General features: G+C 36.2%; 1 protein-coding gene across 1 annotated transcript; it reads left to right on the forward strand.

Annotated features, from left to right (window-relative positions):
* The first annotated feature begins 10,253 nt into the window (after positions 1-10,253).
* On the forward strand, positions 10,254-117,163 carry LOC113061659 (leucine zipper protein 2-like). Its single transcript, XM_026230970.1, has 12 exons — positions 10,254-10,734; positions 67,903-68,014; positions 73,203-73,273; positions 80,356-80,437; positions 85,100-85,162; positions 88,464-88,526; positions 90,035-90,097; positions 92,724-92,798; positions 93,218-93,385; positions 98,851-98,952; positions 115,022-115,093; positions 116,506-117,163. The coding sequence occupies exons 1-12, from the start codon at positions 10,673-10,675 to the stop codon at positions 116,572-116,574; spliced, it is 1,002 nt and encodes a 333-aa protein (XP_026086755.1). The 5' UTR covers positions 10,254-10,672; the 3' UTR covers positions 116,575-117,163.
* Positions 117,164-144,179: the final 27,016 nt, after the last annotated feature.

Consider the following 144,179-nt stretch of genomic DNA (forward strand, 5'->3'; position numbering starts at 1 on the left):
AGAGTGAATGTGCTTTCATTCAGCGTGTCTCTCACGTGTTCCTCCATGTGCTTCTCATGCGTGCTTGTTTACATCAGAGCGCACAGAGTCTTTCAAGCAGCATACAGTGGTGTTGTGAATTTTGACCAGTTGATGGGAATAGTATTCTTAAAATGCATTCCAAATTCTGAATATTTTGTAATAAATAATTATTCACGGTATTTAGAAGTGCCCACGATAACAATATTGTGCATATTCATTACTGTGATATATCGCATTGCCGAATACCGGCACAAGACTACTAACCAGTCTGCCCATTCTCCTCTGACCTCTGACATCAACAAGGCATTTTTGTCCACACAACTTTCTCTTTTTCGAAACCATTCTCTGTAAACTCTGGAGATAGAAGGTTGTGCGTGAAAATCACAGCAGATCAGCAGTTTTTGAAATACTCAGACGAGCACATCTGGCACCAACAACCATTCCACATTCAAAGTCACTTACATCCCCTTTCTTCCCCCTTCTGATGCTCGGTTTGAACTTCAGCAAGTCACATGTAATTAGTCTCTTACGCACTCCTCCAGAACCTTGTTAATAAAACATTATTTATGGAGTATTTTCTAAAGAACAGTGCTTAGTTTAACTGTTCATAACAAACAAGGGACTCATGAACAACCATCATGTCGTCGATCATCCAGGTAACCACACACAGTATTATGAACCACTTTTGAATGGGGCTATTTGAATTATTATTAATAATAATAATAATAATAATAATAATAATAATAATAATAATAATAATAATAAACATCATACTTAGAACAGTACTAAATGAAAAATAACATGCATTTTGTATGATCTCTCTTACTTTGTTAAAATTTAATTCACAGATTCTGCAAGGGGTTCACAACATTCAAGTGGCACTATATATATATATATATATATATATATATATATATGTGTGTGTGTGTGTGTGTGTGTGTGTGTGTGTGTGTGTGTGTGTGTGTGTGTGTTTACACAAATACTTTGGCTTTGCAACATATATTCATTTTAAATAATTTTTAAGGTGTTTACATTCACATACCCAGAATGAATCGTGAAATGAATCCTTTTTTTTTTAAACCTTATTAAACCAACATTATTATTTAATTTTTTTAATTCACTTTTCTAAGAACTTTTAAAATTTTGTTTGTTTAAATTTTTTATTCATTGACGCTCTTACTTGTCACTAACCCAATATTATAGTTGTTTTCAATACCCATACTTGCTGAGTGATCATCTGTATTGTGGAAGGGATATGTGGGAAGCATTCAGGCAGTATAACTCTCAACAAAGGTTTTAGTAACACTATTGCCAGCAGGTGTGGAGGTGGTCATATTCTTTAATGGTCATTTGAATTTCTTTTGCAAGGATCATTGACTCTTTCTTTCCAATGAATGATTAATTCTCCTGTGGACAAGGATATATGTGATTTTACTGCCTAAAAGCAAGCAGTAAAAATATAATTTGAAAATGAGCAGCCAGAGGAGTAATTGGCCTGTGATTGGTGCTTGTTCTTGGTAATTAATATATAGGGGATCTGGAACAGTTAAACAGCATATGTTTAATTATTTCCTGCTTATCTCTTTTAGATTGTTACTATATTGGCATTTTTCGCTTCTTAGATTTGTTTTGACAGCCTTCACAGTTCATCTGTTAAAAGCTTTTGTGGCCAAGCAGTTTTCAGCTGTCCTCTTACTCATGTCTTAGTCATCCTGCTCTCCTCTCCCTCAGGGCATGTCCAGTTTTGGATGTGCCATGTGCCAGTTATTTTGGGGGGTTTGATTGAGGCGACCCATGTTTAATGATCTGTGACACCTGCAGGTCTAAAGATGGGCATGAAACAGTGTGAAGTCACAGTGAATTTTGCCTGCAGAAAATGCAGTAAGGGAGCCACTTTAGATACCTTTAGAGTTTATGATTAGTTGCTAGTTGACATTCGGAAAGGTAACCAGGTGAGAAAGAAATAAGCAGAGATGTGCAGATGATTTAACTTTTTTGCGCTGACTATGGAAGGACCCTGGATGACATTCTCAGAATTTAAGGAAATGTATGCAGGTAGATTTAAAAACTTAATTACTGCATCTGTATCGGTCGCCATGATTTTGCCAAGTAAGACATGTTCCTGGATCAACATCTTTTGATGATCCTGGATCAACATTATTTTCCAAAAATATAGACTAAACCCAATCCCTACCACTAAACCTAACCCTAACCATAATTTATTCCTAAAACCAGTGAGAAATGATAGCTGATTAACAATGGTGTAGAAGCACCTAACTCATATTTTAAGCTTAAAACAGATATTTCCTGAAAAGTTATATCTCAGTTCTGATTGGATAATTGGAATGGATCAACAAGGATGTTGATCCAGGAACATGTTGTACTTGGTGAAATCATGCTCACCCACCTGGGTCGTATTACACATTCCTGTTCGTACATACACTGACATATTATACACATTATCTTAACATATTCTGGCAACCAGAAACCGAACACACAAAGACAAAGCATTGTCAATAAGAAAACAATTAATTACACAGTTCATCCAAAATGTTTAATAATAAAACAGACCAAATATTTCTGAGTTGCTTTTTATGGTAGAAACAGAGAAAGAGAGAAAAGGAAAGCTTAATATGGTGTTTAAAATGGACTTTACAGTCATTACTGTATTTTCCCCCTCCATTTTTCAGCACTAACACAGCAGGCAGCTCAAGAGAACAACTTCTTTTGTTGAACAGCATAAAACTGTGTGAATCATGATCCCCTTTGATTTGGCCTATATACACACCATACTTTGAACAGTTGTAAGATGCTATATAATATGCACTACAACATTATTTGTGCACATTGCTAAAACAATTTTCTTCATCTATCTATATATATATATATATATATATATATATATATATATATATATATATATATATATATGTGTATGTAAATGTATGTAAATATTCGCAAAACAAGATAGATTTAGGAATTGTGTGATTAAGAGCCATTTTTAGAAAATGTATCTTTTTTTTATCATTGGCATTTTACCCTTGATTTGAGCTTAATGGATGAGGAAGGGTCAATAATAAGATTTCTGTCAGGACCACTATCGTCAAAATGATAGACATTTAGTTTGGTTTGGAGGTATGGTTCTGTTATGGTCAAAAACTCCCTGCCTATCCATGTAGCCTGTCATGAATGAGCAGGGAGAGCAGCAATAATAACCCCCTTAGGGTAAAAGGAACAGAACAAGGCAGATATCATTAATGTACTTAATGATATTTAAGTGTATATATTATTCAAGAAAAAAAGAGTTTGATTCAGCAAGGAATATCAGAAAGCCAAGTCTTGACCCTGGCGAAAGGAGGAGTTGGGGATGGAGGAGGGGAATTTGCTCCTGAGCAAGCAGAAAAGCTGCTGAATAATACGAACTGATGTAAGCTGATGTAAGCTTGACTCACATGACCTGCCAGAACTAACGCTAACGCTTAATTTCTGCTTAAACAAAAAAATAAATTTATTTCAATATATATATATTCAATATTTGTGACAACCATCATATTATCTTAAACAATTTTAGTTTCTCAAGTATTTAATGTTCTCAAATATTTAACCTTCTGATGCATGGTGACCACTACAGATGTGTAACTCTCGCAGAATAAATCATTTGGAATTATTTAGTGTGACCGGTCAATGCGATGCAAATTATGCGTACATATAAGATGTATTCGACTTGAAGGGGCAATGCACAGACTGCCTGATGTACTGTATGACATCAAAGTACAATAGTGATTCGAAAGCATATGGAGCCTTCTGCTCTCTATAGCTTTCACGGTACTTTGATGTCATACACTGATTGTGCTGTGCAGCACAAACAAAGGCAAAACCTAGATATTTTAGGCATTATACATTAAACATTACATTACATTATACAAAACCTGGCCAGGACGTATCTAAGAGAAATCTCATCAAGTGTTCCTGTGGCTCAGCAGTAGAGCATTGTGTCAGCAGCGCAAAAGGATGTGGGTTTGATTCCCAGGGAACACGTTAGGTAAATTTTTTTTAGCATGAATGCATTGTAAGTCGCTATTGATAAAATCATCTGCTAAATGCACAAATTTCATTTTTATTTAATTTAAATATTTAAGATATTTTATATAAAAAAAAACAAATTAAAAATATTAATGAATACAAGTTTAATTACTAATTTATAGTAATTTTAAAGTTTTTGTAGTGCAAACCATCTAACACCAACTTTTTTCCCTGCTCAGTGTTCATCTGAAAGCACTCTTCATTTCTCTTAAATCTGACAGGAGACATGTTTTCCCTCACCTTGTCTCCTGTGACACAGACTGTTGAAGGTGTGACGAAGACAAATAATACCAGATTGCTAAAAATATTTATTGCAGTCCCAAAGGCCTGGACCTCAGTGATCTGTGAAAACTCTCTGATTGCCTATGCAACCCATGACGCTCTAATTAGACACAAATCAAATAGGTGTGGAATTAGGAGCAGAGAGTAGAACTAAGGGACAATAGACTCTAAACTCCATTAGTGGTATAATGGAAACCATTCATCATTCTTTTATAACAAATCTACCACCGACACATCTTTCCTCTATTTTCAGTGTTCTGATCACAGAACTTGAATCAGTCAGCCTTCCATGGCTAAAAGCAATGGCTATCCCTAAATCTTTTATTCCCTTTGAAGACAAAAATAGTGCGAGAGAGACAGGTAAAAGAGGGATGGATACTATCAACAGACCCTGTATTTTTCAGTTTCCTAATGAGCTTTGGTTGTTTTTATGAAGCACTGGCCCTCATATTATTTTTTGTGAGTATTTCTCCACATTTCAGAAGAAACATGATAAAGTATTCATATTAAAGGGACAGTTCACCTTAAAAAAAAAAAAAGAAAATGTCACATGACTTGCTTCTGCAGAACACAAAAGGTGAAGTTTTGAAATTTCTTTCTCCATGCAATTACTATAAAATGAGTTCTAAAGCTTTCAAGCTTAAAAATAATGCAGAGGCACCATAAAATCATCATTTTTAAGAGTTATGTTTTATATAGTGTTGTGAACTCATTGGATAGCTTGGAGTATGAAACAAACGAAAACATATTCACTGAAAATCTTGACATCCTCCGTAATTCTCTTTGGTGTATTCCTGAGAGTTCTGTTTTACAATGTCAAATTTTTATTTTTTATTTTTTATCTTTTGACTCAAATCAGTTAATTCATAACTGGTTAATGAATTGGTTAATCCAGTGTACAGAAATAGTCTGAATGATTGGTTTGCAAAAATCAAATGTATCCAGTTCTCAGTTTTGGCTCGATGGTCTTTATTTAGCAGTTAACCACTGTAAGGTCCACGCACTTGTTCCAAGGAAGGTATCCAGTGCTGGCTGAACGTTTCTTGCATGTTCAGTCTTTTTAGAGCACAAAGTTATTCAATTTTAAGTTAATTTTGAATCTGACTCCATTTTAGTGTAACCTCGAATTTAAGTTGAAAGGCAAATTGGTTTGTTTGTCTGTCTCTAATGATTATCATTATTCTTCTGACATTTGATTATTCTAGATAACTCTTTACTTTATATTTACTAGATTCATTAAGAATCTATGTTGCTCTGCGTGCCTCACGTTGGCCGCTCTACGTGGGCCCCACAATCACAAACTTGCCATTCTGCTCATTAGCCAGAGGTTATGACTAATACTATTTAGTAGGTCGCTCATGCTTACCATTCTTTAAATATTATTTCTGTTATTCCCCTACAGTTACCCATGTACAACTTAACTAAAACTGAGACAATTATCAGCAGTTATGCTAGTACTATGAAATATGTTAATATTTCAATAGTAATTTGGCCAGCCTCAATAGTTAAAATAACTATGTACAACTTGAATAAAACTCAAACAATAATCAGCGGTTATGCTAGCAGTATTTGTCTATCCCTGATAGTTAATATAACTACATACAACTTAATTAAAGCTGAGACAAAAAAACGGGTTAGGACTAGTATTATGACTAGCCCCCTATAGTTAATGCAACTGAGTACAACTTAACTAAAGTCAAGCACTTAGTCAGAAACCTAGAAACTCACCTGATGTGCCCTATGCGCCATCTAAACTTTAATTTAGTATGCACTTAACCCTGGATGCAGATTTGCGGAAACATACGCCTTCACTTAATCTGCCACAAGCATGCTGAGATGGCTTTCATGGATGGTTCATGTCTGCATTGCGAGCACATGTCCATGGCTACCTTCAAGTTCTACCCAGTCCGGTACCTCTGAGTGTAAAGAGCTCAGAATCACATTAGTTAGGGAAAAGGGAGACTGTCAGGAATGTTCTGCTGTGCCAGCCCCCGCGGAAGACTCAGTGTCTCATTTAGGGTTCCTGTGGAGGATAAGATGTCAATCGCAGCATCAAAGGAGGGTTATCATCTTCTGATGCTGAAGACTCTGATAAGCAGCCCCCAGCTTTGGTGTCTGCACAGTCGGAGTCGGAAGCAGAGTTGATGACCATGCTCCTCTGTGCCTTTGCCTTTCTTCACTTTTTTCATGCATTTAACACCAGGATTGGTTTGTAGTGATTGACCTGAAGGATGCATACTTCCTCCCTTTTGGGCTGTCCCTGTCTCCCTGTGTCGTTACAAAAGTCACGCAGTCTGTCCTGTCTCCACTTTGGGAGATGAGCATCTGAGTCCTCAGCTCAATGAATGGCTTATATAAGCTCATTTACAAGATCTGCTGTGTGAGCACAGGAATATGGTGCTTCAGAATCTCAGTGTGTGGTTTTGGGTCAATTGGGAAAATAGGGTCAACTATGCAAATCATCCCTTTTCTCCGTGTGGAGATGGACTCGGTCAACATGACAGCACGTCTCACGAATTAGCATGCTCAGTCGGTGCTGAACTGCCTAAATTCCATTAGGGGGAAAATGGTGGTTCCTCTAAAGCAATTTCAGAGGCTCCTGGGGCACATGGCATCTGCAGCCGCAATTACTTTGCTCAGGTTGTTATACGAGACATATGAGACCCTAACCCTAACCCTAAGTGCACAGCTGAGTCCCAAGATTGGCATGGCACCGCAGCACTCAACTGGTCAGTGTTAACCCGGCTTGTCTGTGTCTGCTTGTGGTCAGACCTTGCTTTTCTACGGGCAGGAGTTCCCTTGGACCAAGTGTTGAGTCACATTGTTGTCACAACAGATGCCTCCTGGACGGGCTGGGGCACTGTATGTAAATGGCATGCAGCTTCAGGCTCCTGGATGTATACTCTACTCTAGTGGCATATCAAACTACCTTGAGTTGCTGGCAGTACTGCTTGCTCTTCACCTGATTTGTCCATTGTTGCAAGGAAATAATGTGTTCGTCTACACGGACAACACTGTGACAATTGCGCACATCAACCATCAGGGGTGATACACTCTTGTAACATGTTGCACTCTTGTCACCTGCCATCTCCTCCTTTCGAAAGCTGAAATCAAAACACTGCTCAAATCATGTGTACCATTCATGTTCCAGGGGAGCTCAGTCATGCAGACAATGTGCTCTCATGACAGCTTACCCTTCCTGGAGAATGGAGACTCCATCCCAAGGTGGTCAAGTTGATTTGAAGTCGATTCACGGAAGCCCAGGTGGACCTGCTCAATTTCCAGAAATTCTCCCACTGCCAGCTGTTCTATGGTCTGAACAAAGCCCCCCTCGGCACTGATGCACTGGAACACAGCAGGCCCCAGAGTCTGCACAAGTGTCCCCCAGTTAGCCTCCTTGCACAGATCAGGGAGGATGAGGAGCAGGTCCTGCTGGTTACGCCATACTGGCCCACCCGGACCTGGTTTTCTGATCTCATGCTCTTCATGAAAGCCCTTCCCTGGAGAATCCCCCTGAGAAAGGGCTTTCTTTCTCAGGGGCAGGGCACTATTTGGCACCCACAACCCGATCAATGTGGCGGACCTTACTGGCCTCTCACGGGCTGTGATAGATACGATCACCCAGGCTAGGGCCCCCTCTACCAGGTAGGCCTATGTTCTGAAGTGGAGTTCATAGACTGGTGTTGCTCTTGCTGAGAGAACATCTAAAGATGCCTGTTCAGCATTGTTCTTTCCTTCCTGCAAGAGAAGTTGGTGAACAGCAGTGACTCCACCACTCCCTCACGGATGGCAGCCATCCCTCCACCTCCCAGGCGGGTGGCAGTGAGTTCACCCCCCCCCCCCCAGCAACTCACTCCATTTCACTGCCTCTAGTGTCTATGGCGGCAGACTGTTCCATTACTATGGCTCTCTGCCCCACCCCACTACTCACAGTGACTGACTGAAAGGGTCCCTCATATCACAACCGTGAACTGCATTGAATGCCAGGATGATTTCTTGGATGATTTCTTGGCTCCTTAGCACAAACCTGAATGAGTGGATGCATGCCGCCATCTTATGTAACCATATGTACTGTATAGGGAGTGACTATGCACTCCGCCAATTGTCATTGGCCATTTCTTGTAATGCTCAGAGGTGCCCAAGTGCCCAAGGATTTAGAGTTCCCAAGTGAGGTCCCAGTGTTGATCATGCTGGTCAGGAAGGTAAAACAAATCAGTGTTTATTTTTATTTATTTTTATTTTTTTGTGCGATCGACCATAATTATATTGTTTTTATATAAAACATAAGGTTTATATAGTCTCAATGTAACAGAAGTAGTTGCAGATATTTTCAGATAGACTGATTTTTACATACAGTACATCCAAGTGAAATGTTGGTTGCACTTTATTTTACAATACGTGTACTAACATGTACTTATAGTGTACTTACAGTGTATTTATCTAAGAAAGTTCTGGTAATACAAGGTAACTACATGGGGTAAGGTTAGGTTTAGGGGTAGGTTCAGGGTTAGAACCTAGTTATTACATAGTTATTGTAATTACTATAATAAGTACATGGTATGTACATGAGGAACAGGACTGTAAAAAACAGCCTGTCCTCCAACAAAAAACGACCATATAGGTCGTTTGTGCAAGCATTTATTACGACCTATATTTACGTTTTAAAGTTAAGCGCCCTCTAGCGGGAGTAAAAATAATGACAGTCTCGCGTTGCGTCTGTCGTCATGAATTGACGTATAACATCATTACCAATCAAAATGCACGTTTATTTAAATGCAATGTGTGGGCGTTTTACACCGATCTCACAGTATTTCCTACATATTTTACTACTGTAGGTGGCTTTATTCGTTCGAATGACCACACCTAACCCCACCCCTAAACCTAACCCTCACAGAAATCATGCTAAATTATGATTTTTGAGCATATACATTTTCGCGCACGTCTGTTCCCTGGGATCGAACCCATGATAGCATGATTACATATCAAGGTATAACGCAATAATCTACTAACTGAGCTACACGAAACGCAAACCGGAGGGCAAATGAAAGAGTACAAAACATTAATATGAAAACGACCTTTTACCTATAGGGGCGCAATTGTAGTATACGCTCTGCTGGGTCGTATTTCAGGGATTTGGACAAACGACCTATACAAGCGTATTGGTTGGAGGACAGGTTGGTAAAAAAGTGCTACCAAAATGTTTTTTTTTATGTTTTTTTTTTTAAAGTATGGTGACTTAAGGTTTTATTGATTAGTCATTGATTGGATTGTTGATCTGAAAAGATTACTGTAGGTTGTAAGAAAGGGATGGGGTTTAAAATTTGAGAAGTTAATACTGAAAAAAAGGAAAATTTAATGAAAAAACCTACATGGGTAGTAAAATGTTTACAATATGATCCATAACATGCTTTTAGAAAATATAGTGTGAATTTTAATCTCAGTAGTCAATTGTAAATTTCATAAATTGGTTTGAAGTTGATATTTTCATTACATCTTTGATGTTTTGTTACCTTCTAGAAACTGAACACTGGTTCTGAGAAGGCGGATGTAGACATCAGATGTGGCGGAATGGCGGAAAGTTAAAACAAAGTGACTGCATGACTATTCAATTTATCATGATCGGTTTATCCTCTTAATCTCACAATATGAGATGGTGAGCAGGGAAATGTCTCATCAATTACTTTGACAGACAACAGTGAATATAATGTCAAACTAATGAACCCTGCCATCAAAGAGTAATCTCCATGAAAATTGATTAATTTAGTCTTTGTGGAGCAACCCTGCATGCCTCAAGTCCAGATAATTGCCCTGCCCCTTCCCAAGGCTGCTGGTAATAATGCAGACAGATGGATATCATGTGGGACACACCAGCAGGTATTCATCTTGCCGTGGACCGCAGAAAAGAAAGACAGGGAGCCACTGGCTGTATTGATGCTGACATCACCTCACCACCTCAAATCATTCTCCAGTCTTCCTCCCCATATCCCGGATCTCCTCCGCCCCTGCACCCTAGTTCCTGGCCATTAATAAACCCGTCTGTCTCCTCATTCCTGCTATCTGAAACCGAAGAGCCCCACACTTTCACATACACAGACCGCTCGCAGTGTTGCATCTGTCTGCCGTGGCATGTGTGCCTGCATTAACGCGCGTGTGCACCACTAAAAGAGAGAGAGAACGGGTGAGCGTGCCAGTGAGGAGAGGGAGAGAGAACGGGAGAAGGGATAAGCGAGCGATCGAGAGAAAAAGGGTGAAAGAGACGCCGAGCGCATGAGAGCAAGACAAAGCAATGAAATTCATCGGAGCCGCTTACCTCCTGTTCCTTCTCCCTGCTTTAAGCTTCAACAGCAGGTAAGAGCAGATTTACATCTCTGGCTTTATCCATTAACCCCATCATTCTGTCTGTCGTGGACACAATAGCTTATTATATTCATTTGAGATGTAGACTACTGTTAAAGCCTCCATCTATGCTTAAAAATCTCTGAAGAGAGAAGCAGGGTGATTGAGACAGCACCAGGAGCAAGGTGAAAGATGTTTAACAGCTCAACTTTTTCCTGCTTCTGCTCTGGGCTTGGCTAGCCTGCAGACAAAACAGAGATGTTCACTTTCTGGCACACAGAGTGAGTGAAATGAGACAGGAGTTTGTGGCGTATGGGAAGGAGCAAGTTTTGTGTTAGTAAGAGCTTTGGGATGCCCGTGCAAAAGCAGAATGTGTGTGTGTGTGTGTGTGTGTGTATTATGCAGCGAGGGGAAGAATCTGAGATGAGGAATAAAGAGAGAAGAAACGCTAAGAAGGAGTCTTGCAGAGTCAGGGAGTTTTCAAGGATTGATCATTAATTTAACTACTGATAAAGCCATGCCTCTTCCTCTCTAAACCCAGAGCACGGGAAAGGTCAGTGAGCACTCAGCCAAGATTTGAGCAGTGACTTTATCATCTATGGGGTGTTCTTTATGCTCCTTTTGGGTAAATTGAAAAGCTTGTTAATAGTGAATTTGTTCTGCAAATACTTCTGCCCTTTAGACTTGCCCAGGGAGTGGCCCTAGAACACACATGCTTGTAATACAAACACTGATGCAATTATTCTTAACACACACACAAACTTGTGTGCCACTAGTATGGAACTAATTCATGAGTTTGTATGTGTGTGTGTGTGTGTGTGTGTGTGTGTGGAGGGGGGGGGGGGTTGCTTATAAATAATAATAAAATAGTATAAAAATTGAATTAATAATAAAATAAAAACTACATCTAAAAACATTGAAAAAATATGTGTAGATTTTGTATTCTTTTATTAATATATTTCTTATAGTTGAAAGGCATCTTACAGTTAACAAGTTTCAATGTTTACAGCTTTTTCTCAGTGAAAACTGGAGACAGTTTTTGAATTAATTTTAAAAGAGTTCTATAGCATAAATGATAGTTGATTAATAAGACTTTACCATTATATTTTCAAATCAAAGGCGCGGCTTGAATAATGTTAATGGGGTCATCTTTTAACACAAAATGAAGTTAATCTCACTTGCTTTTTCTTAGTGTAAGACATTTATCAAGGCCAGTCTCTGTGAGTCACATCTCTAGATTCTCATTAGACCAGTGTCAAACACACATTTGAACTACCTTTTCAAATTCTTAGTTAAATTTTTCCATATAAACCTAAATGCTTATATATATGTATATATTCCTTTTACGTCTCTGGACCTTAGCTTTGTTTATATTGTATTCATGCATTTGATAGATGCTCTTCTCCAAAGCGACTTGATTTGAATTCAATATTTCAAAATATACATTTTATCAGTTAATGCTTTCCCTGGGAATGAAATTCATGACCTTGCCATTGCTATTTCGAGTGATTCTATAGATCATTTGTTTTTAGTTGTTATTGACAAGAAAAAAAAAAATCAAATATTAACTTTTCAAAAAGTTATTATTCTATTTGTCTGTTATAAATAAAGTAATTCAAAAAACTTTTTTTTTTTTTTTTTTTGTCTGGCCAGCCATTTGGCACAAGATCATACTTTTAACTGAGATACAGTGCAGTGGAGCATAAAAGCATCAACCTACAGTGGTGTAAAAAACAGCACTTGCACTAATTTCTCTGGGATTTTCCCCAAACCCAGCAATGCTACGGCTCTTGTATGTTTTAGTCATCACAACAACAGTCATACCTTTTGTTGTCTTCAGTGATACTCTTCTACTATCTTTGTTGTGATTTTTGTGTTCATATCATTTGAACATCATATTCAGTTCTGTTGTGAAACAGCATTTCTAACTGGAAGAGTTTTCTAGTGCATGAAACAGCATGTTACAGTTGATCAGGGACAGCTGCATAGTGCCCATAATATCAAAAATCACTAATTCCCACTTCTATGAGTATAGAAATGTAGTTTTTAAATTTTAAGAGTGTAGCACTAGGCCTACTTTTGATGTTTCCTTCAATTTTTAAATTACTTTCAGATTCACAGGTTAAAAACATGGTCATAAAATACATTTGTGAGGCTCTCATTTAGATATCCAGAATCCCAGCTCGGCAGTAAACCGCTCTCATGCCAAGAGCAAAGACGCTTTCTCACAATCTACATCAACATTTCATCAATTCTACTTACTGGTTTGCAAAGCTCAACAGACAAGTGTATTGAACTACACATGTATAAATCAGCAAGCTGTACTATTCAGCATTTTATACAGAGATGATTACATTATGCTGCATAAGCATTTGATGTTTGAGGAAACCTACTCCAAACAGAACTGTACTGATCGATTTCATCAGGACCCATAAACAGCGCAAAAAATGGCTAGATGATGTGAGATGTGGCTTATTTGGAGATATTGAATTCTTCCACAGCTACATGTTAATGACATGTCTTTGCGCTCGGTGATGAATAGTTCAGGCTATGGCTGATGAATGAATTGGGAGCTTCATTTGAAAGGGCAACCATGACCTTGCCACACATACATAAAACATAGTAAATCTTGGACAAAAGAATAAAATTACCATTCCTGCATGTAAAAATGTTCATTTTTAGGTATGCATAAGCATTGTGATGTATGCATGTTACGCTCTATACATCATTGCTTTGGTAATGCATCACTGTGTGTTTCAGAATATTTTATGCATTCATACAAGGACATACACTTCTCATGGATTTTCCATACCTTGTCAGTATTGCGTCAGGTTTAAAATATTTTTTTTTGTTAAAGCAGATTTAATATGTTCTTAAACAGCTCAAATAATTTCTTTATTAAAAAATGGTCTTATCAAATTAAGATTATAAAATAGAAAAAAATCAGTTTCAAAACTTTTATTTTATTTTACTTTCTTATCAACAAATAATCTTTTTTTTTGTTTTCTACAAAAATGTTAAGCACTACAGTTTTTAACATTGATAATAATAAGAAATGTTTCTTGAACACCAAATCAGAATATTAGACTTATTTTTATAGGAATCATGTGATACTGAAGACTGTTGAATCTTTGCCATCATAGGAGTACTTTAAAATATCGCAAATATATTCACATATTAAACAGATAAGAGTACATTTAAATGCTAATATTTCATAATATTACTGTTTTTACTGTATTTTCAAATAAATGCATACTTTGAGAGCATACAAAACTTTTTGATGAAAAATTGCATCTCATATTAAATATATTAGTTCACCTATAAATGAAGATTTTGTGAACATTTACTCACACAAGAGTATTACAATTTATTATTATTTCTTTTTGTACATTTAACGGAAGTCATTGGGTTCCGAAACTCCACTGACTTTATTTATCCATTTATTTATTTAATATCTTTTTTGTGTCCCACACATTTAGATATTTGATGACAGAATTGTGATTTTGTTATGAACAACCCCTTTAACACTTTCAATAGAATGTGACCAGTTCCAGAAAGTGTTTCTGTAAAACGTTTTCTCATCTGCTCAAGTTGTTAAGTGTTAAGCTAAGTTGTTAAATGTCTCTTTATCACATCCTCTATATTGTGGCTCTGGGTTTTGGTTCCTCGGCTCGAATGGCTTCGTTCAGTGTTACAACTGTCAGTGCTTTTCAGTTCCGCTCGCATGCCTGCAGCGTCTCCCTCAGGATCGCAGTCTCGCTCTCTGATGACTCAAACTTTGATGTAGGGAACCGTGGCAGCCTCTTCTGCCAAAACCTAGCCTCCAGTAAAGTGAGTGAAATGTCAAAAAAGAGCATGTGCAAAGGTATAAATGTAAGACGAAAGGTGGGGAACTCCCATTTTAAACCTAGATCAAGAATGGCGGATCGGTCATGCAATTGCTCATGCGCGTTTCCCCAGCCCCCTTGCAGAAGCCTACATCTTTTGTTTTTATCAGGCAAAGCCTCGGAGGCAGCGGTGTCATGTCGGAAAATGACTGGGAAGACAAACTCATTGTGGTGTGGATCGATGACACAGTGGCTGGTGGGAGGGGGTCACATGTCTCATAGCCGTGCTCTATGGGCCCGATCATTACCCATAAATCTCGCGTTTTAATGGCTTGAACATTCTCACTGATATCCTTGCACTCTGGCTACTCGGATGCAATAAAATATTCCATTCTTGCTTTGTGTGAATAATGACCTTGAATGATGCTTTATGGTTGCCATGGCAACCGTGATTGTTCCCTTGATAGGAATCGCTCTTGTGTGTGAGTGTACTAGCAGAATTTGCTGGGAACACACTGAGTGTGGTGGTCATCTGATTTTCTTTCTTTCTTTCTTACTTCTATGTGTTTTGCTTAGTAGTGCGAATGACACATCGTTTTGTGCTTCATTCCTTTGGCAAACTTAGAAAATACAGTTTCTAATTCAGGTTAACCCAGTTGTGCTCGATCGTGAGACTGTGGTTTGAGAAATGGTTCTTCTGCTCCTGTTTTCTCTTTCCCGTCTTGTGTTTTTCTCGGCAGCATCCTGGGGGTTAAACCTCTGAAATCTGAAAATGTTCTCAAAATATCCAGCCAGACGCAATCGCTTTAATCTGACAGCCTCTCCCGGTATGTGTCACTGATAGATTCTGAAGAATAAGGAACTGCTGTGGCTATATCTCAAGCTTGCGCCGAGAGTGGAGAGGAGCACGTGCCAGGCTGGAGAATAGAACAGATTTGTTGGCAGATCCAGAGGTGGCCGTGCGTAACCGCACCCAGAGTGCTTGGCATCGTGAGTGGTAAATGGAAAGGGTCCAACATTATTCTGTGCTCACCTGTGCGATGCATGGCAGCCGTCGTAGAGACCTCTTTCTCTCCTCAGGTCGCATCTGTAATGCGCACTGAGAGATTTCTATTCGAAATTGTGATTACTTTTTAGTTTTATTTATGAATTGAGATTCCTTTAATTAATATTTAACCCAGCTGAAGGAGCATGATTCATTGTATATTAAATAAATATCATGAGTTCAATACAAGTTAAGCTCGATCAACAGCATTTTGTTACTTAGCATTAAACTGAATATCAACTTCTCTCTTCTTCTTCTTCTTTTAAATAAATCTGTTACAGATTACAGTGGAAGTGAGTAAGACCAGTGAAGACCATTAAAATACTTGGTGTTCCATATATATGACATTTACTGCTTTACATACGTCACTGTAAGATCTCTATTTAATGGAAACCTTTTCCGCCACAGGAAAAAACTAACAAAAAATCAACTAAACAAATAAACACAATTTCTTTCTCAGAAATGCAAAAATAAACTTGCAATTGCAAGTTTTAAAGTCAGAATTGGGAGCTATAAAGAATGTACAGTACTAGGCAAATGGTTTTAAGTCAGTTACTATGTTTTGCTGTAGTGTATCAGTAGTAAATATCAGTTTACATTTCCAAACATTATTTTTGCCATTAAATGTAATAATCCAATTAGATTTTTGTTGGCGCAAGGAGTCTGACAGCAGCCAGTGTTGCACACAGAGATCTGATCTCATCAGACTGTCTGGATTAACATTAAGAAACAGAACAAACTGAGACAGACTAAATCCAGAAGAACTGTGGCAAGACACTTCAAGAAACCTGCCTGCAAAGGTACCTGAAAAACAATGTGCAAGTGTACATAGCGTGGTCACACCAAATGTTGATAGAGTTAGTTAATAGAAGTTAATTAATAAAATAATCTATTTATGGTAATATTTTTGATGGCATCCTCACTTTATAGCATTTTTTTTATAAGTGTCTAAAACTTTGCACAGTACTGTATGGCTTTGCAGGCTTCTTAAAGCGTTTTGGAGACATTGCCTCAGTTCTTCTGGATTTAGTCTGTCTCAGTTTGTTCTGTTTCTTCATGTTATTCCAGACAGACTGGATGATGGTGAGATCAGATCTCAGCACTGACTGCTGTCAGACTCATTGTGCAAACAAAAATCTAACTGGATTATTATATATAAAACTATTTTTGTTGGTGAAAATACTAGTGACCTTTTTGCACAGTACTGTATATTTCCCAATTCTGACATTACAAATCTCTGTCTGTCTGTCCATCCATCCCTTCCATCCATCCATCCACCTGCCTGTCTGTCTGTCTGTCTGCCTGTCACACACACACACACACACACACACACACACACACACACACACACACACACACACACACACACACGCACACACACGCACACACACGCACACAAACACACACACACACATGTATTAATTTTTTTAAGAAAGGAAACAACAGTCAACATGACTATGATTATTTGGTATTAACATCATATCAACTGCTGTTGGTTAAGCTTGACTTGAATTTATAATATTCCTTTAATATGCAGAGTAAAAAAAATTGCATTTAAAATTTTTATTATTTCATCTTGACCCACATAGTATGCATTAATAAAGAATGGATTGTTTTGTTTTCTGTGGTCAAATCAACCATATTCTTCATGCAAGTGTGATGTTTGTGGGACTGCGGCTTTAATGAGATAAGCCAATCAGAAAGTAAGATTCTCCAGGGATGTTCTGGCTGCACAAGCAGTGTTATGAGTGTGAGGATATACATGTAAACAGGGGTAGATTGGAGGTTAGTGGGGAGAGGCTGTTTTCCTGTGCTCTTGCCTTAACAGAGATTGAAAATTTAAATTCGAGAGGCATACTACTGTATAACCAGAATGCCATGGGAACCAATAAGGCTGTCAAACAGTCAGAATAGTAAATTAAATTATTCATTCAAATAGTAAAGCAAATTTACAATAAAAAAAAACCTTGCTTTGCCACAGCAAATATAACACTAGTTAAGGCACCTGGTGATCTACAAAAATGATAACCACTTGGACTGTTTAAGAGAAATGTCAACATCACGATTGCTTCCATCCTTTTTGGGCTGTTTGTGTCAGGGGTGTTTTCTCCAAGGTGGTGCCTCCTCGAATTTGGATGAGACAATATTTGGCAGTACATAAGCTGGTTCACAAATCAAATAAGCCAAACAAGCTAACAGAGCACCCATTGGACATCTCTATTTTTGGCCCATCTCATAATAAACTTGAAATGACTTTTGGAAACACAATGTGATTGCGAGCTCCTTAAATTAAAGGTACATTCCCAGGCCTGCGACCTTCATGGCACCTGGTGTTTACCGAGAACATGATGACTAATGGCTTGAAAAGAAGAGTTAGTATAATGTATTAAAGATACGTGTGACATGATTTTATTGTTGAATCATTTTACAAATTTTCTGAAACCCATGTGATTTGAATGTACACATACTAACAACACTTTACAATAAGAACCCATTAGTTACTGCATAAACCATGAGCAATACATTTGTTACAGTATTTAATGATCTATGGTAACATTAATTAAAATACAGCAGAATTTTATATACATAATGTATAATGTAACTAGGATTTTAAATTCATGTCCTGTGTTAACTGGCTTCAGTTTCATGGCATTCTTGCTAACTCGAAATTGTGGAAAAATAGCAGACAAACAGCAGCTTTACATATGTTTGAATATAATTTTATGCTCTTTTGAAACGTAAATAGTGTGATATCATTTGCAATTTAATATTGGAATGTCAACAATTATGATTATAAACTACATGTGCAAAATGATTTAATTAACTTCTACAGTATATTTAGTGTTTTTCCCCCCTTTCTTTACAGTTATGGTTGTCATCATTCTTTCTGATAACCTCAGAAGCTTAAGTGAGCTAGTGACATTTTTTTATTTATACATCATCTTTATATACTGCCCCATGAAGCTTTGTTGGATTTGAAGTAAGCTTTTGAGTGCAAAGAGTCCCGGGTTCAATATCGTGCGTGATATAAAACAGATTTGTACATAAGAGTAAATGGAACTGTCAAAAATGTACAGTTTAAGACAGCTCAAAAACCTCACAAACCCTCTAACTTGCCGTGAAAAGAATCTGGGAACCAAGAACATTCAGAAACAGTTTCAGAAGATGTTATTCAATGTGTATCCAGCCAAAACTTTAGACAGTTGACCATATAAAGTGATCATGTCTCTTCAGAAGACTTGAGCCGTTTTTCCACTGTCAGGGCAAACCATTCTCATAGATTAACCATTCCATTCTTTGCTGATCCAGCCCAAGTTAAAATGGATATGGTTTCATTTTTCACTGTTGTGCTGAAAACAGAGCCCATTGGAATTCTACACAAAAGTGTCAGTCATTGTAATGCAAGCGTTAAGAGACAGTACGAGATGTAAATAGCGACCATGTAATGAAGGATGAAATGTTTTTATTTATATATTTTTTTAGTTTAACTATTAACTTGTGACAACCTCGCTCAAACAGTTCTAACCAGAACTGCTCCTTACCATTCTTAGAACCATTTGGCCCGAAAGTAGAAAAGTGCCTTTAGATTAAACTGCTCTGTTCATATTGATTTATTTTAGGATTTGTTTTACTAACATTTTGAAATGTCAGAATTTTGGGTTGACAGTCTTTTTCAAAAGAAATCTTCCAAAATAAATAAATAAATTGAATTCTTGAATTCAAAATGAACAAGTTTTATGGGTTTGGGTTGACACGAAGGAGATTAAGTGGCAGCATTTAAATTTTTGAGTCAACTAGGTATACAATTAACATTAATGTTTATAGAAGTATCTCTGTAATTTACCAGAAAATACAAAGGAAAATTTCCCACAGTTACATGCACTTATGTGTTCTTTGAGGTATAACTATGAGAACTTACAAGGCAAGGCAGTTGTAGAAGTATCTGGGGTGATCATGGAGTAACACACGTAGGCCTGAGAACACTGGCCCAAAAAGGGGCAGTACTCTACATAATGTGATTTGACGCTGATTGGACAATATATCCAGAGGCAGAACAAACAGCATAGAACAGTGACTGCTAGTGTAACACTGTGGTTGAATGTGATAGAAAAAAAATCCTCTCTTTCACACTTTCACACCAGATTGAAGAAACCGCCTCTGCATTAACACACCATTATGTTTTGGATAACTTTATCATTCTTGTATAGATCAATCTTTGTCCAGTGTAAAAATGCGAACAGTCCCTCGACTTCTTTTCCCAGATTCAGCAAATTCGGCAGCAATTAACCTGAGCGAAACAACATCAGCATGCACAAATTCAAAGCGTTGCTTTTTGCGCATGCTCTAATCTTATTTATTCTGTTATTTTTTGCAATTTAACAGCTTAACAGCATAGTGCACTGCTGCCTCTCACTGATGTATAAATGTCATTGGTTTAAGGCAAATTTGTATTATTATTTTAAGTAAGCGTCACTCAAACCATTAAGCTGTTTTATTTGCTTAGAAATTAACTGTAACTTAATAAAACCTAGTAAGTATAACAACTAAGTAAAGATAACTAAAGATATCTAAGTAAGATAAACTATTGGATTTTGAGTGGAGATGTTGTTTGTTTGGATCATACATCTGCTGGTCCAGACACAATACTTCGCTGACTCAATCAACACAGCATGACCAGTGTAGAGCACTTGCAGAACAAATGACTCCTAAGAACCATTTTTTGTTATTCAGTAAAAACAAGACAAGTCGATGTCCAAAACAAATAACTCCAAACTGGTCCATTTTCATCTGTCATCTTATCAATAAGAGTAGTTCCACTTCATATGTTTTTCAAAAGCACTTTTCTAGTTTTTTAATAGTATTTTCTAAAAATCTAAATGAGTGAAATCTGTTATGATGTTGTTTAGCACTATTGTTTAAAATAAGAGTTTTTGAATAGCATTTATGCAGCCTCTAAAACGACTGAATTAAGTCTATGTACTGCATGTCATTTTTGTAAGTAACAGTACAGTAAAGTATGTCAGTGGGCATAGGGAATGGGAGCTTTGGAGTGGTGCTGGTTTGAGAGAACATAATCGCAAGCTCAGCGAACACACATGAATGCATTCAAACACACGCTAACAGCATGAAAACTCGTGTTTCGTCCTTAGATATAATACCCCTGCTGGAGGCTATTTTTTCTCTTTTCAAAAGAAATGCTTTCATAAAAAAATATGGACAGAATTGCCCAAGGCAAATATGGGCTTTTGCCTTCTCATTCTTAGATATCCATCATTGATCAGTATACATACAGGCATGCAAATGAGATTATTCAGTAGTTTTATTGTATAGATCAGGGTTGTCAAACTCAGTTTCTGGAGGACCGGAGCCCTGCAGAGTTTTGTTTCAACCCTGCTCCAACACACATAACATGTAGTTTTCAAATAATGGATTGGATCAGGTGTGTTTAATTATTGTTGTATCTAAACTCTATAGGGCTCTGGCCTTTCAGGAATTGAGTTTGACACCCCTGGTATAGACAGAGCAGCAGTGTTATCTTTAATTTGTTATTATTGTTTATATTAATAATATTAATTATTTTTTTATTTAATTTTCCAGTTTTTTTAAGTTGTTTAATATTGTTGTTTAATATATGAGGCCAGTTATTGAATAACGTTTTTGCCGCCTCTAAAAATACTGAATTATAAAGTCTATGTACTGTATGCACACCTCTGACAAATTTTTTTTTTAATATGATGTTTAGCATCATTTAGAAATAATGTTGAATTTATTTCCCCCCCCAAATTTTTTTCATTACAACATTACAATGAAGTGGAATCCAAACTGAAACCATTCAATTCTTTGTTTCTGATCCCTGTCGAGAAACACTTTCTAGTACTCCAATCAAAGCAGAGTACATTGAGGTTTATGTGAAAATGGGATGCCTTGGTTACATGAATATAGATTCCCGCCAAAAATGTTTCACGGTGTAGGGCTGACATTTGTAATTGAGATAAAATCAAAGGCAACAAAGAATTGCTGGTTACTAAGATTCAATTCAATTCAATTTTATTTGTATAGTGCTTTTTATGATACAAATCGTTGCAAAGCAACTTTACAGAAAATGAATGTTTCTATAATATTTAGTAGTAGCTTATCAGTGGTCACTTAGTTTATGTACATATGGCAGAAATGTACAGAAACATCTATTAAAGTCTTAATCGATCAGACTATTAACAGCAATTATTATAATGCAATCAAACTTATGGCAAAATTAGTTATGTATGATGTTTCAGGGTTGTCATCATCAAGATGAAGCAGAGATTTTGCAAAACAGGATGTAGATATTCTGGCAAAAGGCACACAGTAAAGGTTGGCCTTGGTTCAGTCTGCTGCTTTTTTATTTTTATTTTTTTGAAATAAGAGAGTTATTAAAGACGGAAGGAATAGTGCGACAATTAATTCTTCCTGTCTCCTTTTTCATCTTCTCAGGGTCATATCTTCTCACGTCTCTTCTTGTCCTTTTTTATTTTTCCCAGTAATTTTGGGGTACTGGGATGATTTAGATTTTTTAATGAACTAAATGTTAATGGACAGATAGAGGCAGAGAGACGGTAGATATCAGAATAACACTGAGACAAAATGCATTTCGTTTTTTCCTGTTTTCCCTGGTTTGCGTCTCACTCGAGTGCTACATTTATACCAGTTCTGTTTCTCAGAAGTTAGTGTTTTTAGGGATTTGGGGGAAAAGCACTGGCAGAGGCAGAAATAATGGTCACAATATATAAATGAATCATTCTGCCTCTAAAGCTTTAAACTCATGGATTTTTCATGAAATATGCATCATTTATATAATATAACATTAGAGTGACATTATTTATTTAACAATAATTGAACCATTAAAACAATATAAATTGATTTTCTAAAAGCCATTTACAATCACATTTGTTTTTTCATCATCTCAAAAGGTCTGTAACATGAACAGTCCACTAAAATGTATTTGTAGCATAAAGATCATGATTCTTAAGTAAATTATGATCTAGAATCATTATTGCTTACTGATTCTTAAACCGTTCTATTCATATATGTAAAAATGTAATTGTAAGTGTGTGTTATACTGTAGATAAATGTTTTTCTGTGATTTAGATGTAATGAAAACTTAAGAAAAATAGGAATTTAAATATGTATTACTATTATGCAACATTCATAGATATGTCTGTTTTGAAATTTACAAAAACAAATTTATAGTCATGCAAAATCATAGTAACTCTTCATCCTGAATAATAATGAATAACATTAATCAGGCTCTGTTGAGTTGCATACTTTTGTTTTACAGTTATAAGTAACTGTGCTTATCATGACCATATGCCAGTTCTGTCACACAAATTATTAAGAAATGATTTTGCTTTTTTAAAGTAGCTTATATAGTTGAAAAATAAATAAAGAAATAAATGGTTATTGGATTTATTACTTGTGTGGTGTGCAGCAAAATATGGCAATTTTCTGTAGTGACAGTTCAATAGATGGAGGTTAAAATCAGTTTGAAACTAAATTCAATCTTTGAAGGGATTTTGGCAATAGTTTTTGATAAATTAAGCAGTGTTGACCCATACAGTAGTTATAGGCAAGGAAAAACACATTTTATGAGACAATGGAAACAGCAGAGATTGCACCTAAACACAGGTGAATACCTCAGAACATGCTGAATAGAAAAAATCCTTGACACACAAACTACTTTTTTTTTTCCACTGTTGTTGCCTGTTTTGTCCCAGAACTCGAGAATCAGTGTGCTGTGAATCCAAAGTTGCTGTTGCACAGAAAAAAAAAAAAAACTTTTAGATGGAGCATTTTAGCATACTGTATTCCCTGCCTTGTTCTTTTTGATCCTAAGCTTTGATTATATAGTCCTGATTTTAAAGTCACATTTCCCTCTAGGACCCTGTCTTCTTTTTTTTTTTTTTTACTTCGTGCATGATGCAGAGGAAAAGGAAAGTCACCTTGAGAGAAAAAATGGCTGACTGTCAGTCAAACTTGAATCTCCAAGCAGCTTTGCGAGCTGAGGTGTGTCAGGACAAGGCCGTAGGGGAAAGTAAGTGTATGTGTGTGTGTGTGTGTGTGTTTATGTATGTGCATGTATTGCGTTTAGGGGTCTAGGGTGTATGAGAGTCCAGAAGTGTCCGGGCATTTGTGAATTTTATTCAGCCATCAATCTTGTCACCAAAGTTGATCAGAGTCCAGAGATCGGATGGAGCTTTTCTTCCCCAGTATGGAGGGTGACAGCACTGCAAGGCAATGACACGAGCGGTTTGCAAGGATGTCACATGGTGTGTCTTGAAAAGGACAAAGTGGACATTCAGAATGACTGACCAGCTGATGCTGAAAGGACCCTCTGAATTATTTAAGCTAGAAACTCTTTTCAAATGACGTCCTCTAGCATCCGCAAAGTTGCGCGCATTTGTTGTTGTTGTTGCACATCAAGCTGAGATGTTTGAAAGCATTAGCTGATTGAGAAGACAAACTGTGAAGTCAAAGATATATGGACTTGAATTTATTAGAGGCCTGCGTTGAGCACGCAGCACACCAATATTTTCCACACGCTCTCGGGGTAAATTACTCTGAAACAAATGACGTCTGTAAATGAAAAAAAACAACAACCTTGTGCTTTTGAATCTAGCCTTCAGTAGAATTAATGCTTGTTAATTCTCCGCTTGCATTCGTGCCAGCATTAGGTTGATCAAACAGAGAGTGAAATAATGAGAGATTTTCAAATCTTCACAACCTGAGCTATTTTTCTAAGACTACAGCAGAAATTAGTTTTCTGGCCCTCTAGTCGTCTCTCAGGAACGGTCTCGTAGGGTGTGGTGTAATGGCTTGGCTCTGATGCCTCTATTTATGTTACCAATTTTTAGTGGAGCAACATGAATAATTTAAGAGGGAAAAGATGGTAGAAGCAACAACAAACTACATCCGGGTGTTTATGTCAAGCAGCCATCGTACCATGAAAGCTTCTTATAAATCACTATTTCATCTCTGTCTCCGCCTCCTTGTGCCTTCGTCTTGTCTCCCTCACTTAATAGCCTGTAATTGGTCCTCCATGGAACTGAAAAGAAAGAGCAGAGATGCGTAACTCACTAGTGATTACTCAGATTAAAGTGTGCAAGGAAAGACTTGGTTAGGCATGTACAAAAGACAACTTCATGAATAAAACATGCTACAAATTTATGGCTCTGATCATTAAAGAAGGATGGCCCAGGGCCGGAGGGACGCTCTATTTGTGTTGAATGATAGAGGGGCCCGCAACCGGATGAGCCAAACCAACATCTTGCCTTGGGAAGAGAATCGCCTGGGTTTTGGTAAGAAAAAAAAGAAAAAGAAAACGTTTACAGAGAACTTAGAGTGGGAACTATACAAAACTTAACAGTTCTGGTTCTGTTATTTCTAGTAAAAGCAACATAAACGTAATGCAACATGATCATAGGAGTCATGAATTCATGAATCAGATTACACTGGTTTTACTGTATGTTTCTGATTCACTACCAAAACCAGCTCTTAGTCATTCACTCAGGAATCTGACTTGTTTGCATTCAGGAATTGGACATCATTGCTTATTTCCATTTCTTTCTTTCTTTCTTTTTTTTTTTTTTTTGATTCACTAAAAATAACTGGTTAGTTATTAATTAGAGTCCTTTGTTAAGGAATCAGACTTCACTGCTTGGGTTATATTGGGTTTGATTCACTAAAAATAACTTTATTTATTTGCATAATTTTTTCAAAAATTTGACTTTTTTTCTGTAATTTTTAAATTCATTAAAAAGAGACATCTTACAGGAGTCATTCATTTAAGAATAAAGTTTCATTTAATTTAAATTTAGTTCATTGTCTTACTATATGTGTTTGACTCACTGTAAAGAACTAGCTCATTAGAGCCGTTCATTTAGGAGTTTGACTTTTTACTGTAAATTCAAATGTTCAAATAAGTACCATCTCATAAGAGTCTTTCATTTTGGAATCACAGTGTGCTGTTCGTATAGTGGAATCGATGGCGATGTTGTGGTGCTGCTAAACAAGGATTGTAGGAAACTCTGTCAGTGTAGTTTAGCACGTAGTTCCATTCCCACTGGGGGAAACTAACACTGTATATTGGCTTTGAAATCCACTTTTTGTCTGTTTAAAGCTTCCGCCTGCCACAATGGGTTTGCATTTAATATTAACATGTGTAGTTGATAAATCATGTAATTCATTTAAATAACATTGTTGATAGTCCTAGTAACAGTGCAAGTGTTTAGATCACATGAAACCAGAAAGCTGATTCTGGCACAGGGACCTTTCTCTTTTCATGATGGCTGTAAAGAAACGTGACAGAAAAATTGATTTTGATGTCATACATTGTATAACTACCAGTGTAGCATCCTTATGTGGCTATCTTTTGTTCCCGGGCTTTATTTTAACCCCCAGTGCCTCAACTTTTAAATCAGCCTCTTTTCTCTGCCTTATTTAATTTCCAAAATGTTATATTACCTCCTTTTGCTCCCTCCCTACATAAATCTGAATACCTTATAAGGATACCCGATACACCCCGGACGACACAGGGATGGATCCCGTTATTTTTATCTAATCTCCCTCACCAAGCATATTCTGTGTCTGCCTCCATCTCCTCTGACAGGAAAGCTGCTTGCATTAGTGCTGTATCTAGCTGCTGCGGTGCAATGTTTTGCCCTGACACCTCTCTCTGATAAGCACCCTCCTTCCCACCCCCCCGCCTGTGCGTCAGTGAAGAGAGAGTATTTTGCCACCGATGTCTCTCAAGCAAAAACTGATAAAATACCCAGCCAATAATGCCGCAGTGGTACATTATCTGTAGGGCCAGTATTTAATTTATCTGGTGTTGGTTTTCTTTCTCGGGTTGCACCCATAAGGTCTATTTCCGGCACATCGGGCACTGTGCTGACTTCCTTTGTTTATTCTCTGTAAATAAAATGCTGGTTCGAGCAACGAAATTGCATTGAGCAGAGCAGCAAATCTAAGCAGTTGTTTATAGGATTGTATGCGCACACACACTCGGCTGGTGTTAAGTGTTAAGATATAAACTGAAATGTTAAATCAAATGCCTCATTTGGTTCGAAACGTTTCTGAGAAATGATGTTTTTGCGGTTCTGCTCAACAGGAATTTTGCTGTGAAGAGTGGCTCTTTGAAGGCGTGTTATTGGCAGTGCCCTGATGTGCCACCAACTCATTTTTGTATTTTGTGTTGAATTTAAACAGTGAATTACTACAGGGCTTGGTAATGGAAAAGCACTCAGATGTGTCTGGCTTTGGCAATGGCTTTATCATTGGATTTGCCAGTGCCTCAGCGCTTGTTTGTGTATTTGCATCTGTCTAGCCATGTTTTTGCCAACATGTTTTTCACAGTGGTTTAAGCTGGTCCCAAAAAGTATTTGGCCACTCGTACTGCTGGCCAACATTTTTGGGGTCAGTAAGATTTTGTTGTTGTTGTTTTTATTCAGCAAGGATGAAATGAATTTATAAAAAAATTACCATAAAGATATTTATAATGTATAATGTTGAAAATGATGTCTTTCTTGAGCACAGAATCGAAATATTTGAGTGATTTCTGAAGCATCGTGGGGCACTGGAGTAATAGCTGCTGAAATTTTAGCTTTGCTTTTACAGGATTCCATTTTTTCCCTATTTTATTATATTTTAATATGTAATTTAAATTTTAGTAATAGTTCTGTATTTTAATCAAAGAAATAAACTTCCTTCAAAAATGTAAAAAAAAAAAAATACACCATAAACTTCAATTGTTTTGTAAGTCACAATTAAAATAATAAAAGTTAAAACTTTTGTGGCAGTAGATGAAGAATAAAAAAGTAGTGAATCAGTTTTGTTTTCAAGAATTTAATTTTTCTAATGAGGGAGTGTTTTAATGACACTGGTTGTGTGAGTTTATGCTCACTGAAAAATATCAAAATTTATTTTGATATAAAGATTTTAAAATATAGAAGAGGTATTTTAGATACATAATAAGGTCAAGTTGGAGTGTCAAGTTTGTTTATGCTGTACACTCACACACACATATATTTATATATATATTTTTTTTTTTTTTTTTTTTACAATTCTTCTTGGCTTGATTTTACTGCATAAAGCAGATCCATTGTTGAGTGTGACTGAAGTGTCCAACCACTTTCTGGGCCCACTTTCTGTGTTTGTATAGGCTTTTGTGTCATTGTTTGACAGTCTGAGCCCTGGGGGTGGTGGGAACTGTTGGTTTCTGTGGTGAGGGTTGACACGGTGCTGGATGCTGGTCAGCAGGGCTTTTGGTGAAAGGCCGTTGTTATATTGCTGAAGTCCACAGCTCCTATTTGCCTGGTCTGTCTGTCTGTCTGGGAGCTTTCCTGGCTGGGCCAGCGCCTGTGACGATGCTGACAGGATGACAGCAGGGGTGCACAGGGGTGAATGTCAATGTGGGCGAGAGCAGTTTCTGCATGATCTGCAGCACATACAAACACACACACACACACACACACACACACACACACACACACACACACACACACACACACACACACACACACACACACGTATTAAGGTTTCTCAAAGGAGTGCGGCAACATCTGGTGATACAGAGTGAAAAAACACTTACATGCTTGCATTTTAACAGTGAATTCAATTGGAAATTTTAATTGAGAATTCATAAGGCCTTTTCGCAAAATCAATAAGGTATTATGTGGTATTGAGTTGTTAGAGTTTGAGACAAATATATTCAGCATTTTAATAGATCTTGAAACAATACAAGACAATATATAAACACCCCTCCTACACCTGAACGGCTGCAGGCAGCTGCGTTGGACTCAAGAAATATTACAAAGACTGTAATAAAAATTCTTAAACGCAGATGTAGCATCTCCAGTGTTTATTGAAAAGGCATGGTTTCAGTTTTGCTACCTTAGGCTGGCATTAAATTAAATAATAATAAAAAAATTGTGTTTTTAACAGTTAGTTGGCTATAATAACAACATTGAAAAGGTGTTATAAAGTGCAACATTCTTTTCCAGAAATAAAATTCCCATTAATTTTCTCCAAAGGGGAAAATTATTTAGATCAATAACTTAAAGACAGACCAATGGTGAGCTGTGAGGCTGTTAATCAATGGTATATGCTTTTGTTAAAGCCATCAGCTTTTAATCATGTTCAGCAGTGGAATTCCTTTACTCTCAAACTTTTATATATTTACATTTAGCAATAAACATAAAATATATCGTTCTGTTGAACCCATGACCATGTCATTGAAAGTGCTATGCTCTCCAGTTTTCCGTTTCAAAGATATTTTGGAGTTCTTGTAAGCTACAGCAATGTGGAACCACATCGCTTGTGTTAGAAAAGCATGTTGTCTCATTGATGCAGGGTATGTCTGTGACTTACACACAAATATGTAACCTGAAAACAAAATCGGTATGGGCTCATATGATAGAGTAGATGTGTGAAGATTTGTGTTGAGCTCTGCCATGCAGAGCAGCACTTATTACTATGAAATGACAAGAGGTTGTGGGGTTCGCCTCAATCTGTTGCTGTGGCCTAGTTAGGCTGTCAGAAGATTGCCTGCAGGTGTGAGAAGAGATGCCATGAATCAGGTGTGTGCTTCAACCTACAGTAGGCCAGATCCAGAGCTCCAAACAGACGGCAGCTGTCCGGTCAGACAGGCGCTCTTGTATGAAGACTGGTTTCAGACTGGCTTCCTGTACCATCGCATCTGAAAATCTAGAACAAATTCAAATGAGATTTTGACATCAGCAAGTGAATATTTAATAACCGTTTTTATTTCTCAGTAGAAATAGAATCACTGATGACATTTACTTTTTTTATTCTTTCAGTCAGTCGCCAAATGGCATGCATATCTGGGGATCTGTCTGAAATATACGGCCCTATGATTTCCGAACACAAACGGATTCCAGTAATAAAAATGGAATTTACAGTATAACATGAAATGTCACGGAATCTGGTTTATTTTGGATGAATAATTTAAATAAGAGCTGTAAACTAAAATTGCTTTGTTGTTAAAAAAATAAAAGTTATTTCTACACTTAGCATTACATATTAAAATATTTATCAAATTGTTACTGCTTTATGCCTTCATTTGATTACCATCTTTTTGGAATAAATTTATATTAAATCATAAATTCTGAAAAAATGAACAGATTTTTTTTGTAGATAGGGCTCTATTATTGTTAACATTTTAATTAATCAATAAATTGAATTCAAATGATTAGACATGCCTTTTGATTTTTATTAAACTATTTGAACTGAATCTAGAAATATTACAGTTGGGGAAAAATACTTTTTGTAGACCCCTTAAAATGTCATTTTTGTTAAACTTTGAATATATTGTATTAAAGATTTAAAGTTTCATAATTACTGTTAATTAACTAAACAAAAATTCATAAAAAAAAAAAAAATGAATCCAGAAAGAATAAAAAATGATTTTGGGAAAAATAAAACCGATTTGAAAAGGCCCTAGATATCATAGGCAGGAAAGGATCTGTGCTTCCTTCCAAAAACTTGACCAGATAGAGGCATCTCTTCTGACAGGATGTATTGTTAGCATTAGATTCAAACCTGCCTTGATGCCTTCCTGTCTCCATATACGGTCTGATAAGGCAGTATCTTGAAGGTTTCGGACATAGTCCCAGAGTGCACACTGCTTCACTGTATGCATCAGTGAGCATAACCAGCACACACACACACACACATACTGTACTCGAGAGTTTCTTTCTGTCTGTCTCTCTCGCTCTGTCTCTTTTTCAGTTACAGCACGTTTGCTCATTCACTTACATGCCGTCTGTAGCCACATGGGTGAATTGATGTGTTACACACACACGCACGCACGCATGCACACACACAGACACACACACACGCACACACACACATAGACACACACACACACACACCCCTGCAGGCTGAACACATACCCATAATCACACTTTCCTAGGCTTTGATGTTCACATTGAATTACCATATGTGCCAGCCATGATACAGGACAACCCTCATGAGTTTAAAATATTTTTTCCCCTCATTCTAAATAATTTTTACACTGTAAAATACATTCTTAGATCTAGTAAATAATGCAGAAGATTTGTTTATGAATGTTTATTTACTATTCAAACTTATTACAGATTTTAGGAACACACACATCTCAAAGAAGCTTATCTCTCTCTCTCTCTCTCTCTCTCTCTCTATCTATATATAGTTGAACCAAAAAAAAGTATTAAGTTTTAATTTATTTTATTAATTTATTTATTTAAAAATGCCCATACAGACCTATATGTTCTTTTCTAATTAGGCTTTCTCATATTATTTAAATAATCAGAAATAAATTATAACTGGTTTAATTATATTGTATGTGATACTTAAAATTATGTAATAATATAATTATATGTGTATATTGTAGTAAAAAGAAAAAAAAAAAACAATTCTGAAGTAAAACCACTAGAGATGCACAGCGTCGTAGTGTAGTAGCTGTTGCGTCTTTAATGCAAATGTTTATTCTACTACTGTAGCTGCATGCATACTGGTTTCTCTGACTTCCCAGAATGCACTGGGGCATGAATTATTAATATGGTTGCACTGTTTGACTGTTTGCCAGTTTTATTTACAGTGTTGTTGATTTTGTTGACGCGTTTCGTAACTTGCTGACTTGCAAAGTCAGAATGTGTTTGTTCTTTTAGTAACACCGATCAGTCGGTTGTTACCCTTGTCGTGTCTCATGTACAGAATCTTGAGGAATAATATTTCAGGAGAACTTTGCCTTGTGTATGTTCATGCGATTTTGTTAGTTTAAGACAACAAACACTGTTATCTACATGCATTTGTTTTATTTATTTTTTTGATTAAATATGTCATATTGAACAGTTTAGTGCTATGCATTCTTTTAAGTTAAGAGACCATATTAAATTTAATTTAAATAAGTCATTGTTATAGTGATGGCACAAGTCATAGACACTTTATGTTCAGCAAAAGTGTTTAAATAATTAAACAGATGATTTCAGCTCAAGAAAAGCCATTAAAAATATTACCCTCATTTGTTATTCCTCATTTCCTGTCTAGTCCTCTTCAGATTTTGAGTGAGACATATAAAAGCATGTTTTGACACTTTCTGCATACTAATATTACAACGTGAACTCTATATAATCTGGCTGAAGTATATATCTTGGCAGATGTTTTGTGGTCTGGCTCATCTTAAGCAGACCATCTGAAATCTGACTCTATGTGTTTGCTCAATAAATCGCAGTAATGTGAGCCAAATGAAGAATACTGTGCTTTTTTTTCTCAATAAGATGATGTTGGATACTAGGAGTGAAATGTTAACATCTTGATTAACCATAATGGAAATGCAATTTACATGCACAACACAAGAAGACCAGCTGTTCTTGTGGATGTCTTGACATTCTAACGGTTCTGAGCTCTTCTGAATTTGAATGCGATAACACGAAGTCATCTGGCTTATTTTTGTTTCTGGTCTGAAAAGGTTGTGTTTGAAACCTGTAAGGTATTGTTTTTCTCTTTAACCCTCTATGGTGTATTGTTGCCATACATATTTTTCTTCACTTTCTTGTTATTCAGAATTAATAAATAAATAAAAATGAATGAATAAATACCTACCTACCAACCTACCTACCTACATCAATTTGCATGGTCAGAATTAAAAAGCCAATCTTTAAAGAAACAGAAGTCGTTTTATTTTTTCTCTTCAACACATTTCAAAATAGCTTTGTTCTGAGCCATAATTGAAATGCATTCATGTATTTCCTCAGTGGTAATTTGTACAGATAGTGGCATCAATTATGTTAATACAATTATTTATCAATTTGTAAGTGTTTATAGATACATAATTGTATTTATGCATATAAACACAATTATAATTTATGAAGAGATCTGCACAGTTAAATCTGACAATGGGAATGACCAAGCATTTTAAGAACAATATAAAAGGACAAATCATAGAGATTACTGGGGCAATTTTGTGTAATATTTTTCAACAGTATTTATTTATATCAATTACTTATGACTAAAAATTGCATTTTCATTGTCGTAAAAATAACCCTCCTTATATGATAAGGCTCTCAGAAGAATGTTTAACAGCATTTCAGAATATTCCAACATTTAATTGGGATGTTCTAATAATAACCTTATAATGAACACTCTTCTTTAGTTAACTAATTCCAGCCCTATCCTGAATCCTCTGCTGTGCTATAACAGAATGCATTACTCTCTAAGGGCTTTGTTAAATTCTAATTAAAAACGTGCAACCTGCAAACCGGATAAACAGGAAGTAGTGCTCTGTCCAACAGAGATGATCTCAACAGATTACAGATTATGTCCATGTGCAACTAATCAATATTTATTTCATATTTGTCCTTGCAATATCTGAAATCCTTCAATACCCATCAACTCAGAGTTTGTTTGTCTTGCGTGAGTGTGGGACATTCCAGGATATCAAACGCATGGAAACTTTCATTGGAACACTCATAAAAATGCAATAGGCTAGCAAAACCAAAGCAAATCCTTGGTTGGCTTTATGTGTACATTTGACCATGAAGTATTGAGACATTCATGAGAAATTCTGTGTCAAAAAGAATGGATATATATATATATATATATATATATATATATATATATATATATATATATATATATATATATATAAAGTCAAAGATGCAACCCTCCAAAGCCTCTAAATACAATTCTGCAACACCGTTTTCACGTACCTTACTGCATGTTTCGTGGCAGTCACTCACTGTAAGGTTTCATAACACTTATTATCAAACTAATTTCATTATTATATGCTGGAATGAATAACCTAGTCACGCATTCTGACTGATAATGGCAGGCCAACACGTGTTCATGTAGTTGAGTTCAGTAATCCATGTCAAAACTGAGTGCATGTTGTGATAAAGGCAAAAGGGAGATATGCAAAATACTACCAAATTCATATGAACTTTATACTGAAATTGTTATCCTGATCATTTGTAATGAAGAGCGAGATATTTAGCACATACTTTTATTTTAATGTGAACATACTTAACTTAAAACATGAAAAAAAAAGAAAAAAAAACTGGAACATAACAGCCCTTTATTTAAATTAATTAATTAAATAAAGGATTTCGTTTAAATTAAAGGATTAACTGATTTAAAATGTACATGACATAGAAATAAAGAAAACAAAAGATACAACCATTTGATCTTATTTGTATGGGTTTTATATTGAAAACTCAAAACAGAGAAGTGCTTCTTGTCAGTCGCATTCAGTTATTACATGAATCATGTAAATGAGAGCCTATTTTTAATTCAAAATGGCAAAATTTGGCAAAAATGTTGTTTGTAGTTTGCAATCCCTGGGTATCACTGGTGGTCATTTGACATTGCTTTTCTAAAAAAGTTGCCAAATTATGTTTAACTGTACTTACATCTCACTCATTCACCAAAAACTGAAGCACAGTGCTGGAAATCATGCACCATTTCTGTGAACCATAAACCCTGCCCTCTTTGATTTGATTGGCAGTCATTTTTACATTGACCATTGAGGCAGACCAGGCTTTTTTTTTTTAAGTTTAAGTTACTTTTAATCTAACTTTTTATACATTTAGTTTTCTCCTTCGAGTACAAATACCTCTGACTGATTAGTCCAAGTCTAGTTGAAGGTGAACAATTAGTGGTTGATCCAAAGGAGCCCTGTTTCCTTTGGCCTTGGCAATTTTATCTTAACCTTGGATGACAGTCCACCATTTAGGCCCAATCCCAATTCTATTTTATACCCCTTACCCTTCCCCTTCCCCTTGTCCCTTAAAACAGAGTGCCAAGGGGTAGGGGAGAAGATATCCCTAAGGATTGGGACACCACTACCATGACGTCACACGCCATCATTCATCGTCTAGCTCTTACAATACACACATATACTGGTGTGCTGGTGTGCATTAGAGCCTTTAATTATCAATCTTTATTAATTAGCTGCTTACTGACACACACACACACACACACATATGAGAAATCGCGCAGCTCACACATCCAGAAGAAAATAAACTTTTCAACGCTGCCCCATGACTTTTATTAAATAGAGTTTAAGTACTGAATCGCTACATTATATTTTCCAGCGACGAGAGGATACAATCGCTGTTTTTAAGTAAACTCACTCTAAAAAGATAAACGCACAGACGCGAATACACACAATTTCCCTTTCTCTCTCTCTCGAATAGAAAATGGTTTAGCGTTTTCTAATTATTGAGGTGAATAGTCTATGGCAGTTATCGCCCTGATCAGAGATATGCTGTGGCACTATCATGTAGTCTGTAATGATATGACGTTAGCAAATATTTGCAATTTTTTGCAAACATTTCTTTGAGTAACATGACCGTTAATATATCACAATTGAATGTAACATAAAACAAATTATTACTTTTCATTAAAATCTTTATTTATGCCAAAAAAGCTTACATTTATGTGTCTTTTGGTTCGTTGTAGCAGCCATGTTGCTGAGATAATTCATACCCCTTTGTTTGAAGTGTGGTCCCGAAAAATCTTCGTTTGAAGGGCTATCTGGCCCTTCCCCTTACCCCTACCCCTCCAATGAAAAGAGAATCGAGACACCCCTACCCCTCCGTTTCGCGCGTTCACATGAAGGGGCAGGGGTGTCTCGATTCTCTTCTGCAAAGGGGAAGGGCTAAGGGGTAGAATTGGGATTGGGCCTTAAACTGTCATTGAAAACAAGGACATTGTCACAAGGAGCTGTGTAGAATCTAGATTCAACAGCTTGCAAGCCTTGTGGGGTTTGGACAAATGAGGCCTTGCAAGTAAATGTGGTAAAAGACAGTCCTGTGCCTTGGAATAAGATTCCTGTGTTCTCATATCCATTGTAAATACTGGCATTTCATAAGTTCAGTGCTTCAGCAATGCCTTGAACTTACTCGTGTACTGTAGAGGGTGTCGGCAACTGAAGATATAGAGAAAAAGGAGAGAAAGTTTGTGGGAGTTGAGTTGTAGTTAGATTTTTTTTTTTTCTATTAATATTCAACGTGTAGGAATAAAGCACATGAAACGGGCTCAGCACAGATGCTTAAGTGCCGCCTGTCAATCCACCCGCTCAGCCCCTCGTGTATGGCTTTTCTCTCTGTATGTGGAGATGACAAAAAACACCCACGTTATGACTGCATCCTCTTGAACATTTGAATGACAAGTCATGAGGAAGCTCAAAAGATCAACATTAAAGACTGAGAGTCAACAGGAAGGGAATAGTCTCTTGTTTAGAAAGTTGTCTCTTTTAGTGTGAACTAAAACTTTTATTTCTCCACTTGGACTGGACCCTTGTCTGTGTTTAACAGCATTTCTGTGAAGTGCTTCTTGGATTGGCTTTATTACATTTCCGGGAAGGTCAGGCATGAACAATCAGCTGTGTCACCGGAAGGTCTCACAGTAAGTAAAAAAAAATATAGTTCTTTAAAATGTGAATGTCAGTAAAAAGGTTTATGTATGTTGTTGGCTTCTGCCAAAAAGTTTGGTTTCATGCCATCATTTTAATATCTCATTATTGCGCTTGAGTGGAAACAAGGGATGGCAAAAACAGCGATTAAAATGGGGGCAAAATAGAGAAAATTGATGCTTTGAAAATGAAATGAGGCTCTTGGAAATGAGCTTTTTTTTTAATCATGTGCAAATAATAGCTATTCTACATCCAGCATTATACTGATACATTATCAAGTATTGATAAAAAGAAAATAACTGTCGTTTTCTTCATCTAATCGCTGACCTCATGAAATGAGTTTCTTTTGAATGAGATTTTCCTGATTAAAATTGAAAGGTACTTCTGTCAAAAAAAAAAAAAAAAAATACATTTGGGCATTTATTGTAATTTGATCACTTAAGAGACCTTCTGTTGATAAACTCCAATATTGTATGAATCTTAGGCTGGAACTCATAAGTGGTTGAAGATAAACCGATTCTCAATGTTTTATGGTCTTGATTTATTCAATCCTGATAGGGTTTCATAACCGGAGGCTTTAAATGCAGTAATCTGTATGATTTCATTAAGTTTAATGGAAGTAATAAAGTTTCTGAAATTAGAGGAAGGTGTTTGTATTGAGGGGCTTTGATTTCCCGAGTCACTCTGGGCTTTGTGTAATGCAAATAAGGTCCATGATGTTCCTTACAGACCACAGTTTAAAGCAGACAGCGCAGAGTCTGCTAATATAACAGTGTAAATCCTATTAACCTAATGGATAGGACCAATAATGCAGCATAACCTCCACCACAACCTGATTAGCACAGATGTTGTATTTGCAGGGATTTGCCAAACTGGCTGTCTATGGTTTGCCCCTGCTAGGTAAAGCCTATAAGCTTCTTTATTTCCACCCCAGAATTGTGCAGCTCTGTCGTTTAGCATAGCAGACGCTTTAAAGGTGAATTGAGATTACGAGCTTCTAAGTAGCAATTTACAGACACTTGCAACCCTGCAGGACACAGACCATGATCAAAACAAAAGGGTTTTCTGGGTCCAAAGTAGATTTATGGAGGACTGTTTGTGTCTTTATGGCTGTACTGTGGCTTGTCTGTGTTCTAATTGGTCTGTAATGTATAATGTTAATGTAAGAACACAAGGAAACCTACGACTATCAATACATCAAGACAATAATCCTCAGCTACAGACTAGGTTAAAGAACAGACGTGCCACAGGCTACTGTCCCTAGAGTTAGAAAATTTCAAGCATCCACTCCAATCCTGCCTAGCCATCTATCTGCATTCCCCAGATGCTCTTAGTACACTGAGCTAACACTTGCTTATGTGACTGAACCCGTGTTGTCAGTACTGCACTGAATTTATAACAACACAATGAAAAGTTTTATGTGATCGAGGTGGGTATGTTGTAATGTCTGTTTATCTCTATTCAGCCTCTTGCACTTTCCACAAGTATGATACAATTTTTTTTTTTAAGTAGAAATGTAAACAGACACACACACACACACACACGCACGCACGCACGCACGCACACACACACACACACACACACACACACACACACACACGCGTAATGAATAAATAAATAAACAAATAAAACCAATTAAATGTATATCCAGTGGCTGATGGTCAACTTTTGGAGTTTGAACTAAATTGCATATGATCCAATACAGTTCCTATTCTTTTTAAATAAAATTAATATTAATTTTTCTAAAATATGAAGTGTTTTTGGTTTTGTTTTGTTTTTGTTAAAAAAAAACACACATACACACACACACTGAAATTGTGTTTTGTTTTTGTTGTATTGGTTTTGTATCTAGTTTTTCTTGTGTTGTTTTTGGTTGTGTTTGCGAAAAAACAACAACAACAGAACAAACAAAACAAAATAAATTCAGCTGTTTGTTGTTGTTGTTTACAAATGTTCAAACTACCTAAATATATATAATTATAACAACAAGCAAAAAATGATGAATGATGAATAAATGAATAAATATCGATTCAAACTCAAAGAGACAGGAAAGTCTGCGCATGATCTGATGTTTTATTCGGACCCAGAATGCGAGATGAACATCACAGAGCTTTAAACTCTCCTGCAGTGTGTGTTTCATTCATACTTGAAGAAGGAGGGCTCTCTCGCGCAGAAAGTCATACTAGGAAACTTCTAATATGGGCAACAGCATCCAGCTATCACTGTATGAAAACAGTTGTTTACACAGAATAACAGAAACTTTTGGAAACACAAAGATATTAAACATACGATAACGACAATATATAGTTTTGTAATCATCCCCAGCAGGTGATCAATTAAGTATATGAACAATGCAGTGCTAATTGACATAGCATTTATTACAGTATTCTGCCTTATTATGTGACAGTAAAATTTTTAAATATTTTCACTAGCCTAGTTAAAATAACTGTTTTCAATTTGAATAGATTTCAAAGTGTAATTTATTGAGATTTTAAAGCTGAATTTTTAGCATCATTACTCCAGTCACACAATCTTTCAGAAATAATTCTGATATTCTGATTTAATGCATGTAACAAATTAACCTTCACAATCATCGGGAAGAAGGAGGCGGGAACCGGCTGACAATCAAAATGAAACTTTAATAATTAAATAAAGACAAAACAGCGTGTCAGCCCCTCACGGACGACTGACGCGCACAAATAAAAAACAAATACAAAATAAAGTCCAGGCCTGGTCCTCTCTCGTTCGTCACTCTCGTCGCTCCGGTTTTATATCCCTCCATCTCCCACTCGTCACAATGCTGACAAACAACAACAACAAAAAACCCCACTTATTATTATGTTGAAAACAGTGTGTGTATATATATATATATATATATATATATATATATATATATATATATATATATATATATTTTTTTTTTTTTTTTTTTTTTTTTTACAGATCTCTTTGATGAATAGAAGGATCAGAAGAACAGTATTTATTTGAAACATAAATCTTTTGTAAAATTATTTATTTATTATCACTTCTGGTCAATTTAAAGAATCCTTGCTAAATTTCTTTACCAAAACATAAAATAAAATAAAATATACTGACCCTAAGCTTCTGAATGATATAGTGTATAATGTTGCAAAAGCTTTTTATTTCACATAAATGTTGATCTTTGGATCTTTCTATTCAATCGAAGAATACTGAAGGGGAAAAAAAACATACTCGTCTGTTTTAAACATTGATAATCATCAAATCATCATATTAGAATGATTTCTTAAGGATGTGACACTGAAGACTGGAGTAATGATGCTGAAAAGTCACATTTGATCACAGGAATAAATTACATTTTAGAATATATTCAGATAGAAAACAGTTATTTTAAATAGAAAAATATTTCACAATATTACTGATTTTGCTGCACTTTGGATGAAATAAATGCAGGCTTGGGGAGCAGAAGAGACTTTGAAAACATTAAAAATCTTACTGTTCAAAAACTGTTGACTTGTAATGTTTTATATTATATTGTAATATTATACATACTTGTGTGTATGTGTGTGTGTGTGTGTGTGTGTGTGTGTGTGTGTTTAATTTCTGTCCCCCTCACTTCCTGTGCATATGTAATGTGATATAACCATTTCAGATTGTTCAGATGCAGTGCCCAGTACAGATCCATGGATTCATTTATAAAGTTCAATATAACCATGCAGACATGTCTTGAGGACAGTATAACAATATGTCCAGCTTCATTCAACCATGACCTATCATTCTTGACCAGACTCTGCAGCAGCATTCCGCTGAGATGTGTTCTGTATGACTGAACGTTTTCTTCTGTCTGTGAATCACTTTTCTGTGGGCTGCATAGGAGACCTAAAAAAATAGAGAAAGAAATACAGCTAAAACTCCAAGTTGAGATCTATCCCTTGGCCTCAAGATCTGGCTAGTGAGCAAACTGGCGGACATATGTGTTCCTTGGCAGGGGTTCGGAAAGGTTGCCGCACGCCGGTTTCCGCTCCTGTAGGGGACTGTACTCAGGTGTTCCCTTCAGAAAGAAAGACGCTACAGGAGAAGTCATGCCATTGTCAGCCCATGGGAGTATAACCAGGAAGTACTGTGAGCTGCAATCAGCACTGATGTGTGCTGTCCACAGGAGTTCCTGCTTTCCCTGCCACTTGCAGCTTGCACATATGCCTCTTTTTCTTTCTTTTTTAGCGGCACTGTTTTTGCATAATGTCTATGAAATATTTCTTTTTGTGTGTGTGTGTGTAACAACAGCTCATATGGATGCAAAACTATAGTGATAAGGGTGATGTATACTTTTAAAGTAGAAATTCATTTTTTTTGTTTTGCAGATTAAATCAATAATTGTATTCAGCAAGGATGCATTAAGCTGATCATAATTGAAAGTAAAAACATCTACAGTGTTACTGATAATTATAATTCTATTTTGGTGACATTTTAGAATAGGGAACACATATTCACTATTAACTAAGAGTTATCCCCTTCGATAAACTCCCAATTTGCTGATTATTAATAGTTAGTACGTGGCTGTTAAGTTTAGGTATGGGGTATGATTAAGGGATCTAAAATATGGTCATGCAGAATAAGGCATTAATATGTGCTTTATAAGTTCTAATAAACAGCCAATATGCTAGTAATACACATGCTAATAAGCAGCTAGTTAATAGTGAGAATTGGTCCTCAAAACAAAGTGTTACCTGTGTTTTAAATACATTTCTATTCATAAAAGAATCCTGACAGTTTTCAGTATCGATAAGAAATGTTTCATGATCACCGAATCAGCACACTGAATGATTAATAAAGGATCATGTGACACTGAAGACTGGAGTAATGGCTGCTAAAATTACATTTTGCCACCACAGAATTAAATGACATTTTAAAATAAATTAAAATAGAAAATGGTTATGAAAATAATATTAAAATAATATTTTTAAATCATTCAGTCAATCAATCAATCAGTCAATCAATGCACCTCTGGTGAACATAATACATTTTTGGATGATAGTCTACAGAATTCATTGCTTTCCTTAATATTGTTCTAAACTCTTCTTTTCAAGAGGAGAAATGTGAATCAATATTTTTTTCAGGGGTTCTGTTAAGCTCAAAAAAGACCAATATAGACCATGGGAGTTTGTCTTCTGAAGCCATACAATAATTTCTGAAAATCTTCACCAGATTGGACATAATGGCATTTGATCATGAGATATGCGAAACGTTTGATGTAATAGACATTCAGCCTCCATCATAAACCCCATCTTTGAAAGATGTTCTCAAGATACAGCCATTATATGGCTTCAAAAGACATGTGATATAATGCATAAGTCATATTGACGTTTTCATGGTGCTTTTTGAAAAGAGCCACTTCAAAACTTTTATGGTCAGTGGAAGAAAAAAATGAAAGAAACAAAAATGGGTTATAGAGTTTAAATCTAATGACCCTGAAACTAAATAAATGACAGAATGAGAATGACATTCAGTTTTTTCTTGAGATAATTAGAGTGTTGTATTTGTTGTTCAGCAGTGATTGACAAAGATCTCAGAATTAGCGGGTAACCACCTGTCAACCCCCCATCCCCCCCCCCCCCCCTTCTGGGAAGTCTAACACCTACTGAGCCAATCGGAGACATCCCCTTCTATTTATTTAGCAAAAGCATTCCGGCTTCATATTTAATGTGACAGTGAGCTCCCACAGGCTTATTGATTAAATCGACCCTTAAGGTACTCAGAGTACATATTTATATTTCAGGGAGCTGCTAGCTGTCACCATCAGTTTGTCAAGAAAGACCGGCAGATGCGGAAGCCCATTCCTTTGGGTGATCATTTGACAGTCATATCCTACCTATGATGTCCTAAGAAGTAACAGTCTAAAATGACTGTATAACCCATGTCTGACATGAAAGTTTTCAGGATAATGCCCATTTTGTCCTTACAGTATGAATGAAAAATGTAACACACTCCCATGGTAATTCGTATTTAGACTTTTTTGACAATATCTTTGCAAATAAGTGGTGAATTTAAATTTGTGTGTCAAATAGTACGATAAAGTAATGTCAGATACATTGTATTTAATAGTTAAACACATGAACACCACCACAAAGTCGTAATTATCAGCGGGGACACTCTTTAAGCACTCTTTCTTTAAGCTTCAAGTTTCAGAGTTGGGGGCGTGTCAACGAGAAACATGACAGAATCGATGGATTGATGGATGCAGTGTCTGTTGTTGACGGTGATTTTTTTTTTTTAGTTGAAATTGATAGACAGGATTGCAATATAACAATTAATAAGTTATTAAGTTTTTATGCGATACAGATTAGTGGCTTCATAAATTATTAAAAAAAAAATTTAAAACTCAAAACACACCTGATGCAAATTCTTTGCTTTTCATTTTCTATAAGCAGAGTTAACAAACCCTGTTGTATTTTCTTGTAATTTATTAAAAGAAGGTAAATCGCCATCGTGTGCTGACTAAACTGACTTGAATGCACCCGACGTCATATTTACGACTTGTCAACTCGTAAGTACGAACTTCCCAGGTGAACTTGAATGCAGCATTAGTGTGATCTGCTTTCATCCAACTAAAGGTTAGGTGTAGAACTGAACCTTCACGCTTGCTTTTTATTGTATTTATTTTTTCATAAGACTCAAATCGTACAGATTCGGCACCACAACCAATTTGCCAAAATATAAAACGGCTGCCTTTATTCATGAGATTAAATTGTCAGAATCTGATCTGTTTTTTAATACCTGTGCTGGACCCGGTTCAGTCTTAATCAGCTTAACCTCAGCTGCTCAGATCTCCCAGCGTGTTATGTGTGCTTCCATCCTAAAACCTGCCGATCTTTGTTACCTCACGGGTAGCTTGTCGACCTGCCAGTGGAAACTTGGCATAAAGTGTCTCTACTGATGGTCCGTGCTTTCATAAGCTTTTTTTTTCTTCTTCTTGTATCGGTTCATGATTGGTTTTATGGATTTGGAATGGAATGATTTATATAGACGTATTTATGCATCTGACAGGAGGCTCTCTAATCCCAAAATGATTGTCTTCCTTTGTTTTTTGTACAATCCATTAGCTTCCCCCAGTCTGAAAATTGGATTTAGCATGCCATAGCCTACAGCAAGGTCTTGGTGTTATCTCCTTATGAGAAAACCAGTCTTGGCTTCCACGTTCGAAACATTATCAGATTTTCTTGCATAATGACAAACCATACAGGTGTTACAACCTGTACAAAAAAAAAGATGAATGATTCTGTTGTTTCCACTCTGTGTTTTAAAAGACATTTTACTTGCATAAACCATGATATTCTTTCAGTTTAAATAGGAAAGGCAAATCAAATGACTAAAAGATTCTTTGCCTTACAGGTATCAGATTTAATTCCAGCCGCTTTCCCACAGTTATATCTTTCACAGATGTACCACATTGAATTTAGTCACGCTTTCTAATGATGGGGTTACATAAGCGCGTACGGCTTCAGATCTTACTAATGTGTTGGTTGCTGCATTTGGGTCAGACTTGGAGGTCATGACTCATCTTGGATATTTAGCCGCAGTAAGAAAAGGCCCGCCTACACTATCTGAGGCGCTGCGGGATGCTGTTCTGTATTCTTGCTTAAACTTCAGAACTGTTAACTGCATGCTGACCCAGAAACGTGCAGGGTCAGAAACACAACTGCAGCTGTGTGTCACAATCTCTGGGGGCCATGGGTCCAGAGCAGTAGGACTTATTCAAGCCATTGCAGCATCTGCAAATACGACCTCTGTGTTTAGAATAATCAGCGGTGATATCTCCTACACGCCCGTGTTGATAACATCCACCACCTCATCAGCGATGACACACGCTTTGTCCTCAAAACAAAGCCAGAGTTTGAGAGCCAGAGTTCAATGGTAGTGGCAGAGAGAAAGGCGCACGCAGGTCGATGACTAAATTTCCACGGCCACATTGCCATGGGAACTCCTCCGCTTCTTCACTGACCTAGATTGGCGTATCTGGTCAAATACTAGCCCACGGACCAAGGCTGCAACATGACATGATCCATAAAAATGTAAAAATATGTAAATGTTTAGGAATATATTAGTCATTCTTTTGTTGGATTTACATGTGAGCTCCTTGATGCCAATATGCATTGCATACTGGCTTCTTTGCAACAAGCAACACAACTCATCACTCGCTGTACTGTACTGCACTGCTGCTGGATTATCACAACAGAAGGTATAGGGCTTTGCATTCCTCACTTCCACATCCACAGCTTTGCAACATTAGTCACAGTTAGCTCCGGGAACAGCTGTTGCCTCCGAGCCTTTAGGTCCCTTCGACAGAACTAAATAAAACCCACTCATATAGAGTCCATCTTTAAGACTCGTCTTAGTCGTGATGGTCCTCCAGGCTCTGTCTCAAACCCATAAATGTCAGTCTGAAGAGGTGAGCTTGAGCCTGGAGACAGGGACTGACACAGTTCTGGCATCTGATTGGCTGCGGTGGAAATACGGCGAGTAAGGCCGGTTAAATGACCTATTACTGACAGCGCTCGGAAGCACAATCCGAGGCTGAGCCCGAGTGCTGTCATAATTACGATTCTGGAGAGCCTCTGGTGAAGTGAGAGAAATGATGATATCAATAGACTAAGGCTTGTCTAAATGAAGAGGATGAGGATGCACTGCAGGTGAATTCTAGACAAGCTGGGTCGATGGTGGAGAGGATGTTTTCCCAATTGCATTAGTCTACAGCTCTCTAGGTGGTGTATGTTTAATTCATGATTTTTTTTCTTGTGGTCTGATGCGGTCCTATTAGGGCTGTGAAGCCTGTACTTGTTTTGGAAAATGTGTTTTAGTTTTGAAGCCCCCTGGAAAGCATGCCAAATACGCATAACGTTTACTCAGTTTATTATATGTAAGTGTGAACTTGTGAAGTTTTAAAGTGAAAATCGCTGGATAAAAGTCTTAGTCATAGATACTAAGTCTTTGTTATTGGAAGTCAAATTTATGAGTGCTTTGTTGTTCACGTAAATTAATCAGTGACTTATTCACAGAGACAGTTACTATACTAGTTATACTATTACTTAATTAATAGCTTAGTAAAAGTTTAGTAATGTGTTGAAAGAATTGATTAATTAAGTGCCACGATCACTCACTCACGAAGGTCACTTAGTCACATTGTGACTTGAGGAGTAAGTCACTAAAAATATCCCCACCACAAATAAATCGACAGTGTACTGTATCTGAACATGCTAAATTGAGGTCATTTTGATTAACTGGCTGGGTAAAATTTCAGGGTCAAGTTTTTCTTTTTAAGGTTGAGGCCTGCCTAAAGAGAAACAATCTTTCCTATGGTTCAGCAGTGGTCTGGATCACAGCCCCAAAAAATAATCAAAAAGAACAAAAAGAAGCACAGCTGCGCTATCATGGAAATCAGCAGGGATGCAATTCAAAAAATAATAAATGCCACTGATTTCACTGATGACTTATGGTGGCTGTGTGAGCTTCTGCCTCAGTGCATTGATGAGAGGTGATCTAAATGAGTCGGAGCATGTGCTGCTCTCCTCTAAATCACAATGGGCTGATGAGCTGAACAAGAATAGAAAACAACGGCTTGATTTGTTGAGGACCTAACATAGCATTATGTGCAATTAACATTTAATCAGAGTGAAAATACCTTTTTGGAATTCTTATTTTTCTCGTTATGCCCTCCATTTTGCCTTCCATTTTTTTTTCTTATTCCAAGTTGGTTCTTTTGCAGCTGGTCCTAGCTTGTCTGCTGTTTAGATATCGACTTCCTGTCTGCCATGGACTTACCAATCTCATGTTCTGTTGTGAACTGCCCAGCTTATATCACATTACACGCTGACAACGGAGATGTTAAGGCCAAACTCTGGCTGCTTGCAGGTGCGAGCCAGATAATATAAGGTAAAACGAGGTCTGTCACCTCAATCCTTCAGAACACTGTAAAGATCTGTCATAACAAGCCTGAATCCTGCAAATGGTGTCAGGTTAAACTCAAATTCATTAATACTGTGCTTCTGTAGACTCTTGCTATCATTTGATTGTGTAGTTGCGTTTATTAACTCATTTTCATAAAACATTGTTTAAATAAAGAGGTGTTTGAGGGCACTAACATAATAGATTGAACCAATATATTGTTAGCTGTCAGGTAAGCCATACTCTATGTATTTTAAAGAGACTTTTATACATTATTTTGAGTGCATTTTGCGGTTTAATACTTCCTTGGAGGGCAATGCTGGAGGAACATGCAACAAATTAAATGAGTTAAATCGTCTTTCTTAAAAAAACAGTGGCAGGTTTAACTTCTATGAAAGTTATTATTAATCATTAACATTCACCCAAGCACTTGAATCACAGCATATTTAAAAATGACAAAGTACAATCAGCCATCTTTCCTTTATGCTCAAATGATAATAAATTCTGCCCTGTTCGATGCAGTTTTTCTAACCCATTAAATATCTCACGAGGATGAGATTTAGTGTTAATAGGATTTTGCATCACCTTTATACAGTTAAAAAATTAGAGAAAGTATCTTACTAAATCAAGATAGACAATTCCCCCTATTAAAACAGGCCACCCAAGAGGCCTACCATACAGTTATAAATAACTCACAAGCAGATTTTTGCCAATAGAATTCATGATTAGTTACTACAAAATTGATTTTGTCTTCCCTCTCAGTGGCATTAATTGGTGTTTATAAATGAGTCTAAATCACCTTTTCCACAACTCTTTTGTTAGTTATGCGCTATTTTGGTCCTACTATCTATTTCTTCATTAAAAACAATCTGATGTGTTTCCAAAAGTTCAATGTATTATTTGTCAAGAGGGATATGTATTCACAATGTTCGAATAGAATACTAACAAACCACTATTTTTATAGATACAGGATGGTATGTACTGTACAGAATAATTCGATTAGTGAATGTGTGGATGACCTACAGTACAGCACTTGCCAAAATGAACAGTATTCACATTTACTGCATACCCTATTTCCCACAATGCAATGCATTTGACTTGACCTTCAGTTTTCAGTGATATATTTTTTAACTCACTTGGTCTGATTACAAAACCTAATACATCTATCCCAATTTGGTTGAAATACAAAACAACCTGGTTTGTTTTACCAGATTACAATGTAATTTAAAATGCAGTGTGACTTTTTTTAAATTGTGTAATAATGCCTACTGCTTTACTTACTATATTTTAGTAGACTAGGCAGTATATAATATGGTTTCTGCTGCCCAGTGTTCAGTACGTAAGCCCGTATGATAAACGCAGAGCTCTTTGAAAGCGAAACCGAGGCCAGAAATAAATGAAACGGTCATTACCGGAGAGCTGTTATCCCACCAGCCTCTTTTCATTTGCTTTAGATTTGCGTCCCACTTGCCCTCTATTCTTTACTGTGTCTCTTATCTGATTCCTTTCTCATTCTAATGTATTTATCCGGGCCTTTTGAGCCGCTCTTGTTGAGTATACTCTACCTTATTTGGTTCACGTCTTTCATTGCTCTTCCAGGATTGTGTCTCTCTAATTGGGACGCAGAGTTAATTATTCTCTTGCCCAGTGTTGGCAGGGAAACTGCAGCTTGTCTGGATATGGTACAGCACCTGGCACTAAGTCTTGAGAACTCATCAAAGGAGATAATCAAGAAAGGGTGTTAACTTCTCAGGGCATATTCTGTGAAAAAAAAAAAAAAAAAAAAAAAAAAAAAAAAAACAATCAATAACCTAATCTTTTAAATGATTAGTATACCATTAATTACGCATGCCTCTTCTTCTATGGATAAGTGGCTACTTGACCACTACCACTAAGTTGAAAGTGAATGTTAACTAGATAGAATTATGAAGAAAATGAAGCATTTTAAGCTTTTGTAAACATTATGCATCACTTAACCTTAGAAATTTCCTTAAAAAGTTTCAAAACAGCTGTAAATTTTTACACCATGACCAAATACTGAACAAATGTGTTTGTTTAGCCAAATCACTGAGCAAACTCTTTGGAATCATGATGGGTCTGGGATGAGGATGATGAGCCACAGCCATTACGTAGGCATCATAGAGTGAGGTTTTGTTAGTATAACTATGCCATGTTGTTGTCACTCTGTTTTAGTTCAAGGAACATGTGTGCTTTGTTATATTCCTGTTGGTGCAATTTTGAATGTGATGGTCCTGATTTTTTTGTTTACTTTTTATGTACTTCTCAGAAATATGCTTAAAATAACATTTAAGTCCTTGACTTATACTTACAAAAAGTCTAAATATATTTGAACTATACTTGTGCTCCTAGAATCCATGTTTTCATTATTATGTGGTAGAGGGCGCTAGTACACATCTTCTGTACAGAATTTCCCCCCCAAAAAAACAAGTGAAGAAGAAAAAGAAAACAACGGATACTAACACATGTAATCTAACACGATCTTCTGACATCTGAAACAGCATCAAAACTGTAATGTTATGGAATAAAATGTCGACCGCTGAAGCGGTAATAATTACAGTCAAGCTTTGGGGTGTTGATGTCGACTGTCATGTGACTGTGGTGTCTGTTAGTTTGTTTCACCATCATTCACAAATCCTCTCTTATAGCATCATGAGATAATTAAGTGTCCATTACCTGGGATGCTGGAGGATGACAAATGCAAACTCTCTGGAACAAAGAAGATGTCTATCAAACAAAGCATAGTTTTGGCAAGATGAATTTTCTCTCTCCTGGAAATCATTAATATAAAGGATGAGACTAGAATCTTGAGGGACTCCTCATAGTCCTTATCTTTAATAACTTGTCAAGGACCAACTCATATTAATGTTTGAAAATATTCCTGTATTACCTGTAAAGGGTAACTTACACATAATTCTTAAAGATAGTAGATAGTATTACCAATATAGATAATATGACTTTTGCCATCATTTAAAAAATACAATCTTATCAGTTTTAAAACTCCAATATATATTTACACATATATACACATATCACGTTACAGCCATTTTGGGATGACACTTTGGTGAGAATTCTGGTGATGACAAGAAATGAGTCACTCTGATAATGGAAGACAGTTTAAACTTTCTCCAAATTCTCAGTTGAAATGAGATCATTTTAAGTTTAATGTGCATTTCTATTTAGTGAGCTAGTGCTTTCTGTAAAACATTGATATATGAAGGACCCCTGTTGGATCATGCCATTTGGGTGCACAAACTTCCCCTCACTGACAAATCAATTTGTAACATCAAAAGAAGGGGTCCTGAACAGAACTTGCTTAAGGTCCTGAAGAGTCTCTACAGGAATGGTTTCCATTAGATCGATATCAGTGCTTTACTTTCCTGCTGATGTTGGCTGCAAGAGCAGTGACAAAGCTGCCTGTTTAATTAATTAATTATTATTATTTATTTATTTTATACAAAAACAAGGAGTGGCAATATTTATTAAAATATTTAAAATAATTATTAATAATTTTTATATTTACATATTTATTATTATTATTATTATTATTATTATTATGTAATTATAGATGTTTCAAGAACAGAATTTTCTTAAGGGTTCAACCTCTTTATGACCAATGGATTTACATGAAGAGGTAAAGCTTGACATAACTAAAGAAAAATTATATCCTTAAATAAATATCCATGTTATTTTACATTTTCTGAATGCATCCATTCATCAGAATTGAATTCACAAAATTCATGTCATTTTATGTCTTGATTTTTAGCTGTTTTAGTTTATTTTACAGCTTGTTTTGTCTGATTTAAAATCGATATTCAGCCACCTTGGAAGTGACTGAGCCCCCAAAGTAGGTCTGGGCTTCTGCTGGTTATTTTCTTTAGCTATGCCCGGGTTTCTAGACCATTCTTTCTGGACCCACCTTGTGAGCACATCCGACAAGAGATCTGAAACTGTGTTGAAACTGTATTCAGAAAGAACAGGACAACAGCGTGAAGAAAATATCCACAGATTAATGGTGACATAACTTCCCCCGAGGCTTTTCATGCTCAATACAACCGAGCAACATATGTACGAAGAGCCTGACATTTACATCAGAGACACAGCAAACAGGACTGGCGCCCAGAGGACCAAGGTGGGCTGATGCTCTTCAGCTTACAAAACAGCCTATGCGATACAACCAAAAGCAATGGGTGAATTTCTGCAAGAGATCTCCGAGCACAAACGCTCTGATTATTAATGCGGCTGTCACAAATTACAGAACAAACGGGTAGATGACTAAATAAACTTTTCAAGTAAGAGAAAATAAGAATCTTAATTGCCAAAGGGAGTTTATATTTAGTTTAGTCTTTTTTTGTCTTTGTTAAATGCATCCAGTTTTTTATTTTTTTTTACGCTTTCCAAATGCCTTGCTTAAAAATTTACAGGCTTTACAAGTTTAATTGGACTTACAAGAGGATATAAATCCAGCAAAAGTAAAACTGCAAAAATAACCACCTTTTTAAAATGTTTTGAGACTTATTATTCTATTTTATCAGAAACATTTAGCACATTGAACTACATGACAGCTAAGGACTTAAATAACCAGAGGAAGTTGCATTGTGAGGGAAGCTCAGACGATGTGGTCCTCATGGAACATTAGTTACATGCTTCACACAGCCTTATCACACAGATGCCTAATTTTAGAGCACTATTTACATGTGATGTTTGCAGAGTGCAAATTAAAGTAAATCCATATGGATGATATAATGTGTCTAATTATGGACACAGGTGAAAAAAATCAGTGCAGTCAACCGAACTGGCACACTTAAGCCCTAGAAAATTGTTTTAAGTCAGAACAAATTCTGTGATTTTTATTGAGCAAACAAGTTGTTTGTGAGAAAGCTAAAAACCTGGACTCGATATCTGTCTTCCTAGAACACAATTTTAGAGTTTAGGCTTATATACTTGCTGCAAAGCAATTTCTTGGGCAAAACAACAAGAGTAACCTGAAAACAGCTGCAATTGTTTTTTGTCTGTGTGCTGTCACATGAGAAGCGAGAAAAGGTACTGCAACTTTTTTTTAAGAGATCCTTTAAAGAAAAAAAAAATATTTCAAAAGAAAAAGCTGTTAAAATATAATATATTATCATTTAAATTGTTCCAAGTCATCTACGATAACGGAAGGAATCTTCAAATCCAAATCAATGTTTGGTTGCACTTTATTTTACAGTACGTGTACTAACATGTACTTATAGTGTACTTACAGTGTATTTATCTAAGAAAGTTCTGGTAATACAAGGTAACTACATGGGGTAAGGTTAGGTTTAAGGGTAGGTTCAGGGTTAGTACCTAGTTATTACATAGTTATTGTAATTACTATAATAAGTACCTAGTATGTATATGAGGAACAGGACTGTAAAATAAAGTGCTACCCAATGTTTAGTAAAATAGTAAAGTATAAAGAAGTTATGCTTCAGTGATACGTGAGAATATTATGTATTTTTGATGGTAGAGATTACTGCTAGACAGCTTCTGTTGCAGTTTTGGTTAAATTAGATGTTTGATGTTTGATGCTTGATTTTAAAATGTCTTCAATTTTAATTTAGGAGAAATGTTAAACTTTCACCAATATTGTAAATACTAAAATAATCATTTACATATTATTAAACATTTCAGAATATCAAGGGTTACTAGTTTAAAATTATCTTCATTGCCCAGCATTTTATATAAAAGACCTTTTACAAGACTTATATAAGTGCAAGATGTTTAGTATAAGATCAGTACTTTCTTTTTAACAAATATCTGTAACACCAGTGTACAGGCCGGAGGTGCTAGAGAGTTCTCAAACAAAATTAATAGCACCCGCAGTTAAAGCTGTAATAATGGCATTTCATTACAAATATGGCAAAATATTCAGAGCGTTATGGTTTGTGGTCTGGAGATCAGTTTCTATTCAATGTGTTTGTGCAGCGTTGAGCTATATTGTCTATCACAGACATATTTCTTGATTTTACTGAACACAACAGACAGTTAGTTAGAATCCACTAACCCCTCAGTTTTTAATCAGGTATTGTGTTCAGCACGAATCATCGCGTTACAACAAAGTGTAGACACAATGTAAAGGGTAAACCGAACCCTAACCCTAACCCATTTTTTAAATAAAAAAGAGATCTCTTTAACATCCTTAATGTTTCTGCAAACAGAAATGAGGTTACTTTAACATCAAATGGAGACTTCCCAGAGGAAAGAAAAATCAAATCTCTTTAACATCTCAAATATTTCTTCTAGAAAGAAATGGTTATTTTAAGATCGAACAGAGACTTTTGCTTGAGTCTCTTACTTCTCAAACTTGTCTCCTGAGACAAAAACTCTTAACACTCTCAACGTTTGTCTCCTTTAAAGTTTTAGAAGAGACCTCATCATCTTTACTCACTGAGCTCAGATTATTCTCCTAAAATAAAGACTCTGGTGGTCTCATATTTGTCTCCTCCAATGCTTCAAACAAGATAACAGCAACATCACATACTGTACTCAGATTTTTCTCTTTAACTTAGATAATCTGGATTTCTCACATTTGTGTCCTCCAATGTTTCAAGTAAGATCTCACCAACATCACACACTGTGCTCAGATTTTTCTCCTAGACTCGGGAGCTCTCACATCTTAATAGTCATAAGTCATTTATGTGCCAGCAAAGAAAGCTCCAGGGTTACTTTTTTTTTCTGTAAATCAGTTTTGATAAAAGCATCATGTACATTGCTATTTCCAACCAAAACATTATCCTATAAAAAGTAACATTATTCTTAACCTCTGGAGTCTTTAGCTTAAGACAAACCTGAGCACAGTGTATGATGTTATTGAGATCTCTTCTAAAACTTCTTGAAGATACAAATGTGAGCGATCCGGAGTCTCTAGCTAAGGAGAAAAATCTGAGCTCAGTCTGTAAAGATGATGAGGTCTCTTCTTCTAAAACTTTAAAAGAGACAAATGTGAGAGTGTTAGAGTTTTTGTCTCAGGAGACAAGTTTGAGAAGCAGGAGACTCCAGCAAAAATCTCCATTCGATCTTAAATGCTATAAGTGAACCCAACCGAACACAGTTCATTCTTTTCCTGTCTGTTTGTATTCACTTAATTGACTTATATAATTGTGCTGAGAGGAAAATTAGCTGCCTGCCTCTTGGAGAAACTGGGATTGACATTCCTATTCCATGGGGTTTAAACAGTGGCTTTCAGTGAAGTGTACCCTGTCAAGTAACTCAAGCGTTTAGAGCCTGTGGATCTTGCAAATGTTCCTCCCACTGTTCAAGATTACAACAGGGATTCCACTCATTATTTTCCTATCAAACTCCAAACCGGAAAAAAATAGCTGGGGTTCAGCCACTGGCCACAGAAGTCCATCACAATGGCAAGGTTAATGGCAAATCACTTTGGTGTGCCATGGATGATGGGCCATCTGGGATGGGAGAGCGCTAAGGTGGGTAGCCATTACTGATGGGGGCAAACACAACTTACAAGTGAGGCGATAAAAGTTCATCTGGGCCCTCATGCAAAATCTACTGAGTAGACGGTCAGTTTGACCAGTATGTCCAAGGTATTTGACTTTTATTCTTGTTTTTTGAAGACGATTATATAATTAAAATTGCTGCTTTTTATAAGACATTAGCATGAAAGAGTCACACAAGAGGTATGTGTTAAACACGCCATGCTAATTCATCTCAGGTCATCCTGTCACCGCAGAAACACCCACAGAGGGCCAATAATGAATCAGTATTAACTCATAGAGTCTTTAGTTCTGAAAACAGGTCAGAAGAAATCATATCTGACTAAATATAAACCCGGGAATATTCATTGGAATTCATTAGCATCTATGGGAGAAATTTAAGCAGGAATTTAAACAGGCATACCCTCAGTTTGTTGATGCAAGAGCATGAAGCGAGAAAATCCTCCATATTCATGCATGAACAAATCATCACATTTTAAAAACATCTTCGAAAAGCTGCTAATGCGACAGTTTTAAAATATCGCCTCAATTACTTTCAAGTGCGCAGAGCAAGTCTTCTGAATTATAACGAAACAGACATGCAATGCTGGAATGATAAGTTGCCTCGCAGCCAGTGAAAGTATGTCTAGTTTGTTTCTAGTCATTTAGGCCATTACTTTACAAATTAGATTAATTGGACAATATTCTATTAATATATAGTTAAAGATTTTAAGGATGTTTCTTCTGCACAACCAAAACTCAGCTGTGTTGGAGTGTATATAATAGAGCGTATATGTGATTCTCTTCCCTTATCTTAGTAAAATATAGATGCACCATGTGTGCCAAAGGATCTCAGGTCCATTATTAGCTTAGAAATATTGTATAAGGTATTATTTATTAAAAACCCAAGACTTCAAGTGCAACTTTAGCAATATGTCTCGTCTCCAGAAAGAAATAGTCCAACAAAAGTGGGCTACCTGTCTTGTGGAGGGACGTAAACAAAGCAGCCAGGAAGAGGTGATTCAATGTCACCGGAGATTTCTGAGCCTGACGTCTGTCCTCTGAGCAGAGCTGCAGACAGAGTCAGCTTAAAATAGATGCTTCGAAACATGAAGTGCATCGTCAATGTGGGTTTAGTCACCGGGATGTGGCCCTCATGCCGTGCTGTGTTTTATATAATGAGCTTAGCTCATGGACGTTGAGGGGTATGGGTCTGAATGCATAGCCGTCCTGATGCCCAGATAAGATCTGAACCCCTGTCATTCAGCATCCTGAGAACTCACAGTCTTAAAGAGATGTTTATTCATTCTGCAGGGACTGTGCACAGGAGGGGGGAGCCATGACAGGTGTGACCTTACATGTATTTTGTGTGTAGATCCTAATGGGATGTGATACAGTGTTTGCTCTGCAAGGCAAAATGCTAGACCAGTTCACAATACATTTCGCTCCATGGTTTGTATGCTCTGTCCTGTGCAGTCCTGTTTAGTTTTGCTATGTAATATTGTAAATTCATTGTTAAGAAGATCGAGAGGTTGTCACAAGGGCTTTGTCTCAGTATGTCCAAAGTACAATTACAATCTGTTTAAATTTAGCTAAATGCATGTTATTTTGTGACAACTTGCCCTATACAGTGTGACAGCATGCCCTGCTATTAAATAAATCTGTCCTGGTGATGAAAATGCCAACAGTTATTTTGTAGCCAAGACTTTAGGCTATATGCCTAAAGAGGAATTAACTTTCATATAAATGCTCACCTCAAGTCTTATTGTTAACTAAAACCGGTTATTGGTTATTGGAATAAAGCATAAAATATATGAAAACTGAAAAATAAAATAAAACATAACACTTTAGAATCCTACAAGAAAAAAAAAATCTGTACTGTTTAGACAGTTGCATTATAGAGTGAATTATTTTGGTTTATTTTAGTTATTTTGTGTGTGAGAGTGTAGTTAATGTTTTCAGCTCTTTGTTTAGTCAGTGTCATTTGCATAGTCACATTTGCATATTTACTGTCATTTGCATATTCACATCATTCTTAATTTCCACTCTTCTAAATGACATCTTTAACCTTAATCTAAATTACTGGTGATTTATTATTTTGTGGACTGAAGCTTGTTTCTTAAGCTTCGGGCATTTGTATGTCACAGCAGGGGTTGATTTTTAATAAAACGAACAGATTTGATGTTTTAAAACAATGGTAATCTAAACAGTGAGTGATATAAACATAAACCATGGTGTAATTTTGTCAAATTATTCCAATATGGAAATGTTATAACATTTAGTGTTTTAAGGATATAAAACACTTCCAATAAAATTTGACTTAGAAAGAGGTGTAAATGTAATTTCCACCACAATCAAGATATTTCAGATGTTTCAAAAATGATGCATTAATGTTTACTGTTGGACATCCTTAATAGATTAATTAAACTAAAAAGTAAAAAATATGTTTGTGCATTAGTTTGCAACAACTAAGATCATATTTGACACAGATTAGCAAAAACTTGTCATGTTTTATGTGTGTGCACTGCATGTGGACACAGTATATGTTTGTGTACTGTACATTGAGTGTAAACTACGATTTTCACCCAGTGAGATACAGGAAGCACTGGAGATGGTGCTTGACCTCCACACTGTCATCGTGTGTCAGTGTGCTCCAAACTGGAGAACCCAACTGAATCTAATGCAGAGAGACAAATGCATCACTCAAGCAGCAAAGCTAGCATGACTGTAAACCAGTCCCTGTCCAATATAATAAGAGGAGCTAGTTTTAACTCACAAACAAAGTAGCCCTCCTTACTTCTGGAGCTGTTTGAAGTTAGCAGCCTCTGGTTGAAGGGTTTGTCTTAGGCCCTGTCCACACAAACGCGGCTATTTTTAAACCACAGCTTTTTCTACGCGGTTTGGCCATTTGTCCACACGCAAAATACTCACCAGGTCACTGAAACCAAACATTTTTGAAAACTCCTGCCAGGGTGAGGATTTTTAAAAACTCCGGTTGCCGTGTAGACAGCGAAATAGGTGTTTTTGGCTTGTGACGTCGGAGCCAGTTCTGTTATCTCCGCCTACTGGAAACTTTTTCAGGCTTCTGATTGGCCAACATGGATTTACGGTTGAGATTATATCGCCACCTGTTGGTTTGGCATGCTTTTGACAGTGGTTCTTGGCCTGCGTTTTAATGTGGACAGAGATTCTTTTTCTAAAGAAAGAAGGAAAGACTTAAAAATACCCATGTACTTGTGGCCATTGCCTTAAAGCCAAGTTCTTAACCCCTCATTCTGAGCTGCTGAGTTTGGTGGATTTTTGTTGCATCTGAAATATTATGACCACAAGCAAATCTAATTACACTGCACTTTCACTCAGTAATGAAAATTCTGTCATTATTTACTCACCCTCATGTTGTTCCAAACCGCTTTGGCTTTCTGTCATTTGTAAAACACAAAACAAATTTCTGAAGAATATTCCGGCCACTTATATGCTAGTCTTCTGAATTATATCAAGATTTTGTGATAAACTGAGCTATTACCATTGTGATTGGATCATTGAATCACTGAATCAGTAAGTAAAGCAGAACCAGTTCAGTCTGATTCATGAATTTATGAGTCAGGCGGTTCAGATTTATACATTCAGATTAATTGGATTAAAAAATGGGTAAAATAAAATACAATCAATAAATCAATCAATCAATGAATATTGTGATACGGGTTTGAAAAATATCTTCTTTCCTTTCCTTTCCTTTCCTTTCCTTTCCTTTCCTTTCCTTTCCTTTCCTTTCCTTTCCTTTCCTTTCAGCTGTATATTTACTGCTTGCTTGCTGAAATTCTCTGTGGGATGTTCTTCTATTGGTCTTAAGGGGGTTGTGAAATGTCTAATTATTGTCCTTGAGCACAACATCTCTGTTCATGGTAAACAAATACTTCGAAAGTAAGTGCCCTCGAAGAAAATAACAAAAGCTCTCCACCCTGAAAATAATAACGCTTTTATCTCTTCCAGACTTAAAATGCAGGATTAAAACCGGCCACAGGCTCAGCTTAAAAGAGAATATCTGATTACATCAAAATATGTGGTCTTTTTTTTATTTTATGTAAGCAGTCCTTGTGAATATGCTGAGCATGCTATTTTGTGAAAGCTCAAACTGTATCGATTGCTGCCTGTAAATGTAAAGCACCACTGTGTTCACACACTAAAATTGAGCACTATGAATGGGATCTCCTGCCAGGTTTTGATTTGTTTCAGTCAGACATGTGAACAGGTTACTTCATGCACTGGTGTGTTTCGGTATGACAGCCTGAGTGTGAATTAACACAAAAGGTTGGTTTGCTGTCTCACCCTCATAAACTGCTGTCAGGTGACAGTGAATGCTTATCGGTGGCACCCAGGTATAGTCTATTTAACACAAAGACCATTTTTAAATTGGAGTGCACAGATAATTGCGGCTACATTGAGACAGACTCATTGACTGGGCTGAGGAGAGCATCTTTTAAAACATCTCTCAGAAGTTTCGGAGTTCAGAAGTGATTAAAATGACTTTTGAGTTTGATCCATTTCGGAACAAATCATGCATCAAACGCAATGGTGCTTTGAATCCCCTTTTCCAAAGAGTCTTTTAATAGGACTCACCCCATGAGCACCATGGCAGCACACTCACACATACCAAATGACAAAAGTACTACAGAAGAGTATTGCCTATCTGCCACACTTTCAAATGCCAAGTCTTTACCTGTGGGTGACACCCAATTGGACCACACAGGTTTTTTTTTTTTTTTTGGACACCAGTGGAAAACCTGAAGAGATATTCTAATTTCTACATGTGAAAGAACCCTGGCACTTGCTTTGTGAAGCTCTAAGTGGTCACTGATTGTTCCCTTGACATCTAGTCCCTACAACTTTAATGGGATGTCTAGCACATTCAAGATTAGTGAAACCATTACCCCTTCCTCCAACATTCCCCCGGGCCTGACACTAGCTTTAGTGGTGATGCCTCCACAAATATCAGCCTTCAAAAGGCTGTGGATCACATGGAGTCACTCCTGCCAGTGGCAGGACTGTCAGGTATTTCAGCTGGAATGCTCGGACTTGATTGTAGAGGAAGAGGGAGAGAGAGAGAGAACAGAAAACATCATTCTTTAGATCAGTGTTTCTTGTATCAGCTGATCTTTAAAGATTATCATGGATCTTTTTTTTCCATTACTGGATTTAGAATGTGGAAGTAAACAAAATGAGGGTAAATGGTATATGGTAAACAGTTTAATGTCATTATTAGCATATGTCTTATCTCACGCTGTATTTAAATAAGGCAGTTTGCTAACTAGCTAAATGACAAATAAAACAAGAAAATAAAATCCACCCTTGTAATTGTAGAGATAACCCCTTCTTGAAAAAAAAAAAAAAACTAATAAGGATAATAACAGCATATTGATATAAGTGGATTCAGAAAGATTCTGTAATGCTTTTGAAAGTCTCTTCAAAAAGGTATTTTTAAATCAAAAATACAGTAAAACTATTATTATTACAATTTAAAACAACTGGTTTCTATTTCAATTTATTTGAAAATATTAAACATTTTATTGTGATTACAAAACAGTATTTATTTGAAATATAACTATTTTGTAACATTATAAATGTGGCGTTTCTACAGTTTAATGCTCCTTAACTTCTTAATAAACATTTCATATGGCACATATTTTTTCTTTCATTCTGGCTTTGAGACAAATTATTCTGATCAAGCAAATTTCATATTAATACAATGATTTAGTCAAGTTAAGTAACTAATTTCCTACATCATTAATTTTCGGAGATGGAGTATTGATCACTGGTTAATTTTTTCAGACTTTCTACACAAGAGTATAAAATGTATACAGACTGTATGCATCTCTCTCTCTCTCTCTCTCTCTCTCTCTTGGTTTGTGTAGAGACATAGATGCAGATGGATCAGTTGAGGTTAAGCAAGGACTGTTGTGTCATCATTGGTCGGGATCAACACTTGGAATCATTTCATTTAGCAAACATTGGCAATCGCAGCAGTTGGCAGCTGCTACACTAAGCTACACTAAGACAGATGAGGGGTCAGGATTGCGGGGAGACCTTTGGCGGACTGTATATAAGAGGAGACGACTGCCATTTGACTGGAATGGGACTTTTGAGGTTTCTCGCTCCTCTTGGCATGCATACATTGCGAAGGTGGCAAGACAATTCATAATGCAGGTGACAATGTTTAATAATTTCTCCTCACAAAGGAACCAGGTGCAAGTCCGTGGCAATACGCGAACACTTTGAGGCGGCTATACTGAGGATAGTCAGTACTGTCACTTCCATAAGCACATATGTGCTAAGCAGGGATGTTGAATTCCCTGTTTGCACTCAGAATTAAAGCCTTGTGAGAAGAAATTGCACCTGAGTCTAATTCCCTACAGGCAGTGAAGATTGGCATGCTTATTTAGTTTTGCTCCTTCTGCATGCTACTGTATGTAACAATATACAAACAAAGTATTACAAAATCCCATGCCTACAAGCACAAATAATTGCTCATATTATCTGATACGTAATCAAAATATATTATTCCCAACCAACAAGGCCTTGGATCTATTCTGTTATTTAACATAACTTCTAATCATCTGCTCAAGAGGTTGATTAAAGAAAATGGCACATAATGCCGTTCTCAGATTTGACCCCTGTGCTTCGTATATAGTGTTTACCTGGTAATGAGGCACCACGCGACATGAGGAGACACAAAACACTTCATTATGAACAATGGTGAATCATTTTTATTGCTCGTGTTCATGTGGGCTTGCGGTCTGAGAACACCTCATCATTCTCCTTTAATCCAAATTGATGTAAAAAAGGATTGAATGCTACTTGAATACTGTGCATCTATGAAATACAATTACGGACCCAATGGAATAATAATAGTCTAGTCTGAATAACATCAGCACTAAGTGTTATGAACTGATCTTAATAATGTTCTCACTGGTCCCCAGTGTGCAAGGAGAGAGAGAGAGAGAGAGGGTGAGGGAGGGAGAGAGAGAGAGAGAGAGAGAGAGAGAGAGAGAGAGAGAGAGAGAGAGAGAGAGAGAATCAGTTGAGTTTGTTTTGTAGCTGAATATCTTATCTTAACATTTTAAAGCCTTTGAAATATAATTTTTATTTGTAACATAATAAATGTCTACTGTCATTTTTGTATAGATTTATGCATCCTTTCTGAATATAAGTATTTAACTTTTTAAATACTGACCCCAAACTTCTGAATGGTATCTAATCTCTCTCTAAAATGAATGGGCATCGGAATCTTCTTTTGTTAAGCTCTTGTTACTTTCTTTACCAGTTTTCTACAATAAAACCCCTTGACATCTCAGGAGCAGATTCAGTTGTGGACAGGTTCATTTGTCACCTGATGGTTAAACTTTTTTTTTTTTTTGCTTCTTTAATAATGCAAAATAGCAAAAAGAAAAAAAAAAAAACTAAACAAAATCAAATTAGATTTCCTTGAAGGGTTACTGAACCAAGGCAGTGCTCCTAAATGCTTCACTGGAGAAAGTGTGTACAACGTGTCCCAGGCTTTTGAAAATTGCCTTTGGAGCACAGAGGCCCTGAACCAGCCCACAGCGACACTTTACCCTTCCTCACACGAAACCCAAAAGGTCATCCTTTTGTCTTTGCAAGCTCTGTCAGAGTGCTGTCTTTTTTTCATAATGTAAGAATGCTGAGACGCTGTGAGGCAGTCAATACAGGTATCTGTGGGTAATAGAAAGAGATTGATTTTTAATCTTTCACTGCCCTTTGAAATGAAACAAACACTCTTCTCACCATATTGGTAATCCATGCGACATAATTAAAATGTGTAGCCAGTGAAATAACCGTTAAAAGTTACTTTTGCCTAGCAAGATCACAATCTTAGTCAGATCAGTTAAGTGGCTATAGCTGTGTTAGAAAATATGGGATATTATATATAGATATAGATGAAAGAAATCATACTTTAAATTGATTTAAATTAAATACAAATGCAGATTTACAAAGAAGTCAAATAGCGCAAGTTGTGATTTGTGCACCTCCTGTGACTTTTTCCTCTATAATGTTAGTGGAGCAATCTGTCATTTCTGGTCAGAATGGCATATTGAGCTGTGATTTGTAGGATGAAATTGCAGCATTGCATGCTGAACTGCTCTTGGCTCAGTATGGGGCTGGACAATTTCCAAGCATCACTCATTCTTTTTTCTTTTTGCTGATTGATCACTGCTACACACACACACACACACACACAAAAAGAAAAAAAGTTGAGAACCTAGTATTCTGTAGCCTTTATTTTCCTTTCTTTCCCTTCCATTAAAATGGCTTATTTCAAAGGATCAGATTATTTAGATCTTGTAAATACACCCAGGTCAGATTTACAGCTAATTGTGATCCTGATAATAAGATTACAGTATATAGAATCTGTTAATACACACAAAAATTGTCTGTGATAAAGCTTAATATTGTTACTAAGCAAGATTACAGCTATCATAAAAGCTACTCTGACTAAAGCTATTTACATAAAAAGCTATTTACATAAGGAATTAACATTTTGAATTTCTTTACACTAGTCTTATTAAGCTTCTTCACACCAACTATAACATCGAATATAACTATAAAATGTAAAAAAAATGTTTTAATTCTATGAGTCCAAACCACAGCTACATCGATAACAACACAGAGGAATTATATCATTGGAATCACTTTCCTAATGATATTCCCAGCTGATGAACAATAAACACAGCTTTTTAGCAAAAAAAAAAAAAAAAAAAAAAAAACTCACACGTATAATAAGCAGAATGCTATCATGTGCTGTTGTGGTCAATAATATAGTTTTCATTATAGAAATCTTTATAGTTATTGTTCTTGGTGGGATTTTAGTGGTGGAATTTTTCTCTGATTCTGAATAAGAGGAGTTCGGCATATTTACAGTACATCAATATGTTGACAAGTGACTGTCTTGAATAATTTGATTCAGTTCAACTGATTTGTTTAAAAACAGTGATTTAAACAAGTCCGTGAGTCGTTGAATCATTTACTCAATCATTTTGTTCATCATTAAGGAAAGAACAAGTGATTAGATCTGACTAAAATCACATACATGAAGCAACTTTTCACCTTTATTAATTTTTTAATACTATGAATTCAACCTTACTACTCCTTTCACTTATTGTTTTAGCCTACTGCTGTATATAGTGTAGTAAAGAAGTTGGCATATTTGGTTGCAGAGACCATCTTTATGAGTGAGTCATTGAACTGTTCACTCTGTTGACTTGGTAGAGTGAAAAAGCAATGTTGTGTAAGTTATCTAATGTTGACTTACAACTGTATTGTCTGTTGAGCAGAGCTACAGCACTTATGTGACGTTGCTTAATTGTATACTAGCTGACAATTTAAATGACTGTTTTTGTGTTCAACAATGAATGGCTTTATTTTGATTCTGTCTGTAGGTTCAATGACATATTTTTGTTTCAATTGCAGCTTTTCCAAACTAGTTAAAGCACACTGTGCTTTCAGGCTCTCTTGCATCTACATGTGTATATGTATATGTGCACCTTAATCCCGTGAAGCAAACAAAAATAACAGTATTATTCAATGTAAAATATAGTCAAAGAGTGCTTGTCAAGAGCATAGTTTCTTGCATTAGGACACACCAGCTTAGTGTCTCACTGCATGTTTACTGTCTAATATTTAGCAATGTGCAGAGAGGTACAAAATGTATTCCAGGTATTAAATTGGCTTAAAAAAAATCCTCCATATCCTGTGACAACACTAGTCTGGCTGTAATACTTGGGGCACTAGACACCTCAAGCTGGGCATTATTAAAAATATTAACATCTCACCAGACAAGAGAGCAGCTGGAGAGAATCATATCACATGTCTAGAGTTGGAAACGGAGTCAGAACATATCTATTGCAAACAACCCCTGTACCCTCCAGGAATACCTCAATTAATTTGTTATTTTAAACAGAATTTAACAGGACATGGAGGCTATGACTGGTTCGTATCTAGTCACATCTGCATGCCTGGATGAAATGCTCAATAATGCATTATGGATTATATTTCAATTTCAAGATTACGCCTGGGACAAATTATTAATGAGATTTCAGGCAATTAAGAGTCAACTCTGAAGCTCAAACTGAAGCCAATTTCAGCAAAGCAAAGCAGAGAGCTGGTGATCTGAATACAGAAGCAGAAACAAAAGGTACTCATAAAAGAAAAAAAAAATGCACTGGCCGCAGGTTGTTTCCAGATGTTAGCATGCTCATTTTGTAGTAGAATTATAGATGAGCATTTCATTGCAGCTACACACAGAATGAAAAACAACACGAAAGCATGAATTAGAAATGTCACACCCCCTTTAAAAACATATAAAAAGATTGTGTATTTAAAAAAATGCCCTAATTTTAGCTTTATCTGCACAAATGATTTTGTGCAACCATGTATTTTAAAGCTTGCTGAAATGTTGCTTCTCTTTCAGTGCAGTCTAAACGTACCAATCAGACCCATTTCATGTGTTTCTACTCAAATATAGTTCTTTTGATTCACGTTAGTTGTTTTTTTGTTTTTTGGTTAGACATTGCTTTGCAATATCCAGGTCAATATAAACTGTATTGTGTTTGTGCAAATCATGGAAAAAGGCCCGCCAGCCCTGTTTATGTTTACGGTACTTCCTCACTGTGGCACTGAATTCATTGTGCATGCATTTGTATGAGCTGTTGCTTATTTATTTGCATTCTGTTACTGTGGAAAGGTGTTATGCAGATGAATAGGCTAGAAAATGTGGAATTTAGATGGTTAGCTCCATTGTTATTTTTATCATTCTTGTACCTTTATAGTTTTAGTATGTGGTCACAGTGACTGTATCATTGGTTAGGCTTCATATTATCCAGCTGCAGATTCCTTGCTGTCACATTTCTCTGTCTCAAAAATTGACAGTGCATAAGAACTTGACATAAAACAAAATAGTATGCTTACAAAACACAGTGGTGTCCCTGCACACAGCACTGCAGCACGTTTAAAAGGAATGCAATGCTTCTTTCCCCAGTAATTTATCTTTTAGTGCTTTCCTGTTTATGTCTTGTTTCTCCTCCTTTTTGTTTTCATTCATATTTACTGCAAAATTGACATAACCGAGAATCTCAAAGCATATATCTATCTATCTATTGTAAATATAGTCCATACAGTTTCTCTAATATTCAGGGTGCTATAATTTCTTGGGATGGGATTAGTCTTTCTGAAAGCACAGAAAATTGCACTGTAAAGCCATTAGCTTTACAGGAAACGTTCAGTCCAGCAGTGACTAATGGAAGATGAGGAGTGATGGGTCCTGCCTCGTTGGCTAAAGCCCAGTCACACTCCATCTGATCTTTACCTCGGTTGACACAGTATACTGTACATCCATACTGAGCTGAAGCAGCAGCTAGTGTGCTGGACTTGTGAAACTCTGCACTTTCTACTTTAATGACCAGGGCTCAGCACTTCTTCATTACTGAGGAAGATCAGTTTCATATAATTCAAAATCAAGCACAGAGACTAATGAGGCTGTATGTGTGTGTGTGTGGTTGTTTCTCTGCCTGTCGTGTGCTGTTACTCAAAGCTCCCTTCATACTAAACAATCAGTTTTTTAGAGAGCATCACCATTCATGTGTGCAGATTGTTTCTGGCAGATCCTTACAGCTAACCACCTTTCCTTCAAGAAGGATCGTGGTTTATCGTGAGCCTTCACATGGTGTGGCTCTAATCAGAATTATGTGATCGCTGGCATCAAGGAGCCGTAGAGTGCAGCATGCGATTATAAGCCTGTTTGTCTGACAGGCTGATTCTCATTAGAACACTTTCTGTGCTCTCTGTCTTATGAGAGCCCGCCAAAACAGCTGTGTCAAAAGAGGTCACAGCATAATTATCAACCCGTGACAGAAATGACCAATTTATTACTCATATGTGGAGAACAGACTCTGTGGTTATCTGTATAGCTGTTTGTATCTTGAGCCAAATGAGGTTGATGATATCTGAAGAAAGCGGTCGCGGCAGCTGCTCGACTGATGTAGGAAGTTACAAACCGTCTCTGAATTTTAAAGCTGCAGTCCGTAAGTTTTGTCTCTTTGTCGCCATCTCAATTTGAAAATCTGCTATTGCGGTTATTTGTGGAATTATCATGCTTGCGTGGCTCCAGCGTGGATGAATCTAATGTGTGGCTGTCAGTCACTGCATCTGTGTGGATACTGCACTTTGTATTCACAGATTCTACATCTTGAAAGTGACCCAAATAAGAATTTTCACTGGAGAATGTCATCTGAACAAGTAACAACTGCCACTTTTGTTCAACTGAGGAAAAACTATTACAATAAATTGCGCTATCACTGGTGATGAAATCTCATATTACCTCATACCGTGCCCATTATTATTACGTTTATAGTTTGTTTTCAAATTCAATCCACTATTTATTGCAGCTGATGAGAGAAAAGGCTATAAATGATCCGTCACCTGCAGCTTCCTCACGTGTGATTATAATTTACTAGCCGGGACAACTTCTTTATGTTTACAGATGTGATGTAATTCGACTTGATCGAATTTCCCAAGAAAACCTACCCGTACCACTCAAATGAGAAAACTTTAATATAATCTTAATGTTGTGAATCGAGCTAAAGTAAGGCTATATTTTTAAACACTGGCTGGTTAAAAGTACTTGCTCAAAAATATATTTTTTTAAAATAATTTTTAAACAAAAAAAGTTTATAAAAAATTTTTCTGCAGCTTTAAATGTCATGTGTATTTTGCTACAGTGAATCGGCTATGCTGATTTCAAAGTTGTGGCTGATACTTTTACGTTGATAATTATTTTCATGTTGAGGCTGAAATTCTATACAATTCTCTATAAAAAAAAATTCAAACCTCAAAACACAAAAAACTAAAATCTTTTTTTTCTTCATATCAAATCTTAACACTTAACACAGGAGTACAATTTTATAAAGTTCTAAAAGTAATGATAAAAAAAAATTCTACACATCTTAAATAATCTTAATAATAGTAATAGTATATTCATAAATAATAGTATATTCATCTGTATCTGTGTTATTCGATATTTCATTTAAAGATTTAAAACTGGGTCACTTTAACCAGTAGTACCCTGACCCCTTGATGAGCCAGACATTATTTTTGACCTTTCATATGTCTGCTCTAGATGAGCACACTTGCACTGAATAATAATCAAATCTAGAATTGAGAAGTATGACTTTTATTTCTCTCTGGCTCTATCTCTATCTGTCTCTTCCAGCCCACACCCTTGATCATTTTCACAGACTTCCCACTGTGGGAGTTTTATAGGCATGATGCTTTCCAGCATGATTTATTTATTCAGCAGGTTTTGCTTTCTCATCAGGAGATTCGTATGACTGTGCTTTAGTTTCCCTGACATAAAGCTTAAAGGTTTAGCTCCGAGCAGCACAGGATGCATTGGCAAAGAGCCCTTTGTTGAAAGCATTTGACTGTACATAACATATTTATGATTTGTATTTGTGACGATGAAAAAAGAAAACCATAGCACAATATATTTATTTATTTATCTAATTTTTTGTCTATGTAAAGCTATGCCTTTGACTAGGCAAAGTGTTGATATTCTGACAGCGAGCTACAGTATAAATATGTATTTGTGTGTATTTATGGAGGTGAGTCTTGATGTTTTGTACCAGATATTATCACACAATATTTGCAATGAAATAATAGTTTACAGAGTTACAGGTTTGACTGCTTAGCATGACCCAAATGGACCCTCTTGGTAAATATTGTATCATATTCAATTTAATTTAGTTCATTTGCATTTTATTACTGTTCATTTTGTATTTATTTTTTTAAAGAAATGAATACTATTATTCAGCATTTATAAGCATTTATATTATACAAAGGATTTCTATGCATATAAATGCTGATCTTTTGAACTGTATATTCATCAAATAATTCAGAAAATGTATCACCATTTCCACAAATATATTATTTGTTTTCATAAATAATGAGGAATGTTTCTTGAGCACCAAATCAGCACATACTGGATTATATTATATGCTAATTATTCCGAAAATTCAGTTTTGTCATCACAAGAAGAAACTGCATTTTGAAATATGTTCAGATAGAAAACAATTATTTTTAAACTGAAAAACATAAAACTTTTACATTGATATAGTTATATATTGGAGGGCTTTTAAAATGTTATATTTTTCTTTGTCTGGTACCTTTAACATCATGAGATCCTGAAAGAGAGCCTGATGTGACTTTGAGTCCAGGACAGAGGTCAACTATTCTTTTTCAGGAATTTGACGATGAACTATTGGATGTTTTCCTTGAGTTCATCATCCACTCGCAATAGCCTCAAATTCTTCATCCTGCTGCAACCTGCCATGTAGAATGAATTTGCCAGGCATCCTATAGATTTAAAGAAGTCATCTTCCTATTTCTTTTCTCTTCCTGTAGCTATGAGGGGCTGGAAAAGAAGCTGAAGGAGGTTTTCACAGAGAGGACCGGAATTTTACGACAACTATCCAAAACATCAAAGGAGCTGGACAGTATAAAGGGGAACCTCCAGGTAAGACCCTTCCTTTCCTCCATTGGGCTGGCCATGTGATGCTGGGAAAGTTAAAGTGATTTATGATTCTTTGAATGTTTAAATAATCCATAGTGCATATTTATTACATAATTTAATGCTTGCACTTTGTGGGCACTCTAAAGTTTTACAGTAGCTGTAATGCTATTGATGGTGTTTCTGTTACTCAGATTTTAGTCTGTTCTTAACACGTTTTGCATGTTTTGTTGACATGTTTACTTTTTGTTTAGTATATTTGCAAAAACATAAAAAATAAAAATAAAAAAAAACATACAATTTAATTAAATTATTCTTTAAATCCAGTTAAACTGGATCTTGTTTCTAGTCAGTAAAATGTAACTTTACAATAAGATAACATTTTTGACATGAATTAATGCACTAGGTATAAATGAATAAAATTCCAAATTAGTATTAATGTATAAATATATTATTGTTCATTATTATTTCATGTTTGTTTAAAAATATAAGTGCAGTTGGAAAAACAAAAAATACAATAAAAATAAAATAACAATAATTGTGTGTTAAAAATAAATGTAAGCTGGAATTCACAAAACCTTAACAAAACTACAGTAATGTTAAAGCAAGGTATTTATTTATTTAACAATCATTTTATCTATTATCAATTATTTTGTCTCAATGTTTTTATCCATACACTGGAAGTGTGGTAACTGTTTGGTTACCAACGTTCTTCCAAAATATCCGATCCTTTATGTTCCTCAGAAGAAAGATAGTCACACATTCGGTAAATGGTGATTGGTTTTTAATTTTATGTGAACTATCCCTTTAAGCATGAACCTCACTGAGCATGCATGCTCTAGTCAGTTGGTCTCAAATATTTACAGCCTACAAATAAGGCCTGTTTCATGTACTTTGCAATGTTTGTTACTCAACTACAGTAGATGGGTAAACAAATTAAAGCACCCTATTACATGCTATTGCATGAGCAATCTTCTTATGTGTACAATTATCTGCTGGATTTTGTACTGTGAACGTAAGAAACCACTAAACCAATAAACAAAAGAGTAATATTTAAAATAGAATAAAATACAACCAATATGTAGCAACTACAAAAAAAAAAAAATAAATAAATAAAAACTGCATTAGTAAACCTGCCAAGTGTTGTAAGTAAGGCGGGGCTAGCACATATGGAAACAGATTAGCCACAAAGAGAATGTATTATTCCAGGCTTCTGAGCCAGTCAGTCAAATACTGGATTGCCTTGTCCAATGGCAGTCAACCAAGCAATGGTGCCTGAGAAAAATCATACGCTCCAAATGCATTCAATCTAATTCATAGAGCGATTTATTGTTTTGCTGAAGTGCTTGGAGCGATAATGGATAAGGACAATAACGGCCTAAATAAAACTGACAGAAACACTTTTATTTTTATTTTTTTTGTCACAAATATATCCACCACTGGAACGGGTCATCGTGATTTTGACGCAGGTCTGTTTCTGGATGATCTTTCCATTGCAGTTCAGTGGGTCACTGGGATTCCTGCAAATACGTTTAATGGTTCTGTAAGGACGCTATGTGGCAGCTCTAGTTGGATATGCAAGAGCAGCAGAACCTCAGGGCCCCGACTGCTGGACTGCAGCCGGAGACAGTCTGGCCCTGCGCCAAGCTGCTAGATCCCTTGAGTTCAAGTCTGAGATCTCCAGTGAATTTGTTCTAAAAGCATGATCAACTATGACCTCTTTAGCATGATCAATTATGTATATGTGACCGATTAACCTTTTTGTATCGCAGATTTACTGTCCATACTGTTTATTTTTATAATGAGATCTCCCCAGAGTGCTGCTCATCATCATTACATTTCGCCTGATGGAGCCTGTAGTCTTGGCAGGGGTTTGTGGGTTTGTGCCGGCACATTCCTGCCAGCTTGGCCTGAATAGACACTGCAATGCCAATCTCAATACAACTCAACAGCTGCACAGATGGTCGTCCCCTGACAAAGCTTTGCCGCTGTTATTCACTGGAAACACAGAGAAGTCTAAGCGGCAAAGTGACAAAGCAACAGTAATGGGCAATACTTGTCACATCAGAAAGTGTCCTGAAGTCAAGTCAAGTGCTGTTGTTTTAAGTGCTGCTACATATATAAAATTATGTAATGTAATTATGTTTCTAGAAGATTACAGTAGGGTGTTTCACACTGCAAAGAGTTAACCATGGGCCATTTTAAACCCCAGGTAAAGGGAATCCTGTGTTTCATGTTTCACACTTTTCATAATTTACACAGAGTTGGCAAATTAATCCTGGGTATTCACAATCTAATGTTTCACACTTTACATTCCTAAATGCCTGCGTTTACTTTCATGTTTGCATATTTTTGGTGTCATTGTCATCTATTTGACGAACGTAATACCCAACCTGCTTACATTAAGGCTATAGCACTGCGCTTCCATAATAGGCTATACTGCCGAATGCATTATTATCGATATTGTCAGAGTTTTAGAAACATACTAGGTTCACATATTTGTTTCTCCAAACAACAATGCTACAGTCAGAGAAACAACACTCTCCAATATTTTGAATTTGAACTGCGGCACCCATTTAAGATGCTAGCTGTCAATTTAATATACTGAAACATTACTGTAAATGCAGGGTTTAGCATGATGATAACAGGGGTTAAGTGCAAGGTAACACTTTAGACATTCTACTAACTACAGGTATAAGTAACTTTGCTCATACTGTATATGTCAAATACCAGTCATCAAAGTATTAGTAGTCTGTCTGCTTAATATCTGCTCACACTTTATTTTGATTGTCCCCCAAAAGACATTCTACTGACTATAAGTAACTTTGCAAGTACATGTCTACTTATTCTACTGACCATAACCTAACAGTCTACTATGATTCTAACAAGAGTTAGTTGAAAAGTAGTTGCAAAATTACTTAGTAGAATGCCTAAAGGAGAGAGTATTGATATAATTGTAACCCAGCGGGGTGTGACAAGCCCTAATCTTTATATATACATGATTATGTAATCCAGAGTACATAGAATATGTTACAACCCAACAGAGCCCATGACTTCCCATTGGCTGTGATTAAAAAAGGACATAATTTAATACTCCTAAACATCAGAATTCTTCGATGTCATTTCTAGAAATTATCTGAGTGAGAAAGGTTTAATATCTTTTTCTTTCAAGGTTTTGCATTCCATTAATCATGGCTTATGTTGATTGAAGAAAATGGAAATGAGGCTATAATGAGAAGTCAGATTTCAGATTTAGTCAGATTTCCTCTCTCTGATCTTGCTGATGTTTCTGTAAGGAGGGAAACAGATTATTTGGAACTGCCCCACCAACGCACCATTCTCAAGAATGTACTGGTCTTTTCAGGCTAACTGTAAAAATCATCATTGCACTGTAGAAGGTGGTCATATCCCAGGATGGGTAGTATTTCAGGTACATGTATTTAAAATAGGTATCTGAAATACAAAATACTATTTTGGCCAAAAATCTAATGTAATTTGTTTTTAAATACATTTAAGATTAGCATATTTTTTTAAATACATAAAATAATTTGTGCCAGTCAACCTATTTATCAGGGTGCTGATTTAGTTCAGACACACCCCCTTCAACCCCAACATTTATCATGCGATTTTTCTGGAATAAGATAAGGTGAGGATGTCATGGTCAATTGAACATGTTGATTAAAGTTAAAATAGTGCATCATTCAGATTTGCCTTCAGTTAACATGAAAGAATAAAAGAGCACTTGTTTTTATCAACTAGCTTGTCAAATGTGTTTAAAGCATTACTGCATGTTAGGGCTGGATGATATTACAATACATATCATGGCGATGATATAAAGTGTGAATCGACCAAATTTTTTGTAAATCGTTAACATCGATAGGCGATGTTGGTGTAAACAAATATATCTGCATCTTTTAAATGGCAGGAATTATTGGAACTTTGGAGTTGAAAATGAAGCATGGATTAATTAGTAATTGAATGTGATGTGCGTGGTGCAATTGCACTTATTAAAAGTGTACATGTGTATGTGTCCTCTGTAGATTCAGTGGTTGGAATTGGGTTAATACTCCTTGACAAGTTCTGTTGCTACTTTCTGATTATGTTTCTGGCTACATTTAAAATCAAAACATATTGATCATTTAATAATTGTTGTAGTGCTAAAATGTTTGTTTTCAACTTCCAAATATGTGTCCAGTAATTGATAAATAAATATATTTGATTGCTGAATATATTGACCTTAGCTCTACAATGGGGACTACAGCCCCATTGACTCCCTCTGCCAGTGGATAGATGAAAGTAACATTTGGATGTGCCAGAACTTTCTTCAGTTAAACAAGGAAAAAACTGAAGTCATTGCATTTGGAAACAAAATGAAGTTCTCAATGTGTATGCATACCTTGACTCTAGGGGTCAAACAACTAAAAGTCAAGTCAGGAATCTTGGTGTGGTTCTGGAAACAGACCTTAGTGTTAGTAATCATGTCAAATCAGTAACTAAATCAGCATACCATCATCTAAAAAAAAAACATTGCAAGAATTAGATGTTTTGTTTCCAGTCAAGATTCGGAGAAACTTGTTCATGTCTTTATCACAAGCAGGGCGGACTATTGGTTTTCTCATCGGCCTTCCCAACAAGACCATTAGACAGCTGCAGCTCATCCAGAACGCTGCTGGCAGAATTCTGACTAGAACTGGAAAATCTGAGCATATCACACCAGTCCACACAGCTTCCAGTTACATTTAGGATTGGTTTTAAAGTCAGATGTATTGCATGATTCGGGCAGAGAAAAGCTATTGCTATCAAACTTTGTTTACTTAATTAACCGAGTCAGTGTAATGGTGAAGGAATAGATCAAATAGGTCAATTGATGGAAGGTTTTATGAATACATTTCATGCTCCCTTGCATTAGAATTTTGTAGCATTTTAAAATACAAAAATACAGTTCTTTATTTTGATACTTGGTGTGGCTGCTGTATCTTTAGTTTATTTTGATAAACTTTAAATTAAGGTGTTTTAATTCAAAATACATTTTTATGTATCTTTGCCCAACCCTGTTCATATCTTTACAGATGAACAGATCTGAGAGTATCAGCTTCATCTGCCATGTCAAATCCAAAAATAAACAGCTCAAACACTCACAGACAAATATACAATATTATAAAGCATAAATCACATCCATTCTGTTTCCCTACAGTCTCTTAAGAATGATGATGCTGTGCCCAAGAAGGATGTTCAGAGGATCCTGGAGCTTAGTCACAAGCAAAGGTAAACCACTTTTTCTTATCCACTGGACAATTTTGTTGCTCTCTCTCTCTGCAGGTCCTCCCGAAGCATCTCCCACTGTGTCATTAACTCAGCCATTGATCTGAGCCATAAATCAAATTACTTACTTATAAAGCTGCAATTCTTAGTAAGATTGAGATTTAGAAGTATCACCAGCAAACTGAAGTATGCAGGCACATTAAAGGGTTACTCCACCCCGAAATGAAAATTTTGTCATTAATCACTTGCCCCCATGTTGTTCCAAACCCGTAAAAGCTCCGTTCATCTTTGGAACACAATTTAAGACATTGAAGATGAAAACCTGGAGGCTAGAGACTGTCCCATAGAATGCCAAGTAAATAACAGTGTCAAGGTCCATAAAAGTTATGAAAAGTCGTAGTCAGAATACTCCGTCTGCCATCAGACATGCAATCTGGGTTATATCAAGCGACAAGAACACTTTTTTGTAAGCAAAGAAAACAAAAATAATGACTTTATTCAATTATTATTTTTTCTGTGTCACTCCATATCCCAGTTTTGAGTATGCTTCTTCTGTGTCCTCCGCACCAAAAGGATGCGCTGTTTCTACATGTATTTACCTTTGATTTTAAATAAGACAGTGCATCCTTGGAGCGAGACAAACTGAGACAGACTCAATCCAGAATAACTGTTGAAATGTCTCCAAGACACTTCAAGAAACCTGCCTGCAAAGTTACCCGAAAGACAATGTGCAAGTGCACCAGGACAAAAGCTTTTTATAATGCATAGTGTGGTCACACCAAATGTTGATTTAATTTTGTTAAGTTAATAGAATTTGATTAATAAAATCTATTTATGGCATTGTTTTTGAGAGCATCCTCACTTTACAGTTTTAGCATTTTTACACAAGTGCCTAAAACTTTGCACAGTACTGTAGCTTTGCAGGTTTCTTGAAGCTAACAGGTTTCTTGACGTTTTGGAGACAGTTCTTCTGGATTTAGTCTGTCTCAGTTTGTTCTGTTTCTTCATGTTATTCCAGACAGACTGGATGATGGTGAGATCAGATCTCAGTACTGACTGCTGTCAGACTCATTGTACAAACAAAAATCTAACTGGATTATTACAATTAATGGCAAAAATAATGTTTGGAAATGTAGACTGCTATTTCCTACTGATACACTACAGCAAAACATAGAAATAACTGACTTAAAACCATTTTTGTTGGTGATAATACTAGTGGCCTGAAACTTTTGCATATATATGTGTGTGTGTGTGTGTGTGTGTGTGTGTATATTTAATATACTGTATGACCAGCATCAGAATTTACTTTTCAATAAAGGGGCAATATTTGCATTAATTATTATTTTTTTTTTTTACTTACAGGAAATCTTATAACTATACTATTACATGTATCTATTTCTTTTCTTCCTTTTTTGTTTTATAAACCAGTTACTTCAATTAGTCATAATACTATAGACTCTTACCAATCTCATTATTTTTTTTTCCAAAATCAACAAAAGCCATCGTTACACTGCAGAGGTGTAGTAGTAGCTGCATCTGATATAGCATTTAGATTTATTATACATTTATATATGCTGCTCATGTACACACATTTACACAAAAGTTGCATAATGTTAATAGCCTATAAATAATAATAATAATAATAATAATAATAATAATAATAATAATAAAAGGTGAAGCTGCAATATCCTGAAAATAAATCATCATTGCTGATTATTAGTCTTGATATTGTAATAATGATCATTAATGTCGATTAGGCCTAATAGAAAGGGGGAAAACATGAACCATTTATGGATTACTTTTTAGAGATAAGACAATCAAGACTTCACATTGGTTATTATTTTATTAGAATGAAAAACAAAATGGTTATTCAAATTGAGAATAGATTAGGCTACATAAAGAAATCGATCAAAAAATACTGAAGCGGTCCATGACTTTAGTCTGATGAACGCACTTTTCAAAATCTCCTGTTATAATCACTGAAGCTGCCTACATTGCACAGTAAATCTCTCTCCTGCAGTTTTCTGTTTATGCTGATTAGAGAATTTGCGAGTGCAGATTCAGAATTCAGTCAATAATAGTACGCTCTGAACAACTCCGGAGTTCTGGTGATAGTGACAAATCAAAATGCCTCTGATTGGATATGGCATTCAAAAGCTCAACAGAAACGTGTGAGATTTGTTATAATGTTCAACATTGCAAAACACATTCAAATCTGAAGCAATGTAATAAACAGTATGCTTAATATTTTCTTGGAAACTGTGGTATTTGTTTTTCAGCACTCTTTGATGAATTTAAAGTTCAAAAGCACAGTATTTATTTGAAATAGAAATCTTTTGTAACATTATAAGTGTTATACCAGTCAATATTCAACTCTAATATAATGCCTTTTTTTGTTTGTTAGTTTTTTTTAGTTTGGTGACAAGTATCTCATCTCATGTGGTGTTTCAGTCAACTTTAGATGAAATGAACTGTGAAGGAAACAGTGCTCTGAGAGACTCTTTAATGAATTACTCATTCTCACACACCAACATCAGTAATTACAGACTGTTAGCAACTGTTTACAAGCATACGCCTGTAAACATATGCTCTGCCATTTGTCGTATACATCTAAGGCGACTGTTATTTCCCAGTTTCAAGAGCAACAGTGTTCTTTAACACAGCTTTTATGACCATCTCGGTTGAATCAGATTAAATGGTCATGGGTTTTCAGTGATAGAAAACTACAGAGCACTCCAGCACACTTGTGGTGGCATCATGGCAACAGACTGGATGCATCAAGGTTCAACCATGTTGACTGTGGAGAGTAAGTGACAAAATTCAATTTCCCCCAGAGTCAGGTGTGCGTAATGGCTTCTATTTTTAACCCCAATCAACAGCAGACAGATATTGAAATTCAGGGCAGATGTGCTGAAGTTTCTGACCTTCATCTCTTGATTAAAATGACAATATGCACCTGGTAGAAAAAGAAATAGGCAGACCATCCCATGGACATTTGTGATTACACAAGTCAGAAGAATGACAATGGATGCTGTATTTCATCTGCAAGTTTGCACACGGTTATGTTTCTCTGAGGCTTAGTGCAGCATAAATAAAGTGAGGTCCAAAAATCTGAGACCACATTGAAAATCTGGGATTCATAGTCTAATAAGCTTGCAAATAAACAACATTTTACTGTGAATGAATAAGTTCATATATATATATTAGGGGTGTAACGATACGCGCATTCGTATTGAACCGTTCGGTACGAGGCTTTCGGTTCGGTACGCGGTACGCATTATGTACCGAACGGTTCGTTGGACTAATTAATTATATTTGGAAAATAAAGAAAAAATTGTGAAATATAATGATATGCGTTCAACAAGGTAGCCCAATAACCCAAACGACGTAACAGGCAACGCCCCTGACACCCCCGAACAAGAAAAAAAAAACACCAGCTTATATGTTTATGTTAGGCTACTCAGGTCAGGCGTTCGCTCACTCAGTACGCGCTGAAGGCTCGTTGCAAAATGGCCAATGCGTTTAACAGACCACAAATAGAAGATCCTCCAATAACCAACAGGTCTGGTGTTTGGGTGCACTTTACCAATCGATCGGGGCATCCAAACAAGCACGGTAATCAAAATGGACTAGTACTGTACTGTGTCGGAATTTCCTGAGCAGTACGATTCAATTAACAGGCCTGCACGTTATAGAAGAACTGTTATAAATAGAACGTATGCACGGGCAGTTTTGAAAACTCCACCTACTTTGCTCTTGGCATAGTGCAGCGCAAATCGCGTTGTATCTGAAGGGCAACGCTGAGCCCAGGATCCAGCGCCGCGCGTATCGCGTCCTGTGTGAAAGACCCTTTAGTCATTTTGCAACGAGCCTTCAGCGTGTGCTGAGTGAGCGAGCGCCTATAGTGGAAAACGCATGTTTTAAGAACATTCTTAATGTAATTTAGCCCCGTTACTATATTCCTTCACGAGCCCATTTCAGCCAGACCGTAATTCCTGCTTTGTTCCAAAAAACATAAGCCCTATAGAGAACCAATTGAGTAAAAACACACTCAATATAAAGAGTTATAGAGTTCCATATGAAAAGTTACATCTTTGTATTTGTTCATAACTACTACAACAATATAACATTTTAAATTTTTTTTAATAAGGAGCTGTTTTTGTTTTATACAGTATGCTGCTAAGAAAACACCATAGAAGATGGGTAAAGAATAGATCATTGTTCAATGTAAAAAAAAACAAAAAACATACTTTGTTGCCAATTTGTTCTTTTTGCTGTATCTAAAACGTACCGAACCGTACCGAACCGAACCGTGACATCAGTGAATCGTACCGAACCGAACCGTGAATTTTGTGAACCGTTACACCCCTAATATATATATATATATATATATATATATATATATATATATATATATATATATATATATATGAACTTATTCATTATATATATAATATATATATATATCCCAGCTTTTTGAAAAATCGTGACTATACATAAAAAGAACTGCACTGCCCAGCTGAAATGTACAGTGAAATGACGATATTCCTTTTCGCACAAATTGTAAATACAGGGTCAAGTTCTTAACAAATAAAGACATATTTTACAACAGTTCCTAGCATGATACTTCTTATGACCTCAGAACACTTCTACCATAGGGCATGATTTTTAAATTAAGATATTTTGACATTTGCATGACATGTATGTATGGCTTTTTGGATTCTGTAAAATTGCTCGATATAGCTCACCTGGAAGAGCACAGAAGTTGCGATGCAGAGAACTTGTGTACGAGTCCTTTGAAACACTAGTCACGGCTCTCAATATTTGTGTAAAACCAAACACAGTTTTAGTGTCACTCACTGGACATTTCACTTTGATGTGTGCTGCAAAACATGCAAGAACCAAAATAATTTGTGACCCTTGACCACAAAACCAGTATTAAATCGCTGGGGTATGTTTTTAGCAATAGCCAAAAAAAACATTGTATGGGTCAAAATTATTGATTTTTTTTTAATGCCAAAAATCAATAGGATTTTTAGTAAAGATCATTGTCCATCAAGATATTTTGTAAATTTCATACCATAAATATATCAAAACTTAATTTTTGATTAGTAATATGCATTGCTAATCTCTTAATTTGGAGAACTTTAAAGGCGATTTTCTCAGTATTTAGATTTTTTTTGCATCCACAGATTCTAGATATTCAAATAGTTGTATCTTGTCCAAATATTGTCTGATCCTAACAAACCAAACATCAATGGAAAGCTTATTTATTCAGCTTTCAGATATTTAAATGTATAATGTATAATGTACATGTATAAATCTCAATTTTGAAAAATTGACACTTAAGACTGGTTTTGTGGTCCACGGTCACATATTATTTTGCAGAAATTGTGCCCTGGCCCTGGGTTAAATATTTTGTTATCAGATTTTTAACTCTTTCTAAAAAAAAATCTGGAATTATGTTCATTTAAATTCTGCTTTTCATTAAAATTGTTGTCATGATCATAATAAGAAAATTAAAATATAAAATTATATTAGATTAAATGCAAAATAAAAACACTGGCAGTCTTAGACATCTGGGTCCAACTTTACATCAGAATATGTATTTTATAATTCACATGCTGATAGTAAGGAGTCATTTAACAAGCAATAATAAGTATGGCTATTATGTCCCATTAAACTAAAAATAAACTTTAAAATGAGGCTGCAAGCAGCAATTAATAGAATCCAGCAGGCATAAAAACACATTATAAAGAAGATGAAAGAGAAAGGGCCTTGACCCAAATGGTGCACTTTATGCAGGCTTGCAGTTATCTTACCTTCATGTGTCTGTGAAATTTGTTTAGGGTGACCTTTTTGTCATTTTATGATTCAAACGGTCCTTATGAGTAGTGCCCTTGTGGCGGCTTTGCACCCTCAGTGGCCTTTTGTGAAGATGGAGGTTCACTGACAATCTTACATTTTGATTTCTAGATCCATCAATGCCAATCTGTTTAAATTTTGTAAACATATGAAAGACATTTCCAAAGATGACATGTCAAAATGTGATCAATTGGATGAGCAGTCTCAAGGAGTATTTAGCCTCTGGTTTTGCCTGAAATGTCAAATAATGAAAAATATATATCTTAATTGTTGAGCTTGGTGGTCCTTGAGGCAGATTTGTTTCCTTTAATGAGAGTGACTCTCATTTGAAATATTAAGTTTTGAGCTCAAACAGTGTAGTGGGGCTGATGTTATGAATATTGCAAATTTGTCCACTAGTTGCTAGGCAACAATACATCCCATCCATCCTAAAATTACAGAGAATGCAATTAGCAACAGACCCTGCATGCATGCAAAGTTTGGTGAGTTTCACCATAGGGACAAAAAGTTAGTTAATACCAAGCTTGCCCCCTCATCCTTGCTTATCTCCAGTTATTAGTTTAATAAGTCTGTTTCTATCAAGAATGTTTGAAAGACCGAATACAATTTTTGCATGCTTCTTTTCCTTCTGAGCATTTAGTTAGCAACAACTCCAAGATTATAGTAAACTGTCTAAACAGTTCTAATGGGAAACAACGTAGATAAGTAGTGAATTTTACATTTACATTTAGTCATTTAGCAGACACTTTTATCCAAAGCGACTTACAAATAAAGATGATAAAAGCAGTCAGAACTAACAAAAGAGCAACAGTTTATAAGTGCAGATTTTAGTTTTGAACATCACAGTGCAGCTGCTTAGATTTTAGTCTTCAATCATTACTCATTTTAAAGAAAGAAATAGCGAGTATACCATGGGCAAACCCTGCGTAATATGATACGGTGTATTAATTAACATATTTGTCATTTATATGTCATCAATATTATTTATAGATATTGTTCAGTGATTTGTTATCCATTTTAGTTTATGCATTTCTGTTGTGCTCATGTTCAGAAATGACATTAAATGTGATTTAGAATGTGTGTAAGACATATAAGATAAAAGTAAGCCATTGGAGTGGCCATTGTGATCACTATTCCCCTATGCACTCTTACTCACTGTTTTCCATTTGTCTCTCTCTCTCTCTTTCTCTCTTCTCTCTCTCTATGGGTCTCATTCACAGGGATGAGATGAAGTCACTCCAGGCAGCTCTGCAGAAACAACTGGATGATGCAGCTGAACGTGCAGAGAAACAGCAGGCCACAGTGAGACCCTTTACACTGATGCGTTAAACTGTATAAATACAGTCCACTCAAACTACTACTCACATAAACTCAGCCTTTAGAGACTGTCTCAAAATACTAAGGATGATGGCCTATAGCATTTTGCCACTTACTTGTTTACTCACAGAATCATTGATTTTATTTGTCCATTGACTATCTCTCAATAGTAAAGGTTCAACAGGGGGGTTTCACAGTGGTGCCACAGAAGAACCATGTTAGCTTCCCCAAATAACTTTTCAGGCTAACTGTTCTTAAAAGGAGCTTTTAGAAAATCTAAAGAATCTTTTTGTGCGATGGAAAGTTTCCATGAATGTTAAAGGATTTATTATAGGAGAAACTAAAAGTTCTGGGTTCTTGACAAGACCAATATATAGGAATACTGGCAAATTTATATTTTAACACCCTTGAAATTTGGGGGAGAGAGAGAGATTAAATAGAAATAAAACAACCAAAAAAAGTTTATTTATTTATTTATTGCTGCATTAAAGCATGTTTCGTGAAATTTCACGACTTAACCATTTTGATTGTTTAATTCATTATGCTGCGTCACCACATCATCCTCTTTACGTACCCCTGTCTAAAGTCATTACCAGGAAAACATAGGAATCCTCATTAAAGTCAGTGCGATGACATTGAATGTCCAGAGAGAGTCTCTTCTATTTTAAGCATTTACCTTTAGGTCTGGAAGTGTTATGTTACAGTAATTATGGAAAACTGTAGGAAGCACCTTTCTAACTCTGTAGAAGATACACACTTATTTGCATGCAACTTTTCTTGTTTCATCTCTGTGTGTGGCTGCGTGCAGTACTGCGGGGAATAGAGGCACAGTGGCTCGTGTTCGGAATGAGAATGAATCACTGAGAATTAGCATTTCATCAGCTCTGGCCATTCTTTCCATTCTATGAACAGTTAACCACCAATTGACACCAATTCCAGATAGCAAAGCCGATTCACAACCCCAGATATATTCACAAACCGCAAGAATGTTGCCGGTCAGTCTGGGGTATGTTAACATTTTACACTGCTGTGGAAACGGCCCAGTGATCTTTTGTTTGCCTGTAAGTGTCTTTTTATGACAACCTTTTTATTATCTAGCTATTATGTTGACCCGTTAGGATTTTCCTGAGGCTATTTTGGTAAGATGAACAAAGTCCATATCAGCTTTTTAAAACTGCATATTCAAAACTCATGCTCTAAAGAGAGTTTTATCTTCTTAAAGGAAAAGTTATTTTTTAAATAAAAAAATCTTCCATCATATATTTTTTTATGTTTCATGTTCATGAGGCTTCATGTCATTGACATTCTTCTGCAAAACACGTAAAACAAAAAATCTCTTAGTGTTTTTTGTTCCATACAATGATTGTTCCAGTGATGTTTTGGCACCCCCTGATTTCCATTATGTGGACAAAAACATTGAAACGATGTTCTTTGAATAGGGAATGAGCTGCTCTATAGATGAGACACAATGGGAATGCTGATTGTCTGAAGCCCTAATGGAATCCACCAATTCACTGGCTGATGGCGCAGGCGCCACCTCAACATCAGTATATCACCCATTCTAATATTAACAACCACGCCATCCGCTCCTCAGATTTCCTGCCAAAGAAGTCCTGTCTGTAGCACGAGGAGCTTGGCAGTGAACGTAATTTCATTCCCTATTCAGAGAACATGGGTTATGCGAGTAACCTGAGTAATTCTCTTTCAAATGTTTACTCAACCCTGCGTAGCACTCGCAAAGCTAAGCACTGCCATATCTGGCCCAATGAAAAATAAACCAGGTCAAACGGCTGGTTCAAACTGAGATAATCTAGGATCCAGGAGCTGCATCTAAATCCAAGATATAAAACCTGATAAAAGTGTGAGCAGAGGACCGTCCTGCCAGCACACAGATATCGTCCAGAAGAACTCCTCTGAAAAGAGCTTGAGAGGAAGTAACATTCCTGGTAGAATGAGCTCCAGTACTTAGTGGTGAAGAGAGACACCGCATCTTATATGCAAGTAAGATAGCATCGCTTACCCAATGAGAAATCTTATGTTTTGATGTGGTGAGCCCACTGTGGCCAGCACCAAAACACACCAACTATTGGGAGGAATTGCGCCATTGGCTAGATTGGTCAACATAGAGCTTTAAATAGAGCAGGTGAAGCCTCTCATCCTCAACAGAAGCAGAAGGAGGAGGATAGAAGGGATGAAGCATGACCACCTTAGAGCGAAATGACGTTGACCTTTGGGACATAACCACCTGGGCTGTAGGAGTACCTTAACAAGGCCCAGAGCAAACTACTGTACATGCATGACTCGCTAAAAGAGAGAGTCTGCAAATCACCTAAGCATTTGATAGAAGCCAACGCCAACAGGAGCGTCACCTTAAGGGCCAGAATTTGTTCAGGAGGTGACTCCAAAGACTCAAAAAGCAATTCCAATAAGACCTCCAGGACATTAGAAAAGTTCCAGGTTGTGCTGGCCTCAAACACCTAACCCCATGCATAAATGCATGAGCCGAACACAATGACTCACAAACCTTCCACTTTAAAGGATAAAGCCTCATAGTAGAAGGAGCCCTAGCATTACCAATGGTTTCCTGAGCATTCACAAGGAATAGACCAGAAATCTCAACTGATCGCCCTTGATCAGCCACACCCAAAGCCTAAAAATCTTGGGCAGAGGATGCCAGATCCTGCCCTGGAGTTTAGACAGTAGGTCTTTCCGTTTGGAATCTCCCATGGGGTATGCTCTAGAAGACGAACTAGCTCCAAGAACCACATCTGGGATGGGGCTATCAACAGGAGGTGGATTCTGCACTACCTCATTCTGCAGAAGACTGGCGGAATCAGCTTGATCGGAGGAAATGCCTCAGATCTGACCACGAGTGAGCAAAAGCATCTATTCTCCGAGGTGTCAGGTGACATTGGGAGAACCAAAGGGGACATTTCTGCAATATACCTCCAACTTCACCATCCATTCCTTCGACCCGAGCCGAATAGGAAGTCTGCTGCGAGGTTCGGAGCCCTGAGGACTTGAACCACTCTTAGTGAAAGAAACCTGTAATGAGCTCAAAGAAGGAGGCAGCATTGAATGAACCTATAAAGAGAATTTAAGAGAATATATTTTTGTCAATACATTGGAAGTCATTGGTAACTAAAACTGTTTGGAAAGGCATAATACTGAATAAATTATGAATTCATTTTTGGGTGAACTGTCTTTCAAGATTAATTTAGAAACCCAAATGAAATTAATCATGAACCTGAATGTGATTTGACAAATCAAAACATGTTTAGTCAAGACATTCCCTTAATTTATACTCAGATTCCATATAGTTCACAAACAAAGCTGCATGAAAATGGGAAATGAGGAATAGGATATTGTTCTATTGTAATCCAAAAAATCAAAAATCAATATCAATACGTGAGCTTGTGGACTGAATTAAATTAAAGTGCTAATCAGAATGAATACACCCGAAGGTACGCTGTTGCCGTATTGTATGGAACTGCGTACAGCTGCTCGACCTCAGTATTTAGATGTGTTGTTATTTTTCCACAGTGCCTGCCATGGCTGAAGGCAGGAGAGAGAGAATAAAAGTTGAGGTAGTTTGACATTCAGGGCTGAGCTGGGTGAATAAGGAATAAGGAGCAATAGTGGAACGTTGTATTTGACTGGAGTTGTGGTTCACCCTCAGGGCTGTAAACACTTCGGATTCTTCTTTGGTTGTTTTTACCATGCTCTGGATTGTTTTGGGAAACCTTCGCTTTCACATTTGTATTCCATATAGGCTTCTGTTGAAATATTTTTAAATGGTTCTCTTTTCATTTGAGGTCAGTTCACCAGGGGTAAACATGATTGAGGTTTTTCATGAATTTACATTGCAGTTATACAGAGCAAATTTACAGTGCAATCTGATCTAACTTAATTTCATTCTTTCTTTATTATTTAAATCTGTAAATCCCCAAATCAAGCCTGCAAACAAGTGATAAATTATGAATTATTAAATGTATATACCACTCTGAATAATCAAATAAATTAAATTACAATGATAACTGTGCAATTTTTACTATTTATTTTTGCATACTGTAAATTACTGTGCAAAGGTTCTTGGTCGGTAAGTTTTTATTTATTTATAAATTTGTATTTATTTATTGAAGTATAAATATAATACTTTTATTCAGCAAGGGTTAAATTGATTCTTTCGTTTGGGGTCGGTAAGTTTTTATTTATTTATTAATTTGTATTTATTTATTTAAGTATAAATATAATACTTTTATTCAGCAAGGGTACATTAAATTGATTCTTTTGTTCTTTGGATCTTGTCAAATCAAAGAATCCTATAAAAAAGTATCACATTTTCCACACAAATAATAAATGGCATAAAGGGTAGAATATATGAAAACATAAAAAATATATAATAATTATTTAGATGGAAAACACTTTGTAAAATAAAATACAAATATTTCTTAAATATTACTGTTTTTTGTTTGACTTCAAAAACATTACAATTTTGCGAACCCTTTTTGAATGGTAGTGTTCATTTAACGGCAAACATTTTTTACTTAAATAAGATAATCATCCACAATTTATGATGCTTTTTCTGTAAAAAATGCTGCTGGGGCTTTAATATGCAAATTTCCCTCCCCTCTCCCTTCCATGCAGATAAAGTTCTTAAAGATGGAGATGGAAAAGAAGACCAAAATCATCAAAGACCTTCAGCAAGAGGTACGGTTTTATATTTATTTATTTATTTATTTATTTATTTATTTATTTATTTATTTATTTATTTATTTTTAGGAAGTATTATTAATGTATTTATTCTGGATATAAATTATTCCTCAGAACATAAAATAAATATACTTTTTTAATTTTTAATAGCAGCATTTATGTGAGATTAAATGTGAAATAAAATAAAATAAAATGAAACAACATTAAATGCTTTCATTCATCAAAGAAAACAATCACCAGCCACAGCAGTTTCTTTTTTCAATGGTGGGTCGTAAATTAATGTAAAAAATCTAAAAATGGCATGATGTTATGTTCTAACTACTGTAGTTTGCAGTGTTGTGCAAGGTAACATCTATGGTGAAATTACTTTTAATTAAACATAAAATGGAAACTGTCCCTTGGTACAACTAAAGTCGTAGATGATGACGGCATAATAACTATTTATTTGTCAGGTTATATCACTTAACCCAATATTGAATTTTGCTTATATCTCGATTTAGCATCATAGTTTCACTAAATAGGGTATGAAAAGACAAAGCAATAATTAAAATGATTTAGTTCAACTAAAAAAGGAAATTTGGTCATAATTTTCTCACCCTCATGTCGATCTAAACCTGGATGACAACTCTGGATGTCATTGGCTTTCATTGTAAGGACTAAAAACTTTTTTTTTTATTATTATTATTTTTTTAAATACCTTTTTTTATGTTCTACAGAATACAGAATTTCATACAGGTTTGAAACAACATGAGGCTGAATAAATAATGACAGAATTCTGATTTTTAGGTGAACCGTCCCTTTAAGGTTATAGCGTTCAAATTTGACTATTTTCAAGGCTGTTGTTTGAAGTGTCTTGACTGCACTGTGCCCTATCTGCTTGGGTGGATCCTTGTGTCATTGCAGTCTTTAGCAGGCCAACCACATGTCACTTTTAATGACAGCTGCCACTTTTCTTATAGACTTGGGTACTCATTCTTCTTCAGAGAGGGGTAGATATGCAAGTGTGTGGATTTGACACTCAGCCAATTCCACCTCATTGAATCGTATTGCAATGCTATTCTGCTTCATTACCTCAAACACTCTTTCACTTGCTTTCAGACAGTCCCTTCCTTCCTTTCTCCGTTCTTATGCTTTCTCTTTCTCTCACAGTCACTTTAATGTAACACCTCTGTGTTCCACCAGCTATTATATATTTCCAAGTCAATTTGTTGGTGAGGGCCACTGTGACTCGTTACACAGCAGGTGTTGTAATTACAATAAAAGTAGAAAAGAGCCTGTTGAACTTTCAGCGTTAATTTAATGGCGGAAGCAACGAACATATGGTATGAAAAGCAAGTGTTCTGCTGAGATAATGGCTTTGCCATTTTTAGTTGTTTTGAAATTTTCTGTCAAACGTCACTTGGTGGAAGTAAGTGAAAATCCTCAATGTTTTTACTCCCCACATGAATGAATTCTGTAATTTAGTTCAATTCAATCAAAACTGCTTTTAGTTAGAGAAATGCATTGAAATATTGGAATTTTGCGATCACATGAAGTAAATTCAGACCCCATTTTATTTGTGGTGGTGTGTCATTTGCTCCCATTTTTATCAAATATTTATTTATTTTAAATACAAATTTGAGGGGGATAAGTGCAATGTTAGCTAATCAACTCTCTGAAGGGCGTCTCATTATGTTTCGCATATGTGCACTCTATACAACGTCACTGCCTCTTGATTTTTAAACAGAATGGGGGAAAAACCCTTTACAGCACAGCACCAAAATTCATGTTAGCGGTTAAAACTGTTGAGACAAATAAATCTTCAGCATCCAATATTGTCTGTTTGTGTCTTCTGCAGTTACTCATGTTCATTTGGAATGACCCTATAAAAAGTGTCCCATTCCTGCAGTGCCCTTCAAAATGCTATTTGAAATGTGCCCTTGATCTTCACATAAATATCACACAGAAATACAAGACATTTCTTATTAACTGACTCCATTAGATTAACATCAGTAAGTTGGTATATGTGTGTATATGTAAGTAATATTGTAAAATACTGTATTATTTCAATTTAAATATATTTTAAAATGTGATTTATTCCTGTGATGGTAAAGCTGAACTTTCAGAAGGTATTACTCAACGTGAGTGTCACATGATACTTCAGAACTCATTTTTAATATGCTGATTCGGTGATCAAGAACCATTACTTATTATTATCAGTGTTGAAAACAGTTGCTGTGCTTGATATAAAAAATTTAATTTGTCCTTTGCAGAAAAAAAAGAAAAAAGAAAGAAAGCAATCAATTAATCGATCGATGAATTGAATGAAAAAGCTTATTTTTGAATGGTATTTAACATGAGGTCCCAGTTACTAAAGACATTTTTGCTGGTGATGTATGACATGCGTCAAAACATATTGCTTGTGTTAATTTTGTCTCTCAAGAACCTTATTACCAGAAATCTAAGAACCTAATTATCCAGTTGTGTTAATTACTAAAAAGGTTTTGTTAATATGATTACTCCATGGACACAATCTGGTTTTGTTTATGCTGAATACAAAAATACTGTTGCATCATTGTTGTCTTAACATTTGAATGCATACTGCATGTTCTGTTATTATGCACTAAAATAATTACAGGTAATTGTACTTCTATTGTCACTAACACTAATTGCAGGATTGTTGCTGGGTTTTAACTGCAAAACAACACTGAAACCAAAAACAAAAACAAGTAGAGTCGCAATTTTAGAGAAAAGCCTCTGAAAATGTAGTAATTTTTGGGGGGCCCAATTATCATCAGAAAGTCCTTCGAAATCCTGGTGGATCTGAAACTGGGTGACATTGCCACTAAAAGCGTATAGATTTGCATCTGAGAGCAACACAGAGACAAAGGAAGTGAGAAATCGAGGCAGAGAGAGAGATAATGAGAGAAAAAAATAAAAGCAAAAGGACACAAACAGAGAGAAAGACAAAAAAGAGGAGGTGGAGAAAAGCACTAGATTAAACTCAGGACCACCATCATCTCTGTATTGATTCTTAATCTAGCATCATCTATTTCCATAAAGACGTCCACTGCAGGTTATTACAGAAATGGGGCATATACTCCTGGGTCACCTTGAGCTCCAATAAGCTTGTGAGGGAACTGTCAAAATGAGCTCTATGGAAAGAGTTGAAGCATTGCTTTGTCTGCAAGGACAGGGCTACCATTAAATTGAGTGTATTTACCTAGATAAAGCAAGACGTCGGGGCTTGTTTCATGCTTGATGTTACAAAGCCGTCTGTACAGTATTTCTCTATTTATTGCCTTTTCCTGTCTTGCAGAATAAAAGCCTGAAGAATAAACTTCTGTCTGGGAACAAGCTCTGTGACATACATGCAGAGGAGGTATGTTGTGCACTCAAACACTGTTGAAAATACTGCAGCATTTCTATTCAAACCAAAATTAATATTGCTCCTCGCAGAAGCGTTATGCATATTAACATGCAACCCTGAGATTTTTGAGCTTGATTTTGAATGCAAGTTCTATAAATGTATAATTATATTATTTTATGATTAATTTATTAAAAAATTATGTTTAATGATTATTTACAGAAGGTTTTCTCTCACACTTACAATTAATTATGAAGAAACCACAAGTAACATACTGAATTAAACTGTTGAAGTAGAAAGACTACAATGTTCTTTTATTGCAAATCATACCTTAATAATCTTCGAAATGTAAACAAATATATAGTCTCTTATGTTTACCAAGGCTTCATTTATTTCATCAATACAGAAAAACAGTAATATTATGAAATATTATTACAGTTTAAAATAATTATTGTTTTTAACTGTATATATATATATATATATATATATATATATAGATAGATGGTAAAGCTGAATTTTCATCAGTCATTACTCCAGTCCTCAGTGTCATATGATCTTTCAGAAATCTTTCTAAAATACTGATTTGGTGTTCAAGAAGCATTATTATCAATGTTGAAAAAAAAAAAAAAAAAAAAAAAAAAAAAAAAAAATATATATATATATATATATATATATATATATATATATATATATATATATATATATATATATATATATATATATATATATATATATATATAAAGATTCTTTGATAAATAGGAAGTTCGAAAGAACAGCATTTATTTGAATTAAGCCTTTTGTAGCATTATAATTGTCTAAACTGTCACTTTTAAAACTTATTGTTGCATTCTTTCACAATCAAGTGTATATAAAAAAATAAATACCTGAACCAGTATTTATACACACATTTTTTCTAGGTTGGCTAGATTTAGGTGCAACCAACATGATTGGTTAAGTGCAATAAACTCAACATTCTACTCCAATATTCCAAGCTAGAAAACTGTGAAGGTAGACAAATAAATGCAAGTGTATTGGCATCCTGACTTTGCGTCTGTAAGGGGGAGAGAGTAATGATGTCTCATTAGTTTTGTGGAGGTGCTGTACAATTCAGTTACTACGAGATTACTGAAGACACTGAGGGTATAGAGTAAAGGAGTGTATGTATGTGTGTGCATGTGTGTGAATGTGTGTGTCTGTAAATGTTTACAACTGTGGCAGCAATCCACAGGCAGCAAGCCAAGACAGTACCATACCATGGAGTGAGTGTAATTGTGCAAGCGTGTATGCCTGGGTGTTGATGTGTTAATGTGTTTGCGTCATGGAGTGGTCCCTGCAGTCCACTGAAGGGAAGAGTTTATATTTTCTTGTTCAGTGAAGGTCTCTCTTTTGGATTGGAGCTTTGCCCAGCAAACGTTCACAAAGGAACACTTCGGCGCGGCCACAAAAAGCCTGCTACACAATCTAAAACCAATTTTACTATTTGAATAAGCTAACAAACATTCTCTCTTATCTTCATTTTGCAGTCCAAAAAAATCCAAGCCCAACTGAAAGAACTGAGGTATGGCAAAAAGGATTTAATTTTTAAGGTAAGAACCAAACAAAAAGCTTGTGTCATTACTGTACACTTCCATGGTGCGCAGGGGCTTTGGCGCCTCTTGAAAATATGATTTTACCTGAGCAGTTTGAACACAATTCTGAAGCTCAAAGTCTGTGTTGTCTTGTTACTGTAACAATATACAAGATATTTCTGATTCAGTTTACCATGTCAGTCAGTCAGGACACACTAGATGCTTTAATTGTGCTGAGAATTTAATATTGTGTAATACCGTGACATATTATTACCTTGTAAAAAAATAATCTGTGTTTTGCGTGACAATAATACAAATTAGGAGTAATATCTGCATACTAATTGAATGGTTTGACCTTTTCATGTGAGATGAGAGTGAAGATTCATGTAAAAACAGTGACCTTTCCTGCCATGCAGGTTGACCTTTCCTCCTTTATTTGCAGTGTTAGATGGGAAAATGTCAGCTGATATTTCCAGCACATTGCCCTTTGGTACCATCATATAAACACTGGGTTTTCACACAAAGTGCCTCACTTTCAAATTATTGTTTCTTAATCATGAAGAAAGGCTAGCACATGTCTATTTTCAAGAAAGAATATGAATGCTTATTTTTGTTAGTTGAGGCGCCTGCTCTATGATGCAAACTTTTTCAAAGAACAATATCCAATCTGGGCTTACCTTCCTCTAATGTGTTTTTATCTGGGCTGTACATCTATTTCTGCCTCCCCTGTTTGAAATCGATGTACTGTAGGAAGATTATCTTTCCTCCTTTTGCATTCATGATTAAAGAAGTTCTTTTCTGACTCTAGAGTTGCCATTTAAGTATGAGCAGGTTTGAAAAGGCATTGTTCGGTAATGGGAAGCAAAGGACGAATATTCAGAGCTTTGGCTAGCGTGGCAAAAAGCTAGAGAAGGACAATGAGCAAGATTGCTTTGCCAAGGTATTTTCCCCAGATATAGCCAGAATTAAATGGATTTTTCTTTTTCTTATTCCAAGTGCTGCCATTTATCACAATCATGTCTTTTTGTATTGGAGTAAAGTCCCTTGATTATGCACGTTTATTTCAAATTATTTATAGACTGTTACATATTGTGCAGATCTGCTGTTTATTCAAAACTTATTGATATAAAGCATTAGCATTTGCTTTGTACAGTAGTTGTCCTTTATCACCTGATCTACAGTCAGTTGTCTTCGGTTCCTGAGAGAATATAGGCATTTCTTGTTTAAGATTCAGCTTTTGTGATCCATCGCTATGGGGGCTCTACTCTTTTGTTCTTTAAAGTCTGGAAAAAAATTACAAATAGATTGAAGATTAAATTGTGACCACAATAACATAATAGCTTGTTATATGAAACAATCAGAATGATTGCAATGTTCTTTCCTTTAATTATACTTAGAAAACAATTTTTGGGGGCATCTGCTTAACTAGCAATTAGGATGTTCCACAATTTACTGTGATTGTGGCAATATTATAGTGACTGAAAACAAACCACACTACAAAATAAAAATATCCCACAATGCTTTTTGTCAGCCAGTATATAACACTGAACATTCATTTGGAGTCACAAGTGCATTTATAATGTAACACAAAATGAAATATTAAAGATTTATTTGGCTTATCCAGCCAGCCATATAAACCTTATTTTCACTTCTAAACTACTTGTGTTTTGCTGTGTATTAACCACTGAGTCACTGGGAAAAACACTAAGAGCTATTTTTCTTTAGACTGATGTGTCCTAAATTGATTTAGTTTCTTGCTCAAAACTGAAGGCTTTAGTGGTTTCAAAAATGTTCACCTCGTTCTAAAAAGCCTTTCACAAATGAATGGCTATTTAGCACAAACTAAATGACTCTTCTTTTTTTCATAACATTCAAACTTGTGAAAATGCTAAATCATGGCCTGTTCATGTTAGATTTTGGATGTGTACTCATATTTAAACATTTGTGTGAACATTTAAGTTAACTGTGTAAAATATGAATATAGAATTTCTCTCTTATATCCAAGCGTGCTACTTTTCATATCCCAGATAACGTGTGCTAATCATCCCAGATGGGCAATCTGTATCACCTGTTTACATCTCAACGAGTCTGTTGTTGACTGCACAAACAGCATCACAGTCATGTAGCAATATTTATGAAACTAAACTAATGACATACTGAGGGCAAGTCTTTATATAGTTCTGGCTGAATGAAGAGCATCACGCTCAATTATACAAGCTTTCACATTAGTGTTCATGCTACCCAAAATATATTATATATAAATAAATCTGTAAAGATCTAAAGATACGTCTAGCAGGAAAGAAACTGAGGTTCTTTGGTTAGTTTGCTCATTTTCCACAATGTCTGTGACCACATTGAAATGCAGGATTCAATTATAATTTAAACCTTGAAATAAACAGCCAATTTACATATTATTTACATATACATATATTATATATATATTATATATATATTATGCTGATAATATCATTTGTAATTACAAAATTTAAAAAATAATAAAAAATTAAAAAAAATATATATTACAATTATAAATAATAAACATAAGCATCTCTAGACTTCTGGAAACCACTTATATACATAGTTTGAATTTAGGCTTATGTCAGTTTGGTAAGATGATAAGAGGGTCAATGCCTCTTCTTTGCAGGGTCAGCAACTGATGGACTTGGAGAATAAACTCAAAGTAGCCAAAGATGAACTGGAGAAGGCAGCGCTGGATAAGGTGAGTCAGGAGCAGATCAGCTTTACTGTTTTTCTCTTTTTGCTATCTTGCAAACTTTGAGAATAACATCTATTATCTTATTAGGCCAGGGAAGCAAAAGAACAGATGATTGGTTGCACTTTATTTTACAGTATGTGTACTAACATGTACTTATAGTGTATTTACAGTGTATTTATCTAAGAAAGTTCTGGTAATACAAGGTAACTACAATGGGGTAGGGTTAGGTTTAGGTGTAGGTTAGTACCTAGTTATTACATAGTTATTGTATTTACCATAATAAGTACATAGTATGTACATGGGGAACAGGACTGTAAAATAAAGTGCTACCGATACATGCTTTGAGGACAAAAGGATAAGATGACAGTGTGATAAACATTCGCCCTTTATTCTCATGTGTTGTCTCTATTAATTTGTTGCAGGAGTCACAACTGAAAGCCCTGAAGGACACCGTGCATATCTGCTTCTCGTCTGTCCTACAAAGCCAGACAGGAAGTTTACACAGATTTCCAGCCACTCCCACCAACCTGTTGAGGTACTCTGCCCTGGCCAACAATTCAAGAGTCACCTTTCAGCAGCCGCACGCAAAGGTACTGGCACACTGAGGAAAAGCCATTCTCAGAATTTAATGAAAAACCACAAAAATAGATTGTAAATGGCTATCATACATACTGTAGTATGACCAAGATAGGCTTTTTATTTTGTTTTGTTCACAAAGTCTTTCCTTCAAATATTAAAAGACTAGTTCTAAAAGTTATTCAATAACTTTTTTTCTTTTTTCTGTAGAACACAAAATTAGAATAGGCACGGCAGTTTTCATCTTTATAAAATGGCACAAAAGTCCTATGAATGTATGTATACAGCTTGCTATATTCAGAATCTTCTGAATCCATATGATCATTTAATGTGATAAAAAGACCAATGTGAAAGCTGGTATTCACTAAAAAGAACAGCGCACATTTATTCCAAAGTGATTTGTGTAGTTTTTACTTTTCATAAATTATTGGTGTTTAGATTGTAATTTGTCGTTGTAAGAGTGCATATGTTTTTGATTGAGCAGCTGTAAATAGTAAATCAATCACTTCAAAATAAAAGCCCAGTTGTATTTCGGAATTGTCTATATTTAAAAGTTCTGTATAATGCATACCTTTTTGGTCACAATTTCATTTAGGGACCAGTTCTCACTGTTATCTAACTATTAGCCTATTAGTAATAGATAACTAACTATGACATTTCGCCTCAATAAACTCTTAACTGCTGCTTATTAATAGTCAGTAGGGTAACGTTTATTTATTAGGAAAGGTTGAGGGATCTAGAACATGGTAATGCAGAATGAGACATCAATATGTGCTTTATAAGTACCAATAAACAGCCAATATGCATACAAATAAGCAACTAGTAATAACTCTGGTTATTATTGTAAGCAGTAGGCCTATCTGGCATCATCTCCTGTAGTTGCACTGTGGGGCATTTAGTCTCTGGACGGAAAGACTAAGAAGATTAGTTAACCAATTATTACCAATTAATCACAATAGTGAATATTAATTATCAAATTGTCATCTCATATGCATCATGCTATTGTAAAGTGAAGAAAAGGAGTCTGTTTCTTTGAGAAAACACTGTAATCTATGGTTTAAATGCAATAATCCACAAAAAAAGATACTGTCATCCAACCTGTTAAAAAAGGAATCTCTCAATGCACACAGTACTGCTGAGATCACAAACCATTAATGATTTATTTAGAAGGCAGTGTGGGAGAATCTGCCTCTATTTTCTTCCCCTACTGTGACGCAGAAGCACTTAGACTCAAGTGGTGCTAAGAATCTTAATGCTTGCATGCACTACCCAGAGGACAGAGCAGTGCTTTTTGATTATGCTCCAATGCTTTTGTCCATAAGCGAGAAGTCTCCACAGAAGACCCTCACCCCACCCTCCAAATATGCAGATTTAAAAAAATAAAATAAAAACTTAAGACACTCATGAAGACATGAAAGGGGAAAAAATGTTTTATGTATCGCATTTGTTTTGATTTGAGAATATTGTTCTAAAATATCTCACCATGAGCCTTTCAGCAAGACTTTAATTGCTAACCTGACACAAACATCAAGCCTGACAACAAAATGAAGATGTGTTACCTTAAGATTAAACGTGATTGTGAAACATCCGTCCAAGGTTGTCTCTTATGGTACAAATAATTCTCTAGCACTCTTTTAAGTGGATGAGCAGAAGACTTTTGGTCCTCTATACAGTGTCCCATTCAACATTTAATTACAGCCCGTATTCATCAACTGTAGGGAACGTAATGAGCGTGCAAAACCTTTGCTGTCATCCAGCGCACACTAGTCCCTGCTGCTGAAAGATTCATCAGCACGAGGTTTGAACAAACAGCCAGTTTGAAATGATAGTCGCTTCATATTTAACAGTCGTTGATATATACCCTGTGCTGTAGCTTGTTAAATTGGATGTAACATTTGTGTTTGTACTATTTGCCTGTTAGCAAATACTCATAAGTATTATTTAGTGAGCTCAGGAGATCATGCAAGTATAAACGAAAATTTACAGTAGCTCCACAAAGAGGATAAATGACTTAGTCATTTGAAGTGTTAAAAATATTGTGCATTCATTTTAAAACGTATTTATATTACAAATTAATAAATTTTAAGTTTTAATTGACATCAAAAGCTTTTTTTAATTTATAAAGTACATTTAAGTTTTATTCGTCATAGTTTAAATTTTTTTTATTTTTTTTATTCATGTTAGCACAGGTCCATTAAATAATAGCTGCAATTAACTAAAGTTAATAAATAGTTTACAAGTACTTTTAATTAGCAATTCCATTCTGTGTCTGTAGTAATGCAGAAATTACATACATCTTTAAATCATGCACTTGTAGTCATGCTACAAGAATACAGCAGTCACCATAACTAGTACATTAATTAAATTGGCAAAATAGGTAAGAGGTCAAAAGTTACAAGTTTTGATCTCTCCATCTCAACCCAACAACAGCCGACATCAACAGAGCACTGATCATGATGACGCTGGAAATCACGGAAACAGATCGTTAGCTCTGTTGATTCGCTATGTACAGTTAAACAGAGTTAATTAACTGACAGTCTGAACAAACCGAGAAGCGGGAAAATTTATACCACTGCTTTCCCTGCAGGTATCTCTATCAAACATCCGCTAATTAGCTCGTCTTAAACCAAGGAGGCCAAGCCAATTAATTAAAGCAGGTGTTTTGAACAAATAACCCAGACACGAAACCCTAATTTTAATAACTCCTTACAAGACTCACCCCACGGCGTCCTGTCTTGACGTTGCTGGTCTTCTCATGAGAGTTGCTTGAATTGAAATATAGCACACCATTTCTGATGTAAAAACAAGACTTCTGTGGGCTTTATACAAGATTCAGGGATATGTCCTGAAGTGAAATGTGCAAACTTTACAGCACAGAAGGGCTTTTTAACTGCTACTTGAAATTCAACAACTATCTCAAAGCCTTCATAACCGGGATTCTTACCAGCCCAAAACTACGTTTTTCTGCTTTGCAATGGATAATAAAAGTGACTTTTTGAAGCTACAGTATATACACCTTTTCCTTTCAGGTTTGGATATCTCAGTGCATAACTGAGCACTCAAGTCAAAACCAGATGAGTGTGTTCAAAAGTGGCTTACCAAAAACTAGGCCTCTGCGGATATCATGCTGATTTGCAATGGGGAAGCAATAAGTGTGTCATATTCTATTTCATTCACTCTGAGGAGCGGAGAGTCCCTAAGCTGATTATTGTTATAGCATTACTTCTCCAGAGAGACGCTTCAGAGACTGTATGAAGTTTGTTACAGTAGTATTTATCTCATCTGTCTTTGCTCAGTAAATGAGTGAAAGGATGTGTGAAGAGCTTAGCTAGAAACCTCGTCCCCCATGTGCTTTTTTTATTATTAATATTCACACTAAGACTGATTTACCCAGAGTCTCCATTTCAGCACATATAATCTTAGACATATTTACCTGCTGGCTCTGTGTCTCTGATACATTACTGCTTATCTTATGTAAGGTAAATATTGCAAATATATATTATTTGATATATTGATGTGATTAGTTATTCCACAGTTGTATTATTATTATTATTATTATTATTATTACAGACAAATCATCCACATAAAAGTGCCATTCCATTAATAAACAACAACAAATCTTTCTAGATATAAACTACCATTCAAAATATTGGTGTATAAATCGCCATATATATATATATATATATATATATATATATATATATATATATATATATATATATATATATATATATAAACTGTAAAAATAGAGAATAAAAACAGTACTATTGTGAAGTATTATTCCAATTTATTTATTCACGTAATGGCAAAGGGGATTTTTCAGTAAAAATAATTACTCCAGTGTCATATGATCTGCGATGAAATAATTCTAATATGCTAATTTGGTTCTCAAGATATGTATATATATATATATATATATATATATATATATATATATATATATTAGGGATGCACCGAAATGAAAATTCTTAGCCGAAACCGAAAACCGAAAAAGAGAAAACCAAGGCCGAAAACCGAAACCGAAACACCGAAAGAAATTATGTCAATTATTAGTACCATTGCATTATTGCTATGACCGTGTACTAACTTTACTAAAATTAAGACATTGCAATTGCATAAATTAATATTAAAGTTTCAAAGATAATTACAATTACATAACTTATTTTTTAAAAAAAAAACATAAAAATACATAATTACAAATGATGCAAATATTTATTAAGCACATTGCAACAATCATTGCAACAAGCACAGTATAAAATAAAATTCAAACTAAAAATGTATCCCACTCATGTGTATATTTAATAATAATGTACAGGCCTACTGGCCTGCAGAAAGGTTTTAAAATGAACAGTTCTCTCATAAAAACAAAGTGCATTTAGGTGAAGTGCATTTGAAATTTTTCTATGTAGGACTAGAAAGTGCATTACTTCTCCAGTTGGCAAGACTGTTATCACTTCTGGGGATGGGGACTTCAGACAGTTAACCATCTAGCTGTTGAGCAGTTGAGCTTGTCATCTGCCTGACATTTGAGAAATATTTGAGAGAGTGTATTTAAATAGGGCCAGGGCATAAATAAACATTTTTTATCAAATTAAAGCAGAAATCTAGCATAAATATGGCTACAATCTGATATTATGTATGTATGTTTGTGTGTGTGTGTGTGTGTGTATATATAGTAGCCTAAGAACAAAATAGCCAACGTATTATTATTATTTGAGGCACTTTCTTGCAGAATTCCACTGAACATATCAGACAGCGATGGTGCATGCCACTCATCTGGTGCAGAGATCAGTCTTTTTTTCTGCGCTCTGATCAGTCTCCTGCGCTTGGCACTTCTCCGTCTCCACGCGGGTTCTCCACATCTAGCGCGGCCTGGATCATTTCTTGTGCGCGCTGCCTTATTTCCGCATTCCAAGTAACGTTAATGGTCTTTATAATGCGGATCAAGCACATTCGTGATGAAGTGCAGAGGATCCGAAAAGATCTCAATGAGACGTGTGCTAACAGACTCTATAAGACTGTACTTTTCTTTGTTTTTACTTCGTGGTCCGTCTTAATCTCTTTGTTAGGAGACGCTTTAGTGCTGCGAATAAAGGAATACGAAGAGAGAGAATGTTCTCACTGGTGTTAAGTGAATGTCGCGTGGAGCTCGTGGTCTGCGCTATGCAGGTGCACGTGCAGGTCGCGGTTTCTGTTTGCGTCATCACAACATTTCGGCCGTGTTGTTTCGGTGATAAAAGTCTATCGGCCGAAAACCAAAAAGGCCATTTTCGGCCGAAAATTTTCGGTGGCCGAAATTTCGGTGCATCCCTAATATATATATATATTAGCCTAAGTAGAAAATTGTCTGTGCTTATAATAAACCATTTGGAGAATTTAACCCCAGCACTATACTGTTTTCCCTCTTTTTCTTCCTCTCTCTTTCCCTTTATGTCTTTCATATAGTAACGCTCTGTTTCTTTATGCTCTCTTCCTTAAGGACATCCCGAAAGTTCCCCGGATCACAACAAGTAAACTGCCTGTGAGCAGTGCAGTAATGAGGAGAGAGAGCCCAGGACCGAAAGACTGCCAGATGGTGAAGGTAAATCTTTAGTGCCCTATACTCTAATGGTCACATCCTAACCCTTTGGACTAAATGGGGCGACTTATGCTCATTGCATCTCAGTGTATCCCTTAGCTATTAAAGATCATTTACAACTTTGCATTAAATTTCGTTCAAGAATGAGCTTTGAGGCCTCGCTCAGCAGTTTTCTTGTGATCAATGCTATATTGAACGATGCTGTTGGACCCATGAGAAAATATTGCTGCTCCATTTAGTTAAGGGTGAAGTGTGTAATTCCTGTCCCTTTATGACACTAAATGGAACTAATAATAATTATTGTTTTCAAATAGATTCCTTAAGTACTCCTCTTTTCTTTTATTGGTCAGCAAGACAAACAGATAGACCTACCTCAAAATAACACCACTGGTGAGACAGAGTTGTGTCGGGCTGGTCAGGATGCTCAAACAAACAATATATATATATATATATATATATATATATATATATATATATATATATATATATATATATATATATATATATATATAAGAATCTCAAAGTAAAAACTACAAAAATTTTATGTTTTCACTCAGAAAGTTCTAGTAAATTTCATCAATTGTTACAAAGAAAGGGCAAGTACATTGATTTAAACCTGAAATATTGAAGTAGAAAACCTGAAAAGGTGTTTTCTTAGTACTAAAAAGTACTGAAAATATATTTTAGTTATAACTCAATAATAATTGCTAAAATTATTTGTATTATATTATTGTAAAAAAACAAATCTAAAACAGTTTTTTGTTGTAAAACAAACTGCAATATTCTGTTCATTTGCATTTATCAGATGCTTTTATCCAAAGCAACCTACAGAAGAAGAACAAAGCAAATCTGTAAAAGCATTGTATGCACACAGCCAGATTTTCCTAACTGTGTATGCTTTGTACTCTGATCTCACTCCACTGGCTCCCAGATACGGCCAGAATCAAAGGTTTTGAAGCTGGCATTCAGGACTATCACTGGAACAGCCATTCCCTTCCTCAGTTCACTACAAACTCAGTTTCTACAAACGCTCCCTCCACTAGCTTAGGCCACAAAATGAGAAAAAAATAATAATAATAATCTGCTTTTCTATTCTCTAGCCTACTTCCTAATCTAGTTGTCTAATAAACTGGCATTGTGTGTTACAGTTTATTACATAGCTAGATTAGGAAGTAAGCTAGAGAGGAGCAAAAAAGTAGAGATTTTTCCCCCTCATTCAGTGACCTACGCTGCATCATTGCAGCTGCAGTCAGAGACAGTCATTGTTCTGAGACGCAGGCTTAGAACTGTGCATGCACACTGGCAAGTGAGTCAGTTGTTGCCATATTTCATTGGTGACTTCATATATGAAATTTAATAATAAGCTTGGTGAACAGTTTTGAAGAATTTGAAGTTTTGCATGCCCAAGGGGCGTTTCAAAGATAGGCACCTAGTGAAACGACTTGCCTAAAAGGGACTTTGGCTGCAGGTGAGCACAGCGTGCTGATATACAGCCATATTGCATGGCGACAAGTGTGATATTGCATTTATACAACAGTTTAATGGCACGAGTGTGTAAATGCATAAGGAACAACAACAACAGTGTATGTAAAAACCTTCATCTAGTTGATAGTTTAACAGCTGAGCCTTCGTTACTAATTCGAAACATTACATTTGAATAAATGTAGGAGCATTTAGTTGTTTCATTGAAAGCTTATTGTATTACTGTATCAAAAGCTCACTGTATTATGTAGAGTAGTGTTATGAGAGAGAGATGGACTGAGCGAGTGTCATTACATGCATCTGATACAGCATTCATTCTTCAGCTCAATCTCATATTCACATTTAATTTTAGTTTGAATGTCCGTTGAGGAAAGCGGTTAGTATTTGATCTGGAACAAATAAGAGATTAATAAGACCAAAGACTGTAAGTTTTACCTAAAAAAAAGTTCTGTCTCATGTTTAACCACTATAGAAACATCAGAGTCAGCTGCAAAGGTAAAGCTGTTCTCAGCAGGTTCATTAGCGCTGAACGGGTGCTAACACCCTGGAGCTCATATATATAAATAGTCATTATCTTTATTAACAAACCGCATATTTGAATTCTATGTACATTCTTGAGTAAAAATCTCTTAAAACGGTATTTTTAAATTATAGTGCATTATAGAGTTGAAACAAGATGTGGAATCCTCTAGTCTGGACGGTTTAAGACAATACTGGAAAGATGAACTGGAAACAATGCATTACACATCAGCTGAGCAGAGAGGAGTACTGTAGGCTCGATGAGATATACAGTACATCACGCTGGTTGCTGACATGCACTTATCAACTATAATGGCAGGATTTGTGTGTGTTTGTTATTGTAGGTAAGTGGCTGTGTGTTACAACCCATTCTCACTCCAAAGGCGTCAAAAACCGAAGCATGGTCAAGCGCCCCTAGCGTCACTTTTATGACGCCAAATGTGCCTCTCGGCGTCGAATATCGAAGCACTACGACCTTCATTGCTTTCAGTGGGAAACTTTTGGCGTCAGAATTCGACACGAAGACATGAGATGTTTATCGCTATGAAATCACGTTCAAGAAGTCTCATTCAGCACACATCGCGCGATACTTGCTATCAGTTCCACAGTTTGGGTGAGTAGTCCTCGATACGCTCTTTTAATGCCTTTTATAAAATGTATTCTGTCTTCTTTATTAATCAGATTAGCGCCATATGTTTAATCGCTGTATTATATCGGTCATCCGCGGCTGTCTTTGAGTTTCATTGCGTTTAAATAAATGAACACAGCTGCTAATTAGTGTGATTAAACTCTGTCTGTCACGTGACGTGCCATAGACCTTCGATCCGTTTTATATTATTATTAATTTCAGGATCAATGATGTAAGTTGTATTTGTAGTAAAATCATGGTAATCACGACACTTACAATAGTAATAAATGAAATGTGAAGTTAAAACACAGTAAACGGGACATTAGTAACTGTAACTGTAGTTTTACTATGGTATATTAATAATCAATACAACAATACAATAATCACCAAACCAGCTATGTTTGTATTACTGTAATGTTAGTGTTTTTATGTGCTTTTATATGACAGATATCACAGTAATCATATGTTCTGTACCATGCTTTTAATACCTTTTAATGTAAATCCAAAAAAAAAAAAATTTAAAAATAAATAAATAATTAAAAAATATATTTTTTCATCTTGCAGTTCATTCATATCAGTTTATATCTAAATATTATGCTCACAGATCATTATTAACATTCTGTATATAATTCAATTTTATTTTCTCTCCCCTTTTTTATTATTTTTATTTTTAGCTGAGAAGACGTAAAGGAAGCAGTCATCCCAGTGGTGTTTCTGGAGAGCTATTCCTTCAGAAATGGAGAAGACAGAAAGCTGTGGAGGCAGACATTTGCAGCAGTAAGTCTGTGATAGTTTGTCCCTTTTGTCAAACATTCCTGCTTTTATAATTTGTACCGCATTTGTTGTTTCTTAAACTGTTGCACTGTCCAAATACCCACACTTCCCATCTTTGCACTTGACCACTTGATTACTTATTTGTCGTCTTTCCTGTATTTGGCCTAGTGTTCAAGTGAGCATGATGACCACAAGTGTGTGTCGAACTTTTCATCACCTGATGACTGTGTTTCCCAATCCTGATCCTGGAGAACCCCAGCACTGCACGGTTTTGGCGTCTCTCTTATCTAACAAACACACTTTTGAGGTCTTGGAGACTTCACTGATGAGCTGATGAGTTGAATCAGGTGTGTTTGATCAGGGAGACATCTCAAATGTGCAGTGTTGGGCTTCTCCAGGACCAGGATTGGGAGCCACTGCCTTATGGGACACTTTAGTGTGTGTTAAGGACGCTGTGCTTTGGCATTATTAAGACCGGGGACAGTCTCGTTCACACACTGTCACATAAACACACTCTCAAGTGGCCAAGACTGCAAGTGTGGGTATCTGGACAGGGTCAAAGTCTTAAAAATGATCCCTAAACACAGTCACACATCACAGTCTTAATAATCCAGTTTAACACTTGTATGATATTGTACAAGCCCCAGGACGGTCTCATCTGACACTATCAAAAGAATTCATATGACTATAGCTTGCTATTAATGACTTGCTTTCAATAATGGATGCATTTAACATTTAATTATACTGCATCTTTACAGAGGCTGCTTTTATGGTCCAAACAAAACACAGTGTAATGTATAAGTTGAATGTAATGTAATATTTCCTTCCTTTCTGTCTTACAGGATTGTTTGCTGGTAACGCTGTAGTCCTCCATCATGCACAAGGACTCACCTTGTTAACTCTTAATCCACTGCACACACAGAAATGGTCCCTGGATCAGTGATTAGACTTTGCAGTGGTTTGATTTTTGCAGAAGATGTAACTTTGTTTTAATTATAAGCTCATAATGAATACATTACAGAATCAGTGATGAAAACAATAGTTAAAAATAGTATTTTTTTGTATTGATAAAGCACTGTGTTCTCTTTTTCAAGCTTCATACAGTAAACTTTACTTGGTGTCTTCCTAATGCTTGTATCATTAAAAAAAGCATCAGTTCTCATCAGGAGTTTTAGTAAAGGAGATATTCATACACAGTCATCCCCTAGTTCCAGTCATGAAGTGAATTCATGATGTTATTGTCAAAGCTAGCTGGTGTTTGTTTTCTTTCTCTGTCTTTCATTGTTCAGACAATCAGTGTTCATTTGATGCTGTGCTGATAGAGTTTTAAAGATGATATTGCACACTTGACATGCATGTCTTCATGGTGTTTTTTTTGTGAGTTTGAAACATTTACATTGTGTTGTATAACATTTTGGTCAATTTAATTTTTAAGAAAATTTATCTTTTTCCAGTGTTCACTGAAAGACCTGTATTTACTGTTTTGTTTTTTAATAAAAGCATTTTCATTTGCATACTGAAAATAGTTAATGTTTACAACATTACTGCCTTTTTATTCTTTATGGTGGCAAAAACGAGCTTGGTGACAAAGGATGCAGTGTAGTAATCTGGGCATGTTGTCTTTAAATAAGTTTGACATATCAATAAATAATGGAAGATCCTTACAAAAATATGCATGTTTATTATGCTTTATGTATTTATTTGCTCATTCATTCATTCATTTATAATTTCTGTTTTTATTCCTAGAGTTCAAATGGTAGATAATGGTAAATCACAGAAACACAAATGTGAACAATTTTAACCTTAAAACACAATGTAATATACAATGTAAATTTTAGAAGCACATCATTTGATTAGTAAATATATTTGTCTTTGGTCAAAAAAAAAAAAAAAATCTTAAAAATGTTTCTTATATATTTAATTAGATGAATCTGTTGGATACAACTGCGACTGCTGGGCATGTGCACATCAATATTGCCCAATTTTTGTCAAGCTGAACAACGGAGGAAGGTGAAGACGTTAATAAAACACAATCTAATAAGAAGCAAGCTTAATCTATTGTTAACCGAATCTATCCTTTCAGCCGAAAAACGAAAGACATCTGTCATAAATGGATAAGGAAGTGTGACGCTGCTGTTCAGCTTTGATGTCATTGGCTGTGAATTTTCAGGACAGTATGTGGTTGGACTGTCTTTTAACCCATATTAAACAGCGCATAATGTTAAAAAGTATGTTTTGCTGCTATCATCACATTAGTAATATATTAAGTCAACAATGAAATGTTGCTATCTTGAGAAAAATGACATCTTTAGCGAGATCCTAATCCTAACCCTAAGCATAACTTCAATGAACTACAAAAAACAGCCCCCTAGTGTTGCCTTTCCATAGATAGAACGACGGAGGCTTGTGGGTAATGTAGTTTAAAACTTTTTATTAACGAAACGAAATAAATTATTTATTTTAAGGAAAACTGGATATCTAAATATTTTCATTGTGCAATCCTCTATGATATATTTGAGAGGCAGACTGAAATGTGGTATTTTACAGTGAGCAATAATTAAAAAGCCTTTATGCCAGCTTTCCATTTATTTCTGAAAACTGAGCTCAACATTATTTTATCAGCATAGCATAAGTAGTAATCCTGCCCATTTTCTCTTTGATATGTTAATTGGACTCTGATTTACAGCCATTTGAAATGTACAGTTTTGGGCTCTTCCAGGGGGTGCTACTGGGCCCCTGGGGGTAGAAGGGCAATAAAACCTACATATATGTATTCTCCTCATCATGGACAACAAACTGAGCTGAGTCACATTTATATCTGACAGTTTTCACAGTCCTCTGTTTTCTATTCTATTCATCATGGTTATTATACCTTTAGACAGGACATTGTGAAGCCATCTGATGAAACATGGAAAAATTAGAAAGAAAGGATTTAATAATGAAAATAATAGATTATTTCTTTGATTTTTGAAGTAAATGGCAAGAAATATAATGGATGAACCTGCAACAACTTGCCTTTATCTATTCCCCACTGTAAAGCAGTAATCAAGGACAATGTATACACATTGTGATACTTCACTATTACACAAGGACAAATTCATGCAGTGCTAAGAATATTAATTTATATATATATATATATATATATATATATATATATATTTATATATATATAACTAATTAGCAAAAATCAGTGTAAAAATGTCCTCCTCACCCCGTATCTTGCTCCTCAGGTACTGGACATCAGTAATGTGTGTGCTCTTGGTTTGAATACAGTACAAGATCCATGTTGATCATTCCTGTTACATTCTCAGTTATCCCTCAAGTGTTTTTAACAATAAAGCCCATGGCACCATCTTGTAATGCAGAATAATTAATCTCGTAACTCCCTTTATTTCACAAAAAAATTGCATATTTGCTACTAAAATATAAAAAATTACTTTCTGTTGTATTGATGTCCCAGATGTTATTAATCCGATCAAAAATGTTTATGTCTTAAATAAAAAAAAATCCCAATAATATGTAGTTTTTCCAAGTCTAAAATAAACACATATGAGCCTACCTAGTAAAATGATGTATTTACCAAGAATCTTCAGAACACAATATTCACCATTTTCATTTTATTGAAGCATAGACTACAAAGTTGATAAAGTAGCATCAAGACAAATAAGATTCAATGAAAATAATTATCATCAAAAATACATTAACCTCATACAGATCATGTGATACATATAAGACATGTGATACTGTTCCAGAAAATAATGATTCCCATCATCACATCTAAACTGGTTTCATCTCCCCATCATGATCTTCTTCTGTCGTGTCTGGAAACAGTTTGTGGTTGATATCCAGCACTGATGTGGTGTAGCTTGTTCTCAGCCAGAGGATCTCTCAGTCCTAAGATCCCAGACCTGGTCAAAGTGAAACAAACAATCCAGATGAAGTTGTTTAATGGACAGAGAGCTCAGCTTATGTTCTGTGTGATTTTAGCAGGGTGAGTAACTATGACCCTTGTAGTACTGTACACTTACCATTCTTCAAGCTGTTTTAAGACCTTCAGAGAAGGTTTATCTCTGAAGACAATTTACCACATCCTCTTCTTTCACTCCTTTCAAGAGCATCACTTGGTCAAAACCCCTCATTTGGCTGATGAGATCATCTGTACAAATCACAATACTGCAATAAAAATGTCATTCTGCAAGAATTAAGAAAAAGTTACAGAGGCAAAGGTCTTGCTCATGAGACTGCATTAGCATGTGTAGTTCTCAGAGACTCTAGAATTCATCTATTGTTGCAGTAAATGTGTTTTCTTCCTCTAGAATCTTTCTCCAAAGTTCCTGACTTCTCTCACAAATGTGTTTTAGTCTGTGCAGTGTAAGGCCTGGCTTCAAACCAATCAACTATCAATTCACAATTTATAACATAACATTTACAAAACAATGAAATAATGTCAATTGGTGTTTATATCAGCTAAACCAATTTCATGATACTTGTCTACTTTTAAAACAGGTGGTGTGTTTTTAAAAACATAATATTAAAAATGTCCAGTCACACTTTGCTAACATGCTGTAATTGTAATAGTATAAAAAGAAATCAAGGCTGGCATGACCAGTTCTGTGAGAGATCATCATAAAATGTTGTATAACACAGCATTGCTTGAACATACACATACCAGAGGACTTCTGTTTGTTTGAGCACAAGATGGCCATCTTCATTTCTCATCCTGAGCAAATCATTTCCTTGGTCTTCCTTCTCTTCTGTGAAATAAGATAATCATTACTTACTCTGTGAGCAATTAATATTGCTCATTAAACATAATTAAGTTAATTTAAAATAAGATTCAGACCAGAGCATTTGATGAGTAAATGTTTATTAAAAAAATATTCTAAACAAATGTACCTGGGAAGAGCTGATCATGGCAAGATTCGCTGAGACTCAGAAATAGCTCTTTTAGTTTTTAGGAAGGTTTGTGAGGGTTGGCTCTTAAAATAGCGGTTGAGCTCGATATTTTAGACCTGAAAAAGAACAACATTATCTGCAAACAATCCTGTAAGACAGAAGGAAGGAAATATTATTAATTACGTGCAACTTGTACATTACACCTCTGTAAAGATGCAGTATAATTAAATGTTAAATGCATCCATTATTGAAAGCAAGTCATTAATAGCAAGCTATAGTCATATGAATTCTTTTGATAGTGTCAGATGAGACCGTCCTGGGGCTTGTACAATATCATACAAGTGTTAAACTGGATTATTAAGACTGTGATGTGCGACCGTGTTTAGGGATCATTTTTAAGACTTTGACCCTGTCCAGATACCCACACTTGCAGTCTTGGCCACTTGAGAGTGTGTGTATGTGACAGTGTGTGAACGAGACTGTCCCCGGTCTTAATAATGCCAAAGCACAGCGTCCTTAACACACACTAAACCTCTCCAATACTGCTCCGGAGCGCTATACAAAGCTTAGTGTATCCCATCATACATGTTTTGGAATAAATCATCAGACTTTTTACCGAGATCTCACAAGAGGTCACGGAAAGCTGTCCAATGTACAGTATGTGAAATATTGATAATTGGATATTAAAAATCTCTGTAAACACATAAGTGTCCCATAAGGCAGTGGCTCCCAATCCTGGTCCTGGAGAAGCCCAACACTGCACATTTGAGATGTCTCCCTGATCAAACACACCTGATTCAACTCATCAGCTCATCAGTGAAGTCTCCAAGACCTCAAAAGTGTGTTTGTTAGATAAGAGAGACGCCAAAACCGTGCAGTGCTGGGGTTCTCCAGGATCAGGATTGGGAAACACAGTCATCAGGTGATGAAAAGTTCGACACACACTTGTGGTCATCATGCTCACTTGAACACTAGGCCAAATACAGGAAAGACGACAAATAAGTAATCAAGTGGTCAAGTGCAAAGATGGGAAGTGTGGGTATTTGGACAGTGCAACAGTTTAAGAAACAACAAATGCTGTACAAATTATAAAAGCAGGAATGTTTGACAAAAGGGACAAACTATCACAGACTTACTGCTGCAAATGTCTGCCTCCACAGCTTTCTGTTTTCTCCATTTCTGAAGGAATAGCTCTCCAGAAACACCACTGGGATGACTGCTTCCTTTACGTCTTCTCAGCTAAAAATAAAAATAATAAAAAAGGGGAGAGAAAATAAAATTGAATTATATACAGAATGTTAATAATGATCTGTGGCATTATATTTAGATATAAACTGATATGAATGAACTGCAAGATGAAAAAATATATTTTTTAATTATTTATTTATTTTTAAAAAAATTTTTTTGGATTTACATTAAAAGGTATTAAAAGCATGGTACAGAACATATGATTACTGTGATATCTGTCATATAAAAGCACATAAAAACACTAACATTACAGTAATACAAACATAGCTGGTTTGGTGATTATTGTATTGTTGTATTGATTATTAATATACCATAGTAAAACTACAGTTACAGTTACTAATGTCCCGTTTACTGTGTTTTAACTTCACATTTCATTTATTACTATTGTAAGTGTCGTGATTACCATGATTTTACTACAAATACAACTTACATCATTGATCCTGAAATTAATAATAATATAAAACGGATCGAAGGTCTATGGCACGTCACGTGACAGTTTAATCACACTAATTAGCAGCTGTGTTCATTTATTTAAACGCAATGAAACTCAAAGACAGCGGCGGATGACCGATATAATACAGCGATTAAACATATGGCGCTAATCTGATTAATAAAGAAGACAGAATACATTTTATAAAAGGCATTAAAAGAGCGTATCGAGGACTACTCACCCAAACTGTGGAACTGATAGCAAGTATCGCGCGATGTGTGCTGAATGAGACTTCTTGAACGTGATTTCATAGCGATAAACATCTCATGTCTTCGTGTCGAATTCTGACGCCAAAAGTTTCCCACTGAAAGCAATGAAGGTCGTAGTGCTTCGATATTCGACGCCGAGAGGCACATTTGGCGTCATAAAAGTGACGCTAGGGGCGCTTGACCATGCTTCGGTTTTTGACGCCTTTGGAGTGAGAATGGGTTGTGTGTTAGCTGAATGTGTGTGTGTAAAAGAGGGGAAAAGGGCGATGTGAGGAGGTGTGTGGAGACAGGAAGCATCAACAGACAGAAAGAGGGAGAGAAACACAGGTTCCTAGGGAGAAGGTGTCATTCTTGGTAGATGACATGCCATGAAGATTGTCTAATGAAACTGTTCCCAAAGCAGCTTTCACCCTGCTGATGGCACTGATAAAAGCAGTGTGTGACGGAGCCATGACTATACTGAGAGAAAGAGTGAGACTGTGAGTGAGATATAACACATTGATCGAATAATCATAGATTAGTGTGTGTTCTAACACTTACCTTCTGTACAAAGAGTCACACGATCAGTGTCACAAATTTCCCAGTTTGATTAGTGACCTAGAAATAGTGGCAAATCTACGAATCTATTATTTGTTCTATTTCTTTTACATCTGAATGTCACATTTTTAAGTTGAAATTGAAATGTTGCTGATTTTTGGATCACACTGTATACACTACAGTTCAAAAGTTGGTAAATGAATACTTTTATTAAGCAAAGAGGTATTAAGTTCATCAAAATTGACAGCAAAGACATTAATATTTTTTTTACTATTATTAAATGTATAATGATAAAGGCAATTTATATATATATATATATATATATATATATATATATATATATATATATATATATATATATATATGTGTGTATATATATATATATATATATATATGTGTGTATATATATATATATATATATATATATATATATATACATATATATACATATATATGTGTGTGTATATATATATATATATATATATATATATATATATATATATATATATATGTGTGTATATATATATATATATATATATATACATATATATGTGTGTATATATATATATATATATATATATATATATATATATATTAGGGGTGTAACGGTTCACAAAATTCACGGTTCGGTTCGATGCGATACACTGATGTCACGGTTCGGTTCGGTTCGGTTCGATACGTTTTAGATACAGCAAAATGTAAAAACATCTCAACTTTTCAGAATGCCGCAAGCGCACCGCGGGTCATGTGACAAGAACCAACCAATCAGCTTCATCCTTTCCCGTAACAAGGTTGAGAGCTCAGCCAAGATGAAGGAACAGCTGATCATAGTTGTATATGGATTGCAATTTTGAAATAAATTCAGTAGCAGAGCTACTGCAAGCGATTTTTAGAGCTGCAAATCCATTTATCCTTCGCTGAAATTTCCGCGTCTCATGGAGAGAGCACGTCATTGTTGCTTAGCAAAGACAGACGCCTCATGAGCGCTTCTGCCCGAGCGCTTTGGAAAGGAGGAGAAAGACGTGCTTAGCGTTTTCCACGCGTTTTTAGGAGCGATATGTGAACGGCCCCTAAGGCGCTCGCTCACTCAGCACGCGCTGAAGGATCGTTGCAAAATGTCTAATGCATTTAACAGACCAGAAATATAAGATCCTAAAATAACCAACAGGTCTGGTGTTTGGGTTGGATTCCCTGTAAGCTATAGTTTCTAAATGCTGCAGGGATAGTTTGCTGCGTGCATGTTTCTCCTTTTTTTCGTCTTTTCCCAGATAGTACTGACGCATATATCCCAGATATTCCCGCTGGTGTTTTTTTTTTTTTTTTTTGTATTCCCGCTGGTGTACCCTGTCATGTTGCAGATGCGACATACCATTGTTTTTTTATCCACCACTCTCTTGCCATCACCATTATAGCTTAAAGGGAATCCAAAGTGCACCCAAACACCAGACCTGTTGGTTATTGGAGGATCTTCTCATTTCTAGTCTGTTAAACGCATTGGCTATTTTGCAACGAGCCTTCAGCGCGTACTGAGTGAGCGAGCGCCTGCTGAGTAGCATAACATAAACATATAAGATGGTGTTTTTTTCTTCTTCAGGAGTGTCAGGGGCGTTGCCTGTTACGTTGTTTGGGTTATTGGGCTACCTTGTTGAACGCATATCATTATATTTCTATCTCTCTCTTTTTTTTTTTTTTTCCAAATATAATTAATTACTCCAACGAACCGTTCGGTATACATAATGCGTACCGCGTACCGAACCGAAAGCGTCGTACCGAACGGTTCAATACGAATACGCGTATCGTTACACCCCTAATATATATATATGGTATATATATATAATAAAGTTATTTTAAATTATAATAAAAGTTCACAATACTATATTTTGATCAAATAAATGCAGCCTTGGTAAAAGACAATTCATAAGCATCAAAAACTCTTAAAAACACTTCAAACTTTTGAACGGTATTTAATATATAAATATAATATTTTATACAGTAATTAATTCATATGCTATTTACATTTAAATTGCGTATCCAGACTGTTTCGTTATGGAGTATATAACAACAAACTGAAGTTGTTGTCAGATGGTGAAGTACTGAATCACATCCATCAAAAAAGCATGTCAACTGTTTTTGTCTCTTATAGCATTAATCACACACCAGCTTGTCCAGAGGCATATACAGTTTACAGACATTGATAATTGCTATTTAATCATCTCTGCTGTTTTCAGTACATTACTGCAATCAATTCTTTGACCATTTTTTTGAGGAAAGAGCACTTAGGATGAATCAGGCCCAGGCAGTGAAGGAAATGAACAAAGTATATGGCAAGAGTTTTAGATGGTTACTCTTTACTGCCTGTATAAAGTAGTTCTTTTGCCAGGCACAATCCTATAACACTTGCATTAACTTAAAGGGTTAATTCACCCAAAAATGAAAATGATGTCCTTAATGACTCACCCTCATGTCGTTCCAAACCCGTAAGATATCCGTTCACCTTCGGAAAACAGTTTAAGATATTTTAGATTTAGTCAAGAGCTTTCTGTCCCTCCATTGAAAACCTATGTACGGTATACTGTCCATGTCCAGAAAGGTAAGAAAAACATCATCAAAGTAGTCCATGTGACATCAGAGGGTCAGTTAGAATATTCTGAAGCATCGAAAATACATTTTGATCCAAAAAGAACAAAAACGACGACTTTATTCAGCATTAGCCGCATTTCCACTGTCGGGCCAGTGCGAGCCAGGGCTTAAATCGGGCCAGGTGGGGCTCATAGCCTCGGGCCAGTAGCACCGAGGCCAGAGTAGCGCAGGATTTCCACAGTGGAGCCTGAAGCACCGCTGCACGTCACTAAAACATGCCCTTTACACGCCTCTCAGAACAATGTCATGCAACTTTCAAATTTCAAATTTCACCAACAAAGAGAAGTTATCAGAAAACTAAGAAATAAGTCACTGGAACATGCGCGATCACAAAACGAACATGATAAAAGCGGCCGTTTGTTTGCATGCTTTGTTATATATTCACATTCAAAAGCATCGATGTTTTAACTATAGAATAAGTGATACATTGATCATATTGTTTTAATTTATCAGGACTCAAAATTATTCACACATAAATACACTTATTTCTATTTTATTTATTTATTTTTAACGCTCATGAAAATAGCCTGCTTATTCAGCCGAGTCTGTTTCTGTTTATTAGCCACAGTAGCCGTCACATTTAGGATGAATGATAATATCTCTATTTTTGTAAGCTCCCGAACAAAAAAACATTATTAGGCTATATTCTTTTATGATAGGCAACGTGAGATAAACTCTCGAGACGAGGCTTGTGACAGATAATATTAAGTTACTTAATAAATACACGACTATATAAATACACTACGTTATATAGAATAAGAAGCTGACATCTGATTTCTTCAAGCGGTCATATTTATGTTTACTATGGTAACATGTTTAGCGTGCATATCTTTTTCATCGCTTATAAATATTTCTGCCTTGTTTAGTGATTATAATCCACATCAGATCAAGTTATTTCAAACACTCGCTGCTGACTGAAAGAGAGTTTTGAGCTCGACTTATTTAAAAAAAAAAGTGTTTAATGCTGGTGTTAAAGCTGTTATCTTTCTGAAATGATCCTCAGCGCAGACTCTCTATTTTTATAAAAGCTCCCAAACAAAAATCATTATTATATTTTGATGATATGCAACGTGGAGCTAAACTCACGAAACGAGACGACAGATAAAATGTTACTTAATAAATACACAATTGTGATAGAGAATAAGGAGCTGACGTCTGATTTATCAAAGCGGTCATTTTTACCATGTTTACTATGGTAACGTTAATGTTTAGCATGCATAGTCTTTTACATCGCTTATAAATATTTATGCCTTGTTTAGTGATTATAATCCACATCGGATCAAGTTATTTCAAACACTTGCTGCAAACTAAGAGTGAGTTTTGAGCTCAACTTATTTTAAAATGTCTTTAATGCTGCTGTTAAAGCTGTTATCTTTTTTAAATGATCCGTGCTGACGCTCTCCAGACGCTGAGAAACTCCGCCTATGTTCATAACCCCTCCTCTAGCCCCAGCTGGCCCGCTTTGGCCCAAGGATTTTGGCCCCGAGGAAGCCCCGGCAAGGCACGATCAAGCCCCGGAAGTGACAGTGGAAACGCGACTGGCCCTGGCACGCACTAGCATGCCCGGTCCTAGCTCGATAGTGGAAACACGGCTATTATCTTCTCTTCTGTGTCTGTTGTGAGTGCGTTCACAGCAGTTTGTGACATCCGGTTCGCGAACGAATCACTCGATGTAACCGGATCTTCTTGAACCAGTTCACCAAATCGAACTTAATCGTTTGAAATGGTTCGCATCTCCAATAAGCATTAATCGACAAATTACTTAAGCTGTTAACTTTTTTAATGTGGCTGACACTCCCTCTGAGTTCAAACAAACACATATCCCAGAGTAATTCATATCCAGAGAGAACTGAAGATGAACACAGAGCCAAGCCAGATAACAAACAAAAGATTGACTCGTTCTCGAGTCAACAACCGGTTGCATCGGTTGCACCTTTCTGGACATGGACAGTACACACATTTTCAATGGAGGGACTGAAAGCTCTCGGACTAAATCTAAAATATCTTAAACTGTGTTCTGAAGATGAACAGAGGTCTCACTGGTTTGGAACGACATGAGGGTGAGCCATTAATTACATAATTGTTATTTTTGGGTGAACTATCTCTTTAACCTCACTGTGTGTGTTTCCTGTCAGAATGAAAAAAAAAATTATGAGTGTATTTTTCTGTTAAACATTGTCTTTTGCTGTCTTGCAGTCTTCTGTTAAATGTGTTGATCCAAAAAATTTTTCTGGCTTGTTTCAGAGCTCATAGAGACAAGCATATAAAACATTTCCTTGAAATACTCCATCCCTTGAGCAACATGATTAATCTGTTTTCTATGCAACATTGTATAATATCATAGCTCAGGGCTTTTGTAGAAAATGTAAACAATTGTAGTCTATACAGTATCACTGCTCCATTGTGGCCCCGTCCATGTATTTTTTATTTATTAACTTTAAAAATACTTAAAAATTGCTTTTATTCAAGACATCTTTCCCCTTCACTCTGTACTTGATTTTTTAGATGATCCTGGGATATGTTTGCTCCTTGAATTTGCTTTTCAATTTAACATTAACGTTCTCTCTCTCTCTCTCTCTCTCTCTCGCTCTCTCTCTCCCTCTCTCTCTCTCTCTCTCACACTCTTTCTTTCTTTGTTTGCACCTCCAGGTGGGAGCAGACTGTTCCCACAATCAGACCGAGAGTTCATCTGAGATGAAAAAGACATTTGACCACAGTCAAGTGAGTGTTCTGATGCGCCCTACTGAAAGAATTAAAGAATGAAAAATCTGTTCTCATTTACTCCCCCCATGTCTTTCTAAACCTGTATGACTTTCTTTCATCTGTGGAATGCAAGTAATTTTAAAGAATGTTTCAACTGTTTTTGCCCATACTACAGCAAAACAACACTGGACTTTCAATGTATGGACAAAAATATAAGATACAAGATCTTCTTTTGTGTTCTTCAGAAGAACAAGACATGTATTTAGGTGAACTATGCCTTTAATAATCATTTAATAATAATCAATTTGGGGTAAACAATCCCTTTAACAATGCGTGAATTCAAACTCAAAATGCTTCTATTTATTTATTTAATGCATTTCCATTGATTTCTGTACATAAATATTGTCTTTACAAAATACATTCCTGCTCAAAAGTTTGGGGTAAGAATGTTTTTGAAAGAAATTAATATTAGATTAATTAATACTTTTATTAAACAAGTAAACATTAAATTGGTCAGAAGCGACAATAGATACATTTATATTGTCAAATAAAAGCAGCTGTAATTAGCAAAAGAGACCTTAAAAAAAACAACACAAGTGCATATTGTGGGCACAACGATTTAAGTGTAAAGTTAATTAAAACATCACAACATTAATTGCTAACCTATAAGTGTGAAGAAGTGTGTAACTTACTGTACATAATAATGGTTTTTTTTTGTCTAAAATCTAACTAAACTTAATTTTCAGAATTAAATTAAATTTGAATCCCCAGATTTTCAGTGTTGTCTATGACCTTTTGACCGCACTATGTATTTACAAATACATGTATTCAAATACATGTTATGTGCGATAACACATAACAATAAGGTTCCATTTGTTAATGTTAGTTAGTGTATTAACTAACATGAACGAACCATGAACATTATATTTATTACAGTAATCTTTGAGAAACTTTTAGATACAGTCGTTCATTGTTAGCTCATGTTAATTCACATTGACTTATGTTATCAAGGACAACTTTTGATTTTAATAATGAAATAATAAATGTTGAAATTAACATTAACATTAATAAATGCTGTAGAAGTATTGTTCATTCTTAGGTCATGTTAACTAAAGAACATTATTGTAAAGTGTTACCAAATTCGCTTTATACATTTATATTTTCATGTTCACCATGTAATATAAGTGAGCTGTCAAGATGCAGTAAGCATAGACCTGTGCACACCCTCTCACAGATGACTATTTGCTCTAGTGCTAACAAGTGTCAGCCTTGAGAACTGCAGCAAGCGGTGACAGGTTTTGTCAAATTATAGGTCAGTCTGACAGCAATGGGGAAATGGAGAGGAAGGTCTAAATGTGTAATCACCTGCTTTGTTTGTGCCAGACTTCACTATGGTATGCATGTGTTCTCTTGTCATTTCTGTTCTATAGTCGAAGACCCCAGAGCAGATCGGACAAGGTCATGCAAGGACAGCAGAGGAAAGTGTGAAAACAGACTAAAAAAGACACAAATGGACAAACACAACTGAAGGGACAGTGGAAGACTTGGCAGATTTTCTGCATGGTAAAAATGATGTCAGATCTGTTTAAGCCCCTCTTCATTCACTGAGCTTATAAGCACACACACACACACACACGACTGTAAGCAAACACAAACAACAACAGACACTAACACATAATACTCAGTCTTACACTGCTAATGTAGAAAAATAAATTCCCAACATAAATTTTGAACTTTCTTAATAAAAAAAAACAACTGCATAGTATGGCATGCATTATAGAGTTTTAGATATTGATTTTACAGATACGATGGTATGATATGATGGTTGTTTTATAATAATTGTTACTTTTTATTTGTCTATTTTGATTCTTTTTTCTTTTCTTTTCTTTTTTCAAAGTGAGGACACGGTGTTCTTTGATTTGTGTGGTTTGTAATTAAAAACTATTTCTGGCACCTCAGACCAGAGTTTCAGTGTTAAAGGTCACGCTGGGGGTCGTTTGAGTTCTGTAAATTTACACAGGAGGTCAAATATTAACTTTTTCTGAGCAGCTTATGAAAATATTGAGCCATGTACTGAATGCAAAATAGGGCTGCATGATTTGAGGAGGAAAAACATTAAAGAAAAAAAATAATTATAGTAATAATTCACTTTATAATAATAATAATAATAAAAATTATTATTATTATAAGCATTATTATTAAATTTTTACAGTGCAATTGTAAAATTGAAATAAAATGAGTCTTATTTTTATTTTTCAAATGTTTAACCATTAAGCTTTTATTTTGGCTGCTCATGTGTAAATGTGTGTAAAAACACAATGCCACTTCACTCTTATTTATAATGCATTTAATGCATATATTTATTTAATAATTTGCAGCATTTGTGATTTCATAATCACACTAAGCCGTGTTGCAATTTCGGCTTTGTTCCATCTAATCGTGCAGCCCTAACAGAAACGAAATCAATCCCACCTCTGTTAAAACGATGAAAAGAACTGTTTAACGCAGCTGAAATGTGAAGGTACGGTTTGTCTCTTGCTGTAGCAAAGATTCATTTACTCCTCCTACTCCATATTACAAGGCTCAAGTTGGCTGGCCAACTATCACTGTTGAATATTTCAGAGCTTTTGGTGCCAGAATTAAAGAGAAAAACTCGACTCACAGTGAGTCGTCTCCCTAAGAATGATGTGCCATGCACCGAGTACTTAATCTACTGCTACATCTCTTTCTCTTTCTCTACCTTCTTGTGTCCTTTACAATAAACCGTGATTTTCGCTAAATGTGTGAAGAATAAAATGGTTATTTGTGGAGTAAGATAACAGACTCGTCACTGTCCGTGCATTTCCTGTGTCCTGACTCTGCTGCTCTGTTTAATTAACACCTCTGGTGATTCAAGAAAGGCTCTGTCATACCTTTAAAGTGCAAGGTCAATAACCTAGCTCCCTCAGGATCAAGCAAAAGTCCTGATTGGTGTATCCTGTATGTGAGCAGCACAACATAATAACTTCAAAGATCCGATTCTTAGCCTTTTCATAGACCTTTGATTTTTCTTTCTCCATCCGTCTCTTTCTGTTCACCACATTTCCCAGCTGAACTTCATATTATCTTTATGTAAACACTGAACTGAAAAAAACTTACAAATTCCAAGAATAGACTTTTAATTATGGGGAACTTAGTTTTGATGAAAAGTTGTGATGGCAGCTTGTTTAAAAAAAAGGCCTTGACGTGACAGCAGCGGCTTTGTCTTGGAAATTAAAGCTGACATTATTGTTCTGTTAAAGATTATGAAAATTATTCAGTGCTTTGTCTTTCTGTAATGTATTTTTTTCATCACATTTGTGTCAGTGTAAAAAGTACAGGTCTTAATGAGGCAACAGTTTATTTTTCTCGAGTCGGAGGTGGCAAAACCACTGCAAATGATGATTTCAGACCATTTGCTAGTTTGCCAATTATCATCAAAACTTCAGAGGGGCAAGCATGCCAAGTGTATCCCAGATAGAGATGCTCCTCATGAATGTTTGAGCTGGAGAAGATGCCATCTGAAGTGTCCTGACGGACTACATGCTCACTCTCAGATCACTACATGGGAAAATGAGACCGATAGTGACAAATCCGTGGGAAGAGCCAATTTACCTGTAGCTACACTGTGGCTTCCAAAAATATGATGTTGTCTTCCCTTGAAAAACTTCCCTCTACTGGATCTTATAAATAAAAATGAGCCATGATCAAAACCTGATTCATACCAGCCTCTTTGAAAAAGCCTTGCGGAGAGGCAGAGCATGCCTGATTACATTTGCTGTGAATAGAGACTGACTTGTAACAAACTTTTCAAAGTCAAGTGCTTCATTCAGCACAGGGAATGAGACATTAATTTTGCATTTGCATATTACCTCCAGTCTTTGAATTCAAAGCGCACAACAGTCTTTGGTGATTAAAAGCATTGTTCTGCACTCCCTGCGAAAATACTGCGAAGGCACGGCGATGCTAAATGCTGTAGTATTTTGATGTTTTTAAGAGTTCAACATGTGTCATTCGCCTCTAATCTTGGAAAATCCAACCATTTTGTTGCCTTCAGCCTCCATTAATGCTTATATGTGGTTTGGATGATTTCGAGAAAAGCATTCGAATAGGCTAATTACAGCTCAGAAAGCCAATTTTCCCCTCTTCATGCCATCTATCCCACTCAAGTCAGGGAAAAGGTGGAGGAAATAGAGCCTATCAGTAACTTCAAAGTGAATTTAAATAGCTCCATCAATACTTCCATTCAAACTCGCTCTGATAGTACTCACGTACAGACGCCTCTAGTGGTTTGGCTCTTTACGCATTGAGTTATGAGGAGGTAAAACAGTGTTTTCAGGAACAACAACAGCCATCATCAGGAGAAAAGGAAGCTGTAGAATCTGTGCCAGCTGTGAGATGTGGTGCCAGTGGATTCGTGAAGATTCCTGGTTGCCAAAGGCAGAATTACAAACACACACACACACACAAACATGCATACACACTGAGAGAGAAGAAATGCATTTGGACACTATGCAGACGGTGTATTTTAAGATAGAAACAACAGCCAACAGAAACAGGCCAGCTTTTAAATCTCATCCGACGTTAGGCGATAAGAACAGTTACGCTGGGCCTATTTTTGAGGTGACGCAAAATTACAGCATCACCCTGGAGATGTTGATTTGGGCAAAAATAACATTTCCAAACATGGTAGTGTAGCATCTTTTATTTTGTACCTGGACAGTGATAGATGATTCATTAGGTTTATTTTGAGGCGAGTTACTCCTCAAGAATGGAGGAAGTTTTCATGGCAACAATATCTTCGCCAGCCGGTTCAGTGACACCAACACTAAGCCAAACTTTAACATGATATTTGCGTGTCTATAAAAAGGTGGCCACGAGCCAGCTGTAAAGTCATTGTGAGGACAGATTTTACAGCTGTGGGGCTTAGCAGTAAAGTTTCTCACTGCCTCCCACACAGTGCATAAAAACACAATTATTCATCTATTATCTTTCACCTCGTCACATTTCACTCTTGGACTTATATACTAGTTATTTTTTGGTTAGCTAAAATTGAATTTTAGCTCCCTATAGTAACCTACTGTATAGTACACTGTTTGCTAAGACATCCCTCGGGAATGGCATACAGATAAATATGGCTTATTTGTAATTAACTAGATAATGGGAAAAAAACTTACAGCATTTCAGATGTTAGTTGTACTTTGTTTTAGAAGATCTTCAGCCACAGCACATAATCGTTGACATAGTTGTGCATAACCCTTTCTAATCACCTCTTAAATGTAGCTGAACTATGTCCGATTATTTCAGAAGTATGACTATGAAGAGTGCCATGAAATGTATTAGGAATTGATTTTGCTCCTTAAATGGAGTGAGTGTTGTTACTAGCAGAAAGCCACAATCTAAAATATGCTCTCAAATAAAACATACTGTCTTCGAAAATAAATAACATTGACAAAATATCACCTGCAGCTAACTGATCTATTACGCACACAGCTTGACAATGTCAAACTATTTAATGTTGTTTATTCTTAATATTAATAAGGGAACAATATGCCACTCCTAACTAAATCATTAATCTGCTATTAGGCTCCGCAATTTAGGGGATATTGTGGCTTAAGTCAATTTAAGCTGCAGAGGTCAACAATGCAAACTATCTAAATAGCACTGAGAGCAATCTAAGCCTACAACCTAATTAAATACTCACACTAATTACCCATCCTGTCCTTCTCTTCCTCCTGTAGTGCGGTCTGCTCATTAAAACAAGCATGTCTGCTCATTTCATGATGGATGAGATGTTTTGCCATTACTGCCACTTCTTCACTACTATATATATATATATATATATATATATATATATATATATATATATATATATATATATATATATATATATATACACACACAGACACAGACACACACACACAATGGGTATAGAAAATAATCACCCCCCTTTAAAATGATCACATTTTGTTCCTTTGCAGCCTGAAATGAAGACAGACACAGCTTTTGTTTTATCCAGCTGTATTTACTCAGTGCAACTTATAACATACAAGTGAAAGGTATAACACCAACATGTCAGAGAAAAAAAAAAAACAGAATCACTGTGAGTCAGTATTTATTGTTTAACTAGCTTTTGCTTTAATTACAGCCTTTAGTCTGTTGGGATACTGTATGTCTACTAACTCTTTGCACATCTAGACTTTGCAATATTTGTCGACTCTTCTTTGTAGAACCAAGTTCAGTTCAATTTGATGATGACCGTTTGTGGACTGCAGTCTTCAAGTCATTCCACAAATTTTCAATGGGGTTTAAGTCTGGGCTCTGACTAGGCCATGCAAGGACATTCACCATATAGACATCCTTCTATCCTGACAAGTGCACCAGTCCCTGCTGCAGAGAACCACCCACTTAACAAGATATCACCACCTCCATTCAACTGTAGGACTGATGTCATTTGGATGGTGAGCTGTATTTCATTTCCACAAGACATTTAATTTGGTGTTGAGGTCAAATAACAAAAGTTTAGTCTCATCTGCCTCAGAATCTTCGAGGTGTGTTTTGGTAAAGCTCAGTTGTGACTGCATGTAGCCTTTCTTGAGGAGAGGGTGTTTTCTTGCAACCCTCCCATACAAGCCACATTTGTGGAAAGTTTGTGATATTGTCACATGCACACAATTGATCACTCTTTATCATAAATTCCTGCAAATGCTACAGAGTTGCTGTACGCCTCTTTGGTCATCTCTTTCAATAGTTTGGCTCTTACATCCAGTTTGGAGTGACATGCTGATCCAGGGAAGATCTGTGTTGTACCAAATATCTTCCACTTCTTAAAATGCTCCTATAATGGGTAATGAAAGGTTCATATTTTGGTTTTGGGAGTCCACAACAATAGGTTGACATGCATGCAAGGTCGAAAAACACTTTCATTGTCTTAAAATATGATTTATTTATTTTTTTTGCACAACAGCTCCTAAATGACTTGATTAACGATTAATTTTTCCAAACCCCTCGTTTGCGTGATGCCAAACTGCGGTGATTGGTTTGATGACCCAGTCTGTTGTGATTGGTCTACTGCGTGCAGTGCATGTCAATAGCAGAATGCCCATAACCGTTGCTTAGCCCACAGCTCGGTGGTAAACACCCAAACAGCCATGGTAGCCTATATGTAGCTCTGCAAGGCTAATGCATACTCTGGCTGCATCCAAAAATTAAAAAATACATCCTTTGGAAGACGCATTCCAAGGTAGGAAGGAATGTCCGAATTCAGTGTTAGCTTCAGTTCCTGTCTCCTGAGATGCCTTCATCTGGCCGGTTTTGAAGGAAGCAAAGATGTATCCTTCTCTGCCTTTGATATCCCACAGTAATCCATTCTGTTCCATTCCGTGACAGTTAAGCTAAAGAATAAAGATGGCATCTGAAAGTTGCGGCCGATGGTCAGTTTGTGTGTTAAAGTATGTTTTTGATAAACTTTTTCCCCTTTCGATGTTATTTCAAGAGAGAATTTAATATTGCAGTAATGAAAAATTAACTTAGTTATCACCAAATCTCTCTATATTTTGCTGTATATCATTAAACCGTTACTCCTGCCTCAGAAGCCTGTCCGAAATCCGTTACATGAGGTGCCTTTGTGCAAAAGTGCTGCCTGCAAAGTCATTGGCTCATACGGCAGCAAGGCAGCAAGTCAGCTGCCTATGCAGTTTCTGTGTACAATGAATCAAGACAGTGTATGTGTAAAACTCCCAGCACTTTTCTCCTCCAAATTCAAAATCTTTCTACATGTATTTTTATTTTATTTTATTTTATGTAAAGGGTGTTTGGCCCCCTTTGCACGTTTACTTTGTAAACCCTGTGTCAGTGCTTCTGCAGCAATGTAGGATGATTTTGAAGTTGAAAAAATTATGATGTTTTTCAACATACCCTGACTGTACCCTAACGGATTTCCCCTCAAAGTACAGAGCCCAGTGTGTTCTCCACGAGAATTCACTACTGTGATTGAGAGAGGAGAGGTTCAAGTTTTCCCATGTCTGCACACGCAACAAGTGGGTGGGCATAAATATGCTAATGTTTCGATTTGATTTCACCGTGAAACAACTAAAGATTAGTTTTAAAAACAACTCGTTTTCATGACTCTCTTCACATCACTCAATCTGCCTGTGCTCTTCTGTGTCAGCCACGCCACAAGGATGCGCTGTTTTCTTTCAGATCAAAGCATAAATAAACGTAGAAACAGTCCACGGTAGAACCACTGATGGCAGATGGACTATTCTGACTATGCTTTACATACTTTTCTGGACTTTGACAGTGTAACTTACTTTGCAGTCTATGGGACAGTCACAAGCCTCCCGATTATCATCCAAAATACTGTATATTAAATTGTGTTTCGAAGACAAACAAAGCTTTTACAGGTCTGGAATGACATGGGGTGTAAGTGAATAATCACAAAATTTTAATTTTGGGGTGGAGTACTCCTTTAATAGTGTTCCCAAATGTAAATTATTACTTAAGTTTTTTATTTTTTTTTTCACTTTATATAGTAATTTGATGCTTTAGAAAAATGTTACACCACACAAGTGCACCACATGCAGTTTTTTTTTTAGGTGTTTACCTCTCAGCTAGTGCCCTGGGGGGCCCTCAAGAGCTCTGACACTATTTGAATACTGATTACTATTATTGCCTATACATTGTGTTAAAATATGAATAATGTACAGTGAATTTTTAAAATAAATGTATAATTTATTAGAGATTAGTGGCAGAAATGTTCATGTACTCTGATTGCCCTGCTTTCTCCATAAGTTGCCTTTGGTTGAAAGAAACATTTTCTAATAAGAGGATAGGGGAAGCTGAATTTTCTCTTCCCATGAAAACAGAAACTCAAGCACTGAATCATTTTCTGTGGTATAGGAATATACACCAGTAAACTGCAATTTCATGCATCATAATAATTCCTACTGTTGCGCCGCGGAAGACATCAGCCGTTTGCCCGCTTGCATTGTCTTCCAGGAATAGACTCCACCAAATTAATATGATCAGCTAGCAATGAATTGGAAAGTTTTTTTTTTTTATAGAACTGAATTGTGTGATAATGAAAATGGTAAAGGAAATAAGAGTCTACCAGGAGAGAACTGCTGAAATCTCCTGCTGATTTGATTAAAAAAAAGGGTGGTTGGTGTAATGGCTAATCTGTCTAATAGTTTTCATCATTTCAAAGAAGTACATCTCTCTATTCATATCTTTGGTGTAAAACGGAGATCATGTTCATCTAAAATCATAAAGAGAGAGAGGGGAAAACAGCAGGTTTCATTATTTGGTGTAAAAGGGGTTTCTGGTGGGTTTTATCTTACAAATAACACTGACTTGTGGAGGGTTGACAAGAGCCACTCATGACAAAATGTGAAGGTCCCAGAGGCTGCAGACATGAGAGTGGAAAGGAATTAGGGATGCACCATTGTAAAGCACTACAGCTATATAATCACTAATGCTCTCCTTTTCATCCCTTCATGAAAAAAATGTAATCTCACCCTTCACTGATATTGGTGTGAATGTTCTTTTGAGACATCTTAAATACATAAAACATCTAATGAATGCATCGCAAATTATCTCTGCCAGGACCCTAATAAAACTGTTTTCCTGGGACCCACATTTTCCAGCAAAAAAAAATAAAATAATGTATTCAGTATGACGTGTTTATTATACATGCTATGTCTTTGCACTTTATTTTGTTACAAAACCATTTTTGTATCTACATAAAAATATTTGAATTTGAAAATGCAGACAAAATCATGGATTAAATTTTTTTACCTCATATGTGTAAACAGAATTTACCATTTTAATCATTATTTCTGACAATCGATCAATAAATAAATTAACATTCTTAAAGTTGCAGTGTAAAGGTGATAATATATTAATGTTATTGTTTTAAAGTGGAAACAATAATTACAATAACTATTGCAGTTGGCAGAAACGTCTCAGGTTACGAATGTAACCATGGTTCCCTGAGAGGGAACGAGACACTGCGTCCTCTGAAGGGACACTATGGGGAACAACTCGTCGTGACCCGTGTCTGAAGCATACTTTGAAAAACGCCAACGTGTTGGCCGGCGACAGCCTCTGACGTCGCTACCGGCACGACTATAAATACGCGCCCGTAGGACCCGTCACTTATCTTCTTCATGAAGCTTGCGTCCGAAGCATGGCAGGGAGCTAGAGGACGCAATGGTTACATTCGTAACCTGAGACGTTCCCTGTCAAGGGAACTTCGAACTGCGTCCTCTGAAGGGACACTATGGGGAACCGTATACCCACGCCGCCATGCTGAGGGGAGTGCAGGCCAGAATCATGGCAAACACTAAGTACCAACTCTACCATTTCACCGGGAGTCGACCCTGGGACGGTTCAACGGCTGTCCATGACATTATCCCTTAAGCTACATACCCAACTTACCTGTAGGGCCTCAGCCCGGGGTAGAGCTGAAGGCTTGGAATCACGAAAGATTCCTTTAAAGGGATACGGCTAAGAACCTAGCACTGTTTATTACCAAGTCTTGCCTGTCACAAAGGAGGGGCTCTTGTGGCACTCTGATAGAGCAGCTCCTAGATGGAATGGCCCGGGAGCAGAGCAATTGAAGGACGGAACGTATAGATGAAGCCTCGGCCACACCTGTACCATGGCGTCCAGCCCCAATGGAGCTGGATGAGTCAGAGGAAGCCAGAGGGGATAGTGCGACGCTCTCTTGAGCTGCAAAACCGATCCACCCAGGTCTGGCCAACCTCTCAAACTCTGCTTCAACACCTTGGTGCGAAGGCGCAATTCCCCGAGCCTCAGCCCCTGCCTCAGCAGGATGCCTGCTCTCACAGTGCCTTTCAAAACAGTATGTAGTACTGGAGCGCTCTGATGAAAAAAAAGAGAATTCAGTCTCCCATGAGAGGAGGACTCCGAGCTCCGAGCATCATGCTCATGGGCGACCCTTTTTGAAAAGGCTAAACTGCTAAACTACCGCGAGAATTGCCCACACAGCTCCCCATGTCGAGGGGCGGTGCTTGAGGTGTATAACAAATACACACTGGTTGAATGAAGCCCAAGGAACCCCTGGGCTAATCATCTTAAGAAAGGGAACGAAGTAGAGTGCGTAACCTTTACCTAACAGGATTCCAGAAAGTGCACAGAGCCTTGCGTGCACACTTACCACTTATGTGGATTTCAGACAGTGTGCAAAGCATAAACGTGCACACTGACCACCATGTGGTTTTGAGAAAGTACACAGGCTTAGCGTGTGTACTGAAAGGTTACCTGACAACCACAGGATGTGGGAGCTCACCTTCAGAGAGACCTGTGAAGCCTACTATCTGATAACCACAATATATGGGAGTTCACCTACAGAGAGGCCTACTACCTGTTACCAGATAACCACCTCAGTGGAAGGTAATATGGAACTCGACTTCAGGGAGGCCTGGTGAGGCCTACTCCCTGACAACCACAAACCGTGGGAGCTGAGTGCAGAGCCTTGTGTGCACACTTACCACTTACGTGGATTTGAGACAGTGCGCAAAGTGTTCACATGCACACTGACCACCATGTGGTTTTGAGAAAGTACACAGGCTTAGCGTGTGTACAGAAAGGTTCCTAAGCATCGCAGAGGCGCTGGATCGCACGGGAGAAGCGAGCTCCAACCCTCAAGCGAGGGGAGCATTACCTGAGACAGTACGTACTGAAGGACTCCGTAACTACCACCTCCCTGGATGCGCCAAGCAGCCAGACGGCCCCTCAGGCTGATCTGGCCGGACATCCATGAAATTCCCTGCAGTGCTGTGCCAGTTCTGACGATCAGCCAGGCTCCTTGGGAGCGGTGTGGGACGAGCAACCCAGAGCGCTTGCTTCTACTAGCGCGAGCTGCAACACTAGCCTTCTGCGCCCGTCTTCGATTCTAAGATGGGCCAGGACCCCTTTGTTGTCCGGGCTCTGCTGCTGCGTATGATTTACCATTTAAGTGGGATGTATCCTGGAAGGGCTTAGATGGCAAAGAGGGAGATTTTAGAGAGGATGTTCCCCCACTGAGAGATAGCTAGCCAGCATCTCATAGCCGTTCTCATGCATGCCATTGATATCAGCATAACTCGTATGCTGAAACCGATGGATTCGAGAGAAAAATGGCCTCTTCCATTCCTTTTCGACTTCTGCATGTAAGTCAGGCAAGAATGGGAGGCTGGCGGGCTATTGTCAGACAATAATGTTCATCGAGGTGACCTCATTTACATTTGCATTTATTCATTTAGCTGACGCTTTTATCCAAAGCGACTTACAATTGCTATACATGTCAGAGGTCGCACACCTCTGGAGCAACTAGGGGTTAAGTGTCTTGCTCAGGGTCACATTGGTGTCTCACAGTGGATTCGAACCCAGGTCTCTCACACCAAAGGCATGTGTCTTATCCACTGCGCAATCAACACCCCCAACACCTCATGATGTTACCCTTCTGGCACGCATCAACACGCATCAACACCTCATGATGTTACCCTTCTGGCACGCAGGTAATGTTACCCTTCTGGCACGCTGGAAAGTCCTTTTTTTTTTTTTTTTTGCCGTGGAGAGATCCATAACCTCTAACAGCTCCCCATACACAGAGCAGGAGAAATGCGCAGCCTCAGCTTCTTCGCCACTCTCAAATATCTCCTGCTCTTTCTGGTAGAACCCAGCAGAGCACTAACTTCAGTGTCAGATTGGGTTAATGACAACGCGTCTTCCTCCCGAAGTTCGCTCTCGTTTGCCGCCGGGGAGTGTGAGAGGAAAAGTCCCTCTCTACACTCCTCAGCGAGATCCACCTGTGATCCCCACGAGCTCATTCTCCTCCGTGCCTCGGCAACGACGGGTCCTGCGCCGCGAGATCCAGATGGCTGTCCCTATTTCCTCGAAAAGAGAGACAAACGAGAGCAGAGCTTTTTCACAGAAAAACTCTCGCAGTGCACGCAGTTTGACCCCTCAAGGAAAAGATCATTTCAAGAAAGCCACAAGATAGTGTACTTCTTTTATTCAGTTTATTGTATATTTTCTTAATACCCTAAAATTTGAAATTTTGTCTGAGGTATAAATTTGTATTTATTTTGTTAAGTAAGTTCATTTTGAAGAAAAATTATTCAAGAAAATTATTAAAGTGTCATAAAAAAAAACTTTGTTTTAATGGTAACGCTTTCCAGTGTTCATTTGTTAACATAACAATAACAATACTTCTACAGCATTTATTAATTTTTGCTCATTTCTAAATTTATAATAATGTGATTTCATCCTCTTGGAATTATAAGGCTCTATCTGCATTCCGAGTAGTTTTGAGATATTGAGCTTCAAAGTTTTTGTGTTCCATTCGACGGTGTAGATAGAACCTTATTGTTTTTTAAATAAAAAGTCCCATAATGTACACAACATTAAAAAAATCTATCACATAATGTAAATACGTTGACAGAGAATAAGAACATGTGATTAACTCAATTTTGACAAAAATGTCAGATAGAACCTTATAATTCCAAGGGGACGATTTTTTAATTAGTTAATGCACTGTGAAATGACATGAACAATGAACATTTGTACTTCTATCAACTAACAACCAAATATTAATAAATACTTACATTTATTTCTGATAATTCATCTTTTAACTAATGCATTACCTAATGTTAAGTATAACCTTTTTGTAAAGTGTTACAAAATCCCACTTTCAGATATATTAATTATTATTACCACCAGTAAGAGCTGAAGAAAATCATCTTTCAGTATCACTTTAGTGTGTCATCACATCCGCTCACTAAAGGAAAGATAATTACACTTGTTTTATAATAATGACTAATTTAAGATATAAGAGAACAATCATGTGTGCTTAAGAGTATTATTATCAAAACCAATTTGATCATTAATGATTTACATGCAGTATTAGTCTTCCTGAAAAAAATTCTCACAGGGCTCACCTGCTTATAAGGGGCCCTTTTTACTTATACCTACTCCTCTGCTTTCTTGTTAGTTTGTATATATATACCATCTGTCTTTTTACTTCCTCTGCTCATACTTGGTTAGAGTGAGTGACAGTTGACCATTTAACCTCAGTATATGAAAGCTCTTCTGCTGATATCGCAAGATGCTTTTCTCTTCACAGTCACACATTGCTTCATTCTGGAGCACGTCTCAGATATGATATTGTGAATGCCATGATAACACAAGAGCTGAAAGACCCTCATGATAGCACTTGGTTAGTTGGAAGAGTCAGTCACATCACAGCTGAAGTGAATAGAGTGATGCTGCAGGTGTCAGATCTCAGATCTCAGGAGAACATGATTGACGGGCACTTTTTAGCAAAAACAAAGCAGAACTGGAAACACAAACAGTTGCTATATAGTAATTTTATTATTTAATTATAATTATTTAATTATAAGAATGTTATTTTCAGGATGTTGGCGTATGTTTCTGGTCACTACAGAACTGATCAGATTAAACTGACTTTAACTGATAAACTGACTGTTTTCTATTCTCCTCTTGCATTAGCAGCACACATTTTCCATGGTTAACATTGAAACGCTGCTTTGACGCAATCAATATTGTAAAAAGAGCTATATAAATAAAGGTGACTTGACATGTCTTGACTTGATTTCAAAGTGAAATTACTTACACATTGCAAAATGTTCTAGGTTGCAAATACATGGGTGAATGCTTTAAGCATAGCCCTAATAGATCATCACATCAGAGTCAGCTAGAAACACCTTGCTTTCATTCCAAACATGACAAGACATTGTTTAGCTTTTATGCCAACAAATGCAAAGACCTCAGTTGTGCCCCAACTGTAGCCAAAAAAAAAAAAAAAAATTGTTTATATTGTGTCAAATACTTAAATGTGCAAAGGCAAAGTTACCTTTTTAAAGATTCTTTTGTTGTTGTTGAAATTATCTGAATTTTGTATAGCAAAAACTGGCCAGTGGATTTTTGTTCCAACGTGCTTTGCCTAGGGCTTGTATCAGGAAAGTTTAAATCAAATGTTAGAGTTGAAATACCTGTTATAGTTCAGTGTTTAATCATGCACTGTGACTGTATGATATTTAAAAGAGTTTCTGTTATGTTAAAATACAATTTTGTTTGTGGTTACCATTATGCTGAAGAGTGGAGCTTGTGGTTAGGTAGTGGGTGGCCACTTAATTTAAATTTGTTGATTCACTCAATCACTCAAAAGTCTTATTAAGTCTTTACTCAATGGATGGGATGCAATCTACCCTTTATCCAAAGCGACTAACAAATGAGAACAATGGAAGCAATCAGATCAATGAGAGAACAACAATAGTACACAAGTGCCATGACAAGTCTCAGTTAGTATAGCGCAGTACACAAAGCAAAGTGTTTTTTTTTAAGAATAGAATAGAATAGAATAGAATAGAATAGAATAGAATAGATTAGAATACAATAGAATAGAAAAGAAAAGATAAATTCTAGCATTAGTTGGTCAAGTGCTGGTGGAAAATATTTGTCTTTAGATGTTTTTTTAAAAATGACTAGAGAAACAAATTGAGATTGGGAGGTCATTCCACCAGCTGGGCACAGGTCAGTGAGAGTGATTTTGAACCTATCTCGGATTGCCCCACAAGGCGCTGTTCACTTGCAACTAGTGAATTTAGGTATATTGGTGCAGCGCCAGTGGTCATCTTGTGGGCAAGCATCAGTACCTTGAATTTGATGCACGTGGCTTCATGGTTGCTAGTGTAACCTGATGAGGAGAGGAGTAACGTGACCTTTTTTTAGTTCATTGAAGACAACTTTCACTGCTGCATTCTGGATCAATTGCAGAGGCTTAATAGAACATGCAGAAAGGCCCACCAAGAGAGCATTACAATAGTCCAGTCTGGAGAGAATGAGCTTGGACAAGAAGTTGTGTGGCTTGCTCTGACAAGAAGGGTCTAATCTTCCTAATGTTTTATAAGGCAAATCTGCAGGACCGGGTCGTTGTAGCAATATGGACTGTGAAGCTTAACCGATGATTGATCACAACTACTAGGTTTCTGGCTGTCCTGGAAGGAGTTATGGTTGATGAACCCAGCTGTATGGAGTAGTTATGATGAAATGATGGGTTAGCTGGAACCACAAGCAGTTCTGTCTTAGTAAGGTTGAGCTGAAAGTGATGGTCATTCATTTGGCTAGAAACGTTTCTTAGACAGGCTTCAATGCGATCAGCTACCGTCGAATCATCTGGTTGGAATGAGAAGTAGAGTTGAGTGTCATCGCCATAGCAGTGATAAGAAAAGCCATGCTTCTGCATGAGAGAACCTAATGACGTCATGCAGATGGGGAAGATAAGTGGTCCAACCACTGAGCCTTGAGGAACCCCAGTAGCAAGAAGTTGTGACTAAGAAACCTCACCCATCCAAGACACCCTGGAGGACCTACCTGAGAGGTAGGACTTGAACCACAGGTGTGTGGTTCCAGAGATGCTCATCTTTCTGAGGGTGGACAGGTGTGAATCTGGTGGTTAACTGTGTCAAAAGTAGTAGACAGATCCAGAAAGATGAGTACTGAGGATTTGGAAGCTGCTCTTGTCAGTCACAGGGCTTCAGTAACCGAGAGCAGGGCAGTCTCAGTTTAGTGGCCGCTTTTGAAGCCAGATTGGTTGCTGTCCAGGAGGTTCTTCTGTACAAGAAACATAAAGAGTTGGTTGAACACAACTCATTCAGAGTGAAGAGAGGTGTTAATAATCAGAGTAAGTGAAGGTATGACTGAAGAGAAAAATGGCCTGAAGCAGGAGAGTGGGGATATGATCAAGTGGACAAGTAGTAGGATGATTGGAAAGGATAAGTTTTTAAACGTCTGTCTCAGAGAATGGAGAGAAGGTGGAGAGAGTGTATGTAGTAGTTGTTATGAAGTTATCATCAGTCTGCCATGTGGCGAATTAGTCACTGAATTTACTTAAGACGTTTAGGTTTTGTTAACTTAATTGAATCTGTGATCTGAGGAACATTACAACTCAGAATGAATGACTCCTAGAGTGCATTGCGACATGTATAATTATGCAATTGCTTTATTTTACAGTTGTTGTTATTATTTAAAAATTTTATTTGCTGCCCTCTGTTAGTATTATCACAAAAGAGCAAATGATATGGTTATTTTTACAATTGATAAAGGGAACAATTGAAATTTAATTCCTAAAACCTTTTAGGAAAATCAACACCCATTTATGACGTCAGCTTATGTGATGTTCTCTCAAATATTTCAGTTGTATTGAAAATTCAACATTCAGCAAGACTTTGGGAGATGAGTGAATGCAACTACTGAAAGATAACTGCAGACATGGAGGAAATTAGTGAAAATTATATATTTTTTTACACTGCAATAATTATTGCACTTTACTGCACTTTTTATTTCATTTCACTACATAATTTCATAATGCCAATTAATGTATACCTTTGTCTTTTATTCATTTTAATTATTTTTTTACTTAAAGAGTTTCTTTCTCATTTATTTTGCATCACAGATCGAACTTCTCTTAACCCCTGTGGCATTGCTTGATATCCATATTACTGAGCAGCTCTGATGAATGCCATCTTTCACTAGTTCCTCTCACAAATCAGAGATTCAGAATAAGATATGCATTATGTGGTTCTAATTTTATACCCTGGCCTCTCTTATTCACTCTCATTCAGCCGACACATGGGGCCGAGAAAATGGTTCAAACTCTGATAATCTATAAAAGCCTCAAACTTCTGAGTTTGTTTTTCTAAGGCCACTATTCACTAGCAAAACCCATCCACAGCATTTGTGTTAGGTAATTGGTTGTTATTAAGCACCACAGTGAGACTGTAAGACTGATGGGGAATTGGCATTCTAAGTTTGCATGCATTCAATATCTGCAGGTATACAGGGAGCAATACTGCAGTTAGTATAAACATTAATTTTAACATTCTGTAATACTGCTACAGTTTTCCAGGAGGCCAGTTTGTGCTAATCATGCACTGAAAGACTGTTTGGGGAGAGAATAATTAAAAGGGAGATAGAATAATTCGAGGTCAAATAGTTATTGTAGCATTACTGATTTTTCCCTCATTGTTGGTTTGATTACATAAAGATTAGTGAGGGCTGACAGAATTTTGTTTTTTTCGTTCCAATTCAAATTACAGAAACTAACAGGGGACGATGCTGAAGAAAAAGGATCATTACACTCAAAATAGCTAAATAATAAGTTTATTTTCTATTACAAGATAAATAAGCATGCTGTTAAGCAACAGCTGAGGATGGCAAATGATATACATATTGTAGTAGAAGACTTCCTGCTTTTTTTCCTAGTGGTAAAGATGTACAGCCAATTCACTTTTGTTCAATAGTTTTCAGAGTTGGCCTGAGGTCAGGAAGTGGAATTGTCTTTACATTGACAGACCTAGCGTTATGTGTTTAGACAAGGTTATCAATGTAAATCAATAGCTGAATATATTGAACTAGCTCTGCTCGAAGAGATTTGTTTAAATCATTTCCAACAGACTGCAGATTCAGTGGACTCCACTGGCCCCATGTTTGACCAAGTTTTCTGTAATGCAGCACATTCCTAGATAGGATTAGGATCCATGTTCAGACTTGTGGTGTTAAGATCTTACCATTGTAGTCCATGCAGGCCGAAAACACAAGCATATAAAATACCCTGAACATATTTTGAGTGCATCTGCAAAAGTTTTAAACCACAAATTCTCTGTTTATTTATTTCGGTTCTGTACACAGATGTTATAAACACTGGCTTGTCACTCCTGCAAATAACCAAATTCAATGATTACAGAACAGGCTTCAGCCCTCAGAAGAGGAGTGACAGTGCATTTACCTGTTCTGTGCACATGGCCTTTGTTTATAAACTATTCTTGTCTAAATGTTTTGGATGCTGAATAAAGGAACTTGGAGGCATGTAAAGTCATTGTGCTCAAGCCAGATTTGATGTAATTCATTCATTGTTCAGATGCAGTCCCTGGAGTTTTGTTTCTGTAATGGATTCTGGCAGATGAATGATTTTGTTTAGAGCATTTTGTCAACTCTAACATCAACTGTTTGGATTTGCTTGCTTCTATTCAGGTAACATTAGACCTTATTGTCTGTTTCGCTGTGTAGCTGAAAAGCCTGAAGGTGAGTAGACACTTGAATTTAAAACAGCCGCCACCTGGTTTTGTCAGAAGATTTTTTTAAACAATTGATGGTAATATATATATATATATATATATATATATATATATATATATATATATATATATATATATATATATATATTAGTTGTTTCATTATTTTGATTATTTTAATTAAGTGTATTAATTATATTATATTATTCATTTATTCATTTTATATTTATAATGATATTTTTTCCATTTATAATTCATAGAATTTATTCATTTATAATCATTTATTTTCTTTTTTCACATAATCATACAATCTGCCAGTGCTTTTTTATTGTTTAGTTCAGGGGATATTAATCTTCTTTCAATATTTCATCATCACAGGACAATTTTGTGAATCCTTACTTTTCCATAGCTTTGGTATAATAACACCCCTTTGTCAGATTTGTGCTGTTTAAAGAAAATCTGACCATTGAAATATGCTTCTAGCATTGTTCAATAAATCCATCCCCTGCTTTCTGCTGTTTCTCAACTTTTCCTGTTAACATCTTTTAAGTCTTTTAGTTCATATAGTTTTGGGAGTCTGACAAGACAGAAATCTGCTGACAGGATTTGGTAAAGAGAATAGATTAAATATTCCAAGTGTGGAGATTGAGTCTAACAACAACATTGTACAGCTGATCCAAAATCATAATTCTATCCACTGATACTTTTGGAATTAGTTGTGTTTTTTCCCCCATAATTGCTGCCTGCAGCTATATTTTGCATTGGTATTATGCCTCCTGAAAGTAGAAGCATTTTCTATTTCCCTGGTTTTTAGGCTCACAGCTTCTTTTGCTGCAGTATGACCTGGATTTGTTGTGGTAAGTCTATAAGCTCGCTTATATATACCATGAGTCTAATTAGAAAATTGATGAGGTCAAAGGTAAAGATGATGTAAAGAACAAGTATATTTCTGTGTGATATACTACAGCATGATGATGTCAGATTTAGCAGTGAAAAACACTATCAGTTGCTGAACGAATGATGAAATTAATATTTCTGATAGTGCAAAGAAATGCTAATATTAAATTAGTTTGTTTTTTGGATAAATTATATCAATTTTATATTTATTTCTAAATTTTAAACACATGAACTAACTTCCATTTATTGGTGTGACTTTGCTTTTTTATATAAGTTGACAAATGTACAGATAAACGGCGTAGTTATGTATCAATGTAATATTGTCATTAAACAAGTTATTTCAAACAGAGATCTTTTTTGGCATGTTATGTGCTGAACACAATAACTGTGAGCCGGAGCAGGTCATAACACATGTATCTCTACACCACATAGATGATACAAGAGAAGGGCTTTCACCTTTAATTAGCAGAAATATGCATGAACATTACCCTCCAGCACTAATTATTTCATACCGCTTCTCTAGTATGAAGTTCCCTTCTGCTCTCACAAATACTGTCTCAGTGCAGAATTTGCAAAAATGCAGTGCAACCACTGGTCAAACCATTGCTGGTCCATTGCTGCACCCCCCCCCCCCCCCCCAAATAAAAATAAAAAAAGTACTGCATAATTTACACATTAAAGTTAATTATCTTTCATGCCACGTTTAAAACATTTACACATTACCTATTGTGATTTTCCCCCCACAAATCCAGTCCACCATGGTGCTACTTTAAGCATGTGCCCTAAATAACATGAACTGCTAAAAGTGGCATCATTTCCTTGAAGAAATGCAAACCCAAGAACAAAATAAGAATAAGTCATAACGTTTCTTACTAATTATTAATTTTATACTAGTATGTTGTTCTTTTTAAGCTAGCCAGTAATGGTCTTTACATAAAATGTCCACCCTGTTGTGTCAAATCAAACTTATTGGACATTAAAATGTTTATTTATTATTATTATTTAAATAGATTTTATATAGCCATTACATTTCTTATAAAAATGTTAAACTTAGTATTCACTTGTTGTTCTTTTCTAATAATGTAGTAGTAAAGGCTTCTACAGGCTTGTTAGGTTATACTTGAGCTTGAGGCCAGAGCTTGACTATAGTGTGTTTTCCGACAGACAGACAAAGAAAACAACTGAATAATACCTTCTTCTTCTTTTTTAAAAACAAACCTGCTCAGTTCAACATTTTCAAAATCCACCAAAATGTAGCAATTACCCAGCTGTCGAAAAAGCACCATGTTCCTAAAATGTTTTCAAATGAAGCTCAGCAGTTGAAAAAGGAATCCCTGAAATTCTCATTTTTATAAAACAGCTGAATATGAATGAATATGCTGAAAGCCACTGCCACTGCTCTGTGCGCAATGCAGGGGTGATGGATGATTTACAGTGAGCAGAACATTCCCCAGGACTCCTTGTGTCTCCCTGTGTGTATTTTCCTTTATTGATTCAATTTTGCTGGTTCAGATCCATGCTCAAGACTAGAGCAAAAAAGCTCACATTTGCCTCTCTTTCAAGGCATATACTGTTAGAGTTGAAGTTGGTGTCATGCCAGTGGGTTCACATAGAGAAGAATGGTGATCTACAATATAGTGGAGGATGTATTTTTATTTGGAGTAAGTGAATAAAACAGCAGAACACATTGTTTACATCCTCATCAGATATGTATGCTTGCAATCGGTTATGTTGTTACACCCAGCGATGCATTGGAACTTTTAAATAATTAAAATCATATGTGATTGCATTGTGTCTAACAAAAGTGTAATTCGCTCATGTGAAGTCTTGAATAACAAGTGACATTTGAATGCATTATTAAATGTTTAATTGTTTATTTATACATCTATTTTCATATATTTATGCATGCATTTAAAAAAGAAAAAAAAAAGAACACTTCCTAAAAACATTTTATTTTGTGATTCTCCTCTTTGACATTCTACCCAAATAATTTCACTAACTGCCTTTCTTTCCAATATTGATCTATTGCTTCTCTTTGCACTGTTTGAGGCTAAGGAGGAAACGTTGCAAACGGTTACATCATCTTCGGCCTGCTGTGTTTGAGGTATTTGGATGGCCTGCTGTGTTGGTTAACCAAAAGAATGGTGTGTGTTTGAGCTTGCCAGCAGAGCACAGAAGCGGATTTCTGCAGTTAGTTAGTCGAGTGGTGTTTGTTTAAGTTAGTTGTCAGTGTCCAGTGGGTTTGAGTATTGACGTGTTCTCTCTGTCAGCCCTGTTCCTCATCTGGCCATGTGAGTCTGTGACATCCTGACATAAATGACAGAAAAAGGAGAATATTTTTTTTTTAGATCCCGCTGGATTAGAGGAAACCAGTTGTGTGCGCTTGAGGCAGTTTAGATCGTGGCAGGTGACTATTCAGGCAACTTTTTGTCGAGACTATGATCAAACTCATTTCTGAATCTGAAACCGTGATTTGAGACAGATTTGAAACATCAAAACATTTTCTAATTATATTGCCATTTGGACTGCATAAAATATGCTAAATTAATTTATTAGCAAGTCAATATCACAATATCAAACATTGTAGAAGAAATTACAAGGTTGCACAGCAGTAATCTTCAATAACCTGTAAATCTGACTTTTTCCATGACATTTGACATCTTGCACTAACTTTAAAAGTCAAACAGATTCGACAACTCCTCTCATCTCCATGGAAACAAGCTTGTACAGCTTTTTCAGCATTCACTTGAGAAACCCTGTCCTCTCTGCCAGATCACAGCGCTGTATTGTTTATGATAATAGGTTTACACTTTAAATTCTGTATCTTTGGACTAATGTACAAGTAAACATTAAGTGTGATTTCATACTATCAGCCTAGGTAATTGCAGTATTTACGTAGCATCCTTTTGAAGCCTGTGGTTTGATGAAATGACAAATATAGAAGTGACTAATGCTGTGGAAAGCAAATGGAGAGGCTGAGGATTTAATCAGAACAGACCCTGATATTTTGCATATTGCTGTCACATAACCTCAGGGAAAAAAATCATGCTGAGATGTGTCTTTCTCACAGGGTTAATTATTAGAGAGCAGTTATAATTTGAGTGATTTGATAATGAAACTTAAGGCACTGAATTGGCTTAACAAATTGATTAGATATCCACGCAGGAAGTTATTGTGCACATGTTAATGAACTGCTCGGCTAATTTAGAGAACATTTACAGAACAGGGTGAGAATGGTGTAATTATAATGTCTTTATGGGTCTGTGCATGATAGATTTTGTATCTATTCCAAAACCTAGTGAGGGGCCTCACTGCCTACTGCCTGCGTAGGGTCACTACACTGCCTACATGGTCACAGAACCTCGTTTGGGAGACAAACTTGGTCTTCGGAGATTCTCTACATCAGTTTGATGATATAGCTTGTTGCAAAACTAAAAATGCCTTGCTCTGAACAGCATCTGTACCCAATTGGTTTACAGGTCAATATTTTATTTCAACATAGTCTACTGTATGTATTATAGTTATGTTCTGTTTTGGTTTAGTTTAGTTTTTTTTTTGGTTTCCGTTCTCCTCACCTTTTGTTTCCATGGTTTTGATTTAATTAGCTCCACACATGTTTCAGTTCTCCCAATTAAATTTTGATTACTTAAGTATGTGTTCTCTTATGTTCCTTTGTCTGCTATCGTTTGCATTTGTGTTTGGTTGTGCCCATTCTCTCCTGTGGATTATTAAAAGAACTTTTTGATTATACTCCTTCGTCGTGCGCTTTGTTTTGCACACCACGCGCTTAACAGAATAGTAGACCAACAAAGTGAGTAAGATTAGTGGCATTTTTCTTTCTTTTTTGTTTTTTTGTTTTGCCTCCAGTTCAACTCCTGTGCCTGGAGCAACAGGACCGTTCCCGAAGAGGATTTTGCCGCTTTCATGGATTGGCCATTCACCGTCTGCCCCGCTGAGAAGGATATCTCCAGCACCACTCCCGAAACAGAGACCAGCCAGCCTACATTAACAGTCCAGAGACTGTTATATTATTTAAATATCTATATTCTTGCAAGAAGGTTTTTATGCTCAGCAAGGCTAATAACAATTATACAGAACACAAATGTTATAAAATAATGCATTTTTAATTCCTGTGAAATTTTTGAATCCATGTTTTTAAGAAATATCAAAATACCATTTTTGGCCACCATTTTGGATTTAATTTTTCCAGCAAAACTTGTCCTGGTGCATTATGGGATTGTCTTCTCTGTGAAGGATACATGTGAAGGATCTTGTCTTGGAATTTTTTCACAAGGAGGTGTCTGCAGCTCTGGGTTTAATTTTTCTTAAATGGGTCAAGAAAGCTCCTATGAAGCCCTAAAGTTCTAGGCAGCTCTCTAAGTTTGAAACAAAGTATTGAAGATCTTTTCACTAAGTGCTTTGAGCACAAAGAAAAAAGAGTTGCGGTGCTTGTCTCTCTCCACACGTTTGGTGGCTGATACCCTTCAAAAATGATCAGTGTATATCAAAACCTTTTCTTTCAATTGAAGCCAATTCCTTTGTTACCTTGACTGACATCCAGAGAGATGACCTATCTGCCGACCCTCAGCCTCAACGGAGCATGAAAGCAGCCCTGCACCTCCCTTTATCTAATTAGATCTGGTGCTGGAATTCCTCACCTTGTCTTTCACTTTACCCCATGTGGCCCTCCACTTGCTTTATAAGAACTAATAACAGATTCCCTTTTATATGCAGCTTTATTCAAAGCGGCCTTCAAAGCTGTTGTCACCATCTCGCAGGCTAACTGTAAAAGTGAGGATAGCAGAGATGCTGTAAGGCATGGCAAACAGATTGCACATAACAATCACACATCTTCTGAGCATGTGTCAGTGCGATTGCATCATTTCCTCCACTTTTGTTTGGCCAAAAGGAAGGCAGGAAGGTGGATTACCTTTCATTTTCCTCACAAAAGCACAAAGAGTGCTGTCTGGTGAACTGAAAAACTGATCCAACCCCATCTACTCTCAGACTACGTATCATGATGCAATTATGATGTCTTTATGGGCGCCATGTGTTTCCTTTTATTTATTTTTTTCTGAACGTGGATGCACTGAAAGTTACAAAATACTGCCGAAATCGGACCATCTGACTAGAACAAACTTGAGCAATATCCTCACACATATATATATATATTTTTTTTAAACATCTGGGGCATTTTAATGTCAGGCATCACAAGTCTCTGCTCTAATCAAATTATTTGTTGATGAAAAAGTATTTAAAAAGCCAAAAGAGACATCAGCAGAGATGCCTGACACAATGCACAACATGACAGGAATTTGTCTGCGTGCCTTCTGCCTTGTCAGTGAATGAATCCAGTGAATGGATCTACTGTGATAATGCCAGCCTGATGAATGACTCCACAAAAACATAATCTCTGGCGCTGCTTTTAAAATTCTGTCATAGAGAAAAAGGAAAAGATAGAAATCAAATCAATGTCTTCTGATTAAATTCATTTTGGTGTGAAATACCAGCTTCTTTATAGGAATGTGATTTAATCACATCTCACCTTCCTTGATTTGTATAATTTTTTAGCATTTTTTAGCAATTTAAGGAGCTATTATGACTTTAATTGGATAATATGTAAGATTAATGTCTAATTTAAAGGAACTCTGGAGCAGGTGAGTATTTTTGGGGTCACTAAAGATATTGGAAAGCGGTAAAAGACTTGCCTGCAAGCTGTGCTTATTGTTATATGAAAAAGTGGCTGTTGAAATTTAACATCCAGATCACATCCACACATACAGAGAGTGTGACTTGAATCTCATTTTTAATGAAAAACACTTCAGAAACAAGAGCCACTGCTAAGTAAATGCTACAGGGGAGAACATATTCTACCATAGATACCAGGGAATTAATTAAGCAAGACCTGCACGAGCCAGGCATTTCATGAAAATGAAGATAAACAAATAAATGAGAACAATTCTGGAGTAAAATATGACAGGTGGCATAAAAGTTACATCTTTACTGGTTTCGCGTGAACGTGATGAGCTTTCAGACATATTTTCATTACACTGGCTTGTTCACCAGTAGTGGGATGTATAATATTTTATGTTCTCCGGTGAATAAAATATTCTTACCCGCTGTTAACAGGACATTCAAGCAAGAGACAGCACAAAAGAGGTTTCAGTCCTGTACTCGTGCGCTGTGGTAGACCGTTTCTGTGCACACAAATGCATGCACGCAAAAAGCCGCAGCTCAGAAAGCATTTTCGAGAACCAAACTGAGTTCTCTTTCATGTCTTCTTGACCAAATGCGCACAAAATTATGTCAGAATCACGGTCTTGACGAGTACCCACTTAAACGTATTGTTTCCAACCCACTCTTCATCACTAAATGATGTCAACTTGATTTACTGCTTCACTTTAAAGGGATATTTGTTTTGTTTATCATTGTTTGTCTCGTCTCGTGGGATAAGTGTCTTATCACAGCCCTAGTTTGTACATATAAATCTGCCCCTAATATTAATGTCAGTGCTGTTGTTGAGATTTGAAAGGATACGAGCTGAAGTAAGACCAGGCCTAATTCAGGTCATTCATAGAGGACGAGCCTTGAGGATTCTCATCTTAGACAAAAGATAGATTACTTGTGTTTATAAGTGATACGGGGAAGTCATTTTTATTTTGCAAGACGATGAAAATGTTTTTTTTTTTTTTTTTATGATTACAATTGGATCTTGAGAATAACAGACTGATAATAAAACTGCCTCATTCCATTTTAAAGGCTGCTTGCAGGGATCCCACTATTTTCATTACCTTTGAACTATAGGAAAACCTTCAGAAGAGCACCAAAGACTCCTCTTATTCAACATTGTTAGTGTGAAAGTGGCTTGTAGAAAGCAATTTCACCACAGTAGACTTTGATCTTGTTAGTATGGGTATTATTGGTGCAGAGTTGTGACGTAGCACTGAGCTTCTCTGTACTAAGAAGGATGAATTATGCATCTTTTTTTTAAATCAAAACCCCTCCTGTTAGTAACTGTTTTCTTTGGATGCATCACATGTGTTGAATGCATGACAGAGAAGAAAGTGAAACTGACCTTTTCATTCTGCTTGCACAGCTATTGAAATCTAACCTATCAGTAAAAATGTCAATATCAGGCTGCTGTTCTCAGACACAGTATTGCTCAGAGATACTTAGGAAACCCGGATCTGAAAGAATCAAATTTGATTCTGTAAGGCAAATCTTGACTGTGATTCAAAGCACAGATCTAGATGTCAAAACCATCAACCAAAATATCAAATTGAATGAAACCGTCAGTCGATGTAACATTGTGGTCAAATTATTATATAAATTGTATAAATTAATTTAATCATGTTCTTCAGGGATCCCAAAGAATTTGCAAGACTTTACATATATTGGTGAGTTACTTAATGATTTACACACACACACACACACACACACACACACACACACACACACACACACACACACACACACACACACACACACACTCCACATATGCACATACACATACACACATAATTTTTTTTTTCTACTTACAATTTCTGCCTAATAAAAATTGTGTTGCTTAGCATAACTAGAAAAATGCTTATTCATTAATTTAGACATAACTTTAGCAGGTCTAAAAATCATACTCAAAATTAGGCTTTCATCATGTTTAGGTTTTTCAAGACCATGGGAATCATGGTTCTTTGAGGAAGAAAAAAATGGTTTAGGAGGTGCATTTTAATTTGGTTAATTTTAATACTTGTTTTTGTCTTATTTAAAATCATCTTAAGTAATCTTGAGGCTCCTTTAAAGTTTGCTGAGAAACACTGATTTAAATGTCATCAACATGGCAGACAAGTGAAACAATGAAAAGACTTTACAAGTCAATACATTGTTATTTTCAACATTTCTGTGTTGTTCTGTGTCTCTAGAACATATATGAGTGGTTTAAAAATTGTTATTGGTGAATCAATTGAGGAGCATGATTCATAGCTAGATCGATTAGTAGTAGTAGAATATTTGTTAAATTAAATATTATATAAACAAATTCTCCACCTCCAGTTTTTACCCAGTCCTTTATTAAAATTTGTCTCTGTTCTCTCTCCATTTTGCACCATAAGTGCAGTGTTTTTAAGATTTTACCTTTAAAATATACACTTGCTGAGTCTGAATCTTTAATAATAATATTAGATATTAGATAAGTCACTATTAAAAATGCATCTCAATGCATCAGCACTAGATTAAGTTTCAATGCCTACTTTTTACTATTAAATTATTCATCTTTCACTTGTAATTTTGGTACTAATGTCTCTATGTATTATTATATCCATGACAAGTTCAGACCGGTAGACTCCAAAGGAAATGAAGATGCAGAGGAGCAGGGCTAGATTTCAGTATGCACTTCTTCTATTCAGTTAATCCCAAGAAGTTTCCCTGTGGAGTCACAGGAGCCTTATCACTGATGCTCTTTCAGTATGCGATCGTCTGTAAGATTTCATTAAACATGCTCTTTGTCCGCTGCCTAACTCGCTGTCTCTGCCTCTGCCTCTCTCTATGCATGTGTCACTCTGCCCCTCTCTCTCCCATACTGTTTTTCTTCTGGTGTGTGATGTTCTTTATCTGGTAGCTCTGTCATTGTCTTCTGCCCCTCGACTTTAATGGGATCCTGTATCTGCATCAAAGGGTGTCATTGATGTGCCCCCAGGAAGCTGTGACAGTATCAGACTGTGTCCAGAAGATGAGGAATGGATAGAAGGACAGTGACTTCACGTGACCCGAAGTCCATAGTCTGTAAACAGATGGCTGAGATGACATCTTCCGGACCGTCATTCAGAACTGAGCTACAATATCTATCCTTTTATATCTATCCGAAAGACATTTCAAGCAAGCCTCACTTAAAGGTGAATGGTGAAGTGGCCATGGTTAGTCACAGATCCCCTTTTTTAAAGCCTTTAGTGATAGCCTGCTCATTTTTCATGGTCACGTCTGATGTTAGCCCTGGCTTGGCTCTCGAGTAAGAGCGTTTCAGCTGTTTGTCTTTGATGGCCCATCAGCAGGGACCTCGATTAAAATCCAGATAATACCTTTTAATGCTGCCTTTG

The sequence above is a fragment of the Carassius auratus genome, chromosome 43 (genome assembly GCF_003368295.1).
Source record: "Carassius auratus strain Wakin chromosome 43, ASM336829v1, whole genome shotgun sequence".
NCBI lineage: Eukaryota > Metazoa > Chordata > Actinopteri > Cypriniformes > Cyprinidae > Carassius > Carassius auratus.

Excerpts from the sequence above, each read along its gene's own strand:
- LOC113061659 (XM_026230970.1), top strand. The coding sequence starts at position 10,673 with ATGAAATTCATCGGAGCCGCTTACCTCCTGTTCCTTCTCCCTGCTTTA. Across the intron at positions 80,438-85,099 it reads CAGAGAAACAGCAGGCCACA|ATAAAGTTCTTAAAGATGGA; the intron begins GTGAGACCCTTT and ends CCTTCCATGCAG. Across the intron at positions 98,953-115,021 it reads AAGACTGCCAGATGGTGAAG|GTGGGAGCAGACTGTTCCCA; the intron begins GTAAATCTTTAG and ends TTGCACCTCCAG.